At 37.4% G+C, this 105,426-nt stretch overlaps 1 long non-coding RNA gene across 1 annotated transcript; it reads left to right on the top strand.

Annotated features, from left to right (window-relative positions):
* The first annotated feature begins 62,205 nt into the window (after nucleotides 1–62,205).
* LOC121136575 lies at nucleotides 62,206–105,226 on the top strand. Its single transcript, XR_005873618.1, has 5 exons — nucleotides 62,206–62,289; nucleotides 79,097–79,195; nucleotides 82,557–82,728; nucleotides 103,892–103,958; nucleotides 105,083–105,226. It is a non-coding gene; the product is annotated as an uncharacterized LOC121136575 (long non-coding RNA).
* Nucleotides 105,227–105,426: the final 200 nt, after the last annotated feature.

Below are 105,426 nucleotides of genomic sequence, written 5' to 3'. Positions count from 1 at the left end.
GTAATGTAGACAGCTTGTTGCTGTTTTTATATCTTATAAAAATGACATCTACTCAGTTCTCATGAGTCTTTATTGTCTTCTAAAACCTTGCCAGCACAGTCTGCTATTGACTCTCTGGTCTTCTAATCCAGTAAACTCTGCTTACAGCATTTGAGGCTTTCTCTCACCTACTTCTCCAGACTTCTCCATTTTTTTCCTCACAGTCCAGTTATAAGAGCTCAGTGATCCCATCTCTCTGGTACTAGTTTTCTCTGTTGGGTCTTTAAGTACCATGACTTAGGGGGAATGTTTATTTTGCATCCTGGTTTCAGTCCAGTCTTTGGCTGCATTAATCCTGGGCTCATGATCTGAGGGGTTAATGACACATCAGCATGTGGCAGAGGCTGTTTTCTTTCCTCAGGGTTGACAAGAAGCAATGGGGGGGAGGGGACAGAAGGGGGAGATAGAATGGTAGAATTAGTGCCCTGTACCCCACTCAGCAGAGGTAGTCTACATTTGGTTCAGAGCTGTTTTCCAAGTGTGCATATAATCTGAAGATGTATACAAAGCCTTATAATGTTTATAATTTTTTTGAGGTATAATATATTGTCTTTTGGCCGGGCGTTGGTGGTGTATGCCTTTAATCCCAGCACTCGGGAGGCAGAGACAGGCGGATCTCTGTAGGTTCAAGGCCACCCTGGTCTCCAGAGTGAGTTTCAGGACAGCCTCCAAAGCAATACAGAAACACCCTGTCTCGAAACACACACACACACACACACACACACATACACACACACACACACACACACACATACACACACACACACACACTGTCTTTTAATTTGGACAGGTACCATAGCATGTCTGCGTGACCCTGAATTCTTCAGCCCTGTGTCAGGACTGTGTGTTTATGGGCATTTTATCTGACCTCGTAGAGCACATTTTTCTTTTGAAGACATCCAATTTTGTTTCATTAGATTCGGTGATCATAGTGCATCCAGAGTGGGCCACGATGGCATTATGTGAAATGCCCAGTCATTTCAATTCTCTTCAATTGTCTTGCGACATATGTTGTATGATGATCAAAGCTGTGACTGGCATCACTGGTACTGTGCATCGCTATGGTCACAGCATGTTTCATGGTGGGCTGTAGAAGATCTTGTTGCATTTTATTGAAAACTGTTGTGTTAGTCATTCACTGTTATGATACCTATGATAAAATGTATGACACTAACAACTCAACACAGTGTTCCTACATCATAGTAGAGTAATTGTCATAGAAGATAGAAAATTTAAAATTGATTATCTCATTAAGTAGAACTTCTTAGCAAAAAAATAAAATTAAAACTAAAGGGAAACCTCTCTTAGATGAACAAGGAAAATAATTTATTGGTAGTAATTTAGTTTCAGTAGCTGAAAGTATGTGTACTAAGAAAATTAACATGTTAAAGATTATTAGTCTGTCAATTAAGGACATTAAAGACATTGAGAACAATATCTATGGTCTATTTTAAAATAAGGCTAACGAGAAAAGGAAGGCAAATTATTTCCTTGTGTCTTGAGTAGTTGCTCTAAATAACCATAGGCAGGATGTTTTAAAAACAGAGCAAAACATTAGTACCACATGAAATGGAATCTGCTAAGATGTGTGTTGCTGAAAAGAAAAAAAATTGTATGTGGTGAGAGAAAACCGTATCAGAATGAAACTGTGAAAGTCAGTGGTGAAGACTTTCCTGTGATGACTTCCAAAGATATTTTGTTGGAAAATATTTGGGTCTATCATGTGTTGTTAAGCCACTTCTGTCACCTATGAATTCCATTGTTCTCAGGAATTTAGATAGTCTCCTGTTATTATTATTATTATTATTTCTTGTGTGAAAACCTGAGCCTAAGTATCCCAAATTGCACATAACACCTTGGTGACTTTGTAAAGTTGTATTTATGAATTTTTTTGAACTCTGTATTAAAAGTACACATTTTTCCCAAATAAGAATAACTCATACAGCCACCATGATAGAGAAATGTGTTTAATGAAGCTCTGGAAATGTGTTTAATGAAACTCGCACTCTTTAGTTAGTTCAGAATCAAGCCACACTTGCACATGATATACTGAGTCCTGTCAGTCTTACAGTACTTGAATAACACAACTTATTTGTACCTGCTTGACAAAACAAAAAGTAGAATATCCATTGCCACTCAAACTCAAACCAGTTCTAGGAAAGTTTTTAGACCTTGATTCAAGTAAAAAGGAATATTCCATATTTAAGATCCATTAACTGTATAATTGAAGAGCTTCCACATAACTTTCATTTGGAACTGATTAATGTACAATATAATGAAGTGCCAAACTGCAATTTTCATAAAAATAATTTGCTATAATTCTATAAATGCCTTCCAATTGTTGAATATCAGTTAATACCATATGCTCATGACTGACATCAGTATTTGGTAGTTACTATTTAAAAGAAAAATTCAAAGAGTAAATATATAAATCTTACTACAGATCAGCTTTAACTGGTGTACCTCAAAATTAATTTTAATAATTTACAGCACTAACATTGTACTTTCTATTTAAACAAGATGTCATCTCTACAATCTTTCTGTTACTGATAGTCTTCCATTTCTAAAAATATATGAAATTATTTTAATATGCTTTGAATTTCATCAACAAAAAGTTGCAGAAGATTGCATCTGTTTTGTTGTGTGCTTTTGTAATATCCTGGGGAGGGTCAGAAGGTCAAGTTCATCCTCAACTACAAAAGGATTTCCAGACTAGCCTTAAATCCATGAGAACCTTTTATAAAATGCACAAAAGTAGGTATACATTAATACAACTTAAAAAAGGAAAGAATTTTCAGATCAGTAGACTTATATGATGTATCGGAAGACATGTTAACTTTTAATAGCAAAGGCACCAATCTGATGCAAAGCTATCTAGGGCTGCAGCTTAGGTTGCATCACTGTAATTTATTATCTTCTGTCATAGCAATCTGTGATGTCATGTGTCTACTGTCTTGTATTTATTAGTGTTCTAAAGAAGCAGAACCAATAAGCTGATTTGTGGTGGGAAAGAAACTCATTTTAAGGAATTGTCTCATGTAATTTTGGAGACTTGATGAGTATGGAGTCTGATGGGGACACCTCGTAGCTTAGAGACAATGCAAAGTGTTGAAGTTTCAGGCCAAAAATAGCCTACTGGAGAATCAGGGAGAATAAATGAGAGTAAATGTGGCTGATGAGACCAAGGGCAATCTGATGGATTCTTGCTTGCTTGGGCGAAATTGAGGAGACATCTCTTCAAGCTTGTTATCTATTGTATGAAGCCTGTCTATATTACAGAAGATAGGATGCTTTAGTAAGAGTCCACAAATTTCAATAGAAATCGCATCCAAAACTACTATTAGAAATATCTCAATTGGACCAAAAGCATATAGTTAAGAAAATCTAACAAATACAATTAACTCTATGTACTCTCTGTTCTTTCACTTTTTAAAGGATACAGTTATGCTTTGTGTATTCCCCCTAGAGACACAATACTAAAACAAACAAAATTGATTAGCTTGCCAGTGGATAGGGTATTTTATGGGACTTTTCTGTGCATGGCAACTTTGATTCCATAGGTCAGGAAACCAAGGTGAGAAGTTTTCAAATTACTAACATATTTATTTTCATTTCTTTATCTACAGGCAGGGGAGCTAACCCCTGAGTGGGTCCCTGACCTCAGTATATTCACTCTTGAAATATGCATGGGTCAGTGTCTTAGGGTTTTTATTACTGTGACAAAAACACCATGACCACAGCAACTCTTTTTTTTTTCTTTTTCCTGAGACAGGCTTTCTCTGTGTAACAGCCCTAGCTGTCCTGGAACTCACTCTGTAGACCAAGCTGACCTCAAACTCACAGATAATCTGCCTGCCTTTGCCTCCTGAGTGCTGGGATTAAAGGTGTGCACCATCACCACCCAGCCAAGCACAGCAGCTCTTACAAAGAAAACATTTAATTGCGGATGACTTACTTATACTTGCAGAGATTCAGTTCATAATGATCATGAAGGGAAGCATGGCAGGCAGATGTGGTGCTGGAGCTGAGAATCTGACATCTTGACTTGGAGGCAACAGGAAGTCGACTGACTGTCACACTGAGGGAAGCTTGAGAAGAAACCCCAAAGACTGCCACCACCGTGACACACTTCCTTCAAGGCCACACTTTCTAATAGTGCCATTCCCTTTGGGGGCCATTTTCTTTCAAACCACCATAGTTAGTATGCTAATATGCTTTTTATTATCTGATGCACTTATGTGGTGACTAAGACATTTTGTATGAAATGTTCATATTTATTTATTTTGCTATGAAAATGACTCAGAGATAAACGAGTTTTATACTTAAAGTCTATTTAATTTTATGCATATGTGAGTATATGTATATGCACCACATGTGTACAGGAGCTCTCAGATGTCAGATCCCCTGGAACTGGAGTTACAGATGGATGTGAGCTACCATGTAGGTGCTGGGAACTGAACCTGGATCCTTTGCTAGAGCGCTAGAGCAGTGAGTGTTTTAACTGCTGAGGCATCTCTGCATCCCTTCATACATTGTTATGAATTGGTAGTTATCCTGACTCCATCATTCATCTCTCCATGTTCTCACTAATTCTTGTAACAACCACCCAATTTCATAATATTTGTGTTGTCTTCTTCATTCTTGTCATATTGGGAGCTGTGGTACATGCCAGCGTACTTTTTTCAATGTGTGTTCCCTCATACTTCCCAAGTGAAGACAGTAACAGTTATACTGTAATAGCTTGCCCCCAACAGGAGACCACTAATTTGGGATCCTCACTGGTAGCCAATGAATAGTGTATTCTAGGGTCTCACCCTTACTGTCTACTGCTGTCACCAGATCTCACAGGTGAGATCCCGTAGGATCAGTTCAGAATGGGGATTCTTATGCAATGATTTATTGAGGTAATGCTCACAAAAAACAGGGAAGCAGAAAGGGACAGGGAAAGAAGCAAAGACGTAATTTCAAATTTGGAATCAGATTCATCCAGTGAGACGCTCCGAGAATCACACCCTAGAAATATTCATCTTAAGATGTGATGGCATGGCTTGTGTAACTGTTATCACTGAAGTGTTGCTGGGCACCCAGAGTTGCTTGACTTTTAAATCTCAGGTACCAGAGGGCAGAGAGATGCTCAGTAAGAAACTAAATTTGCAGTTGCTAGTTTCAATGAAGTTCATAGTGATTTTATGTAACACTCAGCTATATTGTATTTATCTAGCTTCCTAATTATTAGTCATTTTGATTGTTTGTGGGTTTTTTCTTCTACAAACCATGTAGAGATGACCATCTTTCTCTAAATAGCTGACACATGTACTTTAAACATTTTTTTAAATTTAAATTAGAAACAAGTTTGCTTCACATGTCAATCCCAGCTCCCTCTCCCTCCCCTCCTCCGCCACCCCCATCAACTTCCCCAACCCTTCCACCCAATCCCCATTCCTCTCCCCAGGGAGGGTGAGGCCCTTCATGGGGGAATCTCCAGAGTCTATAATTTCATCCAGGGCAGGGCCTAGGACCTCCCCCATGTTCCAGGCTGAGAGATCATCCCTTGATGTGGAATGGGCTCCCAAAGTACATTTGTATGCCAGGGATAAATACTGATTTACTACCACTGAACTGAACTCCTGAAACACAGTTGTAGAGAGAAAGGAGTGATGAGCAAAGGGGTCAAGACTAGACTGATGAAACCCACAGAGACAGCTGCCCTGAACAAGGGGGAGCTCTTGGACCCCAGACTGATGGCTGAGAGACTAGCATGGGACTGATCCAGACCCCTTAAATTTTGGTGTCAGCTAGGAGGCCTCGACAATCTATGGGACACATGTACTTTTAAAGCAATGATGAGATAATTGGTAAAATACAAATGAGTCCTAGATTTGTCAAGTTTTTATTGTATAATAACCATATTTAAGGGTGAAAATCGAGATAAGCTTTGACTTAAAAAATGGAAATGTGTTAAGTTGATGCATGGATATGGGGATGAGAGATAGAAATTTCATTGTAACAACAACAGCAACAAAAATATGCCAGGATAGATTTGATAACCAAAAGAAGTACTTAAAGTTTTGAGGAAATAAATGTAGATTTTATATTTAAATGCCATGAATCTTCTAGCCTTTTAACAAATAATGTGAAAAGTGAGAATTGGCTAGAAAACTAGGTTAAGGAATCTTCTTATTGACTTAATGCAATCAGATGTATTTTCCATAATTAGACCATTAATAAGTATTTAAAATATGTATCTACCTATAAATGAGAAAAAGGCAGCCAAAGTAACTGCTCCAAAAGACGTAAGTGAAGGCTATGGATTTACAACAAGAAAAGATGGTATGTAAACCTAACACAGGGGATTTAGGTGAGGAACTTTTGAAGAAAAGAATGCACCCTTCCTTCCAAGATTATTGGAAACACATGTCAAGATGTTCATTCAGGAAAAGAGAAACACTTAGGGAAAAAATTAACTCATATAAAATGGAAACTAATAACTAAAAATCTAAGATGTTCAGTTTTCAAAAATTACAGGATTACATAGATAAATTATAAAGTAAATTATTTTAGAAAACTCATATCAACAGTTGCCCCATGGGAAAGAAGAGACTTTCTTTATAAAATACATTTTATCTTTTTAAAAATTTTGGTGTGTGTATTATGTATGTATATGGGTACATGCCACAGCGTACATGTAGAGGTCAGAGAACAAGCTGTAGGAGTCATGTCTCTGCTTTATTATCTGGGTTTCATAGAACAAAGTCAGGTCACCATGCCTAGTGGTGAGTGCCTGTACCCAGTAAGCTTTCCTTCTGACCCAAAAATTAGAAAAAAAATTAGACTGGAGCTTTCTTTGTAGACCAGGCCAGCCTTGAACTCATGGAGATCCACCTTCTTCTATCTCCTGAATGCTAAGATTGAATGTGTGTATCACTATGCCTAGCCCAAAACTAAAGTTTAAAAACAGGTTTTTTAGAATAGCAGAATATTAAAAAAAACAGTAAATTAAAAAGAAATAGCAATTGTAAATGTAAAACAACAAAATAGGTTTTGTTCAGTTCATATGGGTTCAACTTACTGATTTCAAATAGTTGAAATAGAAACATATGGCAGAATAGTATCATTGTAAATTGGAATGCAAAATTAAAATAACTCCCTGCAGAATACAATTTGTAATGAAGATTCGGTGTCGTTTTTATGTCATGGTGTGGTATAGCAACACGGATGAAAAATGTAGCAATTGTTGAAGGACAGAAGAGTGTAAGAAAACCCTGTCTTGTACAACAATGAAGATAATTGCATACTAATGTTCATAAAGAAAATAGCAACTCTGAACTTTATCTTTGTTAGTCTACCATCTGCAAGTAAAATAATATTTTACAGAAGTGGTATATTCTTAAGAAAATAGGAAGACTACAAACATTAAGCACTATTAGATTAAGAACCAAATTGTTGTAGAGAAACTTCATTAATGATTTATAAGAAAGGATACACATCATGTTAATTAAATTTACAGATGATGGTAAATTGGATGGTGTTGACAAAACCAGAGAGGGCACATAAAAGAGACCTAAAGTGGTTAGAAATATGGGCAGGAAATGAAATGTGATTCAACCTGGAAAAATGTAGCTAATGCATCTGGGGAAAATAATCAGAAACACAGCCATTCAGTTGGCAGCATATACAGTGCTTGGAAACTAGTACTACCAAGAGACTTTGCTTGAGATGATAGTGGCGGCAAATTATGTACAGTCTAGTAATACAGTACTCAGTAAAGTCAGTCGATGAGAATTTAGTATGTACATCCAAAATGGCTATACCACGTGGCTGCAAGCTAAATGTTATTTTACTAGTACTGCTGAAATCACAATGAGAATACCAATTTGTGGCACACACGAATCAATTAAGCAAATTGCACAATGTTCAAACCGGAAAATAAATGTATGACAAGCTTCAGACTTTAACTTACTGCAAAAATTAAAGTAAAACATATTGTTTGCTTTCTCTTATGTCCAGTTACTATATTTCACAAATATTTGGAAGATGTAAACATCATGGAAGTCAAGTCACTTTAAAGGTAGGATAAGAGGCTTTATAGTTAAGTACTGGGATGACATTAAGTAACGGAAATTTAAGACTGAATCCGGGAAATGTTTTCTGACAGTGAAATCTATTAGTCTCTGGAATGAAGTCCCCAGAGAACTGGGGGGAAGTTCCATTCTCTAGTCATTGGACTGGATCAAGGCTTGGACAAAAATTATTAACACAGACACACACACACATATGCATACACACACAGACAAAAGAAAAACTAATTTGAACACTTTGTATCAGCAAAGATGTCTGCACACAATGACACCATCAGATCTCATCTAATTATTTCATCCCCAGACTTCTCTGACGTGCTGTAGCCTATCATTAAGGAACTACCTATTATTTTTTTAATGAATGCTTTTTAAAAGATCAAATTCATATTTTCCAGCTCATAGACTTCAATTTCCTGGATTATTATTTCTTTCTTCCAACTCATAGGGAAGCTAGAAAAGAAAACAGCCTGCCTTTCCCTGTTGATGAGATATGGCCTTAAATATTCCAAACCTTTGGATCAAATCATATGAGGTCGCTGAGCTCTGAAGTCCCACTTACATCACTGCATTAGAAACATATTGTGATTGCAGTTTTACAACCACAACTGTGGAAGAAATGAAATTCCTTCACTTCCTTTTCTGGGTGAGTCCACAGGGAGATATCCACCAGATGCTGTCTGGAGGTACCGCTTCCTTTAAGAAAGCCATGCAGCTGAGTTTGAAAACTGTAAAGGATGCAGTTCATCCAGACATTAAAACATCCTGTCGATTGCACATTTAAATTACCTAGGATGACTTTTGTTTCTAACTATATTTGGTGCCCTAACTAAGCAAAAAAGAATGAAGAAGATGAGTTCTTTTAAATAAAAATTTAGTTTTAATAAAGCTATGATTTGTTTAAGTAAAAACAAACAAAAACATGCATTAGTTTTTAGTCATGAGGTAAATGTGTTTTCTTAATACATATATGTATTATATGTACATGTGTAAATATACACATAAATATACATATAATCTAAAAGAAGGTCTGTAAGTTATATTTTGTATTATCAGTTCCTTTTGTTATTTCTTTAGAAAGAAGTAAATAGACATCCTATTCCAGTGCTGAACATCCAAGCTGGAGAGAAATAGGTGCTAATGAAATATAGGCAGTGTAGATAAATATCAATTTTTAAATAATGTTATTTAGCTTTTAAGTTTGTAATTCCTTCATTTCCCACATTCCTTTCCTCCTTTCAAACCCGCCTAAGTGCTTCCTGCTGTACTCTCTTTCAAATTCATGGTCTCCTTTTTTAATATATATGTAACAGCAATTAAAGATGTGTGTGTGTGTGTGTGTGTGTGTGTGTGGTGCGCACGCGCATGCGCCAATTTTTAATAGAAGGATAATTTTAATAGATAATTTTATAGAATTTGTTGAGCTAGAAAAATAGTATTAAGAGTTGGGTAAACAGATGACTAATAAAGGTTCTTCATGGTGTGCTTGTGCACACACACACACCCTGACACCATGGAGTATGGTGTAAGTCTAAACCCTGCAGAGCAGGCATCTCAGGTCAAGTGTGAGAGCTGGAAGCTGCAGTATGTAACCGAGAAGAACAATGCCATTGTTTGAAGGCAGAAGAATTTTCTGTCATTCTGAGGGACAGAAACTTTCTGTTCTGCTCAGACCTTGAGTGAATTGAATCCGAACCCTCTTACACGATTAGTATTATTCAGTCTACTGATTTAAATGCTAATCTCAAACAAAACACCTTCTTAGGTGTTTAACCAACTATTTGGTCATGCTTTGGCTCTGTGGGTTGACACACACACACACTAACCATCACACATAAATCCAGAGGAACTCAAACTAGAAAACATTTTAAAGAGAAAATAACTGTAGAAATAGTGCATGAAAACTATTCTAATTGCAATAAGTAGAAAAACCAGGAAGAACAAGCCTGACCCAGGAAAAGTTGGAGGCTGTAGAAAGGCTGTCAGGAAGGAGAGGCTGCTTTGTGTTAACTGATTTCTACAGTGGACAAGCATGTGCTTCCGTCTTGAGCACAGAGAGGCCAAGTTTAATGAGATACCTGTCAGAGGTTAGCATTGTGCAGTTGAAATAAGGAAGTTGGGGAGATTATTTTACTTTATTTGGCTTAAAAAATTTCTTTTGTGTCACAGAAGAAATCCCATGAAAAAATCATTTTTTATTCTCTTCTACTCTTAAATATATTAAGGATATTTCATGACTGGTAGTGTTCACAGTGACATACTCCTATAGTGTACACAGCAGCATACTCCTATAGTGTACACAGAAGCATACTCCTATAAGGTACATAGTGACATACTCATATATATATATACATATATATATATGCTTATAATATATCACATATAAAATAATAAACTTTAAGTGTTAATGAGTCATTCAAGAAGAATATGTGGTTATAGCCACATGTGAGTTAACAGCTACCCACTTTCAACAGAAACGAGTATTTCTTGGGCCTGTGTTAAATAGTCAAAGTTTAGAGATGTACACATATTGCTTGTATACAGTTTACTCTACCCTGACCAAGATAAACACTCCTCTCTTTCCTCCCCTGCAGGTGCATCTTGCACCTCACATGTTTCCTGCAATTATGCCCTCTTTAGTGCAATGAACAGACTGCTGTTCCTATGCTCAGTGTTTATGGTGGATTGAGTGATACAATCCTAGCTCATGCAGAATTTGCTTCATTTTAAAACTGCATCAAGAGCAATTTACTGCTCCCCTCAGCAGGTGCTAGGTTTGTATGTTAGCTCAGCTAGATCATTGAGAAAACTAACATCTGTACAATCTTTATTTACTAAGCTCTTTGAATTGCCCTGTTATCCTCTGTGAGATCATTGATTTCTTCTACAGCCAGACATGGCTGCTTCCAAAGTAGTAGAGAATTTTGGTTCTCCAGACATACCAGCGGTTGTGGTGTACTCTGTAAAGCTAGTTGGTTCAAGCATAGTGGTTGAAACTTGCTCCCAGCAACCTCCCATATCATTGGTGTTTTCTAGTTGATGACAGGGGAATAATGTGGGGAAAGTCACCACACAAGGTATGATAAATAAGATCCATCCTTAGCACGGGACCAGTGAGTAGGATGGGAAGCTGGCAGAAGAGGGTAGGAGCACAGACAGGTGTTGTCTTTTCTTATTGAGGCACTGAGCCAAGAAAGGAGCTCCTCTGCTATCACAGAATTAGGGCACTTCCTTGCAAATTTGGGGGTTTATATTGTTATTTCAATAACAAAATACAAAAATATATAACCCATTAGTTAAGAGTAAAACTTCACATAAACTAGAGGTAGACTTAGTCTTTAAAACAGTTTACTCAGATAAATAATATATGCTAAATCTAATTATAGAAGCAGAATTCAAATTAATACAAAACTCAAATGTTCTTGTATCCAGTAACCAAAGTTTCTGAGCTATTATCATGTAACAACTTGCTAGCTAGCAAGCACTTCAATTGCAGTTTTTATTTATTCAGTTAGTTTTCATCATTTCTTATTGTAATTTCAAAGATCCTCCCTCCCCCCAAAAAGCAGATGACAGTTCTTTAATGAGAGAGACTGATATAGCACTTTGCTCCCACCAAGGCAGACCCAAATTGTGCTTATTTTCTTTTGTGTAACCCTAAAACTATTTTGAAACCTATAATTTTATTACATTTTACCATTAAATATATTAAAATATTTTTGTTAAATATGTCTAAAGGCAGGGAATGTCACTCAGCTGATAGAGTGCTTCCCTAGCATACATAAAACATTCTATCTCTACTACCTCATACTATGGGTGTGGTGACTCACACCTGTATCCTCAGTGTTTAGAAAAAGAAGATCAGACTTTCAAGGTTATCCTTGGCTACATAGCAAGTTCAACCTGAGGAGTGCTTCATGAAATGCTATCTCAGAAGGAAGGAAAGAGGGAGGAGAGGAGAGGAAAGGAGAGAAGGAAGAATGGATAGAGGGAGGGAGGGAGGAAGGAAGGAAGGAGAGAAGGATGGAGGGAGGGAGGAAAGAAAGAAAGTTATCTGGTTATAGTGATAGATAATTAAGGGGAATCATTTCAAGTTCAAGACCAGCCTGAGATATCTACTTTGAACATTTAGGTCAGGATTCTTTATAGGTACAAAAACTATAATTATACCTTTTAGAAACTGTATTATTGAAATATCATTTCCATACTGTGCAGTTCATCCATTTGAAATACACAATACATGTTTTTATTATTTTCACATAGATTTGTAAACATACTCAGTTTTCCTGACTCTAGAAAAATAATTGCTACCTGACACTCTCCACTTCTTCCTAGCCTTCCAAATCTTAGGCAGCCACTGATGCACTTGTCTATATTAGTCTATTTAAGATGTTTCGTTGTATAGAATTCCAAGTGGACGAAGAAATGGTTCAGTGTTTGAAATTACTTGCTGCCCTTACAGAGGACCCAGGTTTGGTTCCCAGCAGCTGCATGGCAGCTCACAACCATCTGTAACTCCAGTTTCAGGGGGATCCAGTGCCCTCTTCTGGCCACCTCTGCACTAGGCACACAAATGGTACACTTGCATGCTTACAGGCAAAATACTGATGCATAAAATAAATAAGTATAAATAAGTAAATAAATAGAATTACCTACTAATATGTTCTTTGTGACTGGCTTCTTTTACTTAGCATGTTTTTTGAGATTCATCCATATGCTATAGATCAATACTTTTATATTATATAATATTTCCTTGTATATATTTTTATGACTCCACTCAAATTATATTGAATTTTTTGAAACACACTATGCATAAGTCTAGATGGTCATTCATACACCAAGGATAATATTTGGTTTATTCTAGTATGATTACTATGAACATGAAAATATGCTAGTCATTAGAAGATGCTAAAATAACAATCTTAAGAATACTCTTTTATGGTTTACTGCTATCATTTCTAATATTCTCATTAGAGTATCTATGGTCCTCACTGTTCTTAATCCCAAGGAATTAGAATTATATATAAGATGTTCAACCTTTGTTGAACTCAAGTGACTATTCTGAGAAAGAGAATGATAACAATAGAAAAGTATCCTGAAATACTATGCACACAGTGTTTAAGCAGTATCAGGAACAGTTATTTCTCAGTAAATGTTATACACATCAGAAGTCAAAACTATTGTCCTTCAAGACCAGTGTAGCCCCCAGCCTCACTTTAGGTTCTTACATCTCTTCATATAACCTGAGCTTTGTGTAATTTCATCATCCTGATGCCCTTCACTGAATTCAGTTAAATTCAGCATGGACTATGAATTGTGACACCCAGAAAAAACTTTGGTGTTCAGATCTGATTTGATCACTATAGAATTTAAAGGTACATTTGTATGTTAGTAGAAATTTAGAATCTGTGTTCATTCTTTCATTTATCTATTATGCATTTCCTATCTACCATAAGTAGGTAATTTGTAGTTACTTAGAACTGAACAAGTAATAGTAATTGATCTTATGACTTAATTTTAAAGACTATGTATGCATAGTTCTAAACATGAATACATATTATGCAAAATCATATTTTATACTTATAAAACTTGTGTGTCAATTACAGATTTGGATACTAAATGTTGCTGAGTATCTTTCTCTAAGGAAAAGGAATGATTCTGGGTTTCTAATGAGGCAATCATGAAAGCAAGGAAAAAAAGAATTCAAAAGGGATAAATATTTGAGTATCTAAAACAATAAGGCAAGAAAGGCTTAAGAAAAGATTAAATAGTGTTGGTATTCTCCATTATCTTTTAGTTTAATTAAAATATGATTAATCTTTTAAGAAATTAAGGTTATTATATAAAGAGAGGGAAATAGAACAAGTACTTATGAACAGAAGAAGAGTAGGTAAAGAATACTGGAGGCAGATGGGGCATTTCCTGGGTGTATGAAACAATAATTGATAACCAGGACAGTTTCTCAGAAGCAGCAAGATGAGCACTGGCTGGCCCTACTAAAATATTAAAACTTAAGACTGTATTGATTTTAGACAGTGTGAAAAGATTATTTGACTATGTAGGTTGATTGAATAGAAAATATAAAAGCAGGCTCAAAATCAGATTAAAAATATTTATTAAATGTGATGTTAGAAATCAGTGTGGAAGAGTAGATATTCAATAATAAATTATATGTATTCATGAGATAGTCATCTGTACCCCCCCAAAATGTTGTATTCTTTGTTTGTTTCTGCTGTTTTGAGATTGGGTCTCACTATATTGCCTAGGCAGACCTGGAACTCACTGTGTAGCCCAGGCTTTCTCCAAACTCACAATTCTCCTGCTTCCTACCCATGAGTCTAGAATTACAAACGTGTACTAATACAACAATACAGAATGCTGTATTCTTTTCTTATAAGGTATAACAAAAATTCAAATAAATAAACCACAATGTAATCTTGGAAAATAAAAACAGAAAAACTACTAGATTAAACCATGGAAAGTGTTTGCTTGCTTGCTTTTTTTCTAAATCAACACAGAATTTCACTATGAAGTCTGCTGGGAGCTAGAACTTATTAGGTAAGTTCTCTCTCCTGCTACCTCCACCTTCTGATTCCAGAACTTGTAAGCATGCACCATCCATGCCCAGCTGAGATGATTATTCCATGGGCAGGGAATCCTTCTAATAAAAATACAAAACTAAGAAGTCACAATAGAAAAGAACAGTTCATTTCTGTAAATAAAGCTATAACTGCTATGATTAAAAATCTTAAGATTTTTGTCCTAGAAGACCACTGTATAGAACTGCAGAGGCAGCTGGCCTAACAGATTCATGCCAATCCACCATATAAACACAAGAAATATAAAAAGCCAGATAATATGATACCTACAGAAATGTTTATCTTTTCAGTAATTAAAGTCAAAGAGATCGACATGGTTAGAATGCACAAAATTTAAAGGTATAATTTTACAAATCATCAGTGAACTCAAAGCGATTCTGATAAACACATTCATAAAGTAAAGATGTCAATTTAAGACTTGGACAAGAAGGTCAAGAATTTGAATGAGAAATTCAGTAACTTAGAATGAAAAAAATCAGCAAAGACAGATTCTGGAGCAAAGACAACTATACAAGTAAAAAAACCTAATATGTCAAATTAAAACCTGAACAGCATTCATTGGCTAGACCTGGCAGAATAAAGAATACCAGAGATTGAAGACTGTGAGGATTAATTACATTCAGCAGCAGTGAAAAGAGTAGTCTTGATTATAGCATTTAAGACCTGTGGAATGTGGACCATATCTAATTTTTTATTTAGAAGAGGGAACTGAAATACAGACTAAAGCCATAGAAAGACAATGCAACAAAAAACTGATGCGGTGAAACTAATGATTCAATTTCCCATCTAATGAAAGAAATGAAAGCTGCAAGGAGAAATGCCAAGTCACTTACAGAGGCAAACCTATCAAAATAAAAGCAGACATCCCTACAAAACTCCTAACAGGAGTGCATATATGGTTTGTACCAACCTCCCCAAAGAGATGATACAATTATCATATTGGCAGAGTTACCATTTAAAACAGAAGGAATAAAGACCTTCAATGATATGCATAAACTAAAGCAATGCAATAAGGCAGCAATGAAAAAGATACATAAAGTAGTATACACAGAAGAAGGAAGAAGAGGAGGACAGAAAATGATGTTTCAAGTAAACAGACTATTAAAGCAAGCAATGACAGCAGTAATATCTGAGCAAGAAAGTAATCAGAAGTGAAGAAATGCACTATATGCTAGAGAAAGAAACAATCTATTAAGACAATATAATTATTGTAAATGCTTATATATCCCATGTTAGCAAACCCACCTTAATAAAACAAACAGTACCAGACATAAAGAGACAGGTAAGTCCAGAAACAATGATAGTGGGTGACTTTAATACATCACTGTCATCAATAGATAGATATTACAAAGGAAAAAATCAATACATCTCAGAATTAAACTTCATCATTGGTTAGATGGACATAACAGACATCCACATAATAGTCCATCCAACATTTGTAGAATATACATTCTTCTCAGCAGTTCACAAACTGATCTCTAAAACATATTACATTTTAGGATAGGAAGCAAGTCTTAACAAATAAAAATGATTTGTTATATCTTATTATATTATAATAGAGTAAAATTAGAAATAAATATATAATCTACAGAAGCTATACAAACACAAGGGGATTGAATAATATGCTTTGGACCAGTCAGTGATTTCATTGAAGAAACCAAAAAGAGACTTTAAAAATTCCTAAAATCATAAAAATAAAAAGACAACCAGACACTTTGTGATACAACAAAGGTAGTTCTTAAGTTTATAACTTTGAATGACTACATTAAAAACAAGGAAAAAGTCTTCATAACATAATGATACACTTGAAATTCATATAAAACTAAATATTATCTAAGCCCCCAAATTAGTATATGTAAAGAAATAATAAAGATCATAGTGGAAATGAATGAAATGGAAACTGTAAAACAACGCAAACAAGGAGTATAACAGAGTTAAAGGTAAAACAAGATTGGCAAACCCTTAGTTTAACTAACCCAAAGAAAGATAATCTAAATTAACAAAATCAGGGGTAAAAATGGAAAGATTATTAAAGTTATCAGTAAAATGTAGTAGGTCATTAGGATGTTTTTGAAAATTATTTTTCAAAGACAAAAAGTTTGGAGAAAATGAATAATTTTCTAAATACACTTGACCTATCAAAATTGAACTAGAAGGATATAAGCAGCATAAAATCTGTAACAAAATGAAATTAAAGCAGTAATAAATTATATTTTAACATAGAAAATACCAGGATTGGATGGATTCAATGTTGAATCCTACTAGATCTTTGAAGATGCTCAAACTGGAAAAAAAAAAGGCCAGGAGTGCTTGTAAATCTATTCTGTAATGCCAATATTAATCTTATATAAAACCAGAATAAGTTTCCTTGATGAAAATAAGCAAAAAACAAATAAACAAAAAAAACCCAAACCAAACAAAAAAAGGCCTTAACACTAACTCATTTCCACAACACATTGTAAAGATCACACAGCTGTTAGACCTAGTGACACATGACTTTGATTCCAGCATTCTGGTTACTGTGGCAGGAGGATCCCTTACACGTACAAGACCAGCATGGTCTACTATGGTGGTTTGAATAGGAATGGCCCCCTTAGACTCAGTGTTTGGTGCTTGGTCATAGGAAGTGGCACTATTAGGAATTGTGGCATTTTTGGAGGAAGTGTGTCACTAGGGTCAGGCTTTGAGGTCACAGAAGCTGAAGTCTAGCCAGTGTGTTGGGTCTCCTGCTGCCTGCAGATCAAGATGTAGAACTCTTAGCTCTTTCTCCAGCACTATGTTTTCCTACTTGCTGCTATGATTCTTACCATGACAATAATGGACTAAACCTCTGAAACTGTAAGTCAGCCCCAATTAAATGTTTTCCTTTATAAGAATTGCTTTGGTCATGGTGTCTTTTTTTGTACCAATAAAATTCTAAATAAGAAATCTACATAGTAAGTTCCACATAATCAAGTTTCATTCCAAGCATGGAAGGATGGTTCAAATTAATGCAAGTGAACAAACAGTAAAGTATATAAATAGAATCAAATAAAAATGATGTGATTATCTCAATAAATACAGAACATGTTTAAACAAATTCAGTATCTCTTAATGATACACCTCAAAGAAATTGATAATAGAAGGAACAATATAATTAAGGCTATATGTAACAAACATCTGGCCAACATTGTACTAAATGCTAAAGAAAATAAAGCATTTACTCTACAATTAGGAATATAATAGTGATTTTTCCCCACTCTTAATCGATATAATGCACAAACTCTTAGCCAGAAATTAAGTCTACAGAAATAAATTTGATGAGGTAAAAAAGTAAGAAGTCAAATATATTACAGGTGTTGTTATGATCTTCTTACTGGACCCTGCAGAACCCACAAGGAAATTCTTAGATCTGGTAAGCACAAAGTACCAAGAGATAGGTTAACATTAAAAAATAAAGAGTACTTTTTCTGTTTATCCATGATGAACATGTTGAGAAAGAAATCAGAAAAATAAGAAATTCTAATAAGAAATCTAGCCAAGAAATGAAAGACTTCTGCAATGAAAGCTATAAATACTAAAGAAAGACACTGAAGAAGACACGAGAAGATTAAAGACTTCTCATGTCCACGGGTCAACACATTAATAATATTTTGAAGCTGGCCATCTTACTAAAAGCAATCTACAAACTCATTGTAACCCCTATCAAAATTCTATTAACATTTTCACAGAACTATGAAAAATAATCCTAAAATTCTTTTGGAAGCACTGAAACAAATAAGCAAGCCTGAAAGAAATCTGAACAAAAAGGAACAGTGTTGGAGGTATCACAACCCTGATTTCAATTTATACTACACAGCTTTCATGACAAAGGCTGGCTGCCATTGACACAAAAACAGAAATATAAACCAATGGAATAGAATAGAGGACAAATAAATATCTACTTGATTGTTGGCCAAATAATAAAAATATGTATTAGGTAAAAGATAACCTATGCTTTCCTTCTATGGTTTTGGTGTTTCAGGTTTCATGTTTAAGTCTTTGATTCATTAGTTTTTGAGCAAGGTGGTAGATATGGGTCTAACTTTGTTCTACATGCTGATATTCAGTTTTCCCAGCACGTTTTGTTGAAGATGCTTCCTTTTCTTCAGCTTTTTTTGGGCATCTTTGTCAAATATTAAGTGGCAGAAGTGGTACGCATACCTTGGCAGTAACCAACAGTTCTTTAATTGGGCTTAAGACCTGTTCAACCAGAGGGAAACATGCTTTGAAATGGAAATCTGGCCATCTACCTAGAGTTAGTGAAGTTAATGTGTCTTGGAGAAGTACCTACAACCATCATTTCACTAAATCAGCACAATCCCTAACTACATTCCAAATATTTGTTCTATACACACAGATTAAGTGTAGTCCTTGTTCTTCATCAAGGAAACTTCTCTTTGCAACAGATAGAGATCATTACAGAAAAAAATAACCAATCAAATTGTGTAGTTGTAGAGTCCAGTCCCAATCAATAAATCTACAAATTAACTCCAGCACCTAAGGGAACATTGTGGAAGTGGGGGATGGAAAGATTGTAAGAGCCAGAGGATCTGGGAGAGTCTGCTGTGAGATTATGTCTCCTAGTAATGTCAGAAGCTACACCCATAAAATTTCATCAACATGATTGCCTAAACATGAGCTGGGCAAGAACAATAGATGAGCTAAAGTGAACAGGGTGAAAACAAGCCCCAACCCTACACAAAGAACTACAGGTAACTAAGGAATGCTGAGAGTGGGAGACATTGTTTTCCTTGTGAAGAACATATCAATTGTGTATCCAATACCAAATGGTCAGCCCTGAAAACATGCACACTATATATTGAGCAAGTTGTGTTTAAGAATACACACATACACACACACTCACACACTTACACATATTTGTATGTAACAACAATTAATGAAAAAATGGCCATGAATTTGAAAGAGCAAAAGAAGGGGTATATGGAAAAGATTTGAAGGGAGAAAGGGAAGGGAGAATTGCTTTAATTAGAATCTCAAAAATAAACAGAAAAAATGACAGCTTGGCTCATCAGTGTTGATAGGAAAACTGCATATGTAATGTGTGGAAGAATGTAACTTGAAAACTTCTCTCTCATCCTACATAAAACAGCTCAAATTGGGTGGTGCAGAGCAGTATTGCTTAAAATCAGCAAGGAAAAATAGAGTGAAAATCTTTAAGATCTATATAAACTGTGGTGCTTTTTTAAAGTTACCACACTGATCAGACTTTCTATGGAGCTGGAGATGACCCTGAACTTCTAACCCCCTGCTCCCACCTCCTGCATGCTCGAATTGTAGATGTGTGCCACCACATTCAGTTTTATGTGGTGCTGGGGACCTAACACAGGGCTTTGTTGCCTACTAGGCACTCACTCTACCTTCTAACTTTTATCCTTAGCCTTGAAACTTTTATCAAGTTAAAAATTAATAACCAGAAAGTCTAGGTATAAACTTTGCAAACATGGTTTGTATTTCATATAAAAGGTTCTTTCATATATAAGGAGCACCTACAAATCAATGAGTGGAATACAGATACTTTGATAAAATATTATCAGACAAGTTATGTGTATAATGATTCTGGATGAAATGATCAATTTTTCTTGGGAGGGGAAACATATTCTTTCACTTACTAGATGGGCAGATGGAAATATTTTCATAGTGCTATTAATTTGAATAGGAATTCCTTCACATTACTAAGTGGAAGCTAAAATTGGCAGATCCCCAAGGAAGCAATTTGTTTGTAGTAGTGTCTTCTGTGTACATGTGTATGTTCTCCTGTACCCACATGTATGTGTATATACTTTTGTGTATATGTTGAGGCCAGAAGTCAAGTTTGGGTGTTATCCTTAATAAACCTTACATATTACCACTGTGTCTTACTTGATCTATTATTCCCTGATCAGTCTAGGCTGTTTGGCCATTGAGCCCTTGGGATTCTCCTGTCTCTGTCCTGAGTGCTGGGATTACAAGAGTGAGCTACCAAATCCAGCTTTGTTCTCTGGTTTTTGGCTGTTGAACTCAGGTCCTTATGCTTGAACTTCAAGTATTGTACCAGCTGTGATATATTACTAGCCCCATAGTTGTGCTTTTTACCTCAGTGATTCTGTTTCTATGAATTTATCCCAAAGATATACCATCCATATGCCAAATGTTGCATATTCAAGAATATTTCTGGCAACGTTGTCTGAAAATATAGCAAGAGTTTAAACGAGGACTATTTAAAGAAACCATAATAGAATTCTATGCATTATTCATGAGTAGAAAGTTTTGTCATTATAACACAGAAGTCATGGAAATTCCGGTATCTGATTTTCCTCAACATGTTAATGCTTTATATCAACTAACAGTGATTTCAAGTGTTTTGTTTTTCTGTGATCTCTAGACCTCTGAAGATGATTACATCTTTAGTACTGGCTGGGAGCCCCCAACTGTACATAGCTAACATGTACTCTATATGCTGGAAGATGAAAATAGGGTGTTACAGTTTAGATCCCAAAGAACAGGGATCTGTGGTTTGATCCCAGTAAAATGGTAGAAGAATTCAGGGAAAGAACAAGCAAAACTGGAAAGGTGGCTTCATGGGCAAAGTTCTTTCTGTGCATTCTATAAGGACTGAGCTTCAATCCCTAGCAAGATGGAGTGGTGCATGTCTCACCTTAGTGCTGAGAGTGTGGAGGTAGGTGGATTCCAGGGACTGTCTGGCCATCCCATCCAGTCAAAATGGCCAACTCGAAGTTTAATAAGAAAGACCCTCATTCCAAAAATATGAACTGTAGTGGTCAAAGACGACACTCAGTACCAGCTCCCGGCATGTGCAAGCAAGCAAACCACACACACATACACATGCACGTAGCACACTCCCTAGACAAATACATGAGGACAACAGAAAAAGATAGAAAGGAATGGGTGAGTAGTAAAGGGTACTTAGCAAACATGCCATGTGGCTTGAGATGACCTTGAGCTCCTAATCTCCCTGTCTCCAACTCCTGAATTCTGGAATTATAGATAGGAAAATATAGACACTATCAGGGGTGTAGTAGTTCTTGGAAACAGTAGGAAATATACTTCCAAGTTATGCCATACAAGGACATGGATGTTTTTGCTCCAATTACCATCAATTGTTGGTTGAGAGGTTGAGAGTTTTGTTTTTTTTTTTAAGTTTGCCTCCATTTCCAGCCTAGGGCATACAAATGAAGAATTATCCAAGAGAAAGCCTTCCAACTCTGCTAAGCCTGCAACTCAAGCAGAAAGGGGAGAGCAAATGTGTGGGGAGGGAAAGAGGATAAAATTCACTTCTGAGAGCTTCAAAAGAGGGTGAAATCTATTACCTGTAAGGCTCAACTTCAGAACCTGGGCTCTAGGGAAAGGGGAGCTATCCCCAAAGCTGTAAGCTCTACTGGTGTTTTCAGCCTGATTTTGTAGAAACAGGGTTTTTTGTTTGTTTGTTTGTCTATCCTCAAAGAAATATCTCCATTTATAGTAGATTTACTGGTTAATTAAAACAGATGACTTCTTAGTTCATAATGCTTATATTATGTAGCTGTAAAGGTTTTTTTGTTTGATTCTTTGAATCAGGGTTTCTCTGTATTGTTTTGGAGGCTGGCCTGGAACTCACTCTGTAGACCAGGCTGGCCTCAAACTCACAGAGATCCGCCTGCCTCTGCCTCACGAGTGCTGGGATTAAAGTCGTGTGCCACCAACACCCAGCTGTAAAGATGGTTTTAACCTGATCATCTCTGTATGAACCTTTAGGAGCCTTGGTAAGATACACTAAACAGAGTGCATTATGAAGCAAACCAGTGCAGAAATACCTAAGTTACAACTATTCTTCAAAAGTTTATGCCGTCTTCTATAATGCTGTTTGTGCTAAGCAGGAACTGATTTTCTAGACTCATGTGCATCTGTTTCTTTGTGTGTGTGTGTGTGTGTGTGTGTGTGTGCACGCGCGCGCGCCACAGAGTAGATAATAGAGGTCAGAGGACAACTTGTACCAAACAATTCTTTCCTTCAACCCTGTGGGTTCTAGGGGTTAAACTAAGGCCATCAGGCTTAGTGGCAGGCACTTTTACTCATAGAAATATCCCATTTGCCCCTCTTCTGCATCTAAAATAACATTTACTTCCTATGAAATATATACAGTCATGATTTGATAGCTTCTGGATAAGTAAATCCTGAAAAGCTACTAATTACTATTAGCTAATTAGAGAAATTCAGGATGATGCTTCATTCCTACTGTATAGGATAAAAAATAAGATGAAAAAGTATTGACAAGGAATGGACTCATTAGAGACTTCACACTGGGAATGAAAAGTGGTATAGATACTTTGGGAAACAGTTTGGAAATGTGGGTGTTGTTTTTTTCCCCTTTGGTTTTTTGAATCAGGGACTCATAAGAGCTTCCAATATTGGCCTTATGCTTGCTACATAACTGAGGCTGGTTTAAAGTCCTGATCATCCTGCATCTACCTCCTAAGTGCTGGGGCTACAGGTGTGTGCCACAAAGCCTGGTAATATTGTGTATGGTAATTATCTCAGCCTAGCTGTCTGTGAACACGCGTGCGCAGAGGAGCAGGCACAACAGTGTCCTTGACAGAGTTTTTTCATAGTAGTCAAAAGGGATGTTTACTGGGCGGCAAAGCAGGAACCAATCCAATGTGGATATTGGGATCCTTCTAGACTTCCCTGGGGAGCTGGCAGGACCAGATACTATTTCTGGGTAGATTCTGGATAATGGGAAATGTAATGAGAACAATTGGAATCACTCTGAAGGGAACCTAGTTTCTGTCAGTAGTAAAACTTGAAAAAACTTTTTTTCTTCTAGATTGTGAGTTTAATGGAATTTCCTCTTGTAATATGAATGATTGGCCCTTCCCCTATGCATGTTAAAAGACATATCACATGTATTTACTTGCTTATTTTGTGGAGCCGTGGCACACACCACAGTGTGCATATGGAGGTCAGAGGACAACTTGTGCGAGTTCTCCCATTGTCAGGCTTGGTGACAAGTGTCCTTACCTGCCAAGTCATCTTGCTGCTTCCACCCCCATTACATTTTTACTGAGTCCTCACACATACACATCGTTCACCTGAGACCATTTAGTTTTATTTCTAGGCCAGAACAGACTCTGAAACTCCTAAAACTTCTTCAGTAGGCTAGGCATAGACAGTTCATTAGTATACTTGACTTGTGTGTGTGAGGTCTTAGTTCATTCCTCAGCAACACACGTGTGCATGTGTACATGCGTGCACACGCACGCGCGCACGCACGCGCACACGCACACGCACACACACATCTAGTAGCAGATTAGGAGAGATGAGATACTTGCAAAATGCTTCAGTTTGAGGCTAATTTGCCAATCTATTTAGTTTAAGTAATTCTGGTTTATTAACTTCTTTCACTGTTTTAGCAAGCTCTACACTGATAATATTACTTTTGCCATAGAAATACAACCACGTATATCCCAGACAATGTAAATATATTGTTGAACTAATTTTTGTAAAGACACATACAAAGTAGGCCCTGAAAAGTCAAAATATGCATGACTGTGTGTGTGTGTAATCAGGTATCTAAATACTAAGTGAGACAGCTTAAAGGGCATATGAAATAGCAGTTATCTGTTTAGTAGAATTTGGGCTGTGTGTGCTCCAATAAGGCTTATGGCCACATGCATGGCAGACTGATATCTGCCACTGAAGTCTTCCACCTCTCTCTATCCCCAACAGCTCCCCCATGTGTGTGTGTGTATATGTGTGTGTATATGTTTTGCATGTTTGTGCTTATGTGAATGCCCATGTGTGCCTGTCCATGGAGCAGAAGAGGAAATGAAGTATCTTTTTGTATAAATCTCCACTTTAATTTTTGACAGAATTTCTCACCAAACATAGAGCTCAGTGACTCAAGAAGACTGTTGCCCAGTAAGCTCTTGGCGTCTTCACCCCTTCCCTCATGTGTTGTAGGCATGTGCAGCTGTAGCTGGCCTTTCCATGGATGTTAGGATTTAAACTCAGCTCTTACCACTGAATCTTCTTTCTAGCCATTTCCATTTTAAATACAAGGAAAAATAGAAAAAAAGGAAAAGAAAATTACACTTTAAACAAGAATAAGTTGGTAAAGAACTTCTTGTAATTATTGAAAAAATTATACGAAACTACAAAAGTTTTATGACTAAGATTATTTTAGCTACAATAACAAAATATACCTTGTAGCATATTTTTAAATTAAAGAGTACATTGCATTTGATCTAATCAAGACACAGAACCATTTTTACTAAAAGTATTTAATAGCTCTCTCCCAGTCTTTTGCAGGCTCCTCCTATTAATTTTCACCTTGGAGTGTAAACACTAGCTGTAAGGCTCTTTTGTCTGTAGACATTAAAGCTATGTGCTTATTTTTAAATTTCACTACTAACACTGAGAAGACTTTCCCTTTCATTTTCAACAATTGCAAAATCATAATAGTCTTGCCAATGTCGTAGGTGTTATGGGTACTATTTACCAAGTGCTTTCTTTATAATTCTTAGGTTAAATACTTGAAAATTCTCTTACTTAATACTTCTAGCGAAGTATTTAAGTTTTAGAAAGCGAAAAGTCACTCAAAGTTCCATCAACTGACGAATAAAAAAGTCAAATGTGTCTGTGGCAAGCGGGATAGCCACAAATGGTCAAAGCGCAGACGTGCCGTGTGCTTGGCTGCTGTAAGCTCTGCCCATATAAAGGAGAACTGGAAGGTTTCTTTTAGTAACGTGAAGTGCTGAAGTTCATAAGGTTAGAAATGATTTTCACCCTGACTCAAAACGCATAGGTAATTTTAAAAAAGTATTTAATTACAGTTGTCATTTCTATGATTTCTACTGTAGGAACAGTAGGGAGAGACCCCCAGATGCTCCCCTCACTCTTGAATGAATGTTATGTTCTTGAAACAGTGACCTTATCAGGTAACAACAGTGGTAAGCTCAGAGAGCGTCTGATTTTCAAAGTATTTGAGCTCATGCATAGTAATTTCACCTTTTAAATTTTGTGGTATTCTAAAATTTTGGCTTTTAGTAGTTATATAGTGCCAGCACACGCAAGTGATATTTGCCGGCAATGTGTTGATTTAAAAGCAGAAATGTATTTTTGAGAAGCTTTGCTGCTCTGCAAAACTTTGTTAAATCATGCCATTTTTGTGTGTTAAAATATATTTTGACCATCCCAAAGAAAGAGTGAAGACTAACATAAGCAATACCATGTACTTTGCTTAGGTTAATATATTACCAGTTTGACATGACCGCTGCACTTTTTAAACAATAATAGTGATATACATAACATTTTATCATCACATTCGAATACCTTTCTTACTGTAACACTTTGATTTTGATCCCCAGTGATTTTGACTTTATTATATCATTATGTATCCAAATAATGTTTTGAGTGATAAATCATGCAATGCCATGTGCATGATCCTGTAGTTTATTTATCCCTCAACTTTTTTTAGTACCTGGGATGAAACCTACATATGCTAGACAAGCACTCAGTTTTCCTCAGCCCTCAACATTCTAGTTCTGAAGTGTCTTTCTGTTGATGTGTCCCATGGCATTTCATTTATAAAATGACACCATAACCTGGTTACCCCTTATTTCTTCAAAAATAACATTGTTTCTATTTTTCACCTATTAAAAATAATACCACAGTTAGTCCTCTTGTGCCCATCTCCTTGTTCTCATGTGTGAGTTTTTTTAATCTGGTTAAATGCCTGTGAGTGGAAACTGATGGGCCTGTGCATATACCAGCTATGCTCAATGTTGCCAGTCTGATCTCTAAGATATTTGTGGCTGTTTACATAAACTACATTGAGATATAATTTATATGCCATAAATGCACATCACTTGTAAGGTCATATTTAGGTAATAGCTGTGAAACTCTGTAAATATGCTAAAACCCACTGAATATCATTACAAGTCATGTATCTGTAGTATTTAGTGAATATCTGTCGATAGTATATTCCTGTAGAGTTCTTTGGATAAATCCAAGATTGGTATAATTAGTCCATGAGCTATTTTTTTCTTACTTTCAGGTTTTCAGGAAACCTCCAGGCTACTCCCCATGGTGGCTGAACACATTTCCATCCCTGCCCCAGCAGAGCATATGCCTTTGCTACAAATCCTCACCAGCATTTGTTGCTGTTTGTTTTCTTTATGATAGTCATTTATACTAGCATGAGATGGAATCTCAATGTAGTTTTAGTTTACATCTCTTTGATAGCTAAGGATGTTGCACACTTTTTTGAAATAATTATTTGTATTTCTTCCCTTAAGAACTGTCTTTTTAATACATGAGTTCATTAATTGACTGTATAATTTATTTGGTTTGGTATTTCAGTTTTTGAGTTCTTTGAAGATTCTAGGTAGCAGTCCCTTGTCTTCTATAGTTGGTCAAGAATTTTGCCACTGTCCTTAAGCTGTCCTTTCACTCAGTTCCCTTTGCCATGCAGAAGATTTGTAATTTCCTAAATCTCATATGGCACATTGGTAGGTAATTGTTTCTTTTCTTTGCTATTGGAGTCCTTTCCATAAAATTCTTGCATATGCCTATGTCTTTTTTCCAATATATTTTTAATTTAAATTAGAAACATGCATGCATCACATGTCAATCCCAGCTTCCTTTCCCACCCCTCCTCCCTTGTCCCTCCCCCAACTCCCCCAGTCCTCCACTCAATCCCCACACCATTCCCCCGGGAGGGTGAGGCCCTCCATGGGGATCTCCAGAGTCTGTCATTTCATCCAGGGCAGGGCCTAGGCGCTCCCCCGTGTGTCCAGGCTGAGAGAGCATCCCTCCATATGGAATGGGCTCCCAAAGTTCATCCGTATGCCATGGTGAACACTGATCTACTTCCCAAGGCCCCAGAGATTGCCAAGGCCTCCTCGCTGACACTACATTCGGGGGGGGGGGTCTGGATCAGTCTCCTGCTGGCTTCTCAGGCGTCAGGCTGGGGTTCAAGGGCTCCCCGTTGTCAGGTCAGCTGTCTTTGTGGGTTTTACCAGCATGGTCTTGACTCCTTTGCTCATCACTCCTCCCTCTCTATCACTGGGTTCCAGGAGTTCACTTCAGTGTTTAACTGTGGGTGTCTGCCTCTGCTTCCATGAGTCACTGCATGGAGGTTCTAGGATGTTAGCATATGCCTATATCTAAAAGTTCTTTGCTGTATTCATTTAACAAACATTTCCAGCTGTTCTAAAGGGTGTCTCATCATTCCAGTTTGTTTTATTATCATCATTATCATATATTCAGTAGATACAAATTAGCATTGTTGTGGCCTTAGTATCTCCTTAATGATTGTTGGGCATCTTTCACGTGTTTTTGTCATTCTTGCATCTGTCTGTCTGTCTGTCTGTCTACCTTTCTTTCTTCATTCATTCCTTTCTTTTCTTTTTTTGAGGATGGTGGTGAAATAGGGTCTCACTATGTATGCCTTATTGGCCTGGAGCATGCTATGTAGACCAGGTTGACCTTGAACTCAGAGATCCTCCTGCCTTTCTTAAGTTCTAGAATTAAAGCCATATGCTACCATGCCCAGCTTATTTCTGTGTTTTCTTTTTAAAGATTTCTATCCCAATCATTTAGAATTTTTTAAATTGGATTTTAGTCTTTTTCTCTGAAAGGGGCCAAGTGTCCTTTGCTCACCTTGAATGCCAGTTCCTTCCTAGATCTAGAACCTGCAGATAGTTCCTCTCTCTCGGTTATCATCTTTTCTCCCTAATGTATTCTTCAGAGAACTAAGTTTGTTTGTTTTGTTTTTGTTTTAATTTTAACCAAGCATGGTAATTCTCGGTTTTAATCCTGGCACTGGAGGAGCCAAGTTAGGAGGATGCCAAGCTAAGCGTGGTTTGCTACATTGTGAGACTTTGTCTCAATTAAAAAAAAAATGGTGACGTCCAGGATACCCATCTTTTCTATCATAGCTCGTAGAGCACATCTAAGAAGTCATTACCTGAGATGAAGTCTGGAATATTCACCCTTATGTGTTCTTCTAAGAGTTTCCTGCTTTGAGCCCTTCCCTTTAGATCTTTAGTCTACTGCTATAGAATTTTGTGGGTAGTGGGAGGTGGGAACTGCTTCATTCTTTTGCATATGGATATCCCTTTGCCATTGCACTTCTTTTTTGAGATTTTCTTTTCCCATTGGACTATCTTTGCCTCTTGTTGAAAATCAGCTGTGAAGAATAAGGATGTGTTTTAAAATCTTAATTCTCTTTATATTTATGGAGGTGTCTTCAGAGCTCCAACTATTGCTTATTGTAATGTAAGATTTCAGAATATATTTCAGGAATATTCCCTGATATGAAGGAATCATCCTTGATGAATTCTAAGGTTTGTTGACATTTCTCTACCACATTTTGTTACTTTAATTCTATAAGGTTACTTAAGTAGAGTTACATTTGTGGTTACATAGCTTGGACAACTACATCATTCCCCCCCCCTTTTCTCATTCCAATCATTCCCTTCTTGTTCTCTCTCAAATAAGTGGCCACTATTTCTTTTATTATACATGATACACATATATGTCTATATATTCCTAAGTATATAAATACAACTTGCTCAGTCTGCATAGTGTTACTTGTATGTACATGATTTCAGAGAGACTAGTTCTCCATTCTCATTATTCTGTAGTTGACTTTAATTCTTTGACAAGGGTTGAGGCCCCATGAGATTTCCCCTCCCATGGTAGTATGTCTATTGGTGTTGTCCTTGTTCAAGACTTGTTTAGGCATCCATACTGATGAGACTTTCTGGGTGTATCTTCTCTGACATTTCTAGGAGGCAAAATCTCACAGCAAATGTATTGTTTTTCTGGCTTTTAATAATCTTTTCACCCCTATTCCACTACGAATCCTGACAAGGAGTTGTGTTGTATATGTGTCTATTGGGGTTAGGCACCATGTTTTCTGCATTTTGATTGGTTGTGATTTTCTGTAATGATCTTTGACTGTTGCAAGGAAGTGTTTCTTTAATGAAAAGCAAAACCTATACATATATATGGATTTAAGGATAAACATTTAGAATGTAGTTATTTATAATGCTGGTTTAATAAAGTGGTAGTTTTTAGTTTCTTTTCCAAGATCTGTGAATTTACTGACCTTAGGTAGCTGACTAGGTTTTCAGTACCATGCATGAACTCCATCTTGTTGGGATGGGTCCTTAAGTTCAATTAGAGATCTGTTGGTTACTACCAAGGTATTTTGCCACTATTGCAACCTTAAGGATTTCATGCCACATTGGTCATTTTGTTTTGTTTGGTTTGGTTTTTTAATTCATAGACATGATAGCAGGGTAGGACTATTAGTTGCTTCCCTCCCTTGGGAGCTTACATAGTACCTTCTGTTGCCATGAGAGCTAGTCCTCAGGGAGGTGGATACCTTTTTAAAAGTAAGATAAGCTGTTACAATAGTATGTTCTAAAGGGAAATATATTTTGTTACTTAAAGAATAGAATACAAACCTAGTTCTAGAAAAATGAGTGTTGACATTAATAGATTATTGGTATCTTTTCTAACATTTTAAAAGTAGTAGCCAATAATATACAACTGTAAACAACAATTCTTATTCGCCAAGCATTTCCTTTGTAGAGATGTTAGACCAGAAAGAAAAATAAAATTAGAAGTTTTCAACCAGTCATAGAAAGTTGAACATAAGGATAATGAATAAGACTGACTGTGTAAGAGTATTGAACAGATTTGCATCTGTAAGAAGTCAAGGATGAAGATAGCAGTTATCAGGATGAAGATAAGCTATGCAGTGCTTGAGTAGATGACCATAAGAACTTCAGAGCTCATCTGGAGGGATCACTGGAGCAGCACAATCCTAGTTAGTGCTTATTGCTGCATTAAGGCAGGGAGAAATATAGTTCTTAGTGGCCTGCAACTACCTACTGACATGCTGCCATACCCGTCTTCTAATTGTAGGAGATAGTTTATTGGAAATCTCAGGTTTGAACTACTCAAACTCTGTATCCTATCCCTCTAGGGCCAGCTCAGCCCTTCATCCTGTCAGAGCACATAAAACAGAGCAGCTTGCAATTTGCTGTGAAGGGGTCTTTGGGACGAAGCATTTTAATGTCCATAAAGAGTAGACAAGATCTTCATTTTTAAAGACTCCCATGGATCATTTCAAACTGCATGGATGTGTCTTGGTGCCCTTTGCCAAAATTAATAGATTTAGGCTATGGAGTTAGAAGAAAGCTAAGCACTCATGCCTACCTATCATCCAATAGCATTTTACTATATTTTGCTATAGCTCATGTAACCGAAACCAAGAATATATTAAATCAGAAAGGCTACTAATTTTAGACTTTTGTAAGTTAACACACAGAGACAATTCAGATGCATGGCAATATTTTTTTTATATTTTATTTTCCAGTTTAAATTTAGATAAGAAACGAGGTTGCTTCACAAGTCAGTTCCAGGTCCCTCTCCCATTCCCTCCCCTCCTCCCGTGCCCTCCCCTAGCCCCCCCCCGTTATCCTCTCATTCCCCCAGGGAGGGTGAGGCCCTCCATGGGGGTGTCCATAGTCTGTCATTTCATATAGGGCAGGGCCTAGACCCTTCCCCAAGAGTTCAGGGTGAGAGTGCACCTCACATTGTTCTATGGGAGTCCAAAGTCCGTGTGTACATGGCAATATTTTAGAAATTAAATATCACATGCAATGATCTAGAAACTACATCAGGTTGATCTTACATGGCTGTTTTTACTAGCTTGTTTCTTTTTAGTTTTGACTATTTATCAGTCTGAGATTGACCTGCCTTGCTGGTTTCAAATGGCTTTTCCAAGAGCACCGATAAAGAATGGCACAGAGGGACTACAGTGTAATAAAATACCAAGTATGTTACTTTGAATTCTTCCCATGTTCTGAGAACAAGAATGTCTTATGCTTTGATAGAACAGTGCAGTTTTATATTTTCTGTTTGACTACTTTAAAAGGTTCATTGTCTTTTAATTAAACTACAAGGGGGAAGAGCAGACATTAAAAGATGTAGTATTATAAAGGGGGTGGTTTTTAGCTACTAGTACACGAGTGAAGATACCACCTAAAGCAAGATGGACTGCAGCGGCAGCTTTTGTGCCTTGAAGCTTCTCCTTGTGTGACTATGGCAGTAACTTGGAGTTAATTTGTTCAGTTTCTTAGTAAAAGACTGTGTTCTGTATCATTTGACTCTCCCTAGAATCTATTCCCAGATGTTCTTTCATCTTCCCTTTTATTCAGTTTAATGTAAGAAACACAATTACAGGTAAAAACAAGGTAAACGGGTTAGGTGGGAATCTTGAGCCAGGCTTAGTATTAATCACTTGCTGTTTACTTTCCACAAAATTACTACATCAAGGCAGTAACCCCTGCCTTGATTCTCCCACATCCTACTTTCAACAAATGGATGCCCCTTCTCCTGTAGTCCATTCACACTCTTAGGCTGGGCGAATGTTTGAATTTCTCTGGGAATATTTTAGCCTGCTGCATTGTCTTGTTTTCCTTTGTCTGCATGAACACTTTTTCTTTGTGTCTGTTTTTCTCCCTTTGCTTTCTACTCCTCACTTGTCCCCAAATCCTTTAAGCCAATGAGGCTGTGGTGACACCTTCTGGGCAGTGCTGGGAGTGAATTACAGCCATGAGTTCATTCCATGGTGGTGTTAGCATACCCAAGATGTGGTGAATAATAGGACATGTGGCCTGCTTCGTCAGAAGAATTGATACAGCATTGTACTTTTTCTTGGAATTTCTAGTACTTGCTAAATACCTATGACATTTCTTAACTATGAGCAGAGATTCATAATTAGTGAAATAAAAAGCCAAGGACCTACCTGCTTACTTTAGCAATGGTGGTTCTGGGGCAGGCATGAAAATGAAATATTAACAAAATAAAGAAGAACAATTATATGATACTAAAATATCAACTGTACACTACTGCAAGTGTGTTTGAATGGATTCATATGTTCATGTATGTGTCTTGGGAGACATGGCCATATCCAGTTACATGCCAGTACCTGATAGCAGTAGGAATATACTCAGTCTCAGTAGAAACGGTGTCATCTGTCTCAACCATCCATTGCCTGGCAATGTTGAGTAATAGGGTTTCCTGGTGCTGTTTATGTCCACCCATGTCTCCATCAGTTTTCACAGACATGTTAAGGATACTCTGTGCAGCTGCATCTTGCCTTTTTCTGAACAGACTCTATCCTCATCTCTACTTCAAAGCTGATTTAATTCTTATATTTAAATTTTTAAATGATTTTTGTCATACAGCACTGAAATGAGACAAGGTTATGGGTAACAATTTCTTCTCTTTCTCCTTTCCTTTCTCCTTTTCTTGTTTTTTATTGTTACTGACTTCGTCTTGAATCATGAACAGACTCAAAGGTACAGCTTTTAGGAAAATCACAGCAGAGTTCTAAAGTTCCTTCTGTTATCTCATCAGGGTATTAACAGAGCCTATGGAGTTCAGTGTCAAATAATTTCCATGCTCTTTAGAATTGACTGTCATTGTCACCAATTGAATGGCAAACATGGAAGTGCCAGACCACAAAGGTGCAACTGGCGGGCATTGAAGCTGCAAAACTACCCATCTTTGTAGTATTAGGACAGTGGCATCTGGGAAAGCATGGGACACTAAGCTTGGCTTGTAGAGTGACTGGGGTAGTTGCATCTGCAACCTTTAGAGAAGCACCTCATGCCTTATCTCAGCTTCGTGCCATTCTTCAGTGGGATATTGCTTGTCTGGTGTGTAATATAAGCATTTATGTTTGGTACAGAACCCAGTATTTTTATGACTGTTATATAATAAAATCAAAGCATAGCCACATTACTTTCTAATTTTCATTTGCAAACAGATGGTAGACAGCTAGAGAAATAGAGTGAACAATAATGAAAATGGGGGAAATGCTTTCATGAAATTAAAAGAGAGCTGAAAATACCAAGGGTGTGAATAAGTAACAAAGTGTCGTGTAGTAACTGTGGAGATGATGGTTTTATTTGAAGTAGGGGGAGGGAGAAAGCTAGAAGGAGGCAAAAACACAATTTGGTCTAAAATTGAATTTCTCTGATAAGGCATTTCAGAAGCGGCTTGTCTTATTCACTCAGCAGCAAAATAATCATATGCGCTTTAATAATCTTTATTTTACAGGAGTGTGTTGCCAGGGTAACAGAGTATAAGCAGGGGAACAGCACCTTGCAGATCACAAAGGCAAATCTGTGGAAAGAAATTTCACTGAGTTTCTCTTTCCCTTACCACTGTAATAAAGACTCTTATTTTTCCTGCACTATTTAATAATCGCCCATAAACATCCTCTTCCCTTTCACATTTCCATATCTGCTAAAACATGGACAATGGCATAAATCTGGAACTGCCAAGCTCAGTGGGTTAAGCAAAAAAATACCAGATGTGATATCTTTAGCATTTTTATGTAATTATATTTATTACTATTTTACCCCATCTCCATCCCTCCCTTCAACCTTATTGTTATTTCCTCCTCTCTTTAACCAGTCTGATGGTAATATTCCAAGTAAAGGGGGCTTGAGGTGGGAGTTTGTATTTGGCTACATTAATCAACATTTATTAGCAGAGCCTGCCTGCATGGAGGCTGGAAAGGAGAGACTGCAACTGAAGAGGATAAACTGGATTACAGAAAATGGAGTGACAAGCACTCAAGCTAAAAGCTGCAGAAGCAATCATTTCTTTATACCCATGAGCACAGAGCATGGGGGAGAAGGAGGGAAAGGACACAGACAGACAGACAGACAGACAGACAGACAGACAGACAGACAGACGCAGAGAGGGAGGGAGAGAGACAAACACACAGAGACAGACATACACAGAGGCAGAGAGACAGACACACAGAGAGAGACACAGACACAGACATAGAGAGAGACAGGCAGGTGAGGAAAGAGAGAGAGAGGGGGACAGAGAGAGGAGTGAGAGACAGAGAGAGAGGAGTGAGAGACAGTTATTCATTCTTTTACGGACCCTGCTTCTAGGAAATCAGATTTGAAATTAAGAAAGTGAAAGGTCCCAAAGCCTTTTGAAACAAGATGATCAAAACAGGCAATATGAATGTACTTCCTGATCATTTGATTAGGTTCAGCTTATGACAAATCTATGTTTCTCACTATTCACCCATCATTATTTTAGCCAAGGGCCCTAGACTTTGAGGGTAAATTTAGGGAGAAATAAGGACTTTCATGAAATTAGATAAAAAAAAGTATTCCCCAAATACTTCATGTAACTGTTGAAGGTTTGACTTTGGTAAAGAATTTCAGGTTAAGGACATCTAGGTTTTTTTCTATTTTAATACCATAGGTAACGGGATTTTAAAAAGGAATTCAACCTGTTTGTTGTAGCAGAGTCCCCAAGACAAAAAAAATTCAAGATGAAATGTGAAGACACAGTCTAGTGTGTGAAGAAAGCAGCTGTATGATTCTTATGCTACAGTCTCATCAGGGCTTTTCAAGGACTACAAGATTGTAACCCAAATAAATGGGACTTTTTAGAGAGAGCCTTGCTGACTGTCCTGTCATCCCTCTAAAGGGAAGGAAGGTGCATTTCCCTTCATCTGCATACAAACTTTAAGGAGGCCACTTGAACAGTTTACTAAATGACCTATGTCTGGTAGGACCTACTCTCTGCTGAATGCCTGATCAATCCAAAGAGCGTAAAACTAATTGACCAGCCGCTTTGAAGGTGAAATGACAAAGAATGGGTGACTTCCTTCTTAAGAGTTTATTGCATTGTGTACATCTTGAATCGGAGATAGGCCATGTGAATAAGAAATATGATACAAAATGGTCTTAATCCCGCGGTCTTCCTGGAGTGTTCTTGTGATAGTGACATCAGGTGAGCAGCCATCCATCCTCCAAGGTACTAAAATACAGAGAGCAGGTACTTTCACTTAATAAACAGAAGGTCTGAAACAGAGTCAGATAATACCCTCACAAATGTCAGCCCATTGCAGGGGTGAACTGGAAAAGGAAAGTCCCTGTAACAGTTTTTGGTACTGTAGTAGACTAAGTGTATTAGTGTTTCATACTTTGATTATTTATAAATAAACTAAAACCTGATATTTGCCTTAAATTTCATGTGTAGGCGTGAGAAGCCAGGGAAAGAATATGATCATAATAGACTGTATGTAAAATGGTTTTTAAAAATAAAATTTTTAAATGGAAAAAAGATACTTAAAGTAAAAAAAGGTTTCTTCCACTTAAAGTCATTTAATTTACAGATAAATTTTAATAGAAAGACAGAGAAAAGATGGTTGAGATGAGCTATACACATCACAAAGGAATAGAATCTATTGTTGGTCCATTGTTTATTTCCTTTCTTTGTTCTGCTCATCCTATCCATACTTGAGTCCATGTTAAGGTACTAAAGCCAAGCAAATGTTGTATTAGGTTCCTTTTATCTGTGCGATGTTACATCTCCCCCCAAATCCACCTGCAGATCTTCTTGGTTTAGTGTGTAGTGACTTTTGGGTTTTTTTCCCCTCAGGCTTCAGCAATGGGTATTGAAATCAAGAGGCTTTAACCAGAAACCAGATCACAAACTACAAAACATGTGAAAGCTAATGGTAGTGTTTGTAGAAGGAAAAATTAACTTCTTGGTGCAGAAAAAAAAAACGCAGCGAGGCATTGTGTGTTAATGCTGTTTTTAAAGGTGAATACACCAGTCTTTCATGACTTTTAAATATATAAAAGAACCTCTTAAATGTTTTGACAGGACCTGTTTGGACTGTAGCTATTCTTCTATCTTTTAAAAATGTCTCTACTAGGGCTGGAGAGAGGTCTCAGAGGCTAAGAGTACCGGCTGCTCTTACAGAGGTCCTGAGTTCAATTTCCAGCAAATATATGGTGGCTTACAACCATCTATAATGAGATCTGATGTCTTCTTCTGGTATGCAGGCATGTATACATAATGCATGCCTGTGTATGTGTAAAATAAATCTTTTGAAAAGTGTCTCTACTATGCTATCTTTTAGAATGTTCATAAATAATATGATGAAGAGTGAGATGCTAGCCAGGATGATGGCACATATCTATAATCCCACATGGAAGGTAGAGGCAGGAGGATTATAAGTTCAAAACCACCCTGATTTACATTGAAGTTCCAGGCCAGCCAGATCTACATATCAAGGCCTTGTGTGGGAGGAAAAAGTAAGATTTTTAAAAATGTTACAATAATAGCCATAATGTAAAAGTAATAGAACCCACTGGAAATTTTATGCAGAAGTAGCTGCCTATGGGTGTCCAGTCCTGTGCATGACCAGAAATGATGATGATATGCATGTTGCTGTGTAAATTATATCTTGTCTAACACTGTATGATCCAAGGAGCCAGGCATGGTAGAGCATGCCTTTAATCCCAGCACTTGAGAGTCAAAATGTATCTCTGTGAGTTCAAGGCCAGCCTTGTCTACAGTGAGTTTCTGGCCAGTTAGGGACACATAGTTAGAACCTTGATTCAAATCAACCAAAAACAATTTAAAAAATGATTCAGTACTTTACCTTTTTTTATTACATTTTTGCATTTTGGTGATGGATATTACTATCTCAGTAAATAAAATAAAATACTTCAACAAGGGACATTCACCTTGTTCCTTTATGATAAAATAAAGAGGGCATAGTATTAGTAAGAGACTAATGTAATTCATTACATAAAATACACAAACTTTTAAAGGGCAAGCTGGGAACTAATTTATTCATTCACTCCACAAGTGGAAATACATTTCTATAATAGTTCCCTCTAATCTACATCTTTTTTCCCTTTCCTACACAACCTTGGACCATAAGTGTTGAACATACTTGAGTAATTGGGTGTTAGTAAAAACAATGTCCAAGCTATAACCTTGCCTATAGTATAATGTAGCCAATCATGTTACTTCTAAATGTGGTTCACATCATGTTGGGGTCCATAAAAATGACTCCACTTCTTCTTGGCTCAAGGTCAGAGAGTTCAAAACTGTCCTTAGTAAGTCATAAAACGTAAAGGTCAAAGGTGTGGCTACAGTAGGTCTTGGATGTCTTATCTAAATAACAACAGACTTGGTCTGAGGTGTGGTTACTCTTGACTATCAAGGCCAGATAACAAGAAATTAAGTCTAAGATGTGGTTACCAAATGCTTGGAGAAGTAAAGAAGAAAGTCTGCTTGTTCATTGTACATGATAAAGAAGTCTTTTGCCATGTTCTTCTTTTTGGTTGGGTATTTAAGAATGGTGAAGAATAAACTTGGTGCAGCCAGTATTCACTGGATTGCCCTCCTGACTCTATACTGTGTCTCTGTCTTTCTCTTAGCATCTTTACCTGCCGTTTTTCAATCTGCACTCCCCCTCTCATGTACAAACTTGGCAAGTCAGCTGGATCCGACTGAAGCCTCACAAAGACAGGCTACAACAAAGTCAGAAATATTTTCTGCCCAAACAGAATAACAAATTTCCAGAAGCAAGAGTAGATTATATACTCATAATTTTTAAGAATAATAAACTAAGAACATGTGAGATGAGGTCAGATGCTAAAGGCCTTTGACACATTATGCTGGTTCATAAACCTACTTTTTACAAAGAGTGTTACATATTTTCTTCCTTTGGAGAATGCTTGTTTATTACATCTTCCCTTACAGAAACTTTGTTTCCCTGCCACAAAATAATTCAGGGCACTGTTGTCCAGGCTAGTGAGGAAGTCCTGAATAGTAACTTTTGTTTTGTTGTTGTGTTAGCACTTTGCAATACCCTTTGTATGAATGACATAGGAGACATTTTTTGAAGATTAAAATAAATACATTTCCAACTTGGGAAAATATTTCCATGATCCATGTGAGTGAAAGAATCCCCTTTGTTGAATTCATGATTTTTAACCTTTATTTTGTAATCAGAATCTATATAGTAGGATAAGATAAATAAAAATTTTATTTTACTGTTAATATTCTTATGTTAAATGTTGATGGTATGAACTATCTACTTATTTTAAAAACTGATTAATTGTGTAATTAGCAAGACTAACTAGAAATCTGGATTTCAACTTTAGTCCCTTGATTCTCAGTATACTGGAGATACATCCTTGTAATAATCAGGAGGGGTTTATGCCTATTGTGTTTGAAATGTTTGCTGACTTACATAGGATCTCTAGTAATTTGAGGGTGGATTTGGAATGACCTACTTCACTGTAATTCCTATTAGTAACTCCATTGAAGTGTTAAATGATAAGTCCTTTGAAATTTTTTTCCTTAGGTAATCCTAACTTAACTATGTAATGAAAATAGAAATAGCTTTCTAAGGCGGTATGGGTGTGCATGCATGTGTGTGTATATGAGAGAGAGAGAGAGAGAGAGAGAGAGAGAGAGAGAGAGAGAGAGAGAGAGTTCCTCTTGTCATTCTAAGGAGCACAGGAAGATGTGTTAGGCCTCCTTTTGTCTCCAAGAGAGTTATTTAAAGCTGCAGTTGACATTTTCCTACATAATGCAAGGATTTATGAAAATGCCTTTTCATTTTGAGGCATGCATATAAGATTCAAACATAATCACAAGACTTTAAAAAAATGATCCTGATTCTTACACCAAAACAGAGTAACAGCACATCTTTATCCACCACAAAGTGCCATGAAGAGACAGAGGTATTCCAGTTGTGATTAATATCATCAGTAAGAAAAAAGATTATCCCTAAATACTAAGAATATTTGCATCTAGAATCTCAGATAGTGGTGTTGCCTGCTCACATGGAGTAGCTGGCTGCTGTTCTCCATTGACAGTAAAGACAACTAGCTAATTACCAGCCACTAAACTCAAGGGTATTTGGTAGATCATTAGAGCTGAGAAGGGATACAAAGAAGGAACACAGGAAGTGGATTCTTATGCATAGCATTACTAGGCCTGACCTCTGTCCCTCTTTTTCCCTCCCACACCCCCATCTGCATCTGCAGCTCCCCATTTCCAGGGAAGGAGTACCTTGATGGCTTTCATTTTCTAATCAAGAAGCATTGTCTCCTCTGTGTGTAGTGAGGTGATAGCCTAGACGCACTCGTTCAGTCTTGCTTGGAGAAGGTATTTAGTTGTGCTGCTTGGTGAGGGTCGGCTTTCTCATTTGAAAACCTCCCTTAGTGCACTCATCTAATGTACCATAATTTTCCCCAGGAAAGGTAGAAGTTATTTTGATTTAAATAAATCTTGATATTTTCTACAGCTAAAATTAGATGATTTACGTTTCCCCGCCATAGTAACCTGGATTATCCCTCCTTTTGAAATGGAAACTGTTCTAACCCTATAACCTCAACATCACTGTGAGTAAAACTCTTTCTAATTATGTGACTGTGTGGTAGGCTCATTAGCATTGCTAATCAGCTGACTGTGGAGGGCTTGTGTCTTCAATTCTAATGTTCATACACTAGCCATCGACATAATTGCAGTTCTGGATGAGTACTTAGTGCTACTGTATTTAAAAGTACAAATATAAATTTTTCAGTGCATGCCACCAAAATTTCAGGAAAAGCATATATAATTTTATTAATGAGTCTTCATATAATTTTGTGTCACTAAATTGAGTTTCCACACAGCACTTTTTATCTAAAATGTTCATGGTACCTAATACTATATGATACTGGAGTTTTAGTTTAAAGATGAGAAAAGACTTCCTCTTGGTTTCGCTTATTTTTATTTTATTTCTTCTGTGACTGAAAGGCAATCATTTCTAGGGGAAGGTTTTTTTTTAATCTATGGCAAAGAATAGCTGATGATTTCTGAAAATCACCTTCAAAAGCCCTGTGTGAGATCACCATGATTGTCACAAATGAATATTTATTAAATGTCCACTGGGCTCTTGACATTATACTAGCTTTTTCAGAGATTTTGCTGAAGGCAGACAATAAAAGAGAGTAGCTTTATATGACTATAATTTTAGATACATATGTATAAGAAAATGATTGCATAACTGGATTATATGTATATATTTAGGAAATACATAGATACTCCTAATATATGTGAACATGGTAGAAATATTATAAAAAGAGGTACATATGAAGCAATTTCTGTATTTTCCTGTAAATCTTCAAGTTAATAATCTATTGAAAAATGAGAGAAACTATAACAACAGCAAATGATTAGGAATAATCTTATATGTTGATGTCATAAGATTGTTTAGTAGACCCTGCAGTAGAACTTAATTTAAAAACTACTAAAAGAAGAAAAGAGTTTGAAGAGGATGTGAGTCAAAATAAGGTCTTTGAAAAGCCCTTGACAATAAAAGGATGTAGCAAGAATCTCATGGTAAAAAAGATGTTTGGTAGGTATTTGTGGGACAAAGAGAAAGATCTGGATGCAGAATCACCGTGCATTGTATGAGAGTCAACGTGAGAAAATCATGTTCATCTAAATGAAGTACATAAAATATGAACTCCACAAATTTATAATGAATGATCTGTGAAATAAAAGTTTGAGAAAATGAATAAATGAAGGAAAAAAGTATAATTTATTCAATCAATCACTCATCACATTCATTATATATTTCTTTTTGACAGGTGTGCTAGGGGCTATATGAAGAATAAAAGTTTTGTAAGAAAATTCTTGGATAGAAAATGTAGTATTAACTTGAAAAGTCTCCCACTGCTCAACATATAGAAATGCAAGAAAAATGAAACATTGTTGTGGGTGAATATCTGTGCTTCTGAGAAACTAAGGACAATTTTCAATACGTAAAAAAATGGGAAAGTTTTTAAAAATAGAGTAGTCAGCCTGGTATTGATAGTGACTATCTTGGGAAGGGAGGTAGAAAGATGTCCTCCCTCCAAAAATATAATACAACCTCCAGCTAAGACTGGGACTCAAGATTTGGAGCCTCCATGATTAGGAGAGTTGCAGTTGAAACAGTAGCATTAAGAACCCTGGGAGCATTATGTAAGTAGTAGGGTTTTTAGAGTCAGCTTTCCAGCATGCACAAGAAGAAAGGATGATCCCCCCACCACACACACACACACACACACACACACACACACACACACACTCGGCCTTGGCTTTGTGACTAAATAGGAAGAGACAGCTTCCCTTGAGAATTTCTAATCAATATAGACATGCTCTTTTAGATAGTTGAAGTTTGCATGTGATCTCCTGTCTGGTATATCTATGGAGAAGTAACATGAAGGGAGTTACAGAGCACTAGTGCTCCTGATGAACTCTATTGCACTAAGATGCAAACCATTGTAAAGTGTCCACCCCTGTCTCAGGTTACACTACACTCCTTCAGAAAATACACCACTCAGCATGGCTTTAATTTCTATAAGTCAGATAATAGAAAGGAAATAGCTGAAATGAGCAATAATTAGCAGACCCTACCTAGTGCACACCAGAATTAGCTTCTAATAATGATAACTGAAAGAGAATATAAACAGGAAAGTATAAAAAATACTTTTTAACATTGAAAGTTAGAGGATATCTTAAGTTGAAAAATACAGCCGTGAGGAGCAAATTAACAACGGGATTTTAGCTCTCTGGAAATCATTCTGAAGGCAGTATGGAGTACCAGAGAAAGAGTGTGACATGTATCTAAAAGAGGCTCCAGAGGGAAACCAGGGAGGAATAATAAAGGAGAGATGTTTAATGAGCAAGTGACATAGAGTTCTTCTGATAGTTCTTGTTGCTTTGGTTTTAGTTTTGGTTGGTTGGTTATTTTATTTCGTATGTATTCTATACATCTATTCTTCTTTGTGGGTTCCCTTGAACATGTGCATATATGCATGTAAAGCCACAGACTGACATCTAGTTCCACAATTGTTCTTGACCTTATAATTTTGAGACATGGCCTTTTATTAAACTAAGAATCAATTGATTAAGATGGCCAATGTCCAGGGATCTGCCTGCCTCTACCCCCAACCTCACCCCAAGAATTATAAATATATTCCATCATGCCCAACTTTATGTGCTGAGTATCTGAACTTGAGTGTTCTGTCTCTGTCTCTGTCTCTCTCTCTCTCTCTCGTTTTTCAGGACAGTTTCTGTGTTGCTTTGTACACCTGACTGGCCTATAACTCACAGAGCTCCTTCTGACTCTGCCTCCCAAGTTCTAGAATTAAAGGTGTGCACCACCACCTCCTAGCTGTGTTCATTCTTTTATTTTTGTTTGTTGTTTTTCAAGACAGGGTTTCTTTGTGTAGCCTTGGATGTCCTGAAACTCATTCTATAAACCAGATTGGCCTTGAACTCACATAAATCTGCCTGCCTCTGCCTCACCAGGCTAAGTGTTCTTTTTTTTTTTTTTTTTTTTTTTGGTTTTGGTTTTGGTTTTACAAGACAGGGTTTCTCTGTATTGTTTTGGAGGCTGTCGGTCCAGCCCGGCTTTGGACTCACAGAGATCCGCCTGCCTCTGCCTCCCGAGTGCTGGAATTAAAGGAGTGCGCCACCACCGCCCGGCAAGTGTTCATTCTTATATTCACAAGTTCTTCACTCACTAAGCCATCTTCCTCACTCCCTCTTCCCAAAGTTTGTAAACATCTAAATTTTTAGAGTAAATTACCTTTTATCTTTAAACTCCTTTGTCCCTAAAGCCGTTATAAAGACATTGTCATAACAAACTCACTTGTAGTGTGTGAGAGAATAACTGATGAACTTCAAACACTGGAGATAAGAGCATTATTCTGAGGTGGGAAAAATCAACTACAGGAAGTATGGCTCTGTTTAGCAGCTTCAGAGTAATAAAATTACAGTAAACATTAGTGATTGCCGAGGATGGAAGGAGAAGGAAAAAAAAAGGTAATGAATACTAATAGAAAGAATTAGTATTAATGAAATATTCTGTGTCCTAATGGCAGTGGAGTTTATGGTAAATTTTATGGAATTTGTGATAAAATTTTATGTATTCAGAAATTTCACAGAATTGCTAACAAAAGGACAGTGGCAGGTGATTATTTTTTCTTTTTTTTAATTTAAATTAGAAACAAGCTTGTTTTACATGTCAATCCCAGTTCCCTTTTCCTCCCTCCTCTCCTTCCTACCACCAACCCCCTATTCCATCCCCTTTCTGCTCCCCAGGTAGGGTGAGGCATTCCATGGGGGACCTTCAAAGTCCGTCATATCATTTAGAGCAGGGCCTAGACCCTCCCCAGTGTGTCTAGGCCTAGAGAGTATCCCTCTCTGTGGTATGGGCTCCCAAAGTCCATTTGCATACTAGGGATAAATACTAATCCACTGCCAGAGGCCCCATATATTTCCCAGGCCTCCTAACTGACACCCACGTTCAGGGGTTCTGGGTCGAGCCTGTGCCAGTTTCTCAGCTATCAGTCTGGGATTCATGAGCTCCCCCTTGTTCAGGTCAGCTGTTTCTTTGGGTTTCTCCAGCCTGGTGTTGACACCTTTGCTCATCAACCCTCCCTCTCCACAACTGGATTCCAGGAGTTCAGCTCAGTGTTTAGCTGTGGGTGTCTGCTCCTACTTCTATCAGCTACTGGATGAAGATTCAAGGATGGCATATAAGGTAGTCATCAATATCATTATCAGAGAAGGGCATTTAAGGTAGCCTCTTGACTGTTGCTTAAATTCTTAGTTGGGGTCAACCTTATAGATCTCTGGACGTTTCCCTAGTGTCAGATTTCTCTTTAAAACTCCCTCTATTATGGTATCTCTCTTCCTGCTCTCCTCTATTCTTCCCCTAACTTGATCTTCCTGCTCTCTCCTATCCTCCTCTCCCCTCCTCTTCTCCCCTTCTCTTTCTCCTAATTCCTTCTCCCCTCCTTGTTCCCAATTTGCTCAGGAGATCTTGTTCCTTTCTCCTTCTCCTGGAGAACATGTATGTCTCTCATAGGGTCCTCCTTGTTTCCTAACTTGTCTGGCAGTGTGGATTGTAGGCTGGTAATCCTTTGCTCTATGTCTAAAATCCATATATGAGTGAGTACATACCATACTTGTCTTTTTGTGACTGGGTTACTTCACTCAGGATGATTTCTTCTAGTTTCATCCATTTGCCTGCAAATTTCAAGATTCCATTGTTTTTTCCATGGAGTAGCACTCCATTGTGTAAATGTATCACATTTTCTTTATCTATTCTTCAGTTGAGGGGCATCTAGGTTGCTTCCAGGTTCTGACTATTACAAATAATGTTGTTATGAACATATGTGCATCTTTTCTGGATATGCCTAAGAGTGGAACTGCTGGATCTTGGGTAGATTGATTCCCATTTTCCTGAGGAATCTCCATACTGATTTCCAAAGTGGTTGTATGAGTTGGCACTGCCATGAGCAGTGGAGGAGTGTTCCCCTTTCTCCACATCCTCTCCAGCATAAACTGTCCTTGGTGGTTTTGGTTTTAGCCATTTTGACAGAAGTAAGATGTTATCTCAGAGTTGTTTTGATTTTCATTTCCCTGATGGTTAAGAATGTTGAGCACTTTCTTAAGTGTCTTTCAGCCATTTTAGGTTCCTCTATTGAGAATTCTCTATTTAGTTCTGTACCCCACTTTTTAATTGGATTATTTGGTGTTTTGATGACTAGCTTCTTGAGTTCTTTGTATATTTTGGAAATCAGTCCTATGTCAGTTGTGGGGTTGGTAAATATCTTTCCCATTCTGTGGGATTCTGTTTTGACTTGTTAACGGTGTCCTTTGTCTTACAGAAGCTTCTCAGTTTCAGGAGGTCCCATTTATTAATTGTCAATCTCAGTGTCTGTGCTACTGGTGTTATGTTCAGGAAGTGATCTCCTGTACCAGTTTGTTCAAGGGTTCTTCCCAATTTTCTTCTAAGAGGTTCAGTGTGGCTGAATTTATGTTGAGATCTTTGATCCATTTGGACTTAAGTTTTGTGCATGGTGATAGACATGGATCTATCTGTAGTCTTCTACATACCAGTATCCAGTTATACCAGCACCATTTGTTGAAGATGCTTTCTTTTTTCCATTGTATAATTTTAGCTTCTTTGTCAAAAATCAGGTGTTCGTAGGTGTATGGGTTAATACCAGGGTTTTCAATTGGATTACATTGGTCTACCTGTCTATTTTTGTGTCAATACCAAGCTATTTTCAGGACTATAGCTCTATAGGAGAGCTTGAAGTCAGGGATGGTGATGCCTCTGGACATTCCTTTCTTGTACAGGGTTGTTTTGACTATCCTGGGTCTTTTGTTTTTCCATATAAAGTGGAGTATTAATCTTTCAAGGTCTGTGATGAATTATGCTGGGATTTTGATGGGGATTGCATTGATCTGTAGATTGCTTTTGGCAAGATTGCTACTTTTAATATGTTATTTGTACCTGTCCAAGAGCATGGGAGAGCTTTCCATTTTCTGGTGTCTTCCTCAATTTCTTTCTTTAGAGACTCAAAATTCTTGCTATACAGTTCTTTCACTTGTTTGTTTAGCATCACTCCAAAATATTCTATGTTGTTTATGACTATTATAAAAGGTGATGTTTCTCTGATTTTTTTTCTCAGCCCATTTATTGTCTGTATATAGTAGGAGTACTAATTTTTTGAGTTTATCTTGTATCCTGCCACTTTGCTGAAGGTATTTACCAGCTGTAGGAATTCCCTGGTAGAATTTTTCGGGTCACTTATGTAAACTATTGTACCATTGGCAAATAGTGAACATTTGACTTCTTCCTTTCTAATTTGTATCCCCTTGATCTCTTTTTGTTGCCTTATTGCTCTAGCTAAAAATCCAAGTACTATTGATGAGAAATAGAGAGAGTGAACAGCCTTGTCTGGTTCCTGATTTTAGAGAAATCGCCCTGAATTTTTCTCCATTTAGTTTGATGTTGGCTGTTGTTTTGCTGTATATTGCCTTTATCATGTTTAGGTACGTTTCTGTTATCCCTGATCTCTCCAAGACGTTTATCATGAAGGGGTGTTAGATTTTTTCAAAGGCTTTTCCATCTAGTGAGATGATCATGTGTTTTTTTTCAGTTTGTTTACATGGTAGATTACATTGATAGATTTTTATATGTTGAACCAACCCTGCATCCCTGGGATGAAGCATGCTTGATCATGGTGGATCATTTCTCTGATGTGGTCTTGGATCCGATTTGCCAGTATTTTATTGAGTACTTTTGCATCAATATTCATGAGTGATATTGGTCTGTAGTTCTCTTTCTTAGTTGTATCTTTGTGTGGCTTGGGTACCAGGGTAATTGTAACCTAGTAAAAAGAGTTTGTCTAGGAACCTTCTGCTTATATTGTGTGAAACAATTTGAGGAGTATTGGTATTAGCTCTACTTTGAATTTCTGGTAGTATTGTACTGAAACCATCTGGCCCTGGGCTTTTTTTGGTTATGACACTTTTGATGACTGCTTCTATTTCATTAGGGGTTATAGGTCTGTTTAAATTTCTCATCTGTTCTTGATTTAAGTTTTGTAAGTGACATCTATCCAGAAAATTTTTCATTTCCTTAAATTTTCCAATTTTGTAGAGTACAAGTTTTCAAAGTTTGACCTGATGATTCTCTGGATTTCCTCAATTTCCATTGTTATGTCCCCCTTTTCATTTCTGTTTTTAATTTTTTTATTTTTAAATTGTATTAAAAACAAGGTTGTTTCACATGTCAATCCCAGGTCCCTCTCCTTTTCCCTACCCTCCTCCTACACCCTCCCACCAACCCCCTCATTTCCCAGGGAGGGTGAGGCCCTCCATGGGATGGCCATAGTCTGTTATTTCATCCAGGGCAAGGCCTAGAACCTCCCTCAAGAGTCCAGGATGAGAGTGCATCTCTCATTGTGGGATGGGCACCGAAAGTCCATTTGTATGCCAGGGATAAATACTGACTTACTACCCAAGGCCCCATAGATTGCCTAGGCCTCCTCACTGACACCCACATTCAGGGGGTCTTGATCAGTCCCATGCTGGATTCCCAGCCATTAGTCTGGGATTCAAGAGGTAACCCATGTCAGGTCAGCTGTTTCTGGGGGTTAAACCAGCCCAGTCTTCACCCCTTTGCTCATCAGTCCTCCCTCTTTGTCACTGGGTTCCTTGTGTTCAGCTCAGTGTTTAGCTGTAGGAGTCTGCCTTGCTTTCATCAGCCATTGAATGAAGGTTTTGTTTCCTAGACTCTAGCAGTAAGTTTGTAGGCTGGCACTCCCCAGATCTATGTCTAAAATCCATAAATGAGAGAGTACATACCATGTTTCTCTTTTTGTGACTGGGTTACCTCACTCAGGATAGTTTCTTCTAGTGTCATCCATTTGCCTGCAAATTTCAGGATTCCATTGTTTTTTTTTTTTCTGCTGAATAGTTCTACTTTTTGTAAATGTACCACATTTTCTCTATCCACTCTTCAATTGAGGGGCATCATTTCTGATTTTGTTAATTTGCATGTTGTGTCTCTGTCTTTTGGTTAGTTTGGATAAATGTTTATCTTGTTGATTTTCTCGACGAACCAATTCTTCGTTACATTAATTCTTTGCATTGCTTTCTTTGTTTCTACTTTATTGATTTCAGCCCTCAATTTGATTATTACTTGGCATCTACTCCACCAGGGTGAGTTTGCTTTTTTGTTTGTTCTAGAGTTTTCAGTTGTGCTGTTAATTCTCTAGTGTGACTATCCTTCAGTTTCTTTATGTGGCACTTAGTAATATGAACTTTCCTCTTAGTCCTGCTTTGAAAGTGTCCCGTAAGTTTGGATATGTTTTCACTGAATTCTAGGAAGTCTTTAATTTCTTTCTTTATTTCTCCCTTGACCCAGGAATGGTGCAATTTTACATTGTTCAATTTCTGTGACTTTGTAGGGTTCTTGCAATTTGTGTTGTTGTTGCATTCTAACCTTAAAACATGGTGGTCTGATAAGATACAGGGGATTCTTCCAATTTTTATTTTGTATCTGTTGAGGTTTGTTACGTTGTTGAGCATCTGGCCAATTTTAGAGAAGGTTCCATGTGGTCCCAAGAAGAAGGTATATTCTTTTGTGTTTGGATGGAATATTCTATAGATGTCTATTAAACCCAATTGAGTCATAACTTCTGTTAGTTCTTTTGTTTCTTTGTTAAGTTTCTGTTTGGTGTTGAAGCCTCCCACTATAAGTGTATGAGGTTTTCAATGTGTGATTTGAGTTTTAGTAATATTTCTGCTATAAGTGGGAATGCCTTTGTATTTAGGGCATAGGTGTTAAGAATTGAGACTTCATCCTGATGGATTTTTCCTGTGATTAATATGAAATAACTTTCTTTATCTCTTTTGATTGATTTTAGTTTGAAGTCTAAATTGTTAGATATTAGGATATCTACACCAGCTTGTTTCTTGGGTCCAGTTGATTGGAAGATCTTATCCCAACCATTTACTCTGAAGTAATATCTGTCTTTGAAGTTGAGGTGTGTTTTTGCTATGCAGCTGAAGGATAGATTCTGTCTTCGTATCCATTCTGTTAGCCTGTGTCATTTTCTAGGTGAGTTAATACCATTAATATTGAGGGAAATGAGGGCCATTGCATGTTAATTCTTTTTTGTTTTGCATTTGTCGGTGATGGTGGTATGCCATGGTCATAATGTCTCTTCACAGCAATAGAAACCCAGACTAGGACACATTCATAAATATAAGAATCACCCTGCTCAGTCTGTATGGTTATTTGTATGTATGTTTTCATGGCTGACTATTTGGTATTGGATAACCAACTGGTGTACTCTTCTCTGGGGAAGACTAATTCTCTCACTTTCAGTATTCCTTAGTTGCTTGTAGTTCTTTGTGTAGGACTGAGTTTTAGTACACTTTCTCAGTTTATTTTAGCATGTCTATTGTTGTCCTTGTTCAGCTCATGGTTCACTTCATAAAATCCCAACTGCTTATCCACACAGGAACACACATCCACTTAAACACACAAATACATATAAGTATATCAATAGCCCTTCTATATATAGACAATAAACACACTGAGAAAGAAATCACAGAAATATCAACCTTTACAACAGCCTCAAACAACATAAAATATCTTGGGGTAAAACTCATCAAATAAGTGAACGAACTGTATGACAAAACTTTGAGTCTTTAAAGAAAAAAAATTAAAGAAGATACCAGAAAATGGAAAGATCTCCCATGCTCCTGGATAGGTAGAATCAACATAATAAAACCAAAAACAATCTACATATTCAATGCAATCCCCATCAAAATCCCAGCACAATTCTTCACAGACCTTGAAAGAACAATACTCAACTTTATATGGAAAAACAAAAAACCCAGGATAGCTAAAACAACCCTGTGCAATAAAGGAATGTCTGGAGGCATCTCCATTCTAGACTTCAAGCTCTACTATAGCGCTATAGTAATGAAAACAGCTTGGCATTGGCACAAAAACAGGTAGGAAAGCCAGTGGAATAGAATTGAAAGACCTGATATTCATTCACACACCTATGAACACCTGATTTTTGACAAGGCAGCTAAAATTATACAGTGGAAAAAAGAAAGCATCAACAAATGGTGATAGCATAACTGGATGCTGGCATGTAGAAGAATGCAGATAGATCCATATCTATTGCCATGCACAAAACTTAAGTCCAAATGGATCAAAGACCTCAACACAAATCCAGCCACACTAACCTAGAAGAGAAAGTGGGAGCTACCCTTGAACAAATTGGTACAGGAGATCACTTCCTGAACATAACACCGTTAACAGAACATAATGCTGTTAGCACAGACACTGAGATCAACATTAAGAGGAAAGTTCAAAGCACTAAGTGCCCACATAAAGAAATTGGAAAATAGTCACACTAGAGAATTAACAGCACAACTGAAAGCTCTAGAACAAAAGAAAAAAAAAAAAAGCAAACTCACCCTGGAGGAGTAGATACCAGGAAATAATCAAGTTGAGGGCTGAAACCAAAAATGTAGAAACAATACAAAGAATCAATGAAACAAAGAGTTGGTTCTTGGAGAAAATCAGCAAGATAAATAAACCCTTATCCCAACTAACCAAAAGGCAGAGAGAGAATGTGTAAATTAACAAAATCAGAAATGAAAAGGGAAACATAACAGTGGACACTGAGGAAATCCAGAGACTCATCAGGTCATACTTTGAAAACCTGTACATCACAAAATTGGAAAATTTATGGGAAATGGACAATTTTCTGGATAGATATCACCTACAAAAAATAAATCAAGAACAGATAAACAATTTAAACAGATCTATAACCCCTAATGAAATAGAAGCAGTCATCAAAAGTGACCCAACCCCCCCCCCCAAAAAAAAAAAAGCCCAGGGCCAAATCATTGAAGTGCAGAATTCTACCAAAAATTCAAAGAAGAGCTAATACCAATACTCCTCAAATTGTTCACACAATAGAAGCAGAAGGTTCCTAGCTAAACTCTTTTTACTAGGCTACAATTACTCTGGTACCCAAACCACACAAAGATACAACTAAGAAAGAGAACTACAGACCATGAATATTGATGCAGAAATAATAAAATACTGGCAAATCAAAAAAAAATACTGACAAATCAAATCCAAGAACACATCAGAGAAATCATCCACTATGATCAAGTAGGATTCATCCCAGAGATGCAGACATGGTTCAACATACGAAAGTCTGTCAATGTAATCCACCATATAAACAAACTGCAAAAGAAAACATGATCATCTTACTAGATGTGGAAAAAGTCTCTGACAAAATTCAGCACTCCTTCATGATAAAGGTCTTGGAGAGATCAGGATAACAGGAACATACCTAAACATGATAAAGGCAATATACAGCAAGCCAACAGCCAACATTAAACTGAATGGAGAGAAACTCAAGGTGATTCCTTCAAAATCAGGAACAAGAAATCAGTATTGTACTTGAAGTTCTAGGTAGAGCAATTAGGCAACAAAAGGAGATCAAGCGGATACAAATTGGAAAGGAAGAAGTCCAACTTTCACTATTTGCAGATGATACAATAGTTTACATAAGTGACCCGAAAAATTCTACCTGGGAACTTCTACAACTGATAAACATCTTCAGCAAAGTGGCAGGATACAAGACTAACTAAAAAATATCAGTAGTTCAGCATACATTTTTAAAGGGACATTTTCATACTAACTTATACTAACTTCTGACCATACTACAATAAAATTAGGCATCAAAATAAAGAAGACTCCAAAGATCCTTAGGTATAAGAATTTTCAAAACACTTTTCTAAACTGACAAGATAGCAATAAAATTATAATAGAATTTGAAAAACTACTTAGATTACAACAAAATTAATATATAATTTCATCTTATGAGGTGAAGAAGCTAAATATTTGAAAAAAACTAAAGAAAATAAAAGTAAACAAAACATAAAAACTATTGAATTAAAACATCAAATTTGAAGTTTATTCTTTAAATCATTAATTCAATAGACAGGCATAAAGCATAACTGGTAGGAAGGCATCCACGAATAACTAGCAATGATGAAGGAGATTATGATAAGTGATCTTAAAATAGAATATAATTTACCTACCTCACTTATCCCAGGAACCTGTTTTCTGGGTGTATATTATGTTTATCAAGCACCATTGCTATGCCAGCAGTGACATTTTGTGAGTAAATTGTATTGGGCTAGAAGACTAGAAATAAGAGTATAACTGGATAGAAATTATAGCTTTTAACTTCCCAAAGCGCATTGACCAGAAACTATGCCTGTAGAGTTATTCCAGGGTATATCAGTGACTTCTGCACCCACCCAGTGCAAAAAAAGTATGGGGAGGGTTGGGAATCTGATAAAAGCAAAGGGTTTATTTTGGCTCACACTTCCAAAGGTGTTGTCAATCATGGCAGGGGATGTGTGGAGGCAAGAGCTAGAGGTGGCAGCTCCCGTCGTGTCTGTAGCCAGGAGGTAAGGAGCAGTGGTGCCCAGACCCAGCTCATTTTCATTCAGTTCAGGACCCCAGCCCAGGGAACGGTACCATCAAAATTAGAATAGTTCTTTCTACTATAATTAATCTAATCCCTCCTAGACAATCCCAAAGGCTTATCTCTCTGGTAATTCTAGATCCTGTCTAGTTGACAATATTAGCCATCCCAAGTATAAATGGTAAAAATATAGTCAGAGACTGAGAAATAATTTTGGTGCCACACAGTGAAGGCAAAATGCTCGTACCCTGTAGGAAAGTGAATTAATTTTCTGTCATTACTCTAAGGACATTCTCATATATGTGTGCAGAGACATGTGGGAGAGCCAGGTACATTCTTGTAGAAATTAGCAATTGCAAACAAATATTCAGGGACAGAGAATTGACAAATATTGTATGAATGATTAATACTGAGGACACTACATATTTAGTTAGTAAGTGAACTATGTTTTATATCAATACAAGCATATTATAAACAATGTAGGGCATAACAAACCATTAACAAAATATAGTAACATGTAAGCGTGGATGCCATTATTGTTAAATTAAAAATGCATGTATGTAATAAAGTATAAAACATGTATCAAATTGTAGAATAGTGGTTACTTGTGCAGGGAGAAGGGACTGGGATGGAGAATATGATTACATTTCCACAGTATCTTTGATGTTTTATTTCTTAAGCTGGGAACTAGCTAACTTTTTTTTAAGCATTGACTATTTTATTAAGGAAAGATACATAGGTGCAATACCATTTTTAAAGTGTTTATATTACAATAAGGCCCCATGATAACAAGTCATTATATATAATAGAGATACTACATAATCACTGTAGGAATAGCGAGCGAGTACTGGACAATTTCAGGCAGGGGCGTGATGCATTCTCTTCCAGGGTAATAAAAGGAAATTTCAAAGAGAGGAAGATACTCTTCTCTGAATAAAATTCTGGTAGACTGTGTTCCAGAGTTCTCAGTTATCATTTTACTTTCATTCTACACTTAGTGAAACTCCCCATGGTATGTATGTAAAGAGACATGGTTAGGTAGTCACAGAGTGGGTCTTAAGGTAGGCCATGTAGATTGAAATGAGGAATGGATTTGTGAAGTAAATGGGAGACATATTGTGAAGTAATGGGTCTGTAAGGTCAGGTGTATTCTTTAGGTCACTCTTTACCTTATTTTTCTTTTGAATAGGGTACATATGCGTTATGACTCAAAACTGTCCCAACAGGTGCTGAATATTGTTTCCAGAAAATGAAGAGCAGTTGCTTGAGTGTAAGTAGCTGTGTGTGATGAAACTGCATCCCTATGGATGTGTGTTGTGCGTGTTAGAAATGATGATATGTGGATAAAAGGATCATGAGTCAAGCTGAGCCCGAGCAATGGAGACCCTGTCTCAAAAAGATAAGAGTGTGTGTATATAAGTTGGCTTTTCAAATTAAGTATGAAAATGTATCTGAAAAGATTCAGCTCTCAGAAGACCCAAGATGACCCAGAAGACCTCATATTAGGCTAGGCATAAAGATCTTAGCCATATAAAAACACAATCGAATTGTGAAGTGAACGCTTCTGCGTTCAGAAAACCTTGATTACCAAGAGTTGGAAGTTACAACAAAAGTGGGAGATGATGGCATCTGGCCTTTGTCTGGAAGTGCCTGAGTTTTCATGATACATTGTTAATAGAGATTGTTAACAGATTTAAAGTTAGTGGTTGGAATTTATGTTATAAAGAATAACAAATACTTGAGCACTGAAGGAATCATGTTTACTAAGGTACTTTGGCTCCAAATGTAAGATAGCATTGTGGTTATCTTAGTATTCTGTGAATTAGTGGTATCATGGAAACCAGCAGTTAGTCAGGATGTACAAAGACACCCCTGGTCACTGGCTAAGGACAAACAGAGTAAGTGTAATATGAGTGAGTATGATGTCATGGTGTTTGAAAATGCCCTGAATGCTAAGAGTTTTCCAATTCATTGTGAAAATGAACGTTGGCCGTATTACTGACAAGGGAAAGAAGGTTCATGGTGTCAGTTATAGAAGTGAGTCTGAAGTGGTTAGTGAGGGTAGATGTCACAATAGGCGGGATGCTGACAGATTTGTTTTTAATATTGAAGCCAATTAAAGAAAAATGATGGAGGAAAGGCAGATGCTAAAATGATGATTCCCTTGTAAGAGATGAGATGAAACACTTCATTCAAAGAGCTACAACAAATTCAAAATTGACTGAATTTTGTTTCAGGGTGATTGGTGTATTGAAATTGTTATGGATTCCTTCTACCTTGATTTTTGTTAGTTTTTCATTTCTAATTTTTAGTGCCACTAGGTGATTACTTATTTTTTAGCTGAATGTAGATTTACAGACAATAGTATTTCTGTGTACATTTTTATCCCATTCCCCCAATACCAACATCCTGGAAAACTGCACTACAAATCACAACTGGATATTGACATTGAAGCAGTCAAGATGCATGCTGAACAAGTACAACACCAAGGGTTCCTTGGTTACTCTGTGTGTGTGTGTGTGTGTGTGTGTGCACGCGCACACGCGTGTGTGTGTGTAAATGGGCGCATGTGCCCTGACACAAGTAGGTGTTAGAGGATAACCTCAGGTTCAGTGTTTGCCTTTCATTTCATTTTGTTTGAGACAAACAAAATGTTGTTCTGCTACAAACACTAATGTAGCTAGCTGAAGACCTACCAGGGATTCTCTTGTCTTCCCCATCTCTGTGTACAAACACTGGAATTGAATGTGTTCACATTATGCATTTGGCTTTTGTGTGTTCTGGGGAGCCATCCAAAACACACAGCATTTTTTATACATCAGCAAACATCTCTGTTTTGTTGTTGGGTAGCATTCCATGCTATGACTGCAAAAGTTCAAGCCTTTGCCCATGAAGAATATCTTGAATGTTACACTTAGCTGTGAATAAATGTATTTCCTGTGGGTACCAAAGCAGATTATTACAAATCTGAGTTTACAACAGAATCATATTCTCACTGTCCTTAAAGGCCCACAGTGTGAATGTAAGAGGTTCACACTGGAAAGTAGGGATGAAATGGACAACCATTCTTTGCTCCAACCATCTTGTAGCCACATCACTCCAGTCTTGGCCTCTGTCCCTTACATCAAGTGTTGCTGTATGTCTCTGGTAAGGACACTTGTATCCTGATTTTTGGCACAATTGGATAAAGTAGTACAACCTTTTAATCTCAAAGCCCTTGATTATGTATGCAAAGACCTATTTTCCAAATAAAGTAACATTCATAGGTCTCAGGAATTAGGATTTGAAAGTATGTCTTTGGGAACTACTATTTAACCCACCATACTACCATAAAATACTTATGTGTCCTTTGTTCTTTAAAAATCTTTATTTCTTTGCAGCAAATGCCGTGGTGTGCAATTGCTTGATTGAATTTCATGTTTAGTCTAATTTTATTTTATTTTATTTTATTTTTTTGGTTTTTCGAGACAGGGTTTCTCTGTGGCTTTGGAGGCTGCCCTGGAACTAGCTCTTGTAGACTTAGTCTAATTTTATTTAAGAAAAGTTTGGTGTTCTTTTTCAAAATTACTGTGCTGTTTGATAGCTTACTGGTGATGTATAGTCAGTCCAGTATTTGTGTATCCCAAGTAGGATTTGATGTTGAGATTTGTTTTTCATTTTAGACATTGTGAAAGATGTTTAGTGATGTCTTTTTCCTGGGAGCTCTGAATGAGGATGCCAGCCATCTTGTTGTTGTTTGTTTGTTTTGTAAGGTGTGTACTTTTATTAAACTGGTTTCAAGTCCATGTACAGGCAAGCCCTGGCTGCCTCAACACCTCAACTCACTCCCAGGGAGACCAAAGCCTTCATAAATCAAGTTGGGGGGACAAAAAAGGGGGAGGGCCATGATGGCTGACCAGCCAAAAATAAAAACAAACAAAAAAAGAAGTATTAAAGCAGAAGATTTAAAAAAAAATTATAGTACAGAATTTACACAGAAGCGATGCCTGGAAGGTGACAGTATTGCTTCTGTGTAAATCCTGTACTGCCAGCCTCTCTTCTTTGTGCCTGTTCACTGAGGGTCTTCTTTGATGAAACAGCTGTATCTGTTGTGTGTTTCTTCATTTTTGCATTTGGATGTATCATTTTTCCAGTGACTTTTTCTGAAAGGCCCTTGTTTTCTCAGTTGCCATGTTCAAATCTTAGAAGGAAAACATTTAGCTTGTGAAAACATTGAGCTTTTCTGATGCTTTCTTTGCATCAGTTGATAAGATTGCAAGATCTAGCTTGTTAGTAATATGAAAATGCTGATCAGTTTTCTATTGTTTTATAAGCTTTGCATCACTGCAATGAGTTTAACTTTGTTCTCTGTGAATATTCTTTCTCTATGCTGTTGACTCGTATTTACTAATTTTTTGTTACTCATTTTTGCCCCTATTTTTAAAAACAATACTAATTTGTAATTTTCTTTCCTTCTATTTTTTGTTGGGTTTGGTGTCAACATACTACCAGAGTCACAGAGTTAACCAAGAAAAGTTTCCTCTTCTATATCCTGAAATAATGGAGAGTTGGTATAATTCTCATGTAAATTTTGGATAAAATTCTTCAATAAAACAGTCTGGCCTGGTGATCCTTCTGTGGTAGTTTTCAATTACAATTGCAATTGCTTTAATACTTCCAGAGTTATTCAAATGATCTGTTTAAAACTGGGTGAGTTATGATACTATGGGCTTTTGTTTGTAAGAATTGGTCTGTTTTATCTAAGTCATCAGACTTGAATTTGTAGAGTTATTTGTAGCCCTCTCCCATTGTCCTTTTGATTTATTCATGGATACTGCAATATTTCTGTTTTATTACTAATACTACTAATTGATAAAGATGTGTCAATTTTATTAATTTTATTTAAAAAAGTTCTTTAATAGAGTGTTGATATGGACCTGCAGTCCCACCAGCTAAAGGGGGTTGAGGTAAAAGGGCCACAAGTTCAAGGCCAGCTTAGGCAATGTAGGGAGGCACTGTGCCCACACAGAAAACAAACCAGCTCTTCATTTCATTGACTCTTATTAACAGTTTTACGATTTTCAACTTCAGCAAATTCTTCTTACCTCTATTATTTCTTTCATTCTGCTTGCTTCAGATTTATTTTGTTCTTCTCTTTCAAAGTTCCTGAAGTAGAACTTAGGTAACTAACTCAAGACTTCTTTTCTAATGCACATAATTAGTGCTATATATCAATTTGTCTGCCAAGTATTGCCATGAAAGAAAATGAAGTCTTGAAAAATTCCTTTTATGACAATAAAGACCATAAATATAGAGGAATAAATCAATAAGAGGAAATATATAATCTTTTGATGAACCTTAATGAATAAGTGGACAGAAGAACTGTGCTAACAGAGAGACCCAATATCATGAAGGCAGCACTTTCCCCAAATCAGCCCTATCCACTGCAATGAGAGTCAAATACCATGCAGCTTCAAGACTTGGACTGCTGAGACAGCTTCATAAATGGGGCACTTGCCACCAAGCCTTACCACCTGAGTTTCATCCTCAGTGCTCACTTTGTAGAAGAGAACCAACTCTTCCAAGTTTTTCTCTGACCTCTGCATGCACATCGTGGCACTCACACATACACACACACACACACACACACACACACACACACCACATTCCACGTTTAATAGGTGTTTATTGCAACTACTGTTTCACTCTCATCAGCTTAACACAAAATTTAATGGAAAATATTTCTTTACACAGACATAAGAAAACTTAATCTCCAAATCTACAGGTGGTACCATAAATAGGTAATACTGTGATAGTTGTAATAATTACTTTTCCAGCTACTCAGTTTGATAGTGCATGAAAAAATTATTACAGAATATCAGTGTGATGAAATGAAAACTTCCCAAACTTTCAGAGCATGCATGGGAATGGTAGACTCCAAATCCAGGGTACAGTTTACATTTCAGGAAACAAGACAGGAATGAGATTAGGGAGGATTTCCACAGAGATTAAGTTGTAACTGTAATGTCCTACTTCTTAGAAATCTATCTGGTAGATCTTTAAAATTACCATGGCTTTCTGTGCCAGCAGAATCAACCAACAGAGAAGAGTTTTCAGTCAGCAATTATCATACTTAATGAAACTCTTATAGACCATTTTACTACCTGAAGATAAATTTGTCAGGTGAGATAAGTGCTGTAGAGACAGATAAGTTAAACGGCTCCAAGAAGGCCTAGTTTTGAACAGATGTTGCTTTCTTATGCGTGGGCAGAATAAGCTTGTTAATGGAGTAAGACTGTTTTAGTTGGAAGAGACCCCCAAAGAGAGGCGTATTTTACACATTCTAGGGGCAAGAACATCTGTAGACTGCTGGAGCAGTGTAGAGGAGGGGTGAAGTAGTAGGGAAAGAGAAAGAAGGGCAGAAGAGAAGAGAGCTTGAACTCTGACTAATGAGACAGGAAGCCTCTGAATGATTATGAGCAGAAGAGAAACCTAATTTTACAAGAGTCACTTTGACTACAGAGAGAATATGCCAATTAGCCATTCCTTATTTACTATATGGAGACTGTAAAGAAAACCCCTGTGAACTAATCCATTATATGGTAGTTTTATAATGTGCATGTGTTTGCTTCTCACTGAGCACAGTTAAATACAATCACATCTCCCATTTTACTAATGAAGAAAAAAGTATAATAAACTGCCCAAGGCCACACAGGCATATATCTGAGAGCTCCCGGGTTCAAGTCTAAGCAGTTTGACTTTTATACATCTACTCATGTTCTGCTGCCTCCTACACTACTGGTGGCTGTGAAGGATGTAGGGAAGCAGATGGGAGTGTGTGCACCTTTAAACTATGACATTACATTAAATACAGATAACCAGTGATGAAATGCAAAGGATAGAATTGCAATAGAAATAAGGTATGTAAATAACTCCAGAGGTAAACTGTAGAACTCTTGTTGGGTTATTGATTTAGGGAGAACATGGCTTGTAAAAGATGTCTGAGGAGGTTTGTTCAAAAATACGGAAGAAATGGCAGCCATGTGCGAGCATTGAGGCTGGGTGAGAAGCAACTGTTCCCAGGTAAAATCAAATTTGAGTAAAATCAGGCATCAAAAAGAACATCAAGGTTTTTTGTTATTCTGGAGAAAACTGACCTGCCAACGTGACACAGTGCTGTCAAAGTGGATTCCTTAGTGTTTTGTTGTCAGTTTGCTGACTTGAACTGGGTTTCACAGATCAGTTCCATTTGGAAGGAAGGTATTTCTGCTTGCAGTTTAAAATACTTCTTTTCCTCTTCAGTATTTACACTGAGTAACCCAATTTGGAATTATTGTGTCACATTTTCCAACTTTCATCCCCCTCACGAAGCAGTAGTCAGGAGGAACGCGAGTGATGAACATTAGTGGCCGAGTGTGTGGTTACAGAAATCAATAAGCCACAGGATGCTTCAGATTCTTAAACAGTTTTTAAAAAGTGTGAGGACACTAGGTGGAATCCACATAAGAGTGATTGTCTAAAACTGGCACTCAAAATACAAGGACTCGACTTGTAATTAAAGCTCCTTGTCCTGTTTTAGTGCCTTGCTTCACACATGCATCGTGAGAAAATCCATAGCCGTGACCATATCTGAAGGTTTCACAAAATTAATGTTTTGCAGACAACATTGCAGTTTTGTAAGGAAATAAATGTTGTCTCTTATGTAAATTATAATTGCAACAATGTTAAACAGTCTTGAGTACAGATTAAAGAAAGCCTCAAGGCTTAGGTTTTAAAACTTGAAACCAGTTCATGTGGATCTTTCCAGTCTCTTGTGATGACACAAAGTATCACAACCTCAAAAATAATTGTTTAGGATTTGTATTTTGAATTTTATTAAAGTTACTTCTTGCCCCTGGCTTGTTTTTTTTTCAGTTCATCTTAATATCTTCCATATTTCATTGCATAACTGCGAATGATAAACATTTATTGTAACTTATTTAGTTGAACCTTTAATTGAGCAAATGTGGCCTGTACTCTGTGAATTCTAGATTAGCTAAATGAAAGAGAAACCTGGGGAATCCTGACAATGTTGCCAGTTTAACACTCCCCCTATTTTTATTCCTTCCATCCAACTTTTATCTATGCACAGCTAATGCAGTTAGCTTAGAGGCGTAAAGTAAAAGGAAGTTCTCAGAAATAATAAAAAAAAGAAATAAAACTTAAAATCAGAGGACTTCTGCATTGCTTTAGGAATGAGGTATAGAGCACATGACAGACTGGAGGCATGAAACAGGAAACTAAAGCAAAGACACCAGCTCCAGAATTTTTGAGGTGAGCTGCATAAAGAAGACTTTTAATCAGAAAACTCAAAGTGCAGCTGCCTGTACCTTCAGTGTTTGGAACCAGCAGCGCTCCAGCCTGTACAAGCTGATGCTGACTGAGTACTCACTATGTAGAGCCAAAAAGGCTTTGTTTTTCCAGCTTTCTTAGTCCTCACAACTACAAGGCGTCAATGTTATTCTCTTCACTTTATAGATCAGCAACTAAGGCTTACAGAATTGAAATCAGCTGACCATGTTTCTGTACCTTGTGGGTACATGTGGTATTCAGTGCAGAGCAGGAGCATGTGGCTTTGATCACTCTGCCAAACCAGCTCTTAACATAGCAGTCCCATGTTTCTGTGTCCTGTAGAAAAACTGAAAGGGTTTCAACGTCCTATAGAAAAATAAGAAAGTCATTTTGTTTTTGGCATCAGTCTTTTGGAATGCCACTGTCTATTGTTATTATTGGAGGTCATTTGTGGAACTTTGTGGAGTAGTCAAGTCTCTCTTCTGACATAAATGTGAATCAGGTGGCGGAACACAGGCTCCTGGGCTTGTGCAGCATAATTTACCCACTGAGCCATGTGGCTGACTCCCAGCACTCATCTCAAAGACAGGGACTGCTCAAAGGAAGGGATGCAGCAGGACAGTGACCTTCCAAGCATGTAGCAAGAAGTTTCTGAGTTGCCTTCCGTGCCTGATTCACTGACACAAACAATGAAGGCTCATTTCACACATTCAGATAAATTCACTAATTACTATACTTAATAGTTTTAAAGATTAAAAACTTTAGAAGCTGTTTTTGAAATTTGTCTTCTAAAGAAGATTTTGGAAAAGTCTGGATAAAAGTATAAAGTTGTACACAGGCAAAACTAATGATATCAACTATGGAGATATTTACTATAAAGAAAATATGAGAATGTAACACTGAAGATTATCTGCAACAAATTTAAATGCTAGCAGTGACTGTCTTTGTGAATTAATTTGTATTTTCTGCTTTACTTTATTTTCAACTTTTCCCTCATTAACTTGTTTTCCTCGTTCTAATAGAAGTCATTTTTAAAACCTCATGAACTTGAATGAAGGAATTTAATTAAAGATGAATCCAAAGTTGATTTATAATTTTAATAGGGCGTTCTTATCTTACTTACAGATCCATCCAGGGCAGAGAAATACCTTCTACTTCTCTATCATTTCCTATAATACCTATTCTTGCAGATGGCAGGAACCTAATATGCTGTGACTAACAAAAGCCCTTACTATAGACTGTTGAATTCAGGGTCCGGGGAAGTGAAATTAAACTTAGAAAATTTCTAAGAATGTTCAAGAAGTTGTATAGAGAAGTGCACACTAGGAAATAGTGAATCATGAGCCTTCTAGAAGGTAGAACATCAGAAATGCCTGTCTCTGAGCATTCTGTTCCATTATTGTAACACTACTGCTATTTGTCAAAAGGAGCTCTTAGCAGCCCACTAGGCTTCCAAGAAGTATAAAGAGGATGGAAAAAGCAAGCATGGATGCTGTAAGAACAGAAAACTACAAACTAGTCTTTATTGTAATCATTGTATTTTTAAAATCCAAAACAAAATATCTGTTAGTTTGTAGAAATTATTGCAAATGATGATTGAGTGTGATAGTCTAGAAATGCCTAGGTAGTTTAACATTTCTAAGTCAATATAATGTACCTTGTCAGTCAAAGGAGAGACAGAAATTACATGATCATCTTGCTAGATTTTTTTGAATCTTTGGTAAACTTAAATACTATTTCACATTAAAAATCAGGAATAGAAAGGATTTTCTTAATCTGATTAAGGGTATCTACAAAAATGTGTAGCAGAATTGAAAGCAAGATTAGGGAGAATAGTCTTCCCCGGTGATGAGCCTGTTTATTAGTTACCTAATATCATATGGTCACCACAAAATCATGTACATATAAACAACACTAAGTGAACTCAGCATGTTGTACACACACACAAACATAATTGAAAAAATAATAAAATAAAACTAATAATTGAAAAAAAGGTCATGAATTTGAGAAGGAGTTGAGAGGGTAGGATGAGAGGGGTTTGGGGAAGGAGAAATAAGGGGTAAACGATGTAATTATGTTTTAATTTTTAGATACTTCAACAAGAAGATTAGATATCCACTGATATTACTTCTGTTCCACATGGGTGCTTCAGGTCTTAGCCATAAAAAGCCAATCAAAAGCATAAACATTGCCATTATTTACAAATTATCTATTAGCTTACATGAAAAATTCAAATGCAGGTCTAATCTTAATATCTTTGGGGTACAAAGAGCACAAAGGGTATATTAAAAAATTATGGATACCCTGAACCACATTAAAATCAAGAACTTCTGTTCATGGAAAGACTCCCTTAGAAAGAATAAAACAGCCCATACAACACAGATAACTGATGCAAATAAATAAGCCAGATAGCGCAATAGAGAGATCTGTAAAAAACTCAAACAGACCTCTATAAAGAGGTCACCTAAGTGGCAGTACCATCTGCTCTTTGAAAAAAAAATCATTGTTTTTTATTTGTTGAGAATTTCATGCAATATATTTTGAACATATCATTTTCCTTTTTCCAGATCCTCTGCCACCTCCCTACCCACCCAATTATATCTTCTTTTTTTCTCTTAAAACAATCCACCCCATACACCCAAACAAACATGAAGTTCAATTTGTGTTGGCTAACAATGCTTGAGCATGGGGCCTGCCTTGGAATGTGGTTGATATACCCAGTCACTCCACTGAAGAAAACCAGTTTTTCTCTCCCAGCAGCTATCCGTTTCAAATAGCTTCTTGGCTGGGGCTGGGAGTGTGGGTGGGAGTTGGACTTTGTACCCATCGATCAGGGTAATGTTCAGCCCTCATCAGAGAAGCTTCCTCTTGCAGTACATGTTAATTAAAACAGAACCCCAGAACTGGTTAGCATGCAGAGATTAAGACTTGGAAATGTTCAGCCCTAAATGGATTATCTGTATCACACAAGAGGCAGCAGAAAGACTGCAAAGAGCCAAAGGTGATGAATGATTTCAAGGAAACAGCATTTTCCGGACACAAGCAGACAGATGTCCATATGAGCTCACAGAGACTTACTATGAGAGCATGCTCAAACATTGCTCGGGCAAGACAAAATCCCAGCGTGCAGGAAGATGTCTGCTCTTATTAATCATAATAAAATACAAATTAAAACAGCTTGACTTATGAAAATACCAAGAGTTGACAAGAAAACAGCAGCTGAGGTTTTGGTACACTACCGATGGTGTGTAGATGTTAAATTGGTTAAACGACACTTGTGGAAACATGTTGGGCAATAAATACACAACAGAGCATATGTAACCAATGCCTAGTATTTCCACCACACTATATGTATACATTCCAGAGTGTTCATGCCCCATTTCTTTTCACAACCCAAATGTCTTTTGACAAGAGATGGGTAAATAAATTGTGTACAGTCACATAATGGAGCAATGGTGATGGGGGATGTCCTTCTGTATATATATAAGGCACTGATTGACCAGTAGCCAGGAGGCAGTGTAAGTGGGTCTACCATAACAGGAGAATTCTGGGGAGAAGAGGCAGAGAGAAGCCGCCAGGGGGAGACCATGCTGCTACAGGAGTAACATGCTAGATTAAGGGTAAGCCATAGCCTTGTGGCAATACATAGTTTAATAGAAATGGGCTAATAATTAAGAGAGAGCTAGCTAGTAAGAAGCCTAAGCCATTGGCCAAACAGTTTATATTTAATATAAGTCTCTGTGTGTTTATTTGAGGCTGAAGGGTGGCGGGACCAGGCGGAACAGAACCTCCATCCACATTAAGGCATGAGTCCAAACTTTTTCTGTCAATAACTGGATTGTAAATGTCTTTGTGATCTGACTTCCTGTCCCAGCTGCTCAGTTCCTATTGCTATAGTATGCAATCAACCCTGGAAAGTACTGAGGGAACAGCTTGACAGGGGTAGCCACCACCCCTTTTATTTACAGCCACTCAAATTTGAATTTTTTTTATAATTTATAGCATGTAGTGAAGCATTTTTGTAATTTTATAACATGTAGTAAAATGTTATTGTTTTATTTAAAAACAACTTTGAAACAGAAGTATCTTAGTCAGTTCACAGACATACAAAATCAAGGGACCAGGTTTGACCCTTTGGCCCTGGTTTGCTGATCCCTGCTCTGCATATGTGAGAATGAAGAAACTATAACTACATGCATCAATGTGCATTAGACTTACATAACTTTGAATAAAAGAGATACATACAAGATGTGCATATTGAATTATCCCATTTCTGTGAAGGTCAGAGGGAGGCAGAATTCATCTCTGATGTTAAAATAGCAAGATAGAGAACCTCCTTAATAGAGTTGGAAGTGACTGAACAGCAGCCCAGGAGGCTTCTGGGACACTGGGTCTTATGGATGCTACTTATGGAAATGTCTGGACCTACTGAAAACTGATACCACACATCTTTGCATTGCTTCACTCTTCAGCGTGTTATTTGAATAAAAACTCCATTAAAATGTAGGTTATTGATTATGAAAAATGGAAGAGAAAAGGGAGAGGGCCAAGAAGAAAACACTTTTTTTAACCTTTAAAAGGGGAAAGAGAGAAAAAGAATTTAAGCAATCAATGGTAGATAGTTCTAAAGGATTACTATAGGCATTTTAGATAATTTTGTCAAAGATAATGGGGCTGGAAAGATGGCTCAGTGATAAAGAGCACAGGCTGCCCTTCCAGAGGACCCGGGTTTGATTCCTGCACCCATACGGTGGCTCACGGCTGTCTGTAACTCCAGTTGCAGGGCCTACAATGCTTTTTCTGAACTCCATGGGCACTACACACACACACACACACACACACACACACACACACACACACACACACACACACACACACACGGTACACAGACATACTTGCTGGTAAGACACTCATGTAGCATGTATGTAAAATGAAAATAGATATTAATAAAAAAGATAAACAGAGCTCTAAAAATGAAAGATAGTCTGTGAAGATTAACTACGGTACTTTTATGGAATGGCTAGGATTTTTAAAAAACTCTTCTAATGATCTACAAGTGAATTCCTGTGTCTCTTAGAAATAATTACATAGGCGGACTTCATGGCTGAGGAAGTGCCCAGTGAGGGGATTACTTGCTCTCACTCACTTGTTTCTAGCATCTACCAGTGTCTCTAAGCACTGACATCTTCAGGTCCTGAAGTTATCACTCAACCACACTTGGGCAACCTTGAGAAGGTGAACCTTTTTATTATTAGGCTGTAGACCTGCAGTTTAATTTTCACTTTTTTACCCAAAGATTGCAATTTAAAAAATAAAAAGCCTACACTCACATGTTGTGTGATTTAAAGTATTAGGGGCTGACACTCTTCTTACCGGGGTATTTAGGGAAGAGTTAGGGATGGTAAGACCTTAATTAGGTTCTGCTACAGCAACCAAGGGGGCTCTATGAGATTTTATGATGATTAAAATGGAAAATATAGAAGGTAAAAAAAGCTGTTTCAGAACTAGAAGCCAAGAGGAATATTTTAATTTTCATCTGCCACTGAGCTTTAGATTAAGATAAATATAATTTGTACAAACTCTGACATGTTTGCAGAATGCAACAAATTTCTTTCTGATTGCTTTTTTTTAAATTCACCTGCATTGTGACATTACTGAGAATGTTTTAAAACGATATTCTTTTGTTTGAAACCTGCTCTGTATGTGTATGTCTCATCATCTGGAACTGTCATTTTCTTTCATAGCCCAGCACATATGGACCATCCCAAGCTGATATCTAGAATTTCTCGATATTAAAAACAAGCATTACCACAGCTACTATGGCTTTGATACCTGGTGTTATTTATGGGTTTTCATAAAGGGGAGGGGGCGAGAGGAAAAATATACTACTGTGTGGCCTCTCTACCTTCTTTTTCTCTACCCCCCTCTCCACAGCGGAGTTTAATTTTAAATGATAAATGTGGAAATTAGAGACCATCGAGAAAATCCAATTTGGTGAGGAGTTTTAAAAATCCCATAATAAACGCGGAGTGAAATGTATGATTTAATGCAGGGCGCCAATGGCTGCTATTATGGGCTATTAGCAAATCGGGGCTGAGAGTGAATCTTTATCACTTGGTGAATGCGGGTTAGGCCTGCCTTTCCCTCTGCTATTGATTTGTAGCCGCTTGTCATAATGACACTGGGAAGCAATGAATGGAAGATGGGCTTTTGATAGGATTCAGGGGGGTCTGGGTGGGGGGCAGAAAATTCAGCAAGTTTTCTATCTCTTCTGCCTGATTAGATTTTTTTCTTCTTTTAAGAGCTTTCACATTCCAATAAAAATGCTAAATCAGCACTGTGCCAGGATTGTTAGGGTGTAAATAGCTGGCTACCGTCAACGCAGGAAAAGATGCAGTATTACCGCCCAGCCTCTGCAGCATTGGGTGGACAGAACTTGATGGAAATGGAGTTGTACATGTGTGCAGGTGTGGCCAGGTGACAGCCGGATGAAGGAATGTCAGGGCATAATGCAGGCATGCATTCACTAGATAAAAAATGCACCTGAATTGCATATGTATGTGGTAGCTTGTCTGCACTGTTTCACGGAAGGTGATCTAGCTTTCCATACATGTATGCATTTTATGGAAAAGATCCTTTCTTCTTTTGTTTTGTGTGTAGTTTGATAAAGGGCATGTACAAAGGGTAACTCGTATTGACGATGAAGTAAGTTATATCCCTCAAACTAACTACTCATAGCAGACATTTACTCAAAATGTTCACCACAGGGAAAGCATACTCTCTGAGGACAAAGACACTCATGAAGTAATCCAATTGGGAATGGAGGAGATTTCTGTAAAGGAAATGTGCATTAAAGTTTCTCAGAGTGAATTGTCTTTGTTTATTCAGTAATAGTAGGTTGTAGTCTCAGTGTGTACATGTATTTCACCCATTTTTAAGAGCAAGCAATCATTTCCCCACAAGTTTCTTTATTCTGAGGTAATGCTAAGAGTCCTTGTCTTTGTATGCAAAAAAAAAAATGCATGCATGCAGGCAGTATGATGCTAGAGCTATGGATGCAGTTAATGCAAGCACGGGGAGAGGAACATGTTTAGTGAACACATGACACCACTTTGTTCTGTCAAGTGGTAAACCTGCCTTCTCAATATGCCTCATTTCTCAGCAAGCATGAAGGAGACACAATTAAAAGAGCACAACTATTCTGTGGGAAGCAGAATACCTTTAGAGACTTCTGAGACGCTTGTGGGAATGTCTCTTTCATCCTTACTAGTTAAGGAAGAAAGCATGAGATCGTATGTCAGAAGAAACCAGGAATTAAAAAAATATATCCCACCTGAATTCCTACAACCAACTTAAGCTCCTTTAGGTCTTTTACTCTGCTGAAATGTACCACGAACAATGTCCACAGGCTGTTCTATAGCATTTAATGTCAGGGAACCAAATAACACCCTTAAAAAAAAACCTTAACACTAGCCAGGCCTAGTGGTGGGGGCCTGTCAGAAGGCTGAGGAAAGAGGATCACAGGTTCAAGACCCACTACAGAGGAAGTTCAAAGGCCAGCATAGGCAACTTCGTAAGATCTTGTCTCAGAATAAAGCAGGCTGCAGAGATGGCTCCATGGTAGAAGGCTTGGCCTGGTGTGCGCCAGACTAGGCTCAGCCCCTAGTGTTGAAGAAAGAAAGAGAAGGGAGTGTGTGTGTGGGGGTAGGCTTTTGAGTGTTAGTGTACTAGTCACAACTTTTACATGAAAAAGAGCTGTTCTGTCCCTAGGGGAAAGACAGAGAGAGACAGAGACAGAGACAGAGACTGACTGACTATTAGAAACCTGTGCTGTAGAGAATCTACATGCTGTTAGTCGCACTGACCTGAGAGAACCTTATGAAGACAGACACATTTTCTGACAGTGAGTGCAATACCCTTTAATAGAAAGCTTCACGGCTATGCTAACAGCTGCCACAGTTCCTACCATCGCCATCCCCCATTCAGGGACTACACCTAAACTGTGATTAATTAGAACATGGCCATTTATTATGTATCATTTATTAAAAACTAATTAGAGGTAGAAGGAGGCCTTTCTCCATTTTTCAGTGGGGGGGGGTTGCTTTATCTCGTGTAGTGATTATTGTTTGTTCTATATATGGCTGTTTTATACTACAATGAATTACCTGTATTGAAGTAATAATACCATATGTTCACATAGTCTTTGTTCTAATGTAAAAGCATAATTAATCATTCCAAGAGTACAATGAGGCAGTCGTTTCCATATTGTATATATATTAAGTGATTTTCACTACTATCCAACCAGAAGTAATGGTGTTAAAAATATAAGTGTGAAACATTTCTTTTTCTTACCCTGCAGTTTTATAATATAAAAATGTATATCCATCTATAAACTGAATTAGATAAATATTTTATAACAGAAAAATGGCTGATGTTTCTAGACCTTTATTTGTTAGGATATCAGCAAAAAAAATGATAACATTTTTGTTGGTTCATTACATACAGAGGTTATTTCTCCTTTTAAAGTGACAGGATGAGATTTTTTCCTACTACTGAAAAGTTTACATGCTTAAAGCTTGACAAATAAGATACATAAGTCCAACAACATCAAGACAAGTAGTAGAAGAAAAACAAAAGATTTTTGCATACAAATATAGTAAGGAACTCAAGACAAAAATAAGTCCTTGTTTCATGTAAATAAAAACAAAAAGGAAAATTATATGATAGAAGAGGGATTTGAAATACCTAAATATAAAAGGATGAATAAATAACAAAAGTGCATTGAAGGAACTATCAAGATAACTGGAGATGCAGACGCTAAGTAGAATTTAACCCTCTGCTTTACACATCATGTGCTTTTTAAGCCTTTGTGGGGCGTCAGAGGGCACAGTGCTTTCCAGAAGTGATCAGAGCATAGTCAAACTCCTGTAAGCTTTGCATGCTAGCACATTAGCTCGGGCACTGTGGACACATTGTCCTTATGTGACTGAGAGGCACACTCATAGGAAGCACTGGCTTTGCCAGGTTCAGTAATGATTCAGGGCAGAGGTGAGCCTGGGGGTTGCTGTTTGTGTTGTTTGCTGAGTACCTGAGCGCCGGTATCACAAGTACTACATCCTTCTTGTGCCCATTTCTCCATCTGTCGTCCTGGCTTCACTAGAGCCCTAACTAAATTTGTAAACCAAGTTTTTGATAACACATGTGCCAGGAAAGCTGTGCTTCGACTCTAAGTATCACCCAATTCTAGAAGCATCAGAACGTGCACTACCCTTTATTTATACCTTTTAAGTTTTGGATTGATGTTTTTGAACATGCTTTTTTAAATCACCATTTTTTCTTGGATTATATATATTTGACTAACATACCTTTTCTCCTCCCAAAAATACAAACAAGAAAGGGAACAAATCTAATAAATAATTCTTGCTATTCATTGTTGTGTCCTTATTACCAAAATACATTTCAGACATTTTGCCCATGATTTGGGACAAAATGTTTGATCACTTCATTTATTAAGGGATAGAAATTCATAAATATGCTTAAAGAATATATATCATACTGTATATTATTGAACTTTTTGAATATTTAGATTTTCTATTCTTTTTGACTTTGTAGCTCATCGTATATAGGCTTTTCAAAAAGGTACATGTCTTTAATCCCAACCCTCCAGAGGGAGAAGCAGGCAGATCTTTGTGAGTTTGAAACAAGCCTGGTCTACATACATACACTATGTAGCCAGAGTTCCAGGCTACATAGTGGGAACCTTTCAGAGAGAGTGTGGGCAGATTGTTATTCTAGGTTTGGTGGCATGTGACTGTAATTCAAGATACTCAGAAAGCTCAACAAAAGAATAATTTAAACCCAGCAGTTATAGATTAGCCTGGGCAATATTGTAATGCTCCATCTCTCAAAATAAAATACAAGAAAAAAAGTATTCCCAAGATAAAGTGGGCATTGATAGAGTTACCATTCTCGTAGCTAAGACTTTTTAGTGTGTATTAGGCAGTGAGGACTCTGGTCTCCTTCACTCCTTTAAACATCCCCATGCTGGTGTCAGCAGTGTCTAAGATTATGTCCCTGTCATTCAGAGCTTCGTTTTGAGAAGTTCCTGGAGTCTAAAGATACATTCACTGTATAGCTAAGCAATTTGCTTTTCTTTTGTTATCCATTTAGGATTTAGTTATAAATGAACAGCAAAAGTACCATTACCAAAAATAAAAATGTAAACTTATTCATTTTTTTAAGAATTTGGATACTGCCTCTCCAAATAATAAGTCGCCACAGATTGAGAAATCAAGAAAAGCAAGTTGCTGCTAACTTTTCTATTGAAACTATGTAGCACAGGCTGGCCATCAAGCTAAAGTCATCCTGCACCCTCCAGCCCCAGGATTACAACCAGCACACTCAGGTCTTACCTTTTCCCTCAGAAACAAAAGCATGTTTTCCTAATTATAATGAAATAAATTGATATTTTATATAAACTATCTTTTTTAAAAAACAGCCTTTGAACAAAAGAGACATTTTTAATGGATGAAACTCATTCTATACATTAAAAAAAAACTCTTAACTAATATGGCATAGTTTCACTTAGCTGACCTTTCAAACTGCTAATTGTTTGAAATTTAGAACTTTAGACAATTATTTATTTACTCTTTAGAACAATTACTGCTTTAGAATGTAGCGTTGCTTATCCTTCTCTGTGGGCTTCTTAGTTAAAGACAGCCTGTGGATCAGTATAAACAGAACAACTCAAAAACAAACAAACAAACAAAAAAGGATGAGCCTACATCCCATGCAAGACAGCATGTCATGGTAAACCTCTTTGCATTCTGTTCAGTTCTCCATGCCCTTTACTTTATTTGAGTCCCCAAAAGGGACACGGTTTCCAGTTCATATATTTAACAATCTTTTGCTTTTTTCTCTCCTGTTTTCTCTCTTGCATTTTCATTTTCCATTTCTTAATAGACTATGATAAAGGGTTGTAGAAACACATACCCTGAAGATCATTAACTTATTTTGTTTTAATATAATGAATCCATATAGACAATTGGCATCAAAATGCCTGTCTATCCACAGCTCACCAGTTTGGAACAATTATGGCTGAAAAACTGAACAATTGTATAAGCCTTAGCTTCTCCAGCCATAGAAATAAGACAAATAATAGTAACACTTTAACTCAAAGTAGAGATATAATGCTTTGATGTGTGTTCATTCACAATAAACACGAGAAACATGATTGCTGTTGCTCATCATTTTGAGATCTTTATTATACTTATTTTGCTATGTAGTCTTAAAATTAAGTATTTGATTTTTGATATGTTGCAACAACTTAAAAGTAAAATCAGAAGTGGTGCTGTTTTGACCCTGAAGAACTGTGGGAGTAAGATTAGACTAGGGTGGGTAGTCAATTAGACTAGACATTTGAGTAGTAAATTTAAAGAGGTCTGCTTCTTGGAGCACATCTTACGCTGTCATGATCCTGAACACAAGTTTCTCTTTAAAGTTTGCAACCAGGCATTTTCCTTTCTCTAGCTTTGGCTCCCAGCGAGAGCTATACCTCCTCAGAGAAGAGAGTTTATTTTTTTTTTGCGGGGGCAGGGGGGTTATCTTGCCAGTTTATAATATTAGGTCTGACCATCGTGTTTCACAGCACTCCTTATGTTAATGCTTTCATTTTGATGCTTACTCTCTCATAAAGCTCGTGTGTTTGCTTTGTTTGGCTCCACTGCAGTACTCTCTGAGGACCCCAGCACAGCAGCGACTATAAGCACAGAGAGCAAGCCTAAAGGAACAGTATAAACATAAGATTTCTTAATTAGATAACAATAACCAGTGCTATGCTCTCTCCCTCTACTATTAGAAATGTGCATCATTGCTCTGGGTTCTCGTTGCCTTCAAAACAGGTTTCTTCATAAGTAATGTGAAACCAGTGACAGAACCTATCCATGAAATGATTGTGATAGTCAATTAAAGTTAAGCTGCTGACTGCCATTTGATATCAGAAGGCTCAGGAGAATTTGGTAAAGTGTAGGCTTTGTTCCAAAATGCCTTCATATTACATGTCACTTTCAACTGAGAATTTCAGGAATGTTAGACGAATGCTGTTTCACTGATCTGTAACACTGATCCTCATTTTCTGTTGAAAATAGATTTTTTTCCATAAAATTCTGATTATGTTTTTGCCTCCCCCAACTCCTCCAAGGTCTTCTCCATTTAACCACCAACCCAAATCCACACCCTTTATTCCTCTCTCTCAATAGAATACAAAGGACACCTTAAAAGAATAATAAGATAAAATAAAAAAAACAAGCTAACCAGAATAGGACAAAATAATCAGAAAAAAGAGCCAAAGGAAAAGCATAAGAAGCACATACAGATGCTAAAGTACATTTGCATACACAGAAATCCCATAAAGACAGAATTAGAAACTATAATATATAAGCCAAATATCTGCAAGGTTAAAAAAAATGCCCAGACCAAAAATTATGATACAGAAGCCTTCCTAAGCACCACTATGGGTTTTTTGTTTTTATTTGTATTTATATATTTATTTGTGTGTGTGTGTGTGTGTGTGTGTGTGTGTGTGTGTGTGTGTGTGTGTGTGTGTTGGCCATCTATTTCTGGGTATGGGACCTTCCCTTAACAGTGGTGTGAATCCCCAGTAGACCACCTGGAGCATTTCTTATGAGGCTAGTCTAGTGGTGATGAATCCTTTCGTTTTCAGCTTTCATGTGACAAACTTTGGAAGGAGAACTTTGATGAGCATAGTGTTCTTGACTGGAAGTTTGGTTTGTGAGTTGTGTTTTGTTTCATTTCAACACTTTGAAAGCATTATGTTATCTCATTCTCTCCCGGCCCTTTAGCTTTCTGCTGAGAAATCAGTTGTTAGTCTATGGTAATTCCTGTATAGGTATTTTCATGTCTGAACATGTCTTTCATTTTTGACAGTTTGATGCAATGTGCCCCAGAGAAGACCTTCTTGGGTTGAGTCTGTTGAGGCCTTTAAACTTTCTGCATCTTCCAAGGACTGCTGACCTTAATCTGTCATCATGTTAAGCTGGTCTTCTGTATCCTTTCCTGTCTCTCCTTCTGTTCACTTCCTGCTCTCCTCTCCGTTTCATAGACTTTCTTCTTGCCTCTTTGTAGATCAAACTGCTTCTGCAGTATTTTCCTATACTATAGGTATAATGGCAGAGAATTCTCTCAAGGTTAGATGTCCGTGGTACAAACCTGTAATCTCAACTCTTAGGAAGATGAGGCAAGAGGATCACTGTGAGTTCAAGGGTAACCTGGGTTACATAGCCTTGACCACCCAATCCTACACCCCCAAAATTTTTGTTTAAAATCATTTTCCCTAAATATAAAATTCTGAGTTGGTAACTTGTTTAGTACATTAAATATGTCAAATGGTGCCTTCCACCTTGTACCATTTTGGGTAAGTAGTCCACTGTGAATTTGATTTTCTCTGTAATAATTATTTTCTTCTCTGGTTGTCTTCAATACTTTATTGTTGCTTCTCAGCAGTTCAAATATGGTGTCCTAATGAGCATATATATATGTGCTTTGTTCTACTTTGAGTTCTGTAGTGGTTTGAATGAGAATGGCCTGCACAGTCTCACATGTGGGAAGGATTAGGATGGGTGGCCTTGCTTCAGAAAGTGTGTCATGAGGGAGGGAGGCTTCGAGGTTTCCAAAGACACATGTCATTCCTAGTGTTCTCTCTTTGCCTCCTGCTTGTGGACCAAAATATGAGCTCTCTGCTGCTCCTGCTCCCATATTCTTTGCTTCACCATCATGGACTTTGACTCTCTGAGACCATAAGCCTAATTAAAAACTCTCTTTACAAGTTTCCTTTGTCATGGTGTTTTCTCACAGCCTTTCAAAAGTAAATAAGACAAGTTCTCTTCAATCTTTTGCTATTTAGTCTTATTTATGTAAAGTACTTTTGTGACTCAGTATTTGTTCCCTCTCCTTTCCCCTTTCTCCTCTGGGACTCCTAAACTTGTGTATGAACTGGACTGCTGGAGATTGCACCAATTGCAGACGCTCTCTCAGGTTTCTAACCCCACTATGGTTGCTCTTTGTTTTCCACTCCGCGTAATTTTGAATGTCTTATCTTAAGGCTCATTGGTGTTCATTTCTTCATATATGTGCTGCCTGTTGATAAGTCATCAGAGAATTCTGCATCTGGGATAAATGTTTCCCTAGCATACCCATAGAATACCAACATATTTGTCATCTCCTATTCTAGTTCTGCTCAAGGCTTTCCTCTCTAAATACCTTTTCCCTATAATTTAAATGTTTTGTAGTTTACTGAGTTATAGACATTACATAGTAAGTCATAAGGGAAGGTTTCTTGCCCTGCTATAGTCTAAGTATCTAAGAAGTAACTGACTTCATACCTCAGAACTTGTAAGCAAATGTAGACATTTTTTTGTATCAGGATACTATACTCTAAGATAGTAGTTGTTTTGCTTTGATATAATCTAGCACAGATTGTGTTTTCTTTACTTTGATGAACCAGAAACAACTGTGTGTCCATTTTCTTCAGAGGAGCTTTTACTATGAGATTAGCTTGCCTCTGCTTGTCCTTAAACTCAACTCTCTGCTGTGCCCAAGCAAATAATGATTCTTCTGACTGTCTGGCTTTTTTTGTCATTGTTAGGATGGAGCAACATGTCTTTGGTTGCATTTTACATTTTCTCATAAAGTGTAACAGGTCTTCATGATACCTACTACTTTCAGATATTCTATTTTTTCCCCTCTCAATTGTACCATATAGAATAGTTACTTTATCACTTGAGTCTCCTCTCTCCTCTCATCTTTCATGTAATACATTAACCTATAGGCACCTTGGTTAATAAGATAAAGCGAAGAAAAAAGAAGAAAAGAGAAGACGGATATACTGATGTATGTATATAAAATTATTGGAGGATACAATGAAAGAATAAGGCAATTGAAAAATAGATAATAAATTCTTAGCCACAAAAGACATATGGAACTTTGATGTAACTGAATGATTACTAATGGTCCCATAAATTGTGGTGCTTTCTACTGGCTAACTAAACAGGAAACATGGAAACACAATTGATTAGGAATTAAATTATAGCTACTTAATCAAAAATTAACACAGCTGACTTTTATCTGTTCTATCACTGTAACATTGTTAGAGTTTTTTCTAAGAAAAATTCTTGTCAAATGTGGGTATATCTCAAGGTTGTTGCTTAGCAGAAATTGTGTAGAACTTTTCCTGGACATTTTGTGATATTCTGAAGAGAATTAAGGAAGAACTAAATATAGGTATGCTGTAATTATGGATTAATGTATTCAACATCATTAAGATGTCACCTCTCCCTAGATTGACCTCTAGAATTATTGTAATTACAAAAAAAGAATTCCAGCATGCTTTTAAAATGTAGAAATTAGCAAATATATGTGCAAAGAAATGGACAAAAGATTACAATTGGAGGCCTTCTGTAACTGATTTCACAGCCCACGCCAATGCTCTAGTAATCAAGGCAATGTACTACTTGTATATGGATGAACCTGCATATCAGCAGAACAGAGTCAAGCCCAGGAGCATACCTGTTAGTACTTGACAAAGATGTTAGGTTGAGTCAAATGAGGAAAAGATCAGCTTTCAACAAATGGAATTGTAACATTTGGGTGTCTATATAGAAAAGAAAAGAAGGGTAGAGGAGGGAGGGATGGAGAAAGGGAGGGAAAAGCATGAATCCTGCCCATGTGTGGAGGCAAAGAAGTGCTACTTAAAGGAGGGTTTGTTTTGTCTCATAGTTTCAGATGGTTTAAGCTCTAGATACATGGCTCCAAATGTGCTTGAACATCATGGTGTGAATATGTTACAGAGAAGGTCAACCTGTATCATAGCCAGCCAGTACACAAAGGATCCAGCAGCATAGGCTCGGGGATAACATCCCCCCAGGACCTGTCCCCAGTGACTCATGTCATTCAGCCAAGTATTACTTTCCAAAGTTCCTACAAACTCCCCAAATGGTGCCACTCAGCTGGGACCAAGCATTGAAGATACTGAGCCTGTGGGAACTAGGCAGATTTCCTTTTTCAGGTCTACCAGCTTAATTTTAATTTCTTGAACCCCCTGGATCCATACTTTTATGAAATATGAAGATATCCATATAGATTTCCCCTCTTCTTTTCCAGAGACTGATTCTCTATGTTAGATCAATGGATATTGCCCCCGCATGTCACTAAGTCTCTATTCTTCTTTCCCTCTCCAAATTTTCCCTTGTGAGTCAATTAGAATCATTTCTATCAGTGTCTTCAGTCCCTCTGCTTTCAAATTCAAGCAATAAACTAACCATTTTTAATATTGTATTCTCCAACTTTGAGATTTCCATTTGGTTTTTTTTGTATCTTCTATATTTTCCTCATGTTGATTTTTTCATTTGAAACCTTGCACGTATTTGGTGAGAGAGAGAGAGGGAGGGAGGGAGGGAGGGAGGGAGGGAGGGAGGGAGGGAGGGAGGGAGGGAGGGAGGGAGAGAGAGAGAGAGTCACTCTCAGGGTTTCACTTTGTAATCCAGGTTGGCTTCAGACTCACCATAGTATTCCTACTTCCCCTTTCCAGTGCTGGGATTACAGACAAAACCCACCACATCCAGCTTTACAAATTGCTATTTGAAGGTTGTTCCTGTTTTTGTTTTATTGCCATTATCTCTGTTATTTCTAGAACTTCTGGTGACTATGTTTCTTTGAGTGTTGAATCACCTTTTTCTGCCTTTTGGCATGTCTTGTTTACTTTTCCTGTTGAATGCTGGATATTATGACTATTTAATTGTTGACTGTATTTTGTTGTCTCCCTTTTTAGGGATGCATATAAAATAAAGTCGCTTCTGGATATGTTTGTTTTTGAGGTATGAAAACCTGTTTTGTTAATCAAAAGTAAAGTTTCCTCAAGATTTGTTTAGAGTTATTCCTAACCAAACTTGGCTCCTTTGGTGCCTCTACTGAATGTTGTAAACATGGCGCACAATCCTTCCATGTTGGGTGTTAGGGTTTGACTGTCTTCTAGTCTAGTAAGGTTTAAGTATTGCTCTGTTTACAATTCCTTGGGAGCTCTTTCCCTGCTCTGTGCAATTTCACCCTCTATACGCGTATGTTGGTATTTACCCAAAGACTTAAGCCTGATAAAAGCTTAAACTAACTGTGCAACTTGGTAATAACACCAAGACTGTAGGTTTAAAACTGTTTTCATTACTATATGAAGATGCCATTTGCCTTTCTACCTTCATGTGCTCTAAAGTGTGTGTGGTAGAGTTTTCTAGAAGTTCTATGGCATATAAGATTGCAACAAATTGAGTCCCAAAGCAAATAAAAAAATACAGACATTTTCTATTAAGTTAGAAAATACAAGAATTGCCAAAAAAGTAAAATAATACAACTTCTCTCATTAGTATTATTAGTTTGAAAAATATACTTATTTTTCATTAAAATACACTACATGGCGCCTTTTATATTAAAATGTATTGATCGATATTTTAGATAATTATGAGCTTTTATTTATAGTGCATAAATATAGATGACTACAAACTTTTAATATCTCATTGGAACCCTCAGTTTTTAAGAAAATACATACATACATACATACATACATACATACATACATACATACAGATACATACAGAAAGTTAGGGAGTTGCCACTTAGCACTGCCCTAAGCAGTTTTGTGGGTTTCATCCTTATTGGATCTTTGTCCTCTTGGAAAGTATACATAAATCCCTGACTTGTTGACTCCATAAGTGTTTGTCTCTGCCCCTTCGACTCTGTTAAACTACCACAGTCTGCTTGGTCCACCCTGCCTCAGTGTGGTCTGGACAGTGCCTCTTCATAGAAACATGTGGTAGTGAGATGGCCTTCTTTATTTGCTTCTGGTAGGAACCAAAATTCTGTGCCCTTGTCTAAATCTAGATTTTTTTATGTATATTTTACATTTTTCCCAGAAAACCTCAGCTTTCTGTCCGGAGACTTTCTAGATCACTAGGGAGGAAAATTAACAGAATATAAACATAAGGTAAGTCTGACACCAGTAACTCAATGGTTGTATAGATGTTTGAATGAACAAGGGAAACATCTAGTCTAATTTTCACAAAAGCACATGGCAACTATAATTTTCTCCCACTTTACTAGGAAATGAACTGGTATTTTATGAAGGTAGACTACTTTGAAGTCTGAATCTAAATCCAGGTAGTGTAACTTTGGAGATTTAAAGATGGAACTACGGCATCATCTCTTGAGCGGTATTTACCAAGAATGTATTCTATTCCAGGCACAGTATTGAATGCCAGAGAATACAGAAGTAAGCAAAATGGCTAAAGTCTCTGCAGGCCAAGTAGTATCCAAGCAAGAAACAGCAAGGACTAATTAGGTAAGTAAGTCACATTCCAGCTAGGGAAGTACTTTGGAGAAAAAGAAAGTAGCAAAGAACAGTCAAGAACATTGCTGACATGCAAATGTTGTTAGGAAAAGCTATACTGGAAAGGTTAAGAAAATGAAGTACAAACTATCAGGCTGTCTAGTGGCATAACAGAAAGGAGTAGGGCAAAAAGCTCCAAGGTAGGGCTGCACATGGCAGGCCCGAGGAGGCTGGTGTGTAAGAGCAGTGCAAAACAAAGAGCAGTGACAAGCGTGAAAGAGGCCTGATCCGGGTTACTCTGTGTGGTAAGACTGCAGAAGTCATTTAGTAGTAGCATAAACACATTTCTATGAGATAGATAGATAGATACATAGATAGATACATAGATAGATACATAGATAGATAGATACATAGATAGATCATGCATACATACATACATACATACATACATACATACATACACACATACACACATACACACACACACACATACATAGAGTAGTCTGGGGTAAGTACAAATGAGGAGACTAGAAAACTATTGTAAGAACCTTGACAAACTGACAATAGCTTGTGAGATAGTGAACAGTGCCTGGGTTTCTTCTTAAGAATAGAAAGCAATTCTAGTTAAATTATGTATTTTGAGTATCATTTGTATTAAATTTCTTAAATTATGCTTTCCTCATCATCTGTCATTTGTGAGTAATTTAGGTAATGTTTGAAATTATCTATGTCATATTTATTTCCCCCTTTGTTAATATGTTATACATTTAGTGTATTTGGAAATAAATGATCACATATCCCAAGTTCCATTCTACCGTCATCTATGAGCAGCTAATCACATGCTGGTACTCACTTTACACATAAGCCATTTTGACTGATACATTCACCCCATGAAATCCATTGTTCATTGTTTGCAAACATTGCCTGAGGATCCATATCTTTTTCTGAAGATTAACTCTATGAAGCACAGCTTGTCTCGTCTTACCATGTGGATGTGGGAATTATCTGCCTTAAAGTGATAACTTTCTCTAAGACCCTGTGGGGAACGAGACACCCCCAACCCCCTCCTGACATCGCTGGTCATTCTTCAGAAACAGTAGCTTTACCCTGATATCTAATTTTTCCTGGGGACAAACAAGTAAGTACAGCCTTTCCTTAAAGGGCAAAATGGAGAAAACAAAGGGAAAAATCTATGGCCTTCAGTTAGCTATGGACTTTGAGCTTATACAGTTGTTAACAATTGGTTTTGAGAGCTCGTAATAACAGCTCCTAGAATTACAGTTTGGTCTGTGCTTTTCATCTTCACAGAAGTGAATTCATCGTTGTTATATTGGGCTGAAAACTGAAGACACAAGAAATCGGTTCTCAACTACTAATTTACTGTCTTCATTAGCACATCTTTTGTAACAGTTCTTTGCACTTTGGGTAATGATGCCAAAAGAACTGGTTTTCAGTCCTGTGGCTGATTTGGAGTTTATCTGGGGGAACTCCACAAAGATGGGTTTTAGGTGAACTTAAGGTTCAGGAGTGTGAAAATACAGAAACCAGGTCCTGGTAAGTCCTTCAGAATGACACAAAATAACAAGAGCATTCAGCACTTTCTACAATAACTTAATTTAGACGACTACGGGTAAAGGTCTTGGCGTCGTGGGTGGGCTCTTCCATCAGCAGGCCCCAAGATCATTGACTTGGATTTCTTTAATGATGCTCTATGTTTGTTCAGATAAGTTTTACTTTGATTCATTTTCTTCATTGAAATTTAAGCAAGATTGCAAGATAACATTTTAACAACATAGGAAATTCATACAGAAAATACCCGAGTATTCTAGCTCCACTGAATCCTTTACTATCAAACACACTCCATCCTCCCTATAATAATACATTGTAAATCTAGCATCTGTTTATTAGTTTTGATTTCTTTAACCTTACTTGTTTTTTATTTGTGAAGTAACAATTTCTGAAATGCTGTTATATGAAATAATCTTGTTTTATTTAATCGTCTGTTTGCCACTCTCGAGTTTTAAGAGAGACGCTTCTTCTGTGATTAGTAAATCAGTTTGCCCATGGAGCACCTCTTGCCTTTTACACTGATATATCCCAGTTGTTTCCCTTTGCCTCTCTGTACGCTGCCACTCTAACTTCAGTGGCCTTGGTACCACTTTCAGGGTTCTAGGTCAGCTCTGCACAGACATCTCAACCATCACAGTTCCACCCAATGACTTTCTAAGTTCATTCTTACACAGGCTGTGTTCTCCCTTGGTGCCAGGATTCTGTTTAATTGTAATTTGGGCTGTTGTGCTCTCCAGTAAACAGTTAGCAGCCCTTGAGAAGAGAGTGCCCATTAACTTCACAGCACTATGTCTCTATTTTTTTTTTATCCTAGTTACCATCTTTCTTCACTTTGTTACATTCAATGTGTCTCTGCTGGATATAGAAGCCCTTCCAGGAAAGAGCTACTACAAAGTTGCATTTATAGAACAAACTTCATTGGGAGAAAGGGTCATGCAGCCACAGGAGCCCCAATGGGCCCTGAAATGGGAGAGCACTAGAAAGGAATAGAACATTATGTTAGAGACACGAGTAGGGCTTCAAGGAAAGAGGGGACTTCTGTTTAAAGCCTTGACTGGAGCTTCATTGAAGGTAGTACAAGGCAGGAGTAAGAAAGGGACAGCTGCATGGACAGGACAGCAGAGAAAGCTGTGAGAAGTCCCACACACAATGGAAAATATCTGACATTCATAAGCTTTCAGGGCATGGCAGGAAGTCCCATGCATCATGATTCGTTTCGAAGTAGCACATATGACAAAGAGCATGTGAGAGCCAGGTTGGACCATAATAACCTCAGAACAACTTATTAATGGAGGTGGGGGGAGGAGAGGAGGACAGACAGACAGACAGACACAGACTACAGGATCTGGCCTTTTAGAGTTAGTTGCCACAGTCTTAAAGGGTCAGGCCCATGATCTAACAGTCTCTTATCAGCTGAGCAAATTCAGCTTTGAACTTTTATCTTTCTCCATTATCCAATCATTTCCACTAACTGGGCAGATGAGACCGACTCTGAGAATCTACCAAACAAAGCAAATGACAGAACAGTAAGGGAGAAAGCAGCGAAGTAGAAGCAGAGGCCTTACCTATCAATGGTTACTTTGGGTCAAGAAATGTACTGAATGGGTGAAAATCAAATCTAGCAAAATGCCCACCCACACTGCCTTGTAACTTACTCTCCCTAAAGCAAGCTATGGAAAAGTAGGATTTCTCTGCCCCAAAGTAAGTCATAGAAATTCTAATCTGCCTTTGCCTTTTATGATGTAGTTGGTCATAGATAAGCACCATGACCAAGCCTTATGTGGTATTTCTCCTTGTTCCAAAGAGACCATACTGGAAGAAATGCTGCACCAAAAGCCCCATCCAGTCTATTCAGTGAAGTCCCCATATGAAAGCTGAAAATGCTAGGTTGGGAAAGCTTCCAGACAGCCGAACTCAAGAAGGTTCCTAGAGGATGGGACACCTGAAGGGCCACACACGTGCTGCAGTCATTCCATGTAAGTAAGTGCTTCCCTGAGTTCTCTGTGTCCCTCGGGCAAATTAATCAAAGCCAAAGGGGCTAGAGAACCCTGATTTATAGCACAGCTGAAACAACCCTGGGGCTTGTGATTGGCATCTACAGTGGGAGAGGCTGGCCAGTCTTAAGGACCGAACCTTCCATCTATGGTACCTCATCGTATCTCCAGGCAGATAGTATCAGAACTGAATTAGAGGACAGCTAGCCGACACATTGGTTGCCACAACTAACTGCTTTCTGTGGGGGAAAGGTGCCCACTCCTTCTGAGGTCACAGAAGTCTTGTATGTCAGTTGTACTTTGGAAGTAGGGGAAGAGGGTCTGGTTTTGTTTTTATCTTTATGACATGTAGGTAAGAGATGTGTACACCGTGAATTGTAAAATGCTAATGGAAGCAATTAAAATAGAACAAAATACATGGAAGGATGGGCCATGGTCATGGTTTGGAAAAATTAAAATGCCTGTATTAGTATTACAGTTTGGATCTTCAACTTTCCTCAAAGGCCTGTGTGTTAAAGGCTTGGATTTCAGGGTGGTGTGTTACTGGGCAGTACCTGAACCTTTGAAAAAATGAGGCCTTATGGGATGCAGATCCTTGAAGGGGATTCTGTGGACCCTGGCTCCTTTTCTGTTTCTTTTGCCGTTTGGCTTGTGTTATGAGGAGTTTCCCTCTGCCACATGTTTCCATCATGATGTGCAACTTAGTGCAGGCCCAAAGCAGTGGAGCCATCTGATCTTAGACTGGCATCTTAAAGACTGAGGAGTCTAAATACACTTCGGCAAAAATTAACACATTACTCAAAAGCAGTCTACAAACTGAATACAACCCCTATCCAAATTTAATGGCATATTCTCACATCAATAGAAAGGTCAGTCCACAAATTCATACGGAAGTCCTTTGTAGTCAAATCAACCTTAAACAAGAAGAATAGAACTATACCCACTGATTCCAAATTGTATTGCAAAACATGTATAAATGAAATAGAATTGGATCCCAGAGAAAAACCTGTAAATGTGTAAACAACTCATTTTCAGCAAGGGTACTAGGAATACGTGGTGTGAAAAGTATGATATATTTAGTACGTAGCGCAGGAATGCAGAATATACATGTGCAAAAGAATAAAAATGAGTAATTGTACCATACACAAAAAGCAACTCAACATGAATTAAAAACATAAACATAAGACCTGAAACCATAAAACTCCAAGGACACAAGATAAAAGCTTTTTGTCTTTGGTTAGCTGCAGTTTAAAGAACTTACATAACTTGAGGAGGGCTGACTTGGAAAATCGGCAAAATAACTAGATAGACATTACTCCAAAGAAAACATACAAAAGCTGCCAGTCATATGAGACAGTATTATTCAAGGTTAGAAATCATCAGACAGCTACAAACCAAAATGTAATGAAATAGCATCCCACACCTTTAAGAGCACTGCAATTGAAAAGATAAGAGATAGTGTTGGCAGGGATGTGGGAGAAAGGAGGTATACAATTGTAAATTGTTACTGTTGCTATGGACAATAATATCAAAAAATTAAAACAGTGAACTCTCTGGTGATCTGAATTTGGGCGTATATCTAAAAGAAAAGATAGGAGTATCTTTACTTCCACATCCATTGCAAAACTATCTACTGTAGCTAAGATATGGAAACAATCGTATTATTCATCAAAGGGATAAAGATATTGTGGCATGTCCATACAATATAATATTATTCAGTTTTGAAACTTTTACTATTTATGTCAACATGACTGGACAAATTGAAATAATACAGATACAGAAAGATAAATAATACCATATTGCCTGACATGTATATTCTAAAAAAAATATGGAACTCATAGAAAAAAACTAGAACAGTAGCCATCACAGAAGGGAGAAGTGTGATACTTAAAGGGTGCAGAATTTTAGTTATGTTAGGTAAAGAAATTCGAGTGATTTCTCATTTCATAGTAACCATAGCTCACAGTATTGTCAACTTAAAATGTACTATATAAACTGTGTGTGTGTGTGTGTGTGTGTGTGTAAAACTATAGACATACAACAACAAACTAAAGGAAACTTTGTTTGGTTCATAAATGTGTTTGTGGTCTTGATAATGGTATTTCGCACTTAAACTCATTGAGAGCTGCACTCTAAAATGTGTGGGCTGTTGACTTGTTAATGATACCTCTCTATAAGGTAGTTGCTTTCTTAAGAAAAAGCATGTAATAGAATCATAGATTGTGTGCACTGGATATGATTTTGTTACAAATTCAAATATGAAAGTAGTATTGCAGAGCAGCAGTGCTTTGATTTTTCTAGATAAGCCCATGTGTTAGCTGATGTATAGACACAAAGGATTTAATTCAATCTTTTTGACTTGGAGAAACAAAATGACTGAATGTGAAGGCATGGAAAAGAAAGGTTAGAACTCCACATTAGTATGTGCAGAACATGTAGAAGTTCTCAACTGCCACAAAGCAGAGGAACAGTGACTATCTGGCACTTAAACGTAGAAACAGTTTTAGGTCTTTATCAGTCGTCCTCCTGAAGGTGAGGAACAACTCATCTTCCTGTGTTTTCAGCCATGAAAAGAGAGCTGTCATCAGTCCCTCTAAAGGAGGCCAGTGTCTTTCCAGCAGCATCCTGTCAGCTCTGGCTCTAGGCAACATGAGAAGCAGCTTGTGTCCATGTTTTCAGACTCTACATGCTTGTGTCTGCCTAAAGCTTCGTGCCCATAAAACTATCACCCAAGCATGGCTAAAATGTAATTTTGTTTGAGAAAGTGCATCTGGCTTTCCATGGGCTTGGGGCATTCCATCCCGGGTTCTCAGGCTTCGCTGGCGGGTGCTTTATCCACTGAGCTGTCTCCCATCCCCAGAGCTCACAAGTTTTAGCATTTGATATTTTTATGGAGAGTAAGAAAGAATTCTATCTTGAAAGGAGGATTGAGGAAAGGTGATACTATGGAAGGAATGTGCCTCTAATGCATAAGAGACATGGATTTTAGCTTCCATTCTGTCACTAACTAGCCATGTGACCTTGCGTAGATGACTTTTGCCCTTTTAAATCTCGGATGATTCTCTTCTACAGTCAAAGAATTAGACTCGGCTATCTGGTTCTGTAAAGAAGGGAGAGGTCTCTTTGTTTTATGTATTACATGGCCATCTAGATTAATATTTATTAGCTTGGAAAGGGGTGTCCATAAAGCCTTTGCAGTTTGCTGTGCCTTGCAGCCCTTTCTCTGTATTACATGGACTCGCAGGATCAAAGAGTCACTTTGGGTTCACTGAAGGCTTTTGGCATATATATCAGCACAAAATGGTGTGGCATTGCTGGCAACTGTGTCCTGTTTTTGCCAGACTGGAAATACATAGCTAACTTAGGAATTGTATAAAGTGTTTGCACTCTCCACTCTTTATCAATCAGTGACAGACTCATTGCTTTGGAATGTACTTCTCAGCAAGCTGTTTTGCGACTCATCGCCTGCCTTACTTTATAATCCATAAATATTTAATTCTTTAATAAACTGCTTATATGTAATATAAAATGACTGATGCTATTCTCTCCCTCCTCTTTTAATAGTGCTACTATTTGCAAAACAATTCTTTTTTTTCTAAGTAGGAGTATGTTTCATAAATGTTTGGCTTTTCTTTCTCTAAGTGGCAATTTATTCTGGGAGGGTGAGAGAATGGCAGGCGGAAGCACAGACCCTTGCTCTAAGGAGGACGATTTAACTCTTCCCTCATCTTCATCTTTTCCAAGCTGCAAACCATGGAGTAAAGAAGACAGACTTTGGAACTGGGGCAGAGGACAATGACCTCCCTACATACCCAGTGGGCAACACTGTTCAAAGCTCTAGACCAAATGAGTATTTACAATGAGCAAACATAGGCACCTCCATGTTTTGACATTCTTTGTCTAGGGGAATAATAAATGACTCCAGTAATAATATGCCCACACCAAAGTATTCTAGTCTCTTTTATAGCTTTGCACTATGATACTGGACATTAGCTGATTTGCCCTCTGTGCCATGATTTTTCAATATTTAAAAACTTTCTTTTAAAATCAGGTATGTCATATGTTTCCTGGGTACTTGTTGTATGCCCTGAACATATCCTGTTGGGATATTTGTCAGGAAGCTGCTGTTACTTTTCTATAATATTTCAGTATAATTTGTGAAACCCTAAAAGTCATGGCCCCTTTAGGCGAGCACAAGAAGGATGAAGTAGAAAGCCCAAAATGTAAGGCCATTTCAGTGTCAGACACATTTGGAAATAGCGTGAGGAGCACAGGGGTATGGGGTTAGTTTTTATTTTCTTTTAATGTATATGCTACATGTACCACGAATTAGCTATTATTTCAAGCTTTTAACCTGCCTTTTCTTTTTTCCTTTTTAAAACAATCTTATTTTACATACCAATCCCAGGTCCCTCTCCTGCTCCTTCCCTATGAAGGGACACCTTGCTAAGCCCAGACACAGGGGGCAGGGCCTTGGTCCTGCCTCAAATGATGTGGCAAACTATGATGATAACCTGCCTTTTCTTGACTGTTTGTTAGCAAAAAAGATGATACTATTTGTATAAACATCTGATATAATAGGCCCTTGGAATAGTGTCAGCTCCCTACCCGTGTGTTCATTGTAAAGAACTTTCAGACAAGATAAACCTGAATGGATATCATCACTGCAAAGATGGCTTTTTAGATAAATGGGCATGTAATAGTGGTAAGTTGCTTAAAGCTACACACACTTTAAATGTGGGGCTCCCTGTTTAACTCACCTTGCATTTCTGCAAGGAAACTTGCTGGCGTATTTCTTCTAGAGCAGAGAAGTTTTTATGAAAATAATACAGTTTAGTCTTTTATCCTCATGAGTTACAAGCTCAATCTAAATGATTTCCTTGAATCTGTCTGAGTTTTTCATTCTTGGATTCCTTGTATCCTGCCCCCTTTATATAAACCATTGTTTAATTCACAGATGATTCCAGTGTTTCTTTCTTCCATAAGTCACATCATGAGTATATTTCCATTTTGTTCTTCCTAAAGCATACTTGTCTGTGACACCCAGCATTGTAACTGTAAAAGGGTTTGAGTGTAAGCCCATGTTTTCTTAGCTACTCTATTACCTGCGACTATAATGCCTTGCTTGCTTCTAAAGCCTACTTCTTGCTCTCTTCCTGACTTGTTCTGTAACATTGGACCAGTCATTATCTCCTATTTAATTCTTTACTTTGTATTCTGTGTTTTTCTATGATGTTTTAGTCAGTGAAAATAATAGATAATTCTACTAATAGAAACTTTATTATATTATTACTGAGTTCTTACTAATTTTGGATATTGCTTTGAAGTATTTAATTTTTTCCTCTTAATCTAGCTCTGTTGGGCTAGAATACCTAATTCAAGAAGAAGAAAATGAAGTATATATAAGTTAAATTGCTTGTCCAATTTCACCTAGCTAACCAAGTAAAAAAACAAAAACCCCAACATAGGTTCTGCTGTTTCCACAGCCTTTACTTTGCCATATTGCCTTTTGAGAAACTCAGGAAAAATATTTTTAAAAGAAAGGAAGGGAAGGAGGGAATAAAGGAGGAAGGAAGGGGGGAGAAAGGAACAAAGAGAGTAAGGAACAAAGGAAGGTATTATAAAATGAGGCAGTGTTTCTTTCTCCACTTAAAAATTAGCATCATTTCAGCCTACAGGATAAGTAAAAAAGATTTTTATCAAGCACACATCCAATAGATCCAACTAAAAATGGGGTATGGATCTAAACAGAGTTCTTAAAAGAGGAAACTCAAATAGCTGAGAAACACTTAAAGAAATGTTCAACATCCTTAGTCACCAGGGAAATGCAAATCAAAACTACTTTGAGATTTCATCTTACACTCATTAAAATGTCTAAGATCAATAATGCAAGTGACAGCTTATTGTAGTGAGGATATGGGATAATTCCTGGTTAGACTGCAAACTTGCACAGCCACTATCTTCCTTAGGAATATGGGACTTGATCTACCTCAAGATCCAGCTATAACACCTTGGACATATACCAAAAGATACTTCATCCTACCACAGAGATACTTGCTCAACCATGTTCATTGCTGCCCTCTTCATAATAGCCAGAAATTAGAAACAACCTACTTGTCCCTCAACAGAAGAATGGATTTTTAAAAATGGTACATTTGTGCTGGGCGTTGGTGGCTCACGCCTTTAATCCCAGCACTTGGGAGGCAGAGGCAGTTGGATCTCTGTGAGTTCGAGGCCAGCCTGGACTACTGAGTGAGTTCCAGGACAATCTCCAAAGTAATACAGAGAAACCCTATCTCAAAAAAGGTACATTTGCATAATGGAATATTACTCAGTCATTAAAAAGTGAGATCAGCCGGGTGGTGGCGCACGCCTTTAATCCCAGCACTCGGGAAGCAGAGGCAGGCGGATCTCTGTGAGTTCGAGGCCAGGCTGGACCGATAGCCTCCAAAACAATACAGAGAAACCCTGTCTCGTAAAAAAAAAAAAAAAAAAAAGTGAGATCATAAAATTCACAAGTAAATGGATAGAACTAGAAAAGAATCATCCTAAGTGAGGTAACCCAGCCCAGAAAAACAAATACAGCATATATTTGCATGCATGTGGATATTAGCTATTACCTCACCAATAGGAAAGCTACAATCCATAGAACCACAGAGGTTAGATTCAGAGTAAGGGACTGGAGGAGGGTAGGTGTATTCACAGAGATGGCAAGCTGGTGCCTACCTACAGCCTTCACCCCCACAGGCTAGTGTTCTTGGTACAGGAAGGTACTCTGCATGCTACCAAAGGAAAACATAAACACCAACCCATCACAAACCCTTTGATCTACAGTGGTTGACCTTCCAGCAAGATATGCTAGGGCAATGGGTGGAGCTTGTGGGAGTAATCAACCAATATCTGATGGAACATTTCCTACACTGCTTTGGTGACCAAGAGTCTGAGACTGGATAGCCTAGGGTGAAACCAAATACTACTGTTCCAAAGAGAAGGAAACAAAGAAGTAACTATGAAGTGACTCCTAATGACATTGTGCTTATCCTAATGGGTCAGTATCTGCCATCATCAGAGAGGCTTCCTCCTGCAGCAGATGGGAACTAATACTGAGACCCACAGCTAGACATCATGCAGAAAGTGAGAGACTACTCTTGGGACAGAATAGATAAACTTAGGTTTTAATTGAATGATACTAAATAACCGCCCATTGCTGAAAAATTAAAGCAAAAATCATTTCAAATCATCTATGTTTCCCAAGCTCAAATTTGCTTTCTTAATCACATGAGTCTGATTAGCCTCTCCATTTCCCCCTCAGATATGGCCTCCTACCCAACACCTCTGCTCTCAATTTAGGACTATGGTTGTAATAACATTTTTGTCACATTCTTGTGTGTTTTCATGCCACTCACCATCAGACTAGCATTTCATTCTTTTCTATCTCCGTGTTTTCAAATTATAATCTATTCATATTGGTGAAATCGGTTACTTTTAGTGATCTGTATGCACCTTCCCCTGCTTTCAAAAGATTCATCTCCTAAAGGGCAGAAATGGCATAACTTTACAGTGTATCAGACTTCATAAATGATAACCCCACAGTTCAAATTCATTGGCAAGAAAATAAAAATAAAGCCACTCAGCAAGCATATGCCTATAAAAAAACAGTAGTACCATTCACAGGGGAAAACAGTTTAGTACCAGTTCATGGTCTTGTGATGCCTTTCTTTGAAAACTATATATGAAATTGCTTTTTTACAGTATAAGCCTTAGACAAATATAAATTATAATTATGGTAAGGAATTTGAAGCACTTTTTATTATAACCCTGTTAATTGTTATAGCGTTTAAATCCTACATATAAGTATGTCTTGCTCTGTGTAATTAAAAAACCTTTATAAAATTACAAGTATTTTTTAATTTAAAAAATACTACTTTAAATGCACAAAGGAGTTATTAATTCTAGATAAAGCCTGTAATAAGGTAAAGAATTATTTGTAATATGACTAATTCCCTAATTGTGTTTCAAATCTTAGACTTTTAAAGGTGAGCATTCTCAAATAATGCTAACTGATACCTCTAATTCCTTGAAGCATTTTTAGAGTCATCATGGAAAAACTTCTAACTTATTTTTGAGACTTGGAACCATCATAATCAGTGCTATACAGCACAGAATCTCTGTGTTGGTGTGAATTTAAACCCTGGTAGTATTTTTCTCGTTACACTGATGAAATTGGACAACCAGATAGTTCATTAGAAAAACTGTGCCCATCTGTAAATCATTTTCCCTCCTCATGTATTCACAAAACACACTAATTTTACAATATTCGAGTTTGGAAGCTCTTGAGGGCATCTGTTACTTAATACTCTCCATTTCCTCTTACTTATTGTCAAATCTGGTAACATCTGATTCCATTAAAATATTATTTTCTGTCTCCTTTACAGAGAACAATAGAAACTTTGAGATAGTCTTTGGTAGTTAATTCTTAGTACAGGATATTCAGTTTACAAATTCCTTATATATTCTTTAAGCCTAAGCCTATTAACCCTTTGCTTTGACTTTCTGGAAACACTGTCGTTGCTTCTTACAAAGTTATGAAGTATAGTATGCATGCATCTGTTTATAAACAGAAGCACATATAAACATTGTGACAATTAGTTAACAACCGTATGTTAATCCCAAAGTTGGCTATTTGATTGCATTCTCTTCTATAGATTATATTTTTGACTGGGACTATAATGTGAATTGATGACTGCATAATACCAATAAAGGGCAGAATTTGTATGGATAGACATTGAAAACATCTGGGTAAACATTTAAATAAAGATCACACATGGTTGCTTTGGGTGGATAGCCTATAATTTGCTAGGGCGAATGAATGATGAAGTTGCTTCTCAATGTGTGTTCTTTATGCATGCATTTAAATAACCAAATAAACTTACTTAACATGTACAGGTTTATTTCTTGTCATTACTTATTCAATATGGTATAACATGACAAACATATAGTCAATATTATATTAAAGAGGGAAAAACTTAAAGCAATTCCTATAGATTAATGTGACAAGGATATTCACTGTTGCCACTCTCATTTAATATAGTATTTGAAGTCTTAGCCAGAGAAATAAGGCAAGAAAAAGAAATAAAATAGATACAAATAGGAAAGGAGAAAGTAAAATTATTCTTACTTCTAGATTATGTGGTCCTATACTTAAAATACCCATAAGATTCTACTACAAAACCTTAGATCTGATTAACACATTTAATTAAGTAGCAAAATACAAGAACAACACAAATGGAATAGCTTTCCTACATACCAAAAAAGCAATTAAAGAATAAAATATCTTTCAAAATAGCTGGTAGGGCCTGAGGAAGTAAAAGACTTCTATAACAAAAACTGTAAAACACTGATAATATTAAAGGGGACTGTAGAAGATAAGTAGACCTCCCATATTCATGGGTTAGCAAAATTAAGACTGCGAAAGTAACTGTATCAACCAAAGCAATAACAGATTCAATAACCATAAAAATTCAAAAATTTTCATAGAACTAGAAAAATAATTCTAATACCAATATAAAAGCACAAAAGATCCTGAATAGTCAAAATAATCCTGAGGTGGGGAAAGCATGATACTTAAGGTATCGTGACACACAATTTCACATTATGTTAGAGACCCATAGTAACAAAACAGTATGATTCAAGCACAAAACCAAACATGTGTATCATGGAGTATAATAGAGGACCTAGAGATCGACTCACATATATACAGATGTCTGGTTTTTCAAAAAATATGCTGAAACATATACTGGAGGAACAAACATATTTTTAACAAGTGATTCTAGAAAAACTGGATGTGTGCGTGTAGAATAATGTGAGTAGATTCCAGACTTTCACCCTGTATAAAAATCAAAATAACTCAAAGACTTCAAAGATATATATGAAGCTTTCAGAGGAAAATATAGGGAAAACATCTCAAGATACAGACATAGTGGCTATGTTTTATAATACCAAAAGGTGCTATGCAGGCCCCTAGGGAGGAAAAAGGTATCGGTGATCTTACCTAACTTGGACCCTACGTGCTACAACAATATACCAGACTAGGTATGCCCACTGGTGAAATAGTGTTATGACTGTTATGAGAGAAGCAATTGCCTTCTTACTAGATTTGAAGCCTACCCCACAGGCAAGTATTCATTTCTAACTTTATAATCCTAGTCAAAAGCCTGAGGAGGTTATAAGTCTAAAAATAAACCTACTGTTGTTGTTTTGCTTAGGGAATATTATCAAACTGCCTTCTAAATATTTATTATTAGTCCCCTAAATTAATACTATTCTTAATCTTGGTTGATGGAACTTCTTTTTGTAGTGGACAGCAGTTAATACAGAGAGTCATAACTGCTCAAAGTTGAGAAAAAATTGACTCTTCATATGCAGTCTTAAATGAGATGTCCATATTAAACTCACACCAAAGGCTTAGGGAACATCATAGAAGAGTGAGCAAAAAGTAAGTAAGAGTCAGAGGATGGGAAAGAGAGCCATGAAAAAACTGTCTTCTGGGGCTGGCATGACATTGTACGTGTGAACTCGTCAAGCCAGGCAACATCCGGTTGGAGGAGGTACTCACAAGAACCCATCACTGCCTGAAGAGCTGTCGGCAATTGAGGACTACTGGGTAAGGAGGAGGCGTGTTGCTAGGATTCCAGGAAGGAGGAGTGGGAGTGGGTACAATCAAGAAATAGTATATATGTTTGTGTGTGTGTGTGTGTGTGTGTGTGTGTGTTTGTGTGTGTGTGTATGTATGAAATTCTCAAAAGAGTAAATAAAAATATTTAACAGATACAGACATAGGCAAGGACTTTGTAAATAAGATTCTATTAGTTCAAGAAATAATTGCAAGTATTATCAACTAGGCTTATAGAAATTAAAAGACTTCTGCATATCAAAGGAAAAAACGGAGTGGAGAGACAGCCTACAGAATGGGAGAATAGCTTTGTTAGCTACTCATCTGATAGGATACTAACATTCCAAACACGTAAAGAACTAAAAAATATAAACACCAACAGAGAATCATAAAACCAATAAATCAGGCAGATGCTCACAACGGACAGTTCCTGTAAGAAGTACAATGAATGCTGGGAAGTTTTCTAGCACCTGTAGCCATGAGAAAAAATGCAAATCAAAGGTTATTGCAATTTCCATCTTACTCAAGTCACAATAGCCTTCATCAAGAAAATGAGTAGCACCAAATACTGGTACAGATGAGATTATGGGTGTGGTTCTTATACACTATTGATGAAACTATAAGTTCATCTGGCCACTTTGTAAATCAGTATTGAAATTAAAAAAAAAACCCTACAAATAAAACTACCATAGGATCCATATATACCACTCCAGAGGACATGCTCAGTACCCACATAGCTACCATTATAGTATATATAGTATTCAAGTTTGGAATCAGCTTAAGTGCATAGCAACAGCTAAATTTTAAAACGCAACATACACACACACACATACAACACACACAAGTATTTATTCACTATAAAAAAGAATAAAATCTTTTTATCTGTAGGAACAATGATGGAACTAGAAACCACATTAAGCAAAATTAACCAGACACAGAATAACAAATAACACGTTTTTTGCTCATGTATTGAACATAAAGATAAAAGACATGAAAGGAGAAGTAGAGAGAAGGTAAGAAAGTGGAGAAGTAGGATAAGAGAGAATGATATGGGTTGAATATTATTACTGTATTATATGCATGACAGTGTTATAATGAATCTCATCATGTATAATTAACATGTTAAAAAATAAGGAAGGGAAAGTGAAGGAAAGGAATGAAAGAAGGATGGGATTGGGGAGGGAGGAAAGAAGGCGAGAGGAAGAATGGAAGGCAGAAAGCCAGAAAGGGGAAGCAGCAGACCTATAGTTAACCAGATACTTGAGTTACTAGATAAGGTCTTTTACATGGTACCAGAATGACATTTTGTAAAACACAAGTATACAACTTAAAGAAGAGAGAAGAATATGGCTATGAAAAATTAAGTAGATATTCTGGAATTGAAAAATGTGGTGACATGAATTGAATTATTGGAAATAGATGGAGAAGAGTTGTTGAACTACTAACAGAGCCATAAAAATATCCAAAGGACAAATAAAGGAAGGATGTATAACAAACAGCAAAAATATGTGATACATATTGCAGAGTGCCTATGCGTACAGTTGGAATCTTACAAATAAAAGAGAGTTTCTGTAGAGCCCACATTCAAGTTGGTAATGACAAACAATTATCGAAATGGAGAAAAGATACCAATTTGCAAAAATCCCATGTGCAATAAACAAACAAAAAGTACAACTAGTTACATCAGTGACACTACTAAAGATGAATAATGAGAGAAAAACTTAAGTGGAGACAAAAAACAAAAAGATACTCCATCAAAAGGCAGCAATAAGACGGGCAGCCTACTTCTACAGTGGAATGATAGTGCTTGAGAGACAATATAATGTGATCTTATAAAGTGCTAAGAGAATGGCTAGCAATGTAGAGTTCTGTACTCCAGGAAAGTATCCCTCGAAACTGAAGATGAGATAACCCTGTAGACAAATGGAGAGTAGGGTAACTTAGCAAAATAGATCTGCCTCAAACACAAATGTGAAGTGTTAGGTACAAAAGACAATCTCAGAAAGAAATATGAGGGTGGAGAAAGAAACAAAACATACTTAGATGAGTCTCAATTAATCTTGGCCACATAATGGAAGAACCATAGAATCTTACAATGTTAAAAATATTTGAGCAATAAAATGCCTGTCAATAATAACATGAAAAGTAAGGACAGGTAAACAAGACACCAGTCTAAGGTTCTGTCATGTTCTGTGTTCTAAAGTACCAGTTGTATGAAATGACATTAACAGGTTGTATTAAATGACATTTAAGGTAGTCATCAATCTCATTATAGGAGAAGGGTATTTAAGGTAACCTCTTCACTATTGCTTAGGTTCTTAGTTGGGTATCATCCTTGTGGATCCCTAGTGCCAGATTTCTCTTTAAACCTAAAGCGGCTCCCTCTATTAAGGTATCTCTTTTCTTACTCTCCTCTATTCTTCCCCCAACTTGATCTTCCTGATCCCTCATGTTCTTCTCCCCACTCCCCTTCTCCCCTCCTATTTCTACTACCTCCCTCTCACCTCCCCTGTGTTCCCAGGTTGCTCAGGAGATCTTGTCCCTTTCCCCTTCTCCCGGAGACCATGTATGTCTCTCTTAGGGTCCTCCTTGTTACCTAGATTATCTGGTATTGTGGATTGTAGGCTGGTAATCCTTTGCTCTCTGTTTAATATCCACTTATGAGTGAGTACATACCATGTATGTGTTTTTGTGTCTGGGTTACCTCACTCAGGATGGTTTCTTCTAGTTCCACCCATTTGCCTGTGAATTTCAAGATTTCATTGCTTTTTTGTGCTGAGTAGTACTCCATTGTGTAAATGTGCCACAATTTCTTTATTCATTCTTTGGTTGAGGGGCATTTTGGTTGTTTCCAGGTTCTGGCTATTACAAATAACTCTGCTATGAACATAATTGAACAGCTGTTCTTGTTGTATGACTATTCATCCTTTGAGTATATGCCTAAAAATGCAATCCCCATGAAAATCCCTGCACAATTCTTCACAGTCCTTGAAAAAACAATATTCAACTTTATATGGAAAAAAAACCAAGATAGCCAAAATACCCTGTACAATAAAGGAACTTCTGGAGTCATCACCATCCCTGACTTCAAACTCTACTATAGAGCTATAGTAAAGAAAACGGTTTGGTATTGGCACAAAAACAGGCAGGTAGGCCAATGTAATTGAATTGAAGACCCTGATTACCACACACCTACGAACACCTGATTTTTTTACAAAGAAGAACATCAACAAATGGTGCTGGCATAACTGGATGCTGATGTACAGAAGATTGCAGACAGGTCCATATCTATCTATCAGCATGCACAAAACTTAAGTAAAAATGGATCATAAAACTCAACATAAATTCAGCCACACTCAACCTCTTAGAAGAGAAAGTGGGTGATACCATTGAACAAATTGGTACAGGAGATCGCTTCCTGAACGTAATACCAGTAGCACAATATCATTGAGATTGACAATTAATAAATGGGACCTCCTGAAACTGAGAAGCTTCTGTAAGGCAAAGGACACAGTCAACAAGGCAAAACAGCAGCCCACAGAATGGAAAAAGATCTTCACCAACCCCACATCTGACAGAGGACTGATCTCCAAAATATACAAAGAACTCAAGAAGCTAGTCACCAAAACACCAAATAATCTAATTAAAAAGTGGGGTATAGAACTAAATAGAGAATTCTCAATAGAGGAATCTAAATGGCTGAAAGGCACTTAAGGAATTGCTCATCATCCTTAGCAATCAGGGAAATGCAAATCAAAGCAACTCTGAGATACCATCTTAAACACCTGTCAGAACAGCTGAAATCAAAAACACCAATGACAGTTTATGCTGAAGAGGATGTGGAGAAAGGGGAACATTCCTCCACTGCTGGTGGGAGTGCAAACTCATACAGCCACTTTGGAAATCAGTATGATGGTTTCTCGGGAAAATGGAAATCAGTCTACCTTAAGATCTAGGAATTCTACTCTTAGGTTGTATTAAATGATGCATGCAATATTTAGGGTGACATTTAACATGCTGCTGACAAACTAGGAAAAACAATTGAACAAGAAATTCCATTCCCCTTCCCTCTTTACTTTCTTTTGATATTGAGAAACAAAACTTAGCTGAGTAAGGGTGGTGGTAACTTGGGAGGAAGAGGCAGGTGGATCTCTGAGTTCAAAGCCGGTCTGGTCTAAAGAATGAGTTACAGGACAGCAGGGCTACACAGAGCAACCCTGTCTCTAAAAAGAACAACAAAAACTGCTCCTCCTAGTTTTACACAAGGTGGTCATGGTGGCGCAATCCTCTAATCCCAGCATTAGGAAGGTAGAGACAGAAGGCTCTCCTGCCTCCTGAAGTCACCCTTAGCTATACAGAGAGTTCAAGGCCAAGCTGTGCTTTATGACACTTTGTACTGTTACTTAAAAATCAAGCAAACAAACAGAATCTCACATATTCCAGGCGATCTCAGTGTCACTGAACCACATCCCAGCCTATGAAAAGAATTAATCCTAAACAATGGAAAAGTAATGAAAGAGCATAAATGTGATGAGAGTGAATACAAAAGTAATAAGGTAGTTTGTATTAAATATAGATTGACTCATTGTATTAAATATAGATATGATTGTCTGACTGAATAAAAGATCCATTTGGGGAAAAGTATAACTAATTGAAAGAAACAATATTTTTAAAATCCAGCTATATAAAAATATAATTTAAGAAATTATATTAGCCCTAAAATAGACTTTAAGACAAGAAATAGTAACATAGTATAGTTACCAGTGTTAACACAATAAAGGGATGAAATCATTCTTAATTTGTGGACATTTCATTTAAAAATAGTATAAACAGAAAAATCCTATCTCATAAAACAAAAAAATGCATTAAAATATATAAAATAAAAACTGAAACGCTAAAAAATGTATCATACACAAATTCACATTGTATTATAAAACCTCAGCAAATCTTCCAGTAGCAAACAGGACAGGTATTCAAGAAGAAAAATAATCACTAATGTAGGTGAGCTGAACAACATAGTCTGATGTAACCTGGTTATAATCCAGTAGTCACAAGATAAATTCTTTCAACTGAAAGTTTGGCCAAATTGAGCATTATGCAAGTGTCATGATTAGGAAAAGAATTGAAATCATCCAGTGCAAATTGTGACCACAGAAATCTGAAACGTTATTTTTAAAACACTAGAAATCAGTAAATAGTCCAAAGAGTCGGCTAATCCTACAGGCTGTCCTCTGACTCCTGCACAAGTCCCATGACATGCACGCGTGCGTGCGCACACACACACACACACACACACAAACTCACACACACATGTCTAAAAACTTCTTAAAATATGAAAGACACAACTAAAGCAATTCTTGGAGGGAACTGGACAGCTTGCACATCTATGGTTACATAATGTTGTTATCTAACACTGTACCTTGTAAATGTACAAAAAGGACAAAAGTAAAAGAAGTCAAAAGAAAATCATCAGCGACAGTCAATTCCTTGAAAAGATTAGTGAAATTGGTTTTTATATTTTTCGTTGTGAACCTAGCCTTTAAAGGCTGAGCCATCTCTCCAGCCTGAAATTGGTTTTTAAAGAATAGATTGAAAATATAAATCATGAATATAACAAATGAAAGAATGGTGTCACTGAAGTTTTAATGAATTAAAAATTAAATAATATGACATGATAAACTTTATCCTAATTGACTTGATAACTAAGACAAAGTAGCCAATTGTGGTGGGGATGCATAGCTTACCAAAATTGACAAAAGAAATAAAAAATACAAATAGTCCTAGATAATTTTTTAAAAAATGAATCAGTAATTAAGATTATCTAGGCCTCATAGTTTCACTAGTGAATTGTATCCAAAATTTAAGTAAAAATAATAACAATCTTACACAAGGTTTCAAAATATACTAGAGAATGGATACTGGCTCACCCATTTATAAAGCCAGCAAGACCCTGGGAACAATACCAAAATCATTACAAGAAAATTATACACTAGTATCTCTCATTCACATTTATTTAAGAATCCTTAACAAAATGTTAATAAGTCATGTATCATAATATGTAAAAGATAAGTGTATCGGTAAAGTGACATTTGTCATAGGATTGCAAGGCTCATTTAACAGCAAACTCAGTCATTGTGATTCGTGGTGTTAACAGCTTTATTTAAGCTGTTACTTGTTTGAGCAGAGGCAAGAAGATCATTTTACAAAGCTTACCAACCACTCATGACTTAAAAAAAAAAAAAGACTAGAAATATAAGGAAACTACTTTCACTGAATATAGGGCATGTATCTTAGTGATGAAAAATGAAAATACTCTGTCATCAAAACTCAATGGTGTCCCTAATACAGGAAACAAAGCAAGGGGTTCTCTCCCTACCCTCATTGCATCTATGCAGAGTTGTGCTAGATGTCCTCACCAATGAGATAAGACAAGTTAGGAAGGGATTAAAGAGGGAGAGATGGAGGGAGGGAGGGAGGGAAAAGTATGATTGCTGGTAATGAAGATAGCAGCTATGCAGACATGGATGGATGGATTGTGTTTACAGAGAATTATAAGGAATCTGTAAAACTATAATTTGCATTTTTAAAAGTATGCTAATATATTAAAATCTGGGCCAGCTATTACTATCAGGAAAGATGAACAACTAATCAGTAGCAGTCATTACAGATTTGTGAATGAGGTTTCTGAACTCATAACCAGAAGAGTTGGGAATGAGACTTTATAACTTTATAAATTATTTAAGTTATCGATAATTGAACATAGTTAATGTTTTACTGTTTTGAATATGACTTATTTTTTGAAAGACTGAATGCCTTATCAGTGTCTAATGAAGAACACATTTCAGTCTCTGTACCCTTCGTACAAACTGAGAGAATTCATCAGACCATAGATGTCATCAACATGACTGTCTTTCCAGAATTATATCCATTTGAGAGAAGTAAAGTAAATAACACAAATGATCTGTAACCAGAAGTCATATTGCAGCTCATATTAGTATATAACAAGGCAATGTTTATTCTAGATACCTATGTAATGCTTTCTCATTGTACTCGCATAGCTAGGTAAATTTTCCTTTTCCTTAACTCTCTCAAAATCTAAATAATATACCAAACAGTGGCAACAGAAGTAATAAAATCTAACATGTATTTAAAGCTTATTATTTCAGGTCCTGCACCAAAATCTTTATGTGTATTATTTCAAATGTAATATTCATAATTCTGACAACAGAGAAATAAGAGATTAGAGGCCAAAATAATTAAGATTAAGTTGAAATTCTCCAAATAGCCTTAATTCTTCATTCTTTGTAGTTTGGTACACTGTAACAACACTTGAATATCATCATAGCTGAAGTGTGTGTGTATGTGTTAAATGGAAACCTTGGAAATTATAGGTAAAAATCAGCAGAATTTACAACATAATTAGATACATTCTAGGTCAGCCTTATGTCACCAAGTAGACAGTTGACTATATGCACAGATCAAATTTAGACTATCTTTAGATAATTTAAACAAAAGATAAAAATTAAACCCAAATTATGAGAGTCATTTGGACTATCAACCTGCCAAGGAAATCAGCAAAGTCTTCTGTCTACGTCTCGCTTTGCACTCTGCTAACCCTTTGAAACTGTGAGGAATAGTACAGATATGTCATCAGTTCTGAACCCACCCAACAGACTCGTTTACCGTTTGTCTATCTCTGTTTATTGTAAACATGCATTAATCGACACTCATAACTTCAGCACTCTGAAATGTTAGACAACCCCAGTAATCATTACCCTGAGAATTAACCGGCACATCAATTATCAGGCCTCCTTAAGCAGCGAATGATTCCATCTGCTCTTTAGCATCATATTCTGCGGTAGCACCAAAAATTCCTTCTTCCACAAATACCTGGACCAGAAAGCATTCTACTGCATCCCAAAATAGTAGCTGTGCCTTTGGCTTCTGAGCTGAAGACAGCTGAGGGGGGAGGAGCAGGCACCAAGTTGCTGCGCTTTCCTCTACCTCAGACCTACAAGGGCCTGCCTCAGTGCTCATCTTGGTGAACCCTGATGGCTCTCTGGATCAGGAGCTCACACTTGGGACCAGTGGAGCAAAGATGGCTTCTGAGCTTCCTGTGCTACCAAATGCCATGCAGTGGCTGAGTAGCCTCCTCTTCATGGATTCTCTCTTCTCCCCTCCCTTCCACATCCATGCCCTTGTTTAGTCCCAGATTCCATTAGAAATGCTATCTGGGCAGCAAATTTCACAGATTGGATCCATCTCAATGCTGTCATGCCAAGAAAACACATCTGTCTGACGCTTCATTTAAAATAAGGGAAAAATTGAAATAGCAAAATGCGGTAGTTGCTCTGAGCTGTCTCCTAATGAACCTGTTTGTCCCATGAGCTGTAGTGAGGAGCCTCTCCTCGGGAAGAATTCTTTGTGCATATTAATATTATGCATGTTTTCCATGTGACTCCTTCTCACTTGCCCTCACCCCATCCTTTGAATTCATTTAAATGAAAATAATTTATGTGGACATTCCTTCGGTCAGGATTTTCTATTTCTCCTTCTTAAAGACATCCATAACATTCGGTTGATGCTTTGCGTCCAAACCAAATCGTTATGCCTTTGCATGTCATTAGAGCTTTATAAAGAACAACAGCGACATCTGCATGTACCGCAGCGCCAAGAGATAGAAAAAAATACCGAAAACAAAACTCCACACTGGCTTGGAGGCTGTCTGGCTCTTTCTCCCCAGCAGCCCCTGCCACCACCATGGCTAGGAGTAATTGTACAGTGCAATCACATCACGCCTCATCTGAATATTCATAGCAGAGACAAAGCTTTGGAGGATAAGGGAGGAGCGGGGATAATTTAAATATAAACCAGCATCTCATTTCCAAATCAAGTTGTGCAGTTACACTGTGCACCAGGATTCAATATTAAACCAACATTGTTTCACAGTTTGAAAATTGCAAGTGAAGAAGATGGAAGAGAGAGGGGCTCAGTAAAGAAAGGGTGGCAATACATTCTCATTCCTGACCGAGGAGAAACAAGAAAGGACAGCAAGAGAATAAAAATCGTTAAAGTGGTATTTGAGGAGTCACCAACAGTGGCTAACCAGCTGCTGTTTTACCAAGAGTGAAATAGCCTATTGAGGGAACTTTAAAAGCTCTCAATTAATATGTTGTACATGTATACGATCTACAAAGAACTCACTGTATCCCCACCCCCGGTAGATGCCCCCAATACTCACATATTCCCTAACCACCACCTTTCCTTTCTGTCAGGTGCAGGGGAAAGATCAGAGCTATGAAATAATTAATTAACCACTTCAAAAGTGACAACACCCATCTTCACAATTAAAGGATAAAAACAAACACATACAAAAGGTGACTTCATTAATGAGGGGATAAATTACCGATGGCTTCTTCATTCTCTTTAGTTCATTACCCCCCAAATGAAACAGATATAATCCACATGTTAACATTTCTTGTCTTCTTTCTTTGTTTTTTGTATGATGCTCTTTATTATTTTTTAAGTGTTGGTATTTGTAGAAGCCTCTGCCACTGCATTCCCCAAAGAGCTACTAGTTTCAGCCCACTGGAGTTTATATTCCTTTAATTGTCTAGTGCAGGGACATTGCTGCTGTTTTTTAAAAATATACCGCTCTGCAGGAATTAGAAGAATCCAAGGTTGTATCCAACTTCAAAGGTTTCCAAGTCATAATGATTTTAGCAAACGCAGAAGACACATCATGGAACAAGCCACTGTTTGAAGATAAGCATCATAGGGATCTTTTTTTCCTTCCCTGTCTCCCCAGCTTTGTACTTCTCCTGGCTCTGAGTGCCCCCTTGCTAACATGGCTTAATGATATGCAAATGAAATATGCATAAAACCATTCTACTGTATGATGATTAAACACTGGAGACATTAACAGCGGAGGCTTCACTCTGTAATAATCCTTCCGACCATCCACTTTGATTGCCGACTCATGGAAACCCATAGCAGTTGGCAGAGAGACTGAAAGAGAGGAGGAAGGAAAGATGAGGGGCACATCACCCATCTCGGTGCTTCTCCCACTCCAGAAGAGCCCCCCAACCTTTGTACTGCTCTCCTATTGCTGTCTTTTGTAATCCATCCATGCAGTCGCACCAGAGCGATTAACGGGGAAAAAAAAACCAAAACCTTTTCTCTTAATGTTTCAAAGCTCATTAGCCAAACGATTATTCCTCATTAACAGCCAAAGCACATTCATTAAAAGGAAGAATATGCCCAAAAGATGCCAGCGCGGTTAATCCTGAGTCCCGTAACTGGTCTGTAAATCCCACACTACTTGTATATTCCATGCGAAAGGGGCACATGCCAATCCACAATTTAAAAAAAGAAAAAAATTAAAACAGTTTGTGTGTTTTGTAAAATCCACAAGAGCAGCAATTAATATTCCCATTGAATGACTTTATTTTTTTGTCTCCCTTTTGTTTTCAGCGCCTGCCCCTGGCTCAGCGCCCGGTGCCAACAGAACACCTTCAGGATTCACAGCAGCGCAGAAACCGTGAGTACCAGCCGTCCCCTCAGACCCGTTTGCAGGTCGTCTTTATTTTAAGCACCTAACACATAGAGACAAGCCTCTTCCCCCTTCTTCTCCTCAGCATCATGCCACCAGAGTTTCCTGAGTAGCCCCTTCCAAACCCCTCTGCCTTCAAGTTTGTGCATGTCTGTGTGGCATCCCTCCTCCTCCTCCACTCCCGTAGTGGATCTTGTAAAAAGGGCTTCAGATCGGCCCCATTCATCTCCCTGGTGATAGCAGTGAATGCAGATAAATCTCTGGCTGCCTGCTTGCTGCTCCAGTATGATTTTATTTTGTCTTCTGTGTGTACCTGGGCTAGGGAATGGGAAGTACACAGGCACACATACATGCACATACACATATCACCTTCTCCTCTGCCAACCTCTCCTACTTCTCAGACATGCATACACCCCACATACATGTCTATGTAAAACATAGACACCTGTATACGTACCCATACCTATAGCATGCAAGCATACACATCTCTAAGCATTCGGTTTGTCAGAAAGTATGAGTATCTTGAATACACATACAGCCTCACACACATAGATCTATAGGCAATCGATGGCTGCCTGTTTTCACGTCTACCCATCTCTAGCTCCTCTTAAACACTCCCTCTTTCTCTCAGCAGAGGCTGTGTGTGATTTCTATCCAGGATTGTAAAAGTAGTATTCTTTCCTTATGAATTCTATTTGTAGACCTTTGTGTTCCCTTCTCTGCCTTCTTCGGAGCTGTAAAATTGGCATCTTTCCCTGAGGTTTTCCGAATGGCAAGTGGCACCGGCTGTGGCATGCATTCATGCCGCTTCCTATGGCATTTCTCTTCCGATGTCTGCTTTTCCTCTTTGTTTGTTGTTGACTAGGCTGAATGGTGTTTTTTTTTAAGTTAATTATAAACGAAGTTGAATAGCAAATAAGCCAGTAGCTTGCCCCCACAAAAATTTTAATGAAAAAACAAAAATAGCCCATACAAGTGCCTTCTGCTGCAACAGATGCCCACATCACCCTTGGCATGGGCAAACGGACAAACAGTTTTGTTGGTTGATAATTATTTTCTGATTGTTGCTGTATCTGTTGTTTGTTTTCCTTGTTTCTTTTTGATTTTTCAAGATGTCCAGGATCCCGGCCTCTGCTTGGAACGGAACAGTGTCATGGCGGAGACAACGGCCTTTGTCTTGCTGGGTGTGAAAACATCCGCTGTGCTGGCTCCACTGCGGCAGAATCAAGTTTAAATGAAAAAAGTGATTAAAGTCAGCTTTGTGCTTCTTTGGTGTGGAAGACCCCCGAACCCCAAGTAGCCGACTCCCAGGGTCCAAGGAAGGGCTCATAGTTGGAGCAGCCTGGGCTGTAATCCTGGCACTTGCGCCTTGCGTTGCTGCTTGCTGTTCGCTCCTGGGGGTCTGGATAATCTCCCTTGGTTTTACCGCACTGTCTGGCCCGCATACAGGGCCCGG

The sequence above is a fragment of the Mesocricetus auratus genome, unplaced genomic scaffold (genome assembly GCF_017639785.1).
Source record: "Mesocricetus auratus isolate SY011 unplaced genomic scaffold, BCM_Maur_2.0 Super-Scaffold_6723, whole genome shotgun sequence".
NCBI classification, from domain to species: domain Eukaryota; kingdom Metazoa; phylum Chordata; class Mammalia; order Rodentia; family Cricetidae; genus Mesocricetus; species Mesocricetus auratus.
Note: the sequence above shows the minus strand (reverse complement) of the source record. Positions and strands in the feature narration are given on the sequence as shown.